The 143,932-nt window shown below is 44.7% G+C and overlaps 1 pseudogene; it reads left to right on the plus strand.

Moving 5' to 3' along the window:
- The first annotated feature begins 3,199 nt into the window (after nt 1-3,199).
- On the plus strand, nt 3,200-58,244 carry LOC110306595 (large ribosomal subunit protein uL3 pseudogene; annotated as a pseudogene).
- Nucleotides 58,245-143,932: the final 85,688 nt, after the last annotated feature.

Raw genomic sequence — 143,932 nt, forward strand, 5'->3', positions numbered from 1 at the left:
TTGCAGGGCCATTCCTATGAGTGATTCTTGGAAGGCTCACAGTTTCTTGTTTTTTCCTGTTTCTTGTAGTTTCGCCCAGAGGCATACACATCTGGGGCAAAATTTTTAAATCTTAGTAAAGCCATCTTTCTTCCTTCAGTGGGAGTGTCTGCAGTGTTCAAGAGGGACTCCACTGTGGAGTTTGGTGTCCTTTTTTTCTCTGTAAGGCTGATGTTGGAGGTGCCAGGTTCAATTCCCCTAAGAGTTGGATACTGCGTGTAACAGGCAGTACCGAAGGGCAAGCCCACTTAAAAGTGTAGAAATAGTTAAATTAAAAAACAGTCAGTTTTACCCCTTAAGCAATAATCATTTTATCAAGTTAGTGAGTCTGAATGGAAATAGAAAAGAAAGTGGATTAAGATTAGTGGCTGTTCTTGGGTTGATAGGGAGACGGTAGAGGAGAAAATGGATACAGAACAAGGGAAGATGAGGCCATTTTGACTAAAGGTGGATCGAGAAGAGAGATAAACACATGGAATCAGGCATGTAGAACAGTCCCAACCCTTGGTGTCTGAGGCACAGAGATCTTGCAGACCAGGCTAACTTGCTGCTTGCTTGGTGGCTATTTCGGGAAAGGGGAATGCAAAAGGAAAAATTAAGGAAATTAAAGTGAAAAAAAAAAAAAAACAACCACCAAGATATGGGGCAAGAACAGAGCAAGAAGGTGTAGCTTGCTCAATTGAATTGGGCATTAAATAAGGAATACGTGTGAAGGGAAAGAGGCTGGGCTTGGGGGTGTATGGACCTACCTGTCCTGAATTGCTGGGTTCTGTCTTCAGTCTCTGTTATTTCCTCAGCTCCCTGTCACATCTCTGGGCACTTCCGAGCAATGCAGCCTCACAGTTGCTGACTGCACCCTTGGCCCATCTGTTCGTGCCTCCAGGTCTTCCACTGTTGATAGATTACTCATCCCGATCTGCACCGTGAGCAAATGCTTCACATGTGCAATCACTTGCTGCTCTCACCCATGAGCGACATTTCAGCGTCTTGCTATGAACCCTGGCTTCATCTTATCCTGTGCAATCCAGGGTGCTGCTTGGAGCTTGTGTCCAAGTTCCCCTGCAGGCTCTGGCTTTGATCAGGTGTCCGTCTTTCTGATGTCAGTCATATTTCTGACTCAGAACTTCTCTCCTTCACTATAGAAATTTTCTGTTGGCTGCGTTTCAGTACATACCATCCAGTGACACTCTCTCTGAGGTCCTCTGGCGTGTGTGGCACAGATCTTGGATTGTGGAGCCTCGGATGCTGCAGGGGTCTTTCTGAAATGGCAGCCTGCCACTACTCCAGCCAACTTCTCAGTGTTGAGAAGAGAGAGCTTCCCACATCTCCTTTGGTCATGACTTTGCCACACTGGGTCTTACATTGTTCCTGCTCATTCAAAGTTTCATTATTGAAATTTCAGGGCAAATTTTTGGACCTTCTCTGTCTTAAGCTGTGTGGCTCTCAGTCTGTGTCTCCTCCTACTGGGAGCATGGAACTCCTCAAACCAAGACCGTCTCCCTGCGGTGGATTCTGGACTTTCTTGCTCTGCAAAGTTTCATATTTTACTTGGTTATTAAAGACTAAAGTGTCTGAGCATCGACGTCACCTACATCTTATGATATCCAATTTTCCCACTAGTTTTCTAGAAACACAAGAAGATCATGCCAGGATATTACCCATCGTTCTAACCTGAGGTTTCTTTGTTGATTTTGAGTTTGGATAACCTCTCTGGAAGAGAGAGAGGGATACGGAAATCACTCACTATTGTTGTATCTGGACTTATCTGATCTTTTATTGTTAGTAAAAAAAAAAATAGTGCTGATTTTATGAAAGTAGGGATCCCCAGATGTTTGGTGCCCAGCGGGGCCATTGCACGTATGAACCCACAGTGTTTGTGACATGCACAAGGCCTGCATGTGTATTTACAATAGATATTTCATCTTGCTAAGTTATTTTCCTTAGTAATATGAGGTAGGCCTTCTTCATCTCTTTTAATTTCTGGTTCAGCTCTACCTGCCAGGATATCAGAATAGTTATGCCTGCTTGTTTTCAGTTTCTGTTTGCTTGGTATACTGTTTTCTATTCTTTGATTCTTAGTATATGGATGTCTTTCTCAGTAAGATATATTTCTTGGAAACGCCAGATCCTTGAATCTAGTCTTTGTTTGTTTGTTTGTTTGTTTAATTTGCCTTTCTCCCCGTTTTATTTTTAGAGAATATCATACATGCATACTGTGGTGGCTTGAAAAGAATGGTCCTCGTAGATGTGAATGCTCAGCCACTAAAGGAGTGGTGCTACTTGACAAGGCTTAGGAGGTATGGCCTTATTGGAGGGAATGTGTTACTGGGGTGTGGGGTGAGCTTTGGGGTGTCTAAAACTCAAGGCCCAGTGTCTCTCTCTTCCTCCTGCCTTTCGATGCAAATGCAGAACTCTCAGCTCCTCCAGCATCATGTCTGCCTGCCTGCTGCCGTGTTTCCTGACATGATGACAGTGCCCTAAGCCTCTGAGATGTAAGCAAACCACAATGAAATGCTTTCTCTTACAAGATTTGTCATGGTCATGGTGTCTCTTCACAGCAAGAGAGCACTAAGACAGGAGCTGGTTCCAGGAGTTGAATATTGCTGTGACAGGCGTGACCATGACTCTTCTTGTTGGCAGAATGTGGACTTTGGAACTTTGGATTAGGAAAACAGTTGAGTGACTAAAGTGAGGATTAATGGACATACTAGTAGGATCAGGAAAGACAGTGGTGCCAAGAGCAATGTAGTTTATGACGGTCCAGCTCAAAAGGTTTCAGAAGAGGATATTAGTAAACGGCCCGGAGATGATTCTTGGGATATTTTGGCACAAAATGTGCCTGCCTTTCGTCCCTCTCCCAAAAATCTGCCTGAGGCTCAATTGAAGAGTTTTGGATTAATGGCATTGGCAGAGGAGATTTCAAGGCAGCCTAGTACTGACTACCCTGTAATTATCAGTGGCTGCTGCTCTGATGCAGATCTATATGAAAAGGAACACGCTGCACCAGGAAGTGTAATGAAACTAAACCCAGTGATTTCTGGGAGCATGGGGCTGGGAGAAAGAACCAGTCCAAACAGGCATGTGTCAGGGGATCCCTGCATAGAAGCCCAGAGAGGCCACTGCATTAATCTGTGAAGGTAAAGGCCTTGGAGACCTCAAGATGCTGGAGATGCCAGATCATTCTTTGGATGTGGAACCTGTCCAAAGAAAGAAAAGTGTTGCAATCGACAACGCTGAAAGTAGTTGGAGACCTGCAGAGCTCTTTGACATCAGACGCGGTGATGCAGATGTTGCCCTGCTGGTTTTCAGTTTTGCATTGGCCCAGCATTTCTTCACTGGGCTCCTCTCCCTCCATTTTGGAATGGCAATGAGTACTCTGCGCTGTTGTATGCTAGAAATGTGTGTCTGCCTTTTCATTTTGTTTTAAAGGGATTACAGTTAAGAGATTGTTATGACAAACTTTATATGCCCCAGTAAAGGGGAATGCCAGGGCCAAAAAGTGGGAGTGAGTGGGTAGGGGAGCAGGGTGGGGGGAGGGTATAGGGGACTTTCAGGATAGCACTTGAAATGTAAATGAAGAAAATATCTAATAAAAAATTAAAAAAACAAAACAAAAAAACAACAAAAAAAAAGAGATTGCTATGAGTCTCAGAAAAAGACTTTGGGCTTTTTAGTAGTATCGAGACTGTTGAAAACTATGAGGACTTTTGAAGTTGGACTGAATGCATGTCTGCATTATGATATGGCGACAAATCTATGGGGGCCATGGAGTAGGACGTGTTGGTGTGGATGAGAATGGCCCTTCGGAGGCTCAGGGATTTGAATGCTTGGTCACTAGGAGGTGTGGATAGGAATTAGGAGGTGTGGACCTGTTAGAGCAAGTGTGACCTTGTTGGGGGAGCTGTGTCACTGAGGGTGAGCTTTAGGGTTTCAAAAGCTTAGGCCAGGCTCAGTGTCTCTTTCTCTGGCTTGCAGGTCTGGATGTAGAATGCTTAGCCCCTTCTCCTGAACTATGTCCACCTGTCTGCCACCATGCTTCCTGCCATGCTGATAATGGACACTTTAAGCAAGGCCCAACTAAATGTTTTTCTTTATAAGAGCTGCCCCAGTTGTGGTGTCTCCTTACAGCAATAAAGCACTAAGACACGATACGCTTTGATCAAATCCACACCATTCCCTCCCCTAAAGCCCTATCACTTCCCCCCTGCCTCCAACTTCATGTGCTATTTAAAAAAAAAAAAAAGAAAACACAGAATCCACTCAGTGCTTTTTATAAATTCATGGGTTTAAGATCATTGACTTGAGTATGGGTAGCCAGCCTCTCATATCCCCGAAGAAAACTGACTCTCCCTCCCCAGAAAACATGAATTACCAACGTTTCCCCAGCTAGGAAAGATTTCATGACTGCCTCCCACTGCATGCTGGGATTTTTATCAAGTGTATGCTTTCCCAAACACTGTGGGTTCCTATGTGCAGCTTCCTGGCTGTGTCTAGGAAACATTGCTTCCTTTAGTCACTTACACCCTCTGGCCCTCGCCAATCCCTCCACAGCTTCCTCTGCGATGACCATAGTTATTGTCAATGCCTTGAGGAGATCATCTCATACTCCTGTGGCTTTGAGGGTTGCTGATGCAAGGTACGATGTTATTCCAATGTTTTTGTCTTTATAAAGGAATTATACCTTCCCTTACGCTTTTTTAATATTCTCTTTGCTTTGTGTTTTTGATATCTTCACTATGAATCATTCTGTAGAGATTCCTATCTGATCATCTTTATTGGATGTTCTGCATTTGGGTTAAACGCCCCTTTCTCTATAGTCGGGGAAATTCTGGCCATAACTGAATAGATTCTCAATAGTTTGGCATTTGCCTGAGCTTTATTCTATTTCATACATCCTGGCACTTTGTCTCTTGACCATATCATGGCCACTGCGACCATCCTTATTTTTCCTGTTAATATTTGAAGGAAGTATTTCAGTAACCTTGTTCTCTCTTGACACTCTTTCTTCTGCTCGATTGAGCCGTTGGTGACTCTCTCCACTATATTTATTATTTGCTTCATTGAGTTTTTCATTTCCAATCTATTTGATATTTTTTTTCAAAACTTTCAATTTCCTTGCTTCCCCTTTGATGATTTTATCGTACGCTTTGAGGATGACTTTCTCTAACTGCCGACATTCCTTTCCAGAGCCGGCACTGAATTCACTTGCTTACTTACCACCTTGCAGGTCATTGATCATTTTTGCCAGCAAACATTTGAAATAATCTGGTATTTTATTTATGTTAGTATCCTTGAGTTCAGTAGTTGAGGAGGTACAGTCTTCAGAAGGAATCATGTGGTCCTATTGCTTGCTTCTTTCTTTTGGTTTTTTGTTTTTCCTAATTTTTTTTATCTTTCTTAATAGATATTTTTTATTTACATTTCAAATGTTTTCCCCATTTTCTAGTTTTCCCTCAGAAACCCCCCTATCCCTTGCCCCTCCCCCTGCTCACCAACTCACCCACTCCCTCTTCCTGGCCCTGGCAGTCCCCTATACTGGGGCATAGAACCTTCACAGGATCAAGGGCCTCTCCTCCCATTGATTATAGTGTTGCAATCTTGTGTGTGTGTGTGTGTGTGTGTGTGTGTGTGTGTGTGTGTGTCTTATTGAGCAGTTTATTCTTGAAAGCTTAATCCCCAATACCACTCAAGACATACAAATTCACTTGAAAAATCAGCTGCAATCCACCAGTATGCCACAAATGACCAGGACCTTGGAAATGAAAAAACCTGTTGTAGAACGTGCTATGAACTTGTTCTGGTTAGTTTTTGTCAACTTGACTCAAGCTAGAGTCATCTCAGGAAGAGGAAACATCAACTGAGGAAATGACCTTCATCAGGTTGGCCTGTAGGTAGGTAGGTTTGTGGGTCATTTTATTTCTTTCCTTTTTTTTTTTTTAATTTTATTTATTTATTTATTTTACATCCTGATGGCAGTTTCCCCTGTCACCTACCCTCCTCCATAGCCACTCCTCCCTTTCTCTTCAGAAGAGGGGAGCCCTCCCATGGATACCAACCAGCCTTAGCTTATCAATTTGCAGTAAGGCTAGGAGCATCTTCTCCTGTTGAGGCTAGACAAGGCAACCCAATAGGGTGAAAAGGTACCAAAATCAGGCAATGTAGTCAGAGACAGCCCCTGCTCCTGCTGTTAGGAGTCCCACATGAAGACCAGGCTATACAACTGTTTATATATATGAGTACACTGTCACTGTCTTCAGACACACCAGAAGAGAGCATCGGATCCCATTACAGATGGTTGTGAGCCCCCATGTGGTTGCTGGGAATTGAACTCAGGACCTCTGGTAGAGCAGTCAGGGCTCTTAACTGTTTAACCCTATGGCTGGGTCTTGAGGTAGATTATCAACGTTCTAGGAAACTGCCACACTGATTTTCAAAGTAAATGTGCAAGTTTACACTCCCACCAAGGGGTGAGTGTTCCCCTTGCTCCACATCCTTGCCAGCATGAGCTGTCATTTGAGTTTTTGAACTTAGCCATTCTGACAAATATAAAATGGAATTTCAGAGTCTTTTTGATTTTCATTTCCCTGATGGCTAAGGATATTGAACATTTCTTTAAGTGCCTCTTAGCCATTAGAGATTCCTCTGTTGAGAATTCTGTTTAGATCTGTACTCTGTTTTTTAATTGGATTTTTGGTTTGTTGATATCTAGTTTCTTAAATTCTTTATATATTTTGTTTTTTGTTTTTTTTTTGTTTTTTGTTTTTGTTTTTTCTTTTTTTAAATTTTTTTCTTTTTCTTTTTTTTTAGTTTTTTTGAAACAGGGTTTCTCTGTGTAGCCCTGGCTGTCCTGGAACTCACTTTGTAGAGCAGGCTGGCCTCGAACTCAGAAATCCACCTGCCTCTGCCTCCCAAGTGCTGGAATTAAAGGTGTGCGGCCACCACGCCTGGAACTCTATATATTTTGGATATCAGCCTTCTATTGAATGTGATGTTGGTGAAGAAATTTTTCCCATTCTGTAGGCTACCATTTTGCTCTTTTGATCCTGTCCTTTGCCTTATGGGTGTTCAGTTCTATGAGGTACCATTGATTAATTGCTGATCTGAGTGTCTAAGATATTGGTGTTCTGTTCAAGAAGTTGTCTCCTGTGCCCCTACATTCAAGACTATTCCCACCTTCTCTTCTCTTCGGTTTACTGTATTCAATTTTATGTTGAGGTCTTTGGTCCACTTGGACTTGAGTCTTACATTGGGTGATAGATATGGATTTGCACTTATCTACAAGCAAACATCCAGTTAAGCCAACACCATTTTTTTTTTTGGTGTGGAGATACTTTCTTTTTTCCAAAAAACCCCCCAAAAAAACAAAAACAAAAAAACTTTCTTCTTTGTCAAAAAAAAAAAAATCAGTTGACCATAGGTGTGTGGATTTATTCCTGAGTCTCCAGGTGGATTTGATTGATCAACTTGTCTGTTTTTATGCCCATACCATGCAGTTTTTGTTAGTGTTGCTCTGCAGTGCAGCTTGAAATCAGGGATAGTGATAGCTCCAGATGTTCTTTTATTGTACAGGATTGTTTTAGCTAGCCTGATTTGTTCTTCTAAGTGAACTTCAGAATTGTTCTTTCGAGAACTGCAAACATTGCATTGGAATTCTGATGGGGATCTCCTTGATCTGTAGATTGCTATTGGCAGCATGACCATTTTCACTATGTTAATCCTACTGATCCATGATCATGGTGGATTTTTCCATCTTCTGATTTTTTTCCCTCTATTTATTTCTTCAGGGACTTGAAGTTCTTATCATCTATAGGTCTTTTAATTGCTTGGTCAGAATTACACTAAGACTTTTTTATATTATTTGTAGCTATTATGAAGGATGTTATTTCCCCAATTTCTTTGAAGAGGGTTAGCTAAGGTTTATTTTTGTTTTTGTTTTTGTTTTTCCAGTTAATTTTGTATCCAACTACTTTGCTAAAAATGTTCATCAGCTGTAGGAGTTCCCCGGTGGAATTTTGGGGTCACTTATGTACACTACGATCTCATCTGCAAATACTGATGCTGTGGATTCTTCCTTCCCAATTTGTATCCCCTTGATTTCCTTTTGTTGTCTTATTGATCTAGATAAAACTTCAAGTGCTATATTGACTGGATATGGAGAGAATAGAGAGCCTTGCCTTTCCCCTGATTTTAGTGGAATTGCTTTAAGTTTTTCTCCATTTAATTTGATGTTGGCTATTGGCTTGCTGTACATTGCCTTGATTATGTTTAGGTATGCACCTTGTATCTGTGATTTCTCCAAAACTTTTAACATGAGTGGTGTTGTAGTTTGTCAAAGGCTTTTTCAGCATCTAATGAGACGAGCATCTGATTGTTTTCTTTCAGTTTGTTTATATGGTGGAATACATTTATGGATTTTCATATATTGAACCATCCCTGCATCCCTCGGATGCAGCCTACTTAATTGTGGTGGATGATGTCTTTGATTTGTTCTTGAATTCGTTTTGCAAATATTTTATTGAGTATTTTTGCAACAATGTTCATGAGGGAAATTGGTCTGAAATTTTCTTTCCTAGTTGAGTCTTTGTGTGGTTTAGGTATCAGGGTGACATGGCCTTGTAAAATGAATTTGGCAGTGTCCCTTCTCTTTATATTTTATGGAATAATTTCAAGAGTATTGGTATTAGCTCTTATTTTAAAGTCTGGTAGAATTCTGCACTAAAGTTTTCTTGCCCTGAGCTTTTTTTGGTTGGAAAACTTTTTTTAAGGAATATTTTTTATTAGATATTTTCTTTATATACATTTCAAATTTCAAATGCTATCCCGAAAGTTCCCTATACCCTCCTCCTGCCCTGCTCCCCTACCCACCCATTTCCACTTCTTGGCCATGGCATTCCCCTGTACTGGAGCATATAAAGTTTGCAATACCAAGGGGCCTCTCTTCCCAGTGATGGCCGACTAGGCCATCTTCTGCTATATATGCAGCTAGAGACATGAGCTCTGGGGGAACTGGTTAGTTCATATTGTTGTTCCACCTATAGGGTTGCAGGCCCCTTCAGCTCCTTGGGTGCTTTCTCTAGCTTCTACATTGGAGGCCATGTATTTCATCTTATAGATGACTGTGAGCATCCATTTCTGTATTTGCCAGGCACTGGCATAGCCTCATATGAGACAGCTATAACAGGGTCCCTTCAGCAAAATCTTACTGGCATATGCAATAGTGTCTGGGTTTGGTGGCTGATTATGGTATGGATCCCCGGGTAGGGTAGTCTCTGAATAGTCCATCCTTTTGTCTTAGCTCCAAACTTTGTCTCTGTAACTCCTTTCATGGGTATTTTGTTCCCTATTCTAAGGAGGAATGAAGTATCCACCCATTGGTCTTCCCTCTTCTTGATTTTCTTGTGTTTTGCAAATTGTATGTTGGGTGTTCTATGTTTCTGGACTAATATTCACTTATCAGTGAGTGCACATCTAATGACTTCTTTTGTGATTGGGTTGCCTCACTAAGGATGATATCCTCCAGATACATCCATTTGTCCAAGAATCTCATAAATTCATTGTTTTTAATAGCTGAGTAGTACTCCATTGTGTAAATATACCACATTTTCTGTATCCATTCTTCTGTTGAGGGACATCTGGGTTCTTTCCAGCTTCTGGCTATTATAAATAAGGCTGCTATGAACATAGTGGAGCATGTGTTCTTATTACCAGTTGGAACTTCTTCTGGGTATATGCCCAGGAGAGGTATTGCTGGATCTTCCGGTAGTATTATGTCCAATATTCTTAGGAACCTCCAGACTGACTTCCAGAGTGGTTGTACAAGCTTGCAATCCCACCAGCAATGGAGGAGTGTTCTTTCTCCACATCCTCACCAGCATCTGCTGTCACTTGAATGTTTGATCTTAGCCATTTTGACTGGTGTGAGGTGGAATCTCAAGGATGTTTTGATTTGCATTTCCCTGATGATTAAGGATGTTGAACATTTTCTCAGGTGCTTCTCAGCCATTTGGTATTCCTGAGTTGAGAATTCTTTGTTTAGCTCTGTACCCCATTTTTAATGGGGTTATTTGAATTTCTGGAGTCCAGCTTCTTGAGCTCTTTATATATATTGGATATTAGTCCCCTATCAGATTTAGGATTGGTAAAAATCCTTTCCCAATCTGTTGGTGGCCTTTTTGTCCTATTGACAGTGTCTTTTGCCTTACAGAAGCTTTGCAATTTTATGAGGTCCCATTTGTCAATTCTTGATCTTACAGCACAAGCCATTGCTGTTCTGTTTAGGAATTTTCCCCCTGTGCCCATATCTTCAAGGCTTTTACCCATTTTCTCCTCTGTTAATTTCAGTGTCTCTGGTTTTATGTGGAGGTCTTTGATCCACTCAGACTTGAGCTTTGTACAAGGAGATAAGAATGGATCAATTCGCATTCTTCTACATGAAAAAAGTTGGAAAACTTTTAATGACTGTTCCTATTTCTATTTCTATTTGGTGAGTGTTATTGGTCTATTTGGATTGTTTATCTGATATTGATTTAACTTTAGTAAATGGTATCTATGAAGAAAATCACCCATTTCATTTTGATTTTCCAATTTTGTGAAGTACAGGCTATTGAAGTAAAACCTGTGATTCTTTGGATTTCCAGGTGTCTCTTGTTATGTCTCCCTTTTCATTTCTGATTTTATTAATTTGGATATTTTCTCTCTGCTCTTTAGTTAGTTTCACTAAGAGTTTGTCTATCTCATTGGCCTTCTCAAAGAACCAATTCTTTGCTTTGTTGATTCTTGGTGTTGTTCTCTTTGTTTCTAATTTGTTGGTTTCAGCCCTGAGTTTGATTGTTTCCTGGCGCTGACTTCTCTGACTTCTCTTGGGTGTATGTGCTTCTTTTTGTCCTAGAGCTTTCAGGTGTGCTTTTAAGTTGCTAATATGAAATCTCACTAATTTCTTTATGAAGGCACTTAGTGCCTTTTCTCTTAACACTGTTTTCATTGTGCCCTGCAAATTTAAGTACGTTGTGCATTCATTTTCATTGAATTCTAGAAAGTAACTTTTTTTATTATTTGTCTCTTGATTCACTAGTAATTAGATAGAAAGTTGTTTAGTTTCCATGAATTTGTAGGCTTTCTGTTCTTTCTGAACTCCAGTTCATTTAATTTTCTTTTATCTGTTGACACTTGCTTTATGACCGAGTATATTGTCACTTTTGGAGAAAGTTCAGTGAGGTGTTCAGAAGAAGGTATATTCTTTTTTGTTTGGGTGAAATGTTCTGTAGATATGTTAGGTCCACTTGAATCACAATGTCTTTAGTTCCATTATTTTTCCATTTAGTTTCTGTCTGGATGTTCTGTCCCTTGGTGAAAGTAGGGTGTTGATGTCTCCCATTATTAATGTGTGGGGTTCAGTGTGTGATTTGAGCTTTAGTAAAGCTTCTTTTACAAATAGGGTTGCCCTTGCATCGGGCCATAGATGGTCAGAATTGAGAGGTCATCTTAGTGGAGTTTTCCTTTGGTGAGTGTGAAGTGTCCTTCTCTATCTCTTTTGATTAACTTTGGGTGAAAGTCTATTTTGTTAGATATTAGAATGACTATACCAGCTTGTGTCTTGGGTTTGTTTGTTTGGAAAATATTTTTCCAGCACTTTTCTATAATGTAATATCTACCATTAGTGTTGAGGTATGTTTCTTGTATGCAGCAGAATGGTGGATCATGTTTTCACATCAATTCTTTTAGCCTGTGTCTTTTTATTGGGAGAACTGAGTCCATTGATGTTGGGAGATATGAATGGACAATGATTGTTAATTCCCGTTATTTTCATTTTGGTGGTGGAAGAAAGGGATGTGTGTGTGTGTGTGTGTGTGTGTGTGTGTGTGTGTGTGTGTGTGTGTGTTTGCATACATGCTTCCCTTCTTTTGGTTTTGTTAGTGTGAATTATTTTCTGTGGGGTTTTGGGTGTACATAATCTCTTTAGATTGAGTTTTCCTTCTAGTATTTCCTCTAGGGCTAGATTTGTGCATAGATATTGTTTAAATTTGATCTTGTCATGGAATATCTTGGTTTGGTTTCTCCATCTACGATGATTGAGAATTTTGCTGGGTATTGTAGTCTAGGCTGACATCTGAGGTCTGTTAGACATGTGTCCAGATGCATCTAACTTTTAGAGTCTCTGTTGAGAAGTCAGGTGTAATTCTGATAGGTTTGCTTTTATATGTTACCTTTTATATGTTGGCCTTTTTCCATTGCAACTTTTAATATTCTTTCTTTGTTCTGTACATTTAGAATTTGATTATTATGTGGCAGGGGCATTTTCTTTTCTGGTCCAAACTATTTGGTGTTCTGTAAGCTTCTTGTATGTCTAAAAGTATCTCTTTCTTTAGGTTATTTGTTGAAAATAGGTTTTGGGCCTCTGAACCTGGAATCTCTTTCTATTCCTATTATTCTTAGGTTTGGTCTTTTCATAGTGTCTCAGATTTTCTGGATGTTTTGTGTCAGAAACTTTTTAGATTTAACATTTCCTTTGACCAATATATCAATTTCTTATATCATATCTTCTTTGCCTGACGTTCTGTTTTCCATCTCTTATACTCTGTTGGTGAAGCTTGTGGCTGTAGTTCCTGTCCACGTACCTACATTTTCCATTTCCAGGATGTGTTTTCTTATTGCTTCTATTTCCATTTTCAGATATTGAACTGTTTTATTCCTTTCCTTCACCTGTTTGGTTGTATTTTCTTCGATTTCTTTAAGGGATTTATTGTTTTCATAAGATTGGATTTAAGGTCTTTTTCTCATGCTTCAGCTTGTATTGGACTTGGCCAGGGCTTGATGTAATAGGATAGCTGGGCTCTGGTGGGTCCCTATTGCTTTGGCTGTGGTTGACTGTGTTTTTATGCTGGCCTCTAGTCATCTGAGCTTTGGGGTTATTATAGGTTTAAGTGCTGTTTTTTGAGTTTATCTTTGTTAGGTGAGTGGGGGGTTTGTTGTTGTTATTGTCATTGTTGTTGTTGTTTTGGTTGGTTGGTTGGTTGGTTGGTTGGTTTTTTCCAATGTTTTTCCCTTGGTTTCTGTTTCATCTCTGGTCTTCTGATGACTAGTGAGTCTTCATGTCTAGTAGGGTGTCTCCACTGGAACTGCATGACTTCCGGGGTTTGGGGTGCCAATGTTGCCTCTGGGGTCCCTAAAAGTGGCATGGCATCCAGGAAAGTAGAGGTCTTCTACCAATATTGTTGGCTAGAATATAAAGCCCCTTGGGGGATGGGGTGCAGTTTACAAACATTGGGCTGTTTTAAGGGGGTATGGCAGGCATAGGGCATAGGACGGTGTCTTACCTGGGGTCCCTGATGCCAGCATAGCCTCCAGAAAAGCAGATAGATCTATAGGCTGGGAAATGGAGCCTAGGGGATCAGATGAGTCCTTTTTCAAAACAACAACAAAAAAAGCATTTGATGTGGAAGAACTAACATACGATGAATGATGCCACTCCTGGGCATGCAGTTCTGAATAGTATAAGAGCAAACCACAGAGATCAAGGCAGTCGTAACTACTACCCCGTGTCCTCTGCTTCACCTTCTCCAGGGTTCTGCCTCAAATTCCTGCCTTGAGTTTCCTTCAAACCCTTTCCTTCACAAATTGCTTTCTGTCATGGTATTACAGCAATAGAAATCAAACTAGGACAGGCGTTAAAAATTATTGAAGGTAACTGTGGAAAAAGAAACTTACTGAGGTGCAGGGAGAAGAGGATGAAAGGGAGGAAAGCCATAGTAGATGCATGAGAGGAGAAAGAAAAAGGCAAGCAGAGAATAATGTTAGGAATGACAGAGGAACAATGGGATTCCAGGTTAGACAAAAAGCAACAGTGAAGATTTCCCAGTAGTGAAAAAGTTCACAAACAAAATCAGAAAAGTATAAGCAAGGACACCAAAAGTTAAATAATTGAGTATCATGGGGAAAGGCCAACAAGGCAAAGTAAATACCACTGTGCATAGACAGAAGACAAAAGAAGAAACACGGAGCAGGGTATGTAAAACTAAGGCAAAGAAAAGATACTGTTCTCCAAGGGAACCTACAAATTAAGAAAATGAGGTGAACAGAGGAGGAGAAATGACAGATAGGAATATTAAAATTTTAAAACAGCAAGCAAACAATTTGCTAAATGTATGGGAACAAAGAAATCACCAGGGGAGGGGGAGAAAAAAAACCTGAGATGTTAGAGCAGCTTCAGTCTGGATCATTGAAGACTGTGGACTGCCAGGTGTCTTCATGGAGGAGTGAGCACTTGCACTTGTGAATTCTCTCTCCCTCTCTCTCTCTCTCTCTCTCTCTCTCTCTCTCTCTCTCTCTCTCTCTCTCTCTCTCTCTCTCTCTCCATCCCTATTTTTATTACTTAAAACCACTTTTAAATTTAATTATATTTTGATCATATTCGTCCCTTACGCCTAGTTTCTTCATATTCTCTCCTCCTCCCTACCTACACAACTTTAAGTCTTCCTCAACAAACAACCCCAAAACTCAATAAAAAATAAAACCCCCAAACCTACAAAAGGAAATACAACAATACCCCAGAGTTGTTGATATACCTAGTGTCATTCTATTGGAGAGCCCTGATTTTCCTCTCAGATATCAGTGACAGTTCAGTTCTTCTTTTTCTTTCTTTCTTTTTTTTTTTTTTAGAGATTTATTTATTTTATGTATGTGAATATACTTTACTCTCTTCAGACACACCAGAATTGGGCATCAGATCCCATTACAGATGATTGTGAGCCACCATGTGATTTCTGGGAATTGAACTCAGGACCTCCAGAAGAGCAATCAGTGTTCTTAACGGCTGAGCCATCTCTCCAGCCCTATAGTTTAGTTCTTAACCTTTACCCTAGCAGCTAAGTATTTATTGATTCATTCCTTTGTTCATTCTTTCATTCATTTAAAAAATATAACAAAATAAAATATAATAAGATCAAATAAGAATTATCACATTGATACTTTTTGGACAAGACAAACCAACAACACAACAAAAAAGAACCCAAAAAAGGACACAAAAGTCAGAGGCTCACTCACTCCCATGTTCGGGAATTGCATAAAGACTCTAAACTGAAGCTATAATAGATGCTCATAAGACCTGGCACAGATCTTTGCAGACCTGTGTAGACCTGTGAAGGGCTTGTGCATACTGCTTCAGTCTCTGGGAGTTCATAAGAGGTTTGCTCATCTTTATTTCGAGAGCCTTATTTTCATGGTGCCCTCCTTCCTTGATGGCTCTTACATTCTGTCTACTTGCTCTCCTGAAGGGTTCCTTGAGCTTTGAGGGGAGGGATTTGATGGAGACGTTCAATTTAAGGCTGAGTATTTCATGGTCTCTTGTGGCCTCCCTTCCCCCAGCCTGGAACCTGCTTGCTCAAGGGTGGAGCTACGTGCTCATTCGTCCTGCCACGCCCACTGCTGGAACCTGCCTTTGCTGCCTGGAGGCACACACGTGTTCGTCCTGCTACTGGACCCTGAGTTACTTGGCAGGATATTGGGTTCCCTCCCCCTTCCTTTATAACTGAGTGTCTGAAAATAGTAAAATTGAGCCTTGATCAGAACTTGTTGTCTTGGCTCCATTGTTTCTTCCACCCCATCTAGATTCCTCTCTTTTCAGCGAACTGCCATTCTCAGTTGAACCGTTCGTGTTGTGGACTGCGGGCAGGCCGCAACAGTTGGCGCCCGAACAGGGACCTGAAGAATGGCAGAGGGATGCTAAGAGAAACGACTGCTGTGTGGAGCTCCACAAGAAAGGAAAAGATCTTCGTATCGGAGGAGCATCGGAGCAACGGACAGGTACACATGCTAGCGAGTTAGAGTTTGAGATTAAGCTTCAGAGGCTGAGTCTCTTAAGATATTTCTAGTTTAGATAATGATTAATGTGGTTCCTATCCTAAATAGTAAAATTTAAGATAAGATATAAAGCAATGCCTCTTTATTAAAGCGTTAAAGCTTGCTTTAATAGGTATTCATAGGTATTAATTGATATCCAAACTTCGTAATATGATAGTAATGCTTCTAATATTGATTTTAACAGTGATAAATTGTTTTAAACATAGGTTTTGCTTTCCCAAAGTTGTAGGTATTATCCTAACCTTGCACAAAAACTTAAAAATTATGGTTAAAACTGCCATTGTTCCATTGACTGCAGCTTGCAGTTTGATTGCAAATTTAAGATTAATGCTCAGATTAAAAAGTATTTTACCTTTGAGTCAATACAGGGCTCTGGGCAGCCCCAGAGCGACTTGTGGCCCTTTCTTTTGTTTTGCAAACAATGCCTAAAAAAGTTTTTCCCTGTGTTCAAGAAAATTTCTTTTTAACAGTGTTACAGATCTACTCAGATGTTTAAAATAATGCTTAAATTCAAAGATTTTTGCTTCTAGTAAACTGGTAATCACTAGAAATTTTTGCCTCTACGTATGGCTAATATAGCTTTACATTATGTAAGAAAAATGTTTATTGTTTCTGCTTCTTTACAAGAAGCCAAAAGTTTTAATCTTTCAGTATATATTGTTTCCTAAGTGGAAAGTATTTTATTAACTAATGCTTCTCAAGGGAAGTTTACCTTAAATCCTTGCTTGTCATTTTTCCAGTTTAGACTAGCTTCTAGCCTTTTAACTTTATGGCAATAGTACATCAGAGACTGTATATTCAGACTTAGTAAAATTAGTCATTTAATAGAGTCATAATGATTTTTCACTCTTCTTCAGTGTGACCAGCCATTCTAACTCAATCTTAGACTGGTCTAATATTTAGTTCAATTATTAGAGATTCCTATATTCTAAATTACCTAGCAAAGTTAATTCAGAGCATTTCCCCCAAGGTCACCAAAGGCTCATCTTGCCTTCACCTTATTTGTCCTAAACTTTTTGCAAACTGACATTAAAGGTCAGTCTGCAGCGAAACGCCACTGGCACCCAGTTACTTCTAATTCTTATGCATTGGTAAAATGGAAGGATGCCCTGACTAATAAATGGAAGGGTCCAGATCCAGTTCTAATCTGGGGAAGAGGCTCGGTTTGTGTTTTTTCACGAGATGAAGATGAAGCACGGTGAAGCACGGTGGCTACCAGAGAGATTAATTCGTCAGGTAAACACAGATTCTGTCTCTTCTCGTAAGTATCATTCTAAAGACTAAAATTCCTCTTGTGCTTAGAGTTCAACTGGGAGTGGAAGCTCTCAAAAAAAAAAAAAAAAAAAAAAAAAAAAAAAAAAAAAAAAAACTGTTTTCCTCTGAGCCAAATTCCCCTACAGGAGGCCGGAGATTAGCTTTAGTTTTACAATTTGCATCTAAATAAAGTACCTTGACTTCTCCAAACAGAAAATTTACATTGCTACACTCTCATTGTTTAGAATTCTTCCTTTTCTCAAGCAGGTCAATCTACATTCTCCAGTTCTCCGCCCCTAAGAGCAAACAGGTGGTACTGCTAATCTCCCTTCCAAGGACATCCCAGCATATGGTTTTCAGTCTAAGATTTAGATTTACCAGGAGAGCTAGGGAAGTAGAAATTTCATATATATTTACAGAGATTAGTTCTTATTTTGATAGAGATGGGCTTAGTCCCTTAGCTGGCCTCTGGCTTTTCACCCTTGCTGTTACTGCAAGGTGTCCTTAGTTCCTCAGGCTAAGGAATAACAGGTATGAAGAGGAAAGACTTTCAGCTCCTATTTTAACCAAAATTAATGGTGTTAATACTGACATAATTCTTGTCTAGGCCTTGCTAAATCTGAGGTTGACAAGTCTCATATAGAGACCGTGCATAAACTCAGAACTGCGCTACTGATTCATAATCATATGAATACAGTATGGGTACCGCTTGGTGCAGGAGATTACTGCGGAGGGAAGGTCCAGCTTGACCGTTTCTGAGTTCCCTGTGCGACACACCTGATTTGAAAGAGGTTGGTATCTGACTCCAGCTAAAAACCAAAAATACTTAAGGCTCTGCCTCCCCTCCCCAAAAGATACCAAGAGCCACAGATGTGAGTTGTTATAATGCTCACGGGAGGAATCAGGTCAATGTCCACCCAAGTCAAGGTTAAAGGCCCACTCATCTATGGATAAAAAAAATCATTTGATCACCTCTGTTAAGCATTGCCTATTTAAACTTAATTAATAGGGGGGAGAGAGGTTGGAGACCTTGCTGTCGTAAGGGCAAGCCCTTCACTGCCTCCCACCCAAATAAAAAAGCCAACTGGCCTTGTACTAAAAAGCTGGTCTTAACCCCTTCTCACTGTTTCCCCTGCCTTTCACCCAAAATTGCGGATAATCATCAGCTCAGTGTTATTCTAAAATTGTTTAGTTAAACTCAGCCAGGGTTCCAACGCCCTACTTAAAATGCAAACAGGTAGCTACCTATTCAGCACTAATTAGCATTATAAAGTCAGAGCCTACAGCCCAGCGCTGCTATGTCAGTGCTTTAAAGACAGTCTTAGCCAGATACAGTTTACCATTAGAAAAGTTAGGGAATCCCACGGAAACAGGTTTTTTCTTTAGCCCTAAAAAACTCAGGCAGAACTATTGAACATAGATAATTTTTCTGCCTCAGGCCACCCCCTTTTTTATTTTTGTTTTGTTAACTAATGGGAGGAAATGTGGCCTCCCTTCCCCCAGCCTGGAACCTGCTTGCTCAAGGGTGGAGCTACGTGCTCATTCGTCCTGCCACGCCCACTGCTGGAACCTGCCTTTGCTGCCTGGAGGCACACACGTGTTCGTCCTGCTACTGGACCCTGAGTTACTTGGCAGGATATTGGGTTCCCTCCCCCTTCCTTTATAACTGAGTGTCTGAAAATAGTAAAATTGAGCCTTGATCAGAACTTGTTGTCTTGGCTCCATTGTTTCTTCCGCCCCGTCTAGATTCCTCTCTTTTCAGCGAACTGCCATTCTCAGTTGAACCGTTCGTGTTGTGGACTGCGGGCAGGCCGCAACAGTCTCTGACTCTCTGCATAATGTCTGGCTGTAGTCTCTGTATTTGTTCCCATCTGCTGCAGGAGGAAGCTTCTCTTATGATTATCAAAGAAGGCCCTGATGTAGCAGTAGAGCAGAATCTATGGGTGTTGTTTAATCACCCTATTCATCCACACCCCACCCCTTTTTGTAGACCAATATTATTTGGTTTTGACCTGGGTCCCTGGACTATTGAGTCTCAGGCTTTTGGTTAGCCGAACCGTGTTGGGTATGGGCTCCATCTTGTGGAGCACGCCTTAAGTCAGTTATTGGTTGGTGACTCATACAAGTTTTGTGCCACCATTGCCCTAGAATGTCTTTCAGGCAGGACACCACTGTAGATGAAGGGTTTGTGGCTGGCTTGGTGTTTGTGTTTCTCTCTTGATAGTCTGCAGGGAACCTACCAAAGATGCAGAACATAGGGAGAAAGGCTCTATGTAGGCACCAGTCCTGCACTTCTACACTCAATGCCTTGTGTGGGTACTGTCCTCAGCAATGTGGACTTGCTGTCAGTTTGTGAAGAGAAACCTACAGTCTTGGAAACAGTCTGGGTTGTTTGGGGATTCCTGTGCAACCCCTTTGGCCAACCACTCAATTATATATAACCCAAATTGATTCTGGAAGCTTCGTTTGGCGATAGGTGACCAACTGGGACTCTGTCTCCACTGTTATTTGGAGATTTCTTACTTCTTTTTCTTGAAGATTCCTAGGTTGATGGCAATAACATACATATGGGAATTTCATTTAGAGTGCCTTCATATATACATATGCTTTGGGTTTCTACTGTATTAAGATTCCACACTACCCTCCTAAGGCCCTTATTTTTCATTTTCTTTTCCCGTATTCCCTCCCACAACCCCCTCTACCTCCCCACTCGGTCTTTCCATTCTGGGCTCCTACCCACATCTATCCATAATTATCTATTTCCATTCCCTAATGGGATCTCTCTGATCTCTCTAGTACCTTACTCTTTGCCTAACCTCTACAGGATTGTTGCCTAACCTCTCTATGGATTGTTACTTGGGTATTATTGACTTAACAGCTAATACCCACATATAAGCAAATATATATCACATTTGTCTTTTTGAGTCTGGAAAACCTCACTTGGGATGGTTTTTTTTTTACCCTAGTTCCATCCATTTGCCCACAAAGTTCTTTTTAAAAGTGTGGTTTCTCATGTATTCCATCTTGACCACAGTTCCCCTCCCTCCAGTCCTTCTAGTGCTCCTAACCTCCTCTCTCCCCAAGATCCAGTTGCTTCCCTTTAGAAAAGAATGTCTCTGCAAACTTCATAGTGTCATTTTAAATAAAATGTCTGGGTAACACTCCATTGTGTAATGTACCATATTTTCTTTATGCAGTCTTCTGTTGAAGGATATTTGGTTGTTTCCAATTTCTGGCTATTGTGAAGAAAGCTGTAATGAACATGATTGAGCACATGTTTCTGTGCTAGGATAAAGCATCCTTTGGATGTATGACCAAGAGTAGTGTAGCTGCATCATGAGGTAGATCGATCCCCATCTTCCTGAGGAAACACCACTGTGGTTTCCATAGTGACCGTATGAGTTTGCACTCCCACTAGCAATGGATGGGTGTTCCCCATTACTCCACATCTTCCTCGTCAGCATGAGCTGCCACCTGTTCTGACGAGAACAAGATGTAAGCTCAAAGTAGGTTTTTTTTTTTTTTTTTTTTTTGCATTCCCGACAGCTAAAGATGTTGAACATTGTTTCTCAGCCATTTGAGCTTCTGCTATTGAAAATTCTTTGTTTAGATCTGTACCATAATTTTTAATAGGGTTATCTGTTTTCTTGATATCTAGTTTCTTGAGTTCTTTATATGTTTTAGATAGTAGCCTTCTATCAGATGTGTAGTTGGCAAAATTCTTTCCCCATTCTACAGGCTGCCAATTTGTCCAAATAACAGAGTCCTTTTCCATGCAGAAGTTCCCCAGTTTCATGAGGTACAATTTACTAGCTGTTGATCATAGTGCCTGGGCTAATGGGTGAACTTGTTACCACTTGACTTTGCTGTGGTCCATGCTGTTGCTGAGCCTGTGATTAATGTACGAGTACCTGCTATCTTGGTACCTGAACGCTTGATCCCCAGCTCATAGTGCTGTTTTTGAGATTTATGAGGTATAGGAACTAAGTCACTGGTGGCTTGGAGGTTTCAAAGCCTCCTGCCATTGCCAGTGAGCTCTCTGCTTGCTGTTTATGATCCCACACGTGGTCAATCAGCTCCAGTTTCCCCACGGTGGTAGTGAAGGACCCTATCTCTCTGGGTCTCTACTGTTATTTTTATGAGTAACCTTGGTCACCATGTCTTTATTCAACAACTGAAAAGTAACACAGACAGAGGACTTCTTTGTCACCGTGGTTTTTTTCCTTCCACCGTAGGCATCAGGGATCAAACGCTCAACCCTGGGCTTGGGTAGCAAGTGCTTTATCCACTGAGCATCCCATTGCCCTCCACCTTGGGGTTTTGTCTATGTGTACAAATGACATTATCTGAATCGAGGAAGAATTTGGCATCTCCCCTACGAGTTTGGGTGCCTTCGACTTCTTTTTTTATTACTCTAGTCAGGACCTCAGGACTATCTTAAACACAAGTGGTGACAGTGGGCAGCCATGGCTTGTTCCAAATCAGAGGAAAAGGTTTCAGCTTCTCCGCAGCCCATGTTAGCTGTGACCTTACCGTTGAAGTATGGTATTTGAGATACATTTTGAGATGTGCATATCCTATACCTGATACATTAGCATTTTTTTGTCATAAAGGGGCATTGACTTTCCTCAAATACCTTTACTGGATCTGTTTTAATGATCTATGGCTTTGTCCTTCTTTCTGCTAATGTGATGTATCATATGTATTTATTTGCATATTTTATCATCTTTGCAACACTAGGATCAATCTCAGTTCACCATAGTAGATGGTCTCTTGAGTGTGTGGCCATCAGGGATATTGGTGTGCAGCCCCCTCTCCCCCATTTATTTCCTCACCGACTCCTTGTCTGGCTTTGTTCTCAGAATAATGAGGGCCTAAAGAAAGATAAGTATTTTCTCTCCTTTTTAGTTTTCTGTAAATGTCTGACAACATGATATTATTTAGTAAAAGTTTGATAGAGTTCAGAAGCAACTCTCATATCTTAAAACTGTTTTTTTTTTTTTTTGTGGGGGAGGGGGCCTTCTTTGAACTGACTTCATCTCTTTACTCATTATTGATCCATTCAGGATCTCCTTCTTTCTGATTCATTTTCAGTACCCGTGTCCCCAGCAATCCATCTTTTTCTTCTAGGCTGTCCAATTTGCAATGCATGAGTATGCTCTCAGAGTTGTTTGTATTCCTGTGATATTAGTTATAACAAATCTTACATTTCTGATTTTATTATTTGAGTTTCCCCTTCTTAATGAGTTTAGATAAATGTTTGTCAATTAAAAAATAAACAACTATTTTGTTCATTGTTTGGAATGTTTTCCTAGTTTCTATTTCATTTCTTCTACTCTGATCTTTATTACCTGCTTCCTTTAGTCACTCGGGGATTTGTCTTTTATTTTTCTAGTTCCTTGAGGTGCAATGCGAGCTTGTTTACTGTCAGTCATTCTTCTTTTCTGAGACAGACATTTATTTCCATAAACTCCTTTTATTATTACTTTTGTGCATCTAATGAGTCTTAGTGTACTGCCTGTTTTTTTTCCTTTCCTTGTCTTTCTTCCTTTATTTTTTTTTTGAATATTAAGATAACGTTTAACTTCCTCTTTCAGGTTTTTTTTATTAACTCATTAGTTCTTTATTAGTATGTTATCTAATATACATGCACTGTGAAATTCCTATGCTGGTTTGGCTATTATTTCCAGCTTCATACTGCAAGGATCTGAAAAGACACGTGATACGCATGAACTCTGCCTTCTGAACATCTTGTGCAGTTGAGGGTGAGAACTTGACCTGGGTCTGCTAAATGCAGGAAGTACGGAGAACAGTTTTAGTCTGGCTGGTTTCCTGTTAGAAAGATTTATTCATTGCTGATGGTAGAGGATGGAGTCGTCCACTGTTATTTTACAGCATTCTACTTATGGCTCTGTTAGAAGTCAGTTTGGGGCCACAAAGAGACCATCATTCCAATTACAGTCTCTCAACATGTCACAGTTTAACTTCTGATCACTTTTCTAAACACAGAGGAAAAAGCACTGGGACAGGAAGTGCACTCTGTTCGTATTCTAATGCAGATGGTGACTGTGAGTTTTCCCATTGGCTGGGGTTTGACCTGGAAGTCTTTCGTGGTTGGCTAGTTTTAAAGAAATCAACACAAAGGAAGTGAAGGAAGAGGGGCGGTTCTTAAGTTCTGAAAGAACAGAGTAGGACCTCTGGGTAATCAAAACTTTTGCTGGGTGAGAAGCAATTAAAACCTTTGCCTTCCTTCCACAGGTGAGGTTCAGAGGTTATGGCAAAGCCTTCCTCATGTCAGAGTGCAAATATTTATAGTATGCAGAAAACATCTACCGTAACTTCTGTGCCCCCTGGAGGTTTACAGTCTGAAGATTGCTGCCCTACAGAGATGGCTCCTATGAGATTGGCTAAACCCACTTTTTTGTTCAGCTGGTGCCCCCTCCTTCCTGTTCCATGGCAATGCAGGTATGCAATGACCCCGCCTCCCTGTTCAGCTGTGTGCAATGACCCCCCCTCCCTGTTCAGCTATATGCAATAACCCTGCCTCCCTGTTCAGCTATATGCAATGACCCCACTTTCCTGTTCAACTGTGTGCAATGACCCCACCTCCCTGTTCAGCTGTGTGCAATGACCTCCCCTCCCTGTTCAGCTATATGCAATGACCTCGCCTCCCTGTTCAGCTGTGTGCAATGGCCCCGCCTCCCTGTTCCACTGCATATGATATAGACTGGGCTTCTGGGCTATGAGGCTTTTGGATCAGAGAGCCCAGCCCATACAATCCCACCTTTTCTGTAACACCATCTGTCATTTATTCCCTCCAGTTTCACTATTAGCCAGGGTTCCAGGACCCAAGCCATGTAAAGATACAGCAGCTTTACAAGGTAGAGGAAATAAAAAGATTTGTATAAAATGTCTACATAGGAGGGAAGAAGATTTGAATTCATTGTCATAAACAAAAGTTTTTGCAATGTTTGACCAAAAAGTTTCATATTCAATATTTCTTACAAATCTAGTACTGGCATTGAAATATACATTTATAATTGTTACATTCTCGTATTAAATTGATGTTGGCCATTTCTGGTGTTTTTCAGAGAAATGGATATTCATGTGCTTTGTACATTTTTCCCCCATGGGCCCAGGTGACTTGACTCTGTGTAGGTCTTAGTTGTGGTGTCCTTGGCCCCTCCAGCTCACTCAATCCTATTCCTGACCCTTTCACAAGACCTCCTTAGCTCTGCCTGATGTCTGACTGGGTCTCTGCATCTGTTTCCACTGCTGGATGAAACCTCTCAGGAGACACTTATGCTAGACTCCTGTCCGCAAGCATAGCAGAATATCATTAATAGTGTCAGGGACTGGCTCTCTCCCATGAACTGGGTCTCAAGTTGATCCAGGCAGTGGCTGGCCCTTTCCTTAATCTCTGCTCCATCTTTTATCCCTGTGCATCTTGTAAGCAGGACAGATTTTGGATAGAAGGTTTTATGGGTGGGTTGGTGTTTCCCTCCCTCCACTGGAAGCCCCGCCTGGCTATAGGAGGAGGCTACTTCAGTCTCCATGTCCCCTGCTGCTAGGAGTCTCAGCTAGGGTCACCCTTCATAAACTCCTAGGAGCCTCCTCTGTCCCAGGTCTCAGGCTATTCCCAGAGATGACCCCACCAATATCCATTTTCTCTTCCAGCCTTCTCCCATCTCACCTCTCCTCATACCTGATCCCCATCCCTGTTTCCCTCTCAACTCCTTCTCCCACTCAGTTCCCTCCCTCCCTCCCTCCACCTCTGATATCTATTTAATTTCCCCTTCTGAGTGAGATTCAAGCATCCTCCCTTGGGCCCTCCTTGTTACTTAGCTTCTTTGTGTCTGTGGGTTGTAGCATCTTTATCCTGTTCTTTATGGCTAATATCCCCTTATAACTGAGTACATACCATGTGTATCTTTCTGAGTCTGGGATACCTCACTCAGGGTGATATTTTCTAGTTCCAATCTATTTGCCTGCAAATTTCATCATGTCTTTGTTTTAATAGCTGAATAGTCTTCCATGGTGTAGATGTACCACATTTTCTTTATCTATTCTTCAGATGAGGGACATCTAGGTTGTTTCCAGTTTCTACCTATCACGAATAAAGCTGGTATGAACATAGTTTAATGAGTGTCCTTATGGTATGGTGGGGCATCTTTCGGGTATATGCTTAGGAGTTGGGTAGCTAAGTCTTGGGGTAGAACTATTCTAAATTTTCTGAGAAACCACCAAATTGATATCTAAAGTGATTGTACAAGTTTGCACTCCACCAGCAGTGGAGGAGTGTTCCCCTTGGTCTACATCCTTGCCAGCATGTGCTGTCCCTTGAGTTTTTTATCTTAGCCATTCTGGTGGATATAAGATGAAATATCAGAGCCATTTTGATTTGCATTTCCCTGATGACCAAGGATGTTGAACACTCTTTAAGTGCTCTTTGACCATTGGAGATAACTCTTGAGAATTCTCTGTTTAGGTCTATACTACATTTTAAATTAGGTTATTTGGTTAGATTGCTGTATATTTTGGATGTCAGCCCCCATTGGATGTAGAGTGGGTGAAGATCCTTTCCCATTTCGTAGGCTGCCATTTTGTCCTGTTGACAGTGTCCTTAGCTTTGCAGAAGGTTTTGAGTTCCATGAGGTCCCATTCATCTTAGCTCAGGAATTTGTCCATTATAAAAGGGCATTAAAGGCTATTCCTCACTTTCTCTTCTATTTCATTTAGTGTGTCCAGTTTTATGTTGAGATCTTTGATCCACTTGGACTTGAGTTTTATGCAGGGTGATAAACATGGGCTCTATTTGCATTCTACATGCAGACTTCCAGATAGAGCAGCACCATTTGTTGACGCTGTTTTCTTTGTTCCATTGTATGGTTTTTGGATTCTTCGTCAAAAAATCAAGAGTCCATGGTTGTATGGTTGTATAGATTTATTTCTGGGTCTTCGATTTGATTCCATTGGTCTACCTGCTTGTTTTATGCCAATACCATGTGGTTTTTTTTGTTTTTTTTTGTTTTTTTTTTTTATGACTATTGCTTTGTAGAATAGCCTGAAATCAGGGACAGTGATTCCTCCAGAAGTTCATTTATTGTGCAGGATCGTTTTATCTACCCTGGGTTTTTTGTTTATTCATATGAAGTGGAGAGTGGCTCTTTCAACATCTGAAAATAATTGTGTTGGGATTTTGATTTGATTTTCCTTGAATCTGTAGATTGCTTTGGTGAGATGGCCATTTTTACTATGTTAATCTTCCCAGTCCATGAGTATGGATGTCTTTCCATCTTCTGATGTCTTCCTCAATTTCTTTCTTCAGAGATATATGTTCTTGTCACTCATGTCTTTTACTTGCATGGTAGAGTTATACCAAGATATTTTATATTATTTGTGGCTATTATAAAGGGTGTCGTTTCCCTAATTTCTTTTTCAGCCCATTTATCATTTGTATAAAGGAAGGCTACTGATATTTTTGATTTAATTTTATATCCAGCCAGTTTGCTGAAGATGTTTATCAGTTGTAGTGGTTTTCTGGTAGAATTTCTGGGGTCATTTATGTATCCTATCATCTGCAAACAGCAGTACTTTGACTTCTTCCTTTTTCAATTTGTATCCCCTTGATCTCCTTTTTGGTCTCTTATTGCTCTGGCTAAGACTTCAAGTATATTGAAGAGATAGGGAGAGAGTGAACAGCCTTGTCTTGTCCCCCAATTTTAGTGGAATTTCTTTAAGTTTCCATTTAATTTGATGCTAGCTATTGCCTTGCTGTGTATTGCCTTTGTTATGTTTAGATATGAACTTTGTATTTCTGATTTCTCCAAGATTTTTTAACAAGAAGGAGTGTTGGATTTTGTCAAAGTCTTTTTCAGCATCTAATGAGATGATCATGTGTTTTTTTTTTTTCATTCAGTTTGTATATATGGTAGATTAGATTGATGGATTTTCATATACTGAACCACCCCTGCACCTCTGGGATAAAGCCTACTTCATCATGGTAGGTTATGTTTTTGATGTGTGCTCTTGGGATTGGTTTATGAGTATTTTATTGAATAAATTTGCATCAATGTTCATGAGGGAAATTGGTCTGAAATTATTTTTCTTTGTTGAATCTGTATGTGGTTAACATATCAAGGTGATTGTGGCCTCATAGAATGGATTTGGCAATGTTCCTTCTGTTTCTATTTTGTGGAATACTTTGGGGAGTATTGGTATTAGCTCTTCTTTGAAAGTTTGGTAGAATTCTGAACTAAAACCATCTGCCCTGGGCTGGTTTTAGTTGAGAGACCTTTAATGACTGCATCTATTTCCTTGAGGAAAAGGACGATTTAGATTAGTTATCTGATCTTGATTTAACTTTGATAAGTGGACTATATCCAGGAAATCATCCATTTCATTTAGATTTTCTAATTTTGTGGAGTACAGGCTTTTGAAGTAAGACCTGATGATTCTTTGAATTTCCTCAGTGTCTGTTGTTATGTCTCCCTTTTCATTTCTGATTTTGTTCATTTGGATACTGTCTCTCCTCCTTTTAGTTAATTTGGCTAAGGGTTTGTCTAGCTTGTTGATTTTTTTTTTTTTCAAAAAAGAAAAGCAGCTCTTGGGTTCATTGATTCTTTTTATTGTTCCCTTTGTGTCTAATTTACCGATTTGTTTATAAGCCCTGAGTTTGATTATTTCCTATTGTCTACTCCTCTTGGGTGTGCTTGCTTCTTTTTGTTGTAGAGCTTTCAGGTGTGCTCTTAAGTTGCTAATATGAGATTGCTCCAATTTCTTTATGAAGGCACTTAGTGCTATGAATGTTCCTCTTACTGTTGTTTTCACTGTGTTCCGTACATTCGGGTATGTTGTGTCTTTATTTTCATTGATTTCTAGGAAGTGTTTAATTTCTCTCTTTATTTCTTCTCTGACCCAGAGGTCATTCAGTAGAGAGTTGTTCAGTTTCATGAGTGTGTAGGCTTTCTGGTGTTTCTGTTGTTGAGTTCCAGCTTTAATCCATGCTGCTCTGATAAGATACAAGGGTTATTTCAATTTTGTTGTATCTGTTGAGACTTGCTTTGTGACTAAGTATAATGGTCAATTTTGGAGAAGGTCCCATTAGGTGCTGAGAAGAAGTTATATTCTTTTGTGTTTGAGGGAAACGTTCTATAGGTATTTGTTAAGGCCATTTGATCCATAACCTCTGTTTACTTTCATTATTTCTCTGTTTAGTTTCTTTCTTGATGATCTGTTCACTGGTAAGAGTAAGGTATTGAAGTCTCCTACTATTAATGTGTGGGGGGTTGATATGTGATTTAGTCTTTAGTAATGTTTCTTTTACCAGTTTGGATGTCCTTCCATTTGGGGCATAGATGGTCAGAACAGAGTGGTCATTTTGGTGGATTTTTCCTTTGATGAGTATGAAGTGTCCTCATCTCCTTTGCTTAAATATTATGAAAATCTATTTTATTACATATTAAAATTGGACACACAATGTTGATTCTTGGGTCAGTTTGCTTAGAAAACCTTTTTCCAGCCCTTCCCTAATTTTGGTTTTGTTAGTGTGAATTTTTTCTTGTGTTTTCTTGGGTGTAGTTATCTTCTTTAGGTTGGAGTTTTCCTTCTATTATTTTTTTCTAGGGCTGTATTTGTGCATAGATATTGTTTAAATTTGGTTTTGCCATGAAATATCTTGGTTTCTCCATCTATGGTGGTTGAGAGTTTTGCTGGGTATTATAATCTGGGATGACAGCTGAGGTCTGTTAGAGTCTGCAGTACATGTGACCAGACCCTTCTGGCTTTTAGAGTCTCTGTTGAGAAGTCAGGTGTAATTCTGATAGGTTTGTCTTTATATGTTTTTTGGCCTTTTTCCCTTGCAACTTTTAATATTCTTTCTTTGTTCTGTACATTTAGAATTTGATTATTATGTGGCAGGGGCATTTTCTTTTCTGGTCCAATCTATTTGGTGTTCTATAAGCTTCTTGTATGTCTGTAGGCATCTCTTTATGTTGAGGGAAACTTTCTTCTATGCTTTTGTTGAAAATATTTTCTGAGCTTTGGAGTTGGGAGTCTTCTCCTTCTACTCCTATTATCCTTAGATTTAGTCTTTTTCATGGTGTCCCAGATTTCTTGGATGTTTTGTGTCATGAACTTTTAAATTTAGCATTTTCTTTGACCAATCTATTGATTTCTTCAATCATATCTTCTATGCCTGGTATTTTCTTTTGCATTTGTGTTGGTGGTGCATGCAGCTGTAGTCCCTGGTCCCTTCCCTAGGTTTGTTTTGTTTTGTTTTGTTTTGTTTTGTTTTGTTTTGTTTTGTTTTGTTTTGTTTTGTTTTTATCTCCAGGATGATTTCATTTTGTGTTTTCTTTATTGCTTCTATTTCTATTTTCAGTTATTGCACAGTTTTGTTCATCTCTTTCACCTATTTGATTGTATTTTCCTGTACTTCTTTAAGGGATTTACTCGTTTCCTCTTCAGAGGCCTCTCTTATCTTCATAAGATTGCATTTAAGGTCATCTTCTTGTGTTTCCCCTGTGTTAGGGTGTCCAGGGCTTGCTCTAGCATTATTGCTGGAGTCTAGTGTTATCATATTGTCCTGGCTCTTTTTGATTGTGTTCTTACACTCCCCTTTAGTCATTTGGTTGCCCCTGATGTTGATTAGATGTTCCTGATGCCAGTAGGACTCCTCAGTAGGAGGCAGGCAGAGAGCCTGACAATAGATCTCAGGGAGCAGGATGCTAGTCACATTTGCTGGCCATTTCCCAGCTGGACCTGGCTGTTAGGGGCGTGGTTGGGGAGAGATCTAAGCCTAATCCTCCTGGGATCTCAAAAGGCTCCTTGGGATGGCAGGGTGAGCCCTGCGCCAGACAATAGAGATGAGAGGACAGCAGGTAATGCACCTTTGGCCGTGCCCCAAGTGGACTCACTTTGTCCATTTTTAATTGGGCTTTCCCTGGCCATTGACTTATATGAATTCTTTCTCTGGCTTTTTGTACTAACCTGTTGAGCGTGGTTTATAGCTGCCATCTCTCTTCTGCTCCCATACTATAAGGCCACCTTTGCTGATGACCTTTGACAGTACTACTTGTCTACTTTCACCTCTGTTGTTTGTGCTCTTAGGGGTCAAATCCAAAGAACATCACTGCCCAGATTGATATCATGAAGTTCTTCTCTGCCTTAGTTCCCTTTCTATTGCCATGAAGAGACACCATGGCCGAGGCAAGTCTTATAAAAGAAAGCATTTAATTGAGAGCTTGCTTGTAGTTTTAGAGAGTTAGTCCATACCTGTTCTAATAAGGCCATACCTCCTACTCTCTCTAATCTATTTCAAACAATTCTACTCTTTGGTGACTAAGCATTCAAATATATGTGTATTTGGGGGCCATTCTTGCTCAACTCACCAAATTCCCTTTGTTTACTTTTAGTAGCTTTTTTATAGTTTAAAATATAAAGTTGAGTCTTTAATCAATTTGAGCTGGGTTTATATATGGAGTAAGATGAGGGGCAAATTCCATTTCCTCCATGTGGATTTCCATGGTAAAGGGTACCTTCTATCCATGCGTGTTCTAGCATTCTTGTTGAGAGTCAGCTGACTCTCGGTGAGTACACTGGTCTCAAGTCAGGGCTCCGCACAGACAGTCCCATACCAAGGAGCTGCAGGACACAAAGCTGGAGGCAGAGACCCTAGACTTATTAGTCCTTGTAGCGTATACTTTGGGATCCATGTGGTTCTGGAAGGCCAGTGAGGCTGAATGATTGTACTAATTACTTTTCTGCTGCTACTGAAGACTTTATTTTGGCTTAAAATTTCAGAGAGTTAAAGCCCATGTTGGTAGACACAGAAGACAGACAGATCAGAAAGCGGAAAGATTGCCTTTTAAAACAGGCATGGAAAAGAATGGGCTGGTGGTAGTATAAAGCTAAGACCTCTGAAAAACCCAGCCCTGGTGATGCACCTCCAGCCAAGACTGTATCACTTAAAGCTCCCCATACAGCACCACCAACTGGGCAGCAAGTGTGTGAATGCCTGAGCCTATGGTGGGCATTTCAAACTCAAAGCAACATAGGGATCACCATGGAAACCACTTTCTGGCCAAGGGGACTCATGGCATTTGATGGGAACCTAGAACTGTGCAACCCACTCCAGTGACCATAGCCAAGCCTGGGCATGGCTGGAATGGCAAACTTGCAGGACACAAGGCTCTGGAGAATATCACTAGAGGCTTGAGGGACTGGCTAGGGTGTTGGAGTCAGGGGATGTATATTCATGAGAGAAAGGGCTGAGAAAGGGTAGGATCCATGGAGGGTTGCAGGAATGTTCTGGGCTTCTTGTCAAGGCATCTACTCTGGACACTATTGGGGTATGACTCTGAGGGTAAAGGAAGAGGATGCACAAAGGGGACACAAACATTCTAGGTAGGAACTTTTGCCATAGTTCATGTAGAGGCAGAGGGGTGTGGTCCTGAGGATGAAGCGTAGCTTAGGGTCTCAATGGCAATGGATATCCTTTTTTTTTTTTTTTCGGTTTTTCGAGACAGGGTTTCTCTGTATAGCCCTGGCTGTCCTGGAACTCACTTTGTAGACCAGGCTGGCCTCGAACTCAGAAATCCGCCTGCCTCTGCCTCCCGAGTGCTGGGATTAAAGGTGTGCGCCACCACGCCCGGCTGGATATCCTTTCAAGAAGAGGGATCAAGCCAGTGGAGACTTGGGATATTAGGGAAAGAACCCAGGGAAGACTAGCAGTACCTGGAAGAATTCTTAAGTACAGCCTAGATATAATGGCAATGGGGGAACCTAGAGGAGAGCTAGGACCTGGGTCCTCAGCTCAGGTCCCTGGGGCTAGGATCTTAAGTGGGAGGTGTGACAGTAGCCAAACAGCCTGAGTCTGGGCTGGAGGTCAGAGTGGAGAGCACCTGCTTATGATGGAGGGCACCAGAGCCCTGCTGCACATGTCTTTGATGCCCAAGTAATGCCCTAGGAGGCAGTATGAACCGAGTTCTGCTTCAAGTCTGAGCTCTGAGGGCAGCAGGCTCAGTTTCATATGCGCCCCCCACCCCCGCCCGTGTGTGTTTCCAGAACTCCAGTCTTTGGAGACTGGTTTGGCACCAACCAAAAACCACGAGCAAATTGCCAGTGGTAAAATATCTCATAAACATCGCTTCTTGCAAAATCCTGGTCATAACCACGGAGCATTACCCAACAGTGAAGCAAGACCTGTGTACCTTACTGGAGAGTCCAGGGTCCCCTGGACGGTGTGTCCTGCCAGCTTGGGAGTTCCCATTCTTGGTGGCCAGATTCCTCAATGGCTACTTGGAGCAGCAAAGAGAAGCAGAGACCAAGGACCCTTGAGACCAGAGCTTCTTTCCCCTCCTGCCAGTAGGAAGTGTTTACTGCCCAGAGCTGACTTGGGCCTGCCAAACACCCGGCTTCTGGTGGCCAATGGGCTGCTGGCTCTACAGTGAGAGCCATGATCCAAATGTGCTCAGTGAGCAGAAGCAGAAGCGAGGACACACTGGATCTGGCAGGGTGTGGCAAGGCAAGAGATTTATCTTGCTCTACTTGGGCATCCCTGGACCCATGGTGTGAAGAGAACTCTGATAGACCATCAAAGGGGTGGAGTGGAGAATGGTCTCTATCGGCTTCACTTAGATGGAAGTAGCTCCCATTTAGAAATGAAGAATCTTCCCCAAGCACATGGTGAGGGGTCCCAGCAGCGTGCTTGCATAGTTTACACACTGAATCATCATCCTCCCAGATCCAAAGTTAATATTCTTGGTTGCCACTTGTAATGTGATCTTGTGGTTTCTGGCTTCCTGCAGACTCACCCTGTCTGTCATAAGTGGCTGAATTCCATTCTTTTCAAAGTTTGAATGATAGCCAACTGTGTACAGGTATAGCATACTTATTCATTTACACGGATAGACATGGAGGAGCTATTGTTATTTGATGGCCATTGTAGGAAGGACAGTCAGGTTTCATCATAGGTGGCCCACGCACCAGTGGGTGATACCCAGTACCCATGGACATACAGGCATTGTTAACTGACTCGGTGGCTTATTTTAAAAAGTGTAGAAGACATGAAGATGGGAGGGGAATGTGGAGGGAGTCCTGAGAAAGTTGAAGAAGGAAAGCAGGAAGTAGGGTAGGGGTGAGTATGACCTAACATTTGGTATTTATATATGAAATTACTAAAGAAAAAAATTTAAAGAAAAAAATGTCTTCACTCATTCTACAATTAGCATTTTGTTTTCTCCTGGTTGAATTGTTTCAGTTCCTTATGTACTTGGATATTAACCTTATGATATGTGGCTTAAAAATGGTTTCCTCCATATATATATATATATATATATATATATATATATATATATATTTCATTCTCAAAGCTGCTGGCTGCTGGCTGTAGTGGCATAATCCTTTAATTCTCGAACTTGGGAGGTAGAGAAGGGTGGATCTCTATGTCTTCAAACTAGCCTGGTCCTAATAGTGAGTTACAAGCTAGTCAAGGCTGCATAGTGAGACCTTACCTTAAAAAAAAGTGGTCTAAGTTATATAAGGCTAAATATCTCAATGTCATGGAAACTGCTCCCTCTTGTTTTCTTCTTGTGATTGTACAGTTTGGGATCATATGTAATGTCTCAGGGTTTTACTGCAGTGAACAGACACCTAAACCAAGGCAGTCCTTATAAAGGACAGCATTTAACTGGAGCTGGCTTACAAGTTCAGAGATTTAGTCCATTTTCATCATGGCAGGAGGCATGGAAGCCTCCAGGCAGGCACTGCACTGGAGGAGATGAAAATTCTACATTTTATTATGAAGGCAAACAGGAGAAGACTGTCTTCAAGGCAGCTAGGAGGAGGGTCTCAAAGCCCACCCCCAGTGGCACACTTCCTCCAACAAGGTCACACCTCCTAACAGTGCCATTCCTTGGGCCAAGCATATACAAACCACACATGTAATAAGTTTTAAAGTTTGGACATTGATCTTTGCATATGGTGCCTGGTAATGGTTCAGCTTCGTTATTGGATATGAATATATAGATGAATATATAGTTTTCCTGCCACAAAGTATTCAAGCCTCTGTCTTTTCCCTGGCATATGCTTTTGGCATAGAGATATGTGAATATGCCCTTGAATGCTCTGTGCCATTACATTGATTGAAGTGTCCAGTTGGGATGTCAGTACCATACTATTCCGATCACCACTGTGTAATAGATTTTTAATTCAGGTATTGTGGTTCCTCCAGCTTTGTTCTCTTTGATCAAGATTGCTATGGCTAATTGGGGCCATTTATTGTTCAATACAAATCTCAATTTTCCCCCTAGTTCTGTGAAAAATGACATCAGAAGTGTGCATTGATCTGTAGATCACAGTGGGTAATTTGGATATTTTAACAACATTAATTCTTCCAATCACAGAAAGTTACCACATGCTATCTTTCCACTTATCGGTGTCTTGCTGTGATTCTTTTATCAATGATCGACAGAGTTCAGCACATGCATCCTTCACTTCCTTGGTTGAATATTCTCCTGAATAGGCTTTAGCGACTGCAAGTGAGATTGTTTTCTTAATTTCTTTTCAGATAATTTGTTATTGTTATATATAAACATAACTGATTTTTCTCCACCGGCCCTCAAAACAATATAGGCTATTGCTATTGCCTTTGGTTGTCCACCTGAATTTCATGGTAAGACTCTATTGCAGAAGATCCACCCAGGCTGGTCGCAGGACATAGAGATATGAAGTCAATACTCACCAGGAATTTCTTCCCTGCTAGATAGATAGCTTTTGTCTTACCAGAAGATGCTGGCAGGCTTCCTGGAATCGGGGGACATCAACAGTCTTACCAGTTGTGAAAGCCTGTGAGCTGTAATACTCCATAGTGGTAGGCATGGTTTAGGGTAATCAACTACTTTGTGACTGGATTTAAGAACAGCGCCACAGGACGAAAACACATGCTTGACACTGCAAACCTGACCAGGGACCCATGGTTGGGAAGCTCAATCTGCTAAATGGACAAGTGTCAACTCATTTTCCAGACATTATCTCTCCACTCATAGAGAGTGTTGCTCTCAGACCCCATCGGAGGAGTTTCTTTGTGCAGCTGATGATGGGTGATGTAGAGATATACAACTGGTCAAACAAAATAATGTGTCAATAGACTGCTGAGCCACAAATGGAACATCTCTCTCTCTCTCTCTCTCTCTCTCTCTCTCTCTCTCTCTCTCTCTCTCTGTGTGTGTGTGTGTGTGTGTGTGTGTGTGTGTGTGTGTGTGTGTCCCTCTCTCTCTCCAGGGCCAACAGATTGTTGTAGAAGAGGGGGCATTGAAATACTGAAAAAGCCAGAGGTCAGAGGTCAGGGAAGACCAGGGTGAAACTGTTTTCTGGACAGGACAGGGATACAGCACCTATGAACTCAGAGCAACTGTACTTGTCTACATAAGTCCGCACAAGATCAAGCCAGTAAATATTTATGGCATAAGAAGGGGTCATGAACCCCTATCTGAGGCCCTGTGGACAAATCATGGCCTCTGAGGGATGGCCATATCCAGGAATAATATTGATAGCACAAATTGAAGTTGATAGGTTTCTAATTAAAACATAACTGACCTTTGCATATTGATTTTACAGTCTGTGACCTTACTGCAGTTGTTTATTTTATGGGGTGTGTGTGTGGGGGGGGGTCTTTTTTTTTTCTCCTATGTGATAATGTTTGCCATCAGCAGAGAACTTCAGTTGTCCCTGTCCTGTTTGGGTGCCTACTGTTTCTCAATTTTTTTTTTTATGCCTTGTTTCTTTGGCTAGAGCTTCTAGAATAGCCCTATTTCTAATTCATTCTTTGAAAGTGCTGTTTAGGGGGGGCCTGAGGCTATACTGAAGACCTCTGGCTGCCCCTACCCAACCCTTCAGTCAGTCCTGAAGTTCCTTCCAAGAGTTGAACTCTTGGGGTGTACTGTGAGCTCCCAGCATTCTGTTTCTCAGATTGGCAAGGCTCTCTGAGATCTGGGGCTGGAGAGGTGGTTTAGTGAGGGAGTGCATATTGTGCAAGTGAGAAGACATGGATTCAGGTCCCCAGAAGCCATAAAATGAACACATGAGCAGGGTGATACATGTCTGTTACACATGAATACAGTGATACATGCCTGTAACACATGAGCACAGTGATATATGCCTGTAACACATGAGCATGGTGATACATGTCTGTAGCACATGAGCATAGTGATACATGTCTGTTACACATGAGCACAGTGATACATATCTGTAACACATGAGCACAGTGCTACATGTCTAATAACACATGATCAGGGTGATACATGTCTGTTCCACATGAGCACAGTGATACATCCCTGTAACACTGAGTGGGGTGATACATGTCTGTAACTCTAGCACTGGGGGAGTAGGAGAATTGGTCCCTGGAGCTTACCAGCCAGCCAGCTTAGCCAAACTGATGAGCTTCGGGTTTAGTGAGAGAGCTCCATCTCAAAAAATGAAGTGGAGAGACTGAGGAAGCTATCAGCTTCTAGCCTCCACACTGATATGCACATATACCCGCATACACATATATTCACACTCACACAGACATGTCCATAAGGCACACATGGGGAGAAGGGAGGACAGCTGCGGTTTCAATGATCTGGGAGTATAGAGCTGAAGCTTCCCGGTGAAGCTGACCCCATTACCTGGATCTACCTTCTACCATGCTACCCCTACTTAGATCCTCGCATGTCCGTAGTCTGCACACACTTCTGATGCCATAGAGAATAGCACCTTCATTCTGTGCTCCTGCCCCAGCTTCCCCTGCTGTCCATGGGGTCCACGTGCTCTTCTGTGCACAACTGGTCACTGCTAGTAATTCTCTAGTGGGCTGACCCTGGGCACTCTTCATTTAGAAATAGTGAATTACTCAACCCTTTAGGTTAATTTTGGGTTAAATTTGTTTCTTCCATAAAAAACTGAATCTTATCTTTCTAGTCATACAGGAGGCTGGTGCTTTACAATGATAACCAAGTTAATATGGGGTCATTAGGATGCAAACAAATTGGAAACATATGAATTCAGTACCCCCCAACAATGTAAATGGGTTTATGGATATTAGAAAATATGTTTAGACTTCTGAGACAATCTGGACACTGGCATGGGCCAACTGCCCAGGATAGGATACCACAGAGCTGGGGTCCTCAGAGGCCATTGGCTTTGCTGTGTAAAATTCCAGAAAACTAACAAACACAAGCTACAGATGCTGTCACACCATCCCCTTCTGACTCTCTCAGTGTCTCCTGACTGACCAACCCACATTCCAAGTGGAGAAACCGAGGCACGCACTGTTCAGGGCCGTGATCAGGTAGCTGTCCCATTATGTTCTGCATTAATGAGGGTTCAGGACCCTCGGGGACCTCTGTGGAGACCTGTGTAGAAGCACAGGGTTCAAGAGGAGCTGTGATCAGCACAGGGGCTTTTGGGGGAGGACCAATAAAGCAGCCTCCACATGCCACCCATGGAATCCCTGTTGGGAACTGTGTCCTCATAGGTTCTGGTCACACAGATGCGCCATGGGATGGAAGCAGTCTTGGGCTGTGGTCTGGCTGCATCAGAACGTAGGTGGCCTGACCTTGGGACACAGCCAGGTGGTGTAAGTGACCTCAGGTGGGACTGAGGGCTCCCCAGCACTGGAATCTTCATCGCATCCCACCCACATTGTCCTGGGCTCTGGGCCCATGGTCCCCAGATGGTTCTGACCTGTTGTTCAGTGAAGCTCCCTGGAGTGCTAGCAATCACAGGAGCCGCCATGGGTTATTTGAGGCCATTTCTTCTAGACAGGAGACAGTTAACAGAGAAAATCAGGGACTGTGAGGACTGAGAGTAATGCTTCCCCCAAATGAACTGAGCTGGGAGAGAGACTGACAGGGGAGAAGCCACAAGCCTAGAGAGCTACAGGTTCTGCTGAAACCTCCTTGCATACATTTTGGCCTACGATGTCCATTCCCAAATCCCAGTGAGGATCTTGCTCAAACAGCCGTCTCTTCTATACCTTATATCTTTGTCTCAGTCCCTACCTTCCAGGCTGCTGTCCCTCAACATCTCCAGTCAACTTCAATTCTTACTGTCCTGGTAAAGCCTTCCCAACCCAAGGTATCCCCCTGTTGTATATAGCCCTGGGCCCCTCAGGCTATATGGGAGGAGAACCAGAGAACTGACGGCATCTTCCTCCTCAGCCACGTGTCTTGAAAGCTTTGCCTAAGAGAAGCCCTCACAATCCCTCTCCTCACCACACTGCAGCTTGGGATGAGTCCAGACCCCACTCTTTGGCCCTCACAACCAGCTGATGTATCTTTACCTCTCCCAGAGCCGCAGGACATCCTGGAAAGGCTGTTGACCCGTTTGTGAGTACTTTCTGCTGTGATCCATACCACTTGTAGCAAGCCCCAAGCCTCAACTCCACATGGAGGGCATTAAGCACAGATCTGCATGGTGGGATAGTTGAAGGCTCCTACGGTAACAGACTGGGAGCAAGCCCAAGTAGTTTAGTCCTTGCGGTTGCCTGCTGCCTCAGCCCACCACTCTAGGTCATTGCTCACTACAGCCCCTGGGCAGAGTCTGGGCAAGGACTAGTCTAAGGCAGAATAGCTCCAGGCCTGCTTGCACCTCCCTTGTCCAGCTTATGAGACCTGTGTGGGTTATCGAAAGACTTCTATAGACTGGGTCCTGCAGCCTCAGAAGGACTAAAATGTAAACTCTGGTGAAAGAGGTGTGGGAGAGCTTTATTCAAGAGTTCTTAAAGCCTAGAGATAAGGGACAGCCGCTCACTGAAAAGCTACTGGCCATTTATGGATGCTAAGGGAAGAATCGATCTTCTTCAGAGATGTGGCCCCTGTAAGACTACTTGTGTTCCAGCAGATGAGTCTAAACCTCCGTTCTCTAGTAGATGACCTTATCCTTTTGCTCATACAGCCAATAGTAAGTGGACTCTGGGTTTTATTAAAAACAAACAAACAAAAACCACACATGAAAAGCGGCCAGGAAGAGAGAACCTGAGGAGAAGGGATCAGGGTGGATTTGAGCAAAGCACAATTTCTTTAAATTTTAAAAAAATAAAAGAAATATTACCTCAGCCACAACTGTCCTGGTGAGAGTAAAAGAGATTACTGGGTTTGGTTTTAGCAATTTTCATCCCCAAAGATGCCTTACCTCATGGGATTCCAACAACCTTCCACATTGTTCTCAGTTGACAGCTATGCAGAGAGTCTTACTGTGTTCTTGCTGCTATTAGACGCTCTAACTGCGTTTAGTCAGTCTTTGTGTTCACTCCCAAGAAAAACCCTTTTCCTATGGGCCTAGAAATGTAGCTTTGTGGTAGGATGCTTGCTTACCACAGGTAAGATGCTGGGTTCCACCCCCTGAATGCAAAAACACAAACAAAACCGAAGGGGAATCAAAAAAGCAACCAAGGCCCGAAGAGATGGCTTTACTGTCGAAGGACCACCACCCAAACTGTGATCAAAATCAGCCAGAAGGAAGGGGCTGCTTCCGAGTATGTATAAACATCAATGTAGGCAAGGCACAGCATGAAAAACTATCGAGACAGACACCACTAAACACAGACACACAGACACACAGATGCAGACACTCAGACACATTATGATACACACCTGGAATTCCAGCTCTTGGTGAATCAGAAGGGTCACCACAAGTTTGAAGCTATCCTGAGCTACTTAGCTAGATCCTGTCCAGAAAGTATCTCCCTTTGTATAAAAATATCCCACAAAACAGTGGCTGGCCCCTCCCCAAATGGAGATCTGCAAACTACTGGACAAAGAATTCCAAGCAAATAATTATGGAACTTGCAAAACTTCTATATAATACAGAGAAACGGTTAAATAAAACAGGAAACCATGCTAATGAGAAATGGGAAATTTAATAGATATTGAAATAAAAATGCAAAACCTGAGTTCAGCAGTAAATATAGTAACTAGGATGTTTTATTTTAAAAAATTGCTATTAAAAACATAGCCATGTAATTGACTGAGCAGGATCACTAACAACTGAAATTCATCAGAAGATGGGTTATTATTTTAAAATAATGAAGAGGAATTAAGTCTATAGGGTTTATAGAACATCAAGAAATCTAGTCTTTAAGTTATAAAATTATATTAAACTTATTATTTGAAGACTAATAGCTAGGGTGCTGGAGAGATAACTCAATGGGTTAAGCATTGTCTGCTCTTGCAGAGAATCTAGGTTCAGTTCCCAATCACATGGTGGCTCACAGCTATCAGTTAATCCAGTTCCAGGAGATTTGACGTCATCTTCTAGCCTCAGTAGGCACTGCTTTGCACATGGCATACATACACATGTACATTCATACATACAAGCAAACACACATATACATAAAATATGTATAATAGGCATAGCTTGAAAATTTTCAAATCAGATTCAATTCAAAGAAAGCTACACCAAGTTGAATTTTCTACAACCAAAGGCAAAGAGTCCTGAAGGCATCAGGGGAAAAGAAGCGAATGCCATGTGAGGAAGCTCTAGCTGGCCCAGCATCCAGCTCCCCAGATCCCTTCAAGGTCAGGACAGAATGGGACATAGTTATAATATATAAATATAGTTAAAATGTTGAGTGAGTGAAAGTCACCCTTCATAACTGAAGGGATTGTGAACAAAACTGGTTTAGGTAACAAAAACTGAGTTTCTCATCATTAAATACATCATGCATGCAAAATGGAGCCTCTAAGCCATTAAAGGCATTACTTAATCACATGACGCATAAAAGAAAAATAAAATAAATCTTAAAAAATTCAGAGTGTTTGAGTAACTAAACAATTCCCAATTATATCGTGCCTGTAGAAGACTTGCTTTGTTTTAAAGAACACACAGAGAGTAAATTTGGAGAGATGGTAAAACCTATAGTATATAAAACCCAAAGATGGTAGGAGTATCTGTAGACAGAGAAAGAAAACACAAAGAAGCAACATACAAGGGAGTGTCAATAAGTATCTACTTATAAGAACAAAGAAGCAACTGCATACAAGGGAGTGTCAATAAGTATCTACTTATAAGAACAAAGAAGCAACGGCATACAAGGGAGTGTCAATAAGTATCTACTTATAAGAACAAAGAAGCAACAGCATACAAGGGAGTGTCAATAAGTATCTACTTATAAAAATAAACCGTCAAGGAGGAATTATCTAACGACAAGATGTCAGTTCATCAAGAAGACATGACCACTACAAATATGTTTCCACTCCCCAGAGTACCAACTCATAAAAGTCATTATAACAAACTACTTTTAGAATGAATTTATGAAATTCCTAGGCAAATGGATGGACCTGGAGGGCATCATCCTGAGTGAGGTAACACAATCACAAAGGAACTCACACAATATGTACTCACTGATAAGTGGATATTAGCCCAAAACTTAGGATACCCAAGATATATAATACAATCTGCTAAGCACATGAAACTCAAGAAGAATGAAGACCAAAGTGGGGTCACTGTACCCCTTCTTAGAATTGGGAACAAAACATCCATGGAAGGAGTTACAGAAACAAAGATTGGAGCTGTGACAAAAGGATGGACCATCTAGAGACTGCCATACCCAGGGATCCATCCCATAATCAGCTTCCAAACGCTGACACCATTGCATACACTAGCAAGCGTTTGCTGAAAGGACCCAGATATAGCTGTCTCTTGTGAGACAATGCCGGGGCCTAGAAAACACAGAAGTGGATGCTCACAGTCAGCTAGTGGATGGATCACAGGGCCCCCAATGGAGGAGCTGGAGAAAGTACCCAAGGAGCTAAAGGGACCTGCAACCCTATAGGTGGTACAACATTATGAACCAACCAGTACCCCGGAGCTCTTGACTCTAGCTGCATATGTATCAAAAGATGGCCTAGTCGGCCATCACTGGAAAGAGAGGCCCATTGGACTTGCAAACTTTATATGCCCCAGTACAGGGGAACGCCAGGGCCAAAAAAAATAAAAAAAAAATGGGAATGTGTGGGTAGGGAAATGGGGGAGAGGGGGGAGGGTATGGGGGGCTTTTGGGATAGCATTGGAAATGTAATTGAGGAAAATACGTAATAAAATATATTAAAAAATAAAAAAATAATAAAAGCATTTAATTAGAACACACACACAAAATCCATGTGCCATACTGAGTGAATAAAACAAACAAACAAACAAACAAACAAACAAACAAACTACTTTTAGCAAGGAACAGATACTCTAGAAAGAATCGGAAAACACTGGAATCGAGAGGTGCTTCAGATGCAATAGATGTAACAGACACAATACAGAACATTCCATCCCAAAGTGGCCAAGCCCACATTCTTTGCAGGCACATGAGGAATGACCTCTAGGACAGCTCACATGCTCAGCCATAACACAAGCCTTAACACATTTAAGAGGATTAAAAATACATCAGGTATTTTTTTTTCTGACCACAGCGGTTTGAAAGTAGAAATCAATAATGAGAGGAATTTTGGAAATCTGACAAATATTTGGAAATGAACAACACACTCCTTGAATAACCAGTTTGTTAAAAAAAAAGAACTTAAAAATTAACTTGAGGGAAGATGGAGGACAACTCTCTCGTGTTAACTGTGAGAATCTCCAGGGAACAACCCAGAGATGGTTGCATAGAAGCTGCACTCATTTGTGGGTGACTATGGAAAGGCACGGAGTTCAGTGTAATGAAAGAAAGCTTAGGAAAGTGGGACAAGACAAGAGATAGTCCGTTCTGGAGAGGATCCTAATGGAGGAGGTAAGACATCTCTGTCATGTCAGCCTTAGAAACACTGAAGAAAAGTGGAACTAGAAAATGTAAAAAAAAAAAAAAATACTCTCCCATTTGTGCACTGGCGGGATAAGTGCAAAATGGCGCTATTATCAAAAGTGGTCTACGGATTCAATGCAAAGCTTATCAAAATTCTACTGGCATGCTATACAGACTAGGAAAAATTCATGTGGAGATAGAAAGGACCCCAAACTAAACTAAGCATAAGGGACAATTCCTGGGGGGAAAGGGGTGTCCTGATTTCAGATTATATTGTAAAAATGTGGTAACAGAAAAGAGTATATTACTAGTTCAAAACTGGTGCACAAATTAACAGCGTTGAACGGTTAACCCAGAAACAAACCCACCAGTAACAATCACCAGCAACAGTCACCAGCAAGAGTCACCTGAGTTATGACAAATATTATAAAACACACATTGTAGAAAGAGGTTCTTAAACAGGTATGAGGGAAACGGGGAAATTGTCCACCTGTAGAAGAATGAAGTTAGTTTCTTACCTATTAACTTGTACAAAAATTAATCCAAAATGTTTAAATACCTGACCATAAGACCAGAAACTCTGAAACTGTTAAAGGAAAACACAAATTGAAGAAAACACTTCAAGATATGGGCACAGGCAAGAACATCCTAGAAAAAATTAAGGGCCATTTGAGGGGCAGTATGAAAGCCAGTATGGTAGGAAATCTCTCAATTATATACATGCATGGAAGTGATCTAAATAAAATTCCATAAAAGTCCATAGCTCAGGAAATGCTACTATGGACTGAGAGTAGGACAGGAACCTGTTAATTGGGTGAAGAGACAGCAAAGAAGGGGAGACATCACTGTCAGCTATACATCTGACAAAGGATTAACACGCAGAATGTATAATGAACCTAAAAAAAAACACTAAAAACCCCAGACCCCAACAATTCAATAATAGGTATATGAAATGAACAGACAGCTCTCAAAAGATTAATTAGAAAGAGCCATTAAGCATGTGAAAACGTTGTTAAGCACCTTTTGCTACCATGGAAATGCAAATCTAAATGCATCTTCTCGCCTCAGTCAAAGTGGCTGCCATTAAGGAAACAAACAACAAACACCAGAGAGGATCTGCAGAAAGGGGAACCCTACGCACTTCTGGAGACAGTGCAAGTTAGGCCAGCCACTGTGAAAATCAACACAAGCCTTCATCTAAAAAATAACACTAAAAACTACCATATGAACCAGCCACACCGTTCCTGGTACAGACTCAAAGGAATCTAGGTCAGAATGCTGCAGAGACAGTTCCCAGTCCATGTTTATTGTAGTACAGTTCACAATAGCCAAGCACTGAAGTCCACGTAAAAGTTCATCCACAGACAAGTGAATAAAGAAAATCTGATATATCTATATTATATAGGCCTATATCTGAAATAAATCTGTCTAGCCATTTAAAAATAGCTGCAATAGCAGGTTCTCCTCTAGGGCCAGTGGCTGAAATAGCCATGAGTAGTTGGCTAAATTGACGGTGCCAGGCACGGATTTCACCTTATTAAACAGACCGTAAGGTCATTAGGAGGCTGGTGCTTATGCCCAGGATTTAAGCGCCACTCTTGTGGCTTCCAGAAAATCTCACGTCACTGATCTTTGCTGTGGCTGATTGGGCTTATCATAGGGAAGGGTGCTGGTTGTCTTTCTCCATTAGCAGCCAGCATGGCTCCTTCCAAAGCTGAGATCTGGTCCTCAGTGAGAACTCTTCCAGGTCGACTCCAGATCTACTCCTCCAACTCCTGTGTCTGAAGTACGCACTGTCTTCAGCAACAGGGTCTCATTTCTTTTTCTAGAATTGCCGAGGGGGGTGGCAATAACCTGTATGTGGGAATTTTATTTAGATCACTTCCATGCATGTATATAATTGAGAGATTTCCTACCATACTGGCTTTCATACTGCCCCTCAAATGGCCCTTAATTTTTGCTGTCTCTTTCTGTATCCCCTCCCACAAGCCCCTTTCCCCTCCCCTTCCCCACTTGATCCTCCCGTTTTAGCCCTCCCCCATCTGTCCAGAAATACTTATTCTGTTTTCCTTTCCTAATGAGAGATCATTACTCTATACCTAACCTCTGTAGTTCTACAGACTGTAGCTTGCTTATCACTGGTTCAACAGCCAATATCCACATATAAGCAAATACATACCACATTTGTCTTTCTGGGTCTGGGATACTTCACTCAGGATGATTTTTCTAGTTCCATCCATTTGTCTATAAATTTCATAGTGACATATTTCTAAGAGCTGAGCAATACTCCATTGTGTAGGTAGATGTACCATATTTTCCTTATTCATCGTTCTATTGAGGGACATCTAGGCTGTTTCCAATTTCTGGGTAGTATGAAGAGAGCAGCAATAAACATAAACGAGCATGTGTCTCTGTGGTAGGATGAAGCATTCTTTAGGAATATGCCTGCCACAAACCGGGCTCAGTTGGCCCTCCTCAATCCTTGGAAGAAATCAGGGGTTTCGGTTACAGGCGGGCAAGGAGTTGGCGCAGATGACAAATAAGGACACAAGGGAGTGCTGTATCTGAATGTAATTTGTCTCAAAGTGAGCACCAGTCTTATAAGTGACTTTTTCACAAAACAGAGGAGTGCATACAAAAAGCTAACAGGAACCAACTGGGATAAAATTCAATGTTAACAACTGGGATCAAAAGCAGCCCCACCTAAGGTCAGCTTAATCTTAGAAGCCAAGGGAAAGGGCTTCAAGCCCTTGCTATAGTTCCAATTCTAGTCTATTGTATATCCACCTTCCCCCTAGGCCATGGTAAATTCCTGTGTATGGGTGTAACTCAGCTATCTATAGTTCTAAGTAATTGCTCTAGTTCCTTCTCAGACCACAGCCTTCCTTCTTTCTAGGTCATTGTAAATTCTTGCATATGGGAGTAGCTCTGCTATTATTCTAAGTGACTGTGTGGAAAGACTTTCTACTAATAAGTAATGTAGTCTGTCATACATAACTATAATAAGAATTCTAAACTTACTTTGCTAAGCTTGCCCTGAGATTTCTAACTCTATGTAGTAGATACTAATGCCTGATTTCTTTCACTATCTCTCTTACAATACTAGAGGCAATTCTGAATGTCACTGAATAGGCAAAATTCTTACTGAATTCAAAGCCCATGGTCTGCTCAAGGACTACCTAGGGCATTGGTGAAGGCCAGGAAGCAAAGTACAATTTTGCTTAGGTATTTGGCAAGTCATTGCTTGGAGACACCTATAATAAAACAATACTGAGGGAAAGCACACAGATCCCTTCACGGACTAAAGCAAGGACAATGGAGCATTCGTTATACGGGATGCCACGTTTCCAGGAGACTAAGTTTCCATGAACTTTTCGCCTCGGGACTACGTCCAGGTTTCTAGGCCTGTCACGTGGGTCACACTGGAGTGGATGTAGCATATGCCCAAGGGTAATATAGCTGGATCCTGAGGTAGATTGATTCCCTAAGGAACCAGCACACTGATTTCCGTAATGGCTGTATGGGTTTGCACTCCAACCACCAGTAGATGAGTGTCCCTCTCACTCCACATCCTTGACATCGTTTTATTAATCTTAGTCATTCTGACAGATGTAAGATGGAATCTCAAAGTACTTTTGGGTTGCATTCTCCTGGTGGCTAAAAATGTTGGACATTTCTTTAAGTGTTTCCCAGCCAATCGAGTTTCCTCTATTGAGAATTCTGTGTAGATCTGTGCCCCACTTTTAATGGGGTTATTTATTTTCTTAATGCCTGGGTTTTTCTTTTTTTAAGTTCTTTATATATGTTAAGTATTTGCTCTCTATCCGATGTAGAGTTGGCAAAAATATTTTCCCAATTTGTAGGTTGCCATTTTGTCCAGCGGATGGTGTGCTTTGCTCTGCCAGAGCTCCTCAGTTTCATGAGATTCCATTTATTAACTGTTGGTCTTAGTGCCTGTGTTGATAGTGTTCTGTCTGGAAAGTCTGTGTGTGTGTGTGTGTGTGTGTGTGTGTGTGTGTGTGTGTCTGTGCCTGTGTCTGTGTCTATGTGTGTATGTCTGTGTGTGTGTCTGTGTCTATGTCTGTCTGTCTGTCTGTGTGTGTGCATGTGTCTGTGTCTGTGCATGTGTGTGTGTGTCTGTGTCTATGTGTGTATGTCTGTGTGTGTGTCTGTGTCTATGTGTGTGTGTGTGTCTGTGTGTGTGCATGTGTGTGTGTCTGTGTGTGTGTCTGTGTCTATGTGTGTGTGGGTGTCTGTGTGTGTGTCTGTGTGTGTGCATGTGTGTGTGTCTGTATGTGTCTGTGTGTGTGTGTCTGTGTGTGTGTCTGTGTCTATGTGTGTGTGTGTGTCTGTGTGTGTACATGTGTGTGTGTCTGTATGTGTCTCTGTGTGTGTGTCTGTGTGTGCGTGTGTCTGTGTGTGTATGTGTCTGTGTGTGTGCATGTGTGTGTGTCTGTGTGTGTGTCTGTGTCTATGTGTGTGTGTCTGTGTGTGTGCATGTGTGTATGTCTGTGTGTGTGTCTGTGTGTGTGCATGTGTGTATGTCTGTGTGTGTGTCTGTGTGTGTATCTGTGTGTGTGTCTGTGTGTGTGTGTCTGTGTGTGTGTGTGTCTGTGTGTGTGTGCCTGTGTGTGTGCATGTGTATGTCTGTGTCTGTGTGTGTGTCTGTGTGTGTGCATGTGTGTGTGTGTGTGTGCACACTCGTGCCAATGAGTTCAAAGCTATTCCCCACTTTCTCTTGTGCCAACTCCATTGTATCTAGTTTTAGGTCAAGGTCTTTGATCCATTTGTGGTGAAGAACTCATTGTGTAGTTTTGTGCAGGGTGGTAAATATGGATCTATTTAAATTCTTCTACATGTAGCCATCCTGTTTGTCCAGCACCATTTGTTAAAGATGCTTAAAAAAAAAACAGTGTGTGTTTCTGACTTCTTCATTAAATATCAGGTGTCCACAGATGTGTGGATATATTTATATCTTGGTCTTCAATTCTATTTCAGTTATCAATGTGTCTGTTTTTGTGCCAATAACAGGCTGTTATACTACACCTCTGTGGTACAACTTGAAATTGGCAATGATGATAAATCATATAGTTCTTTTATTATTCAGAATTGTTTTAACTATTTGTGTTTGTGTGTGCGTGTGCACGTGTGCGTGTGCGTGTGTGTGTAGCCGAGCATTGTCCTTTCAAGACCTGTAAAGAATTGTGTTGGAATGTTGACTAGGAGTGCATTGAATCTGTAGACTGGTTTTAGTAGAATAGCCAGTTTTCCTATATTAATCTCACCAATCCATGACCATGAGAGATTGTTCCATCTTCTGATGTCTTCTTCAATTTCTTTCTTCAATGACCTGAACTTTTTATCATAGAAGTTTTTCACCTGCTAGGTTAGAGTTACTCCAAGATATTATGTATTATGTGAGGCCATCGTGAAAGGTGTTGTTTCCCTGGTTTCGTTCCCAGTCCTTTTGTCATTTGTGCATAGGACAGCTACTGTCTTTTGTGAGTTGGTTTTGTATCCAGCTAAGTTACTGAAAGTGTTTCTCAGCTGTAGGAGTTTCCCAGTGGGATTTTTTAGGGTCACTTATGTATATTATCATATCATCTGCAAATACAGATATTTGACATCTTCGTTTCCAGCTTATATCTGCTTTGTCTCCCTTGGCTGTCTTATTGCTCTAGCAAAGACTACAAGGACCATATTGAATAGGTATGGAGAGACACATTGATGTAATATCAACTCAAGTGGACAGCCTTGTCTTGTTCCTGATTTTACTGGAAATGCTTTGCGTTTTTCTCCATTTAAGTTGATGTGAAAATTCTACTTAATTCTATAGCCCCCTTTTTAGCATACTAATTTTCTCTTTTTTTATTAAAAATAGATTTTCCCATGTGAGAGAGCCAGCCCCTGACACTATTAATGATGCTCTGCTATGCTTGCAGACAGGAGCCTAGCATAACTGTCTCCTGAGAGGTTTCATCCAGCAGCGGATGAAGCCAGATGCAGAGACCCACAGCCAACCATCAGGAGTCTTCTGGAAGAGTGGGGGATAGAAGTGAACAAGTTAAAGAGGTCAAGGACACCACAAGAAGGGCCTACAGAGTCAACTTACCTTGGGGTATGGGGGCTCACAGAGCCTGGGTCACCAACCAGTGAGCATACAAGAGCTGGACCTAGGCCCCCTACACATTTGTAGCAAATGTGCAGCGTGGTCTTCATGTAGGCCCCCTAACAAGTGGAGTGGGAGCTGTCTGGGTCTCTGTTCCCTGCTACTTCCCTCCTACTTGGACTGCCTGGATGACCTCAATGGGAGAGGATGTGCCTAGACCTGCTGGGATTAGATGTTCTAGGATGGGATGGTACCCAAGGGGGTTCCCCTTCTTTGAGGAGAAGCGGGGAGGGAAATGGGGGAGATAGTTTGTAAGTGTGGGACTGGGAAGAGAGGAGGGAGGGGGCTGTGATGGGGATGTAAAGTAAATATAAAAATAAATTTTAATTAGATTTTTAATACAATACATTCTCGATTATAGCTTTTCCTCTGCAAATTCCTCTGAGATCCTCCCCACCTCCTCTCCCATCAGAATCCACACCCTTTCTGCCTCTCCTTAGAAACCAAACAAGCATCTAAATAATAATAATAAAATAAGATGAGATAAAACAAAAACAAATGAACCAGAAGAGGACAAAACAACAATCGGAAAGAAGAAAACCAAAGAAAAAGCAGAAAACTCACATATAGTTGCAGAGGCACACACACATGCTTGCACATAGGAATCCCATAACACAACAAAACCGGAAACAATAGTATACACACTAAGGAGCTGTCAGGCTTTTAAAAACAAATCTAGGTTTTTAAGTTCTTGATATATTTTAGATATTAGCTCCTTGTTGAATGAGTGATTGATAAAAATCTTTTCCTATTCCATAGCCTGCCGCTTTGTTGATATGGTGCCAAGCATAGATTTTCCTTTTAAATGTGTGTGTGTGTGTGTGTGTGTGTGTGTGTGTGTGTGTGTGTGTGTGTGTGTGTGTGCACGAGTGCGCGTGTGTAAACTAGAAAGGGACAGCAAGTAGGAGGAAGAAATCTTAAAGTGGTAGAGGTGAAGAGTGTCACAAGACACTGGTGACATAAGAGCCGAGGGAGGGTGAGTGGGGGGAGAGGGACCAGCCAGAAGGTGGCAGAAGGAAGAGTGAGCCGGGCAGTAGGAGAGGAGGGTGAATTGGAGGAAATATCATAGCTTCTAGCTCCTGTGCAAGCCCACGAAGACAACCTCTGGGCCTCCTAGCTCGTCGGTCTTCTCTTGCGCACCACTGTACTGCTGAGTGGTATCAAAGGAGCACAAGCAAATGTAGGCATCACCTACAAGGATGCTTTCTTTGTGAACTTGAGCTTTCTTTCATCTCTGGTTAGTATCAGACTCTCTGTGTCATCAAGAATTGCATGAAACTGTAATAACCAAGAAGGCCAGTTTGGTGGTCTTCGACTCTGTCTATCTCTGTCCGTCTCTGTCTCTCTGTGTCTGTCTGCCCCTCCCTCTCTGACCAGTCCCCTCCTCCAGTGGATCTCACAGAACTTCCCCTCCTAATGTTCCTCCCTCCCATTCATTGCTTTATCGCAGCCCCCACCTCCAGCAGGCGTTCCCTGGGAACCACTCCAGCCAGGGAAGCAGGTCAACTTTACCTGCTTTATTTTGCTTCCCTCCTTCATCCCCCCAGTGCCAACCCCCAGTCTCATTCCTAGCTCTGTGGAAATCCCACTGCTGCACTTTCTCCTCACTCTCTGTCTCTGTCCCCAGGGCAGTAAGAAGTTCGAGATTCAGGCCTCTCACTTCTTCCTTCCCTTCGTCCCTCCTTCCCTCCATCCTTCTGACTTCCCTCCTGGACTTTCCTTCTATTTTGTTGATTTCTTTGGCTACTGATCTTTGTCAGATAATTTTGTATTCTGTCACTTTGCTGAAATTATTGATCATTTCTAGAAGTTTCCAGGTGTTTGGAGGATCTCATGTATAATATAACATCTTCATAGAGGAATAATTTTAATTCTATTTGTTTTCCATTCTTTTCCTTCTCTTTCCTACTGCTCCAGGTAGTGCTTGAAGCACTATATTGAGGAGTAGGGATAGTTCACAACTCTTTCTTTTTTTTCCATGTTTGTAATATTATATTTTATTTTGATTGGATATTTTTTTATTTACATTTCAAATGGTATCCCCTTTTCTGGCTTCCCCACCTGAAACTCCCTATCCCATCCTCCCTCTTCCTGCTTCTATGAGGGTGTTCCCCCACCCACCTACCCACTCCCACCTACCTGCCCTGGCATTCCCCTACACTGGGGCATTGAACCTTCACAGGACCAAGGACCTTTCTTCCCATTGATGCCTTACAAGGCCATCCTCTGCTACATATACAGCTGGAGCCATGGGTCCCTCCATGTGTATTCTTTGGTTGGTGTTTTAGTGTCTGGGAGCTCTAGGGGGGTCTGGTTGGTTGATATTGTTCTTTCTATGGGCTTGCAAACCCCTTCAGTCCTTTCAGTTTTTTCTATATCTCCTCCACTGGGGACCCCATGCTAAGTCCAATGATTGGCTGTGAGTATCCACCTCTGTACTTATCAGGCTCTGGGAGATCCCTTTCTTGTTTCTGATTTTAATGGTATTGCTTTAGTTATTGTCAATTTAGGATGTTGTTGGCAGTACATTTGACACATACAGCCTTTATTATGTCAAAGTGTGTCCCCTCCAGTCTAACTCTCTCTAGGACTTGTGTCATGGCATCTTGGATTTTGTGAAAAATACCTTTTCTGTTATCATACATCTATTGATGTATGATGACATTGACGTTTGTGTTGATTGTGTTAATTGACTTTTGTCCAGAAAATTATTCTAGTGGAGAAATTGAGGTATCAGAGTCACCTACTACTATTGAATTAGTGCTATTCTATATCTTTAATTTCAGCAGTATCCTTTTTATAAAATTAGATGTGTAAGAGTTTGCTGTATATATGTTTGAGATTGTGGTGTCTTCTTTTTAATTATCCCTTTGAGTAGAACAAAGTGTTCTTCATTGTTCCTTCTGATTTGTCTTAGCTTGGAATCTGTTTTAATAGGGATACCTGCTTGCTTCCTGGTCCCATTTATCTGGGATGGCTATTTTGTCTTTTTACTTTAAGGGGGCTTCTAACTTTGAGGGTGAGATTAGCTTCTTGTAGATGACAGAAGGATGGATTTTGTTTCTTAATCCTTCAGTCATCCTCTGTCTTTTGACGGTGGAGTTGAAACCATTTGATATTAAAGTCATTACTGAAGAATAAGTGTTGTTTACAGTCATTTTCTTTGTTGACTGAGCTCTTAGTCGTCATTTGTTTCAGAACTTATAGCCTTATCTATGTTCTCTCTGTAGTCTCTTTTTTTTTTTTTTTTTTTTTTTTTTTTTTTTTGGTTTTTCGAGACAGGGTTTCTCTGTATAGCCCTGGCTGTCCTGGAACTCACTTTGTAGACCAGGCTGGCCTCGAACTCAGAAATCCGCCTGCCTCTGCCTCCCAAGTGCTGGGATTAAAGGCCTGCGCCACCACCGCCCGGCTCTCTGTAGTCTCTTATCTACACTCAACGTCTCTCTTCAGTCTCAAACATTAATTCCAGCGTTCTCTCTATGATCACTTGTTGGTCATAAATTCTTTTAGATAGTTTGTGTCATGGAAAGTTTTTCTGTCTCCTTCAACTGTGGCAGATAGTTTTGCTGGGTATTGTAGCCTAAGTTGTCATTTGTGGTCTTTACAAAATGAAAGTGGATTGCTCTAGACTCTTCTGGCTTCTTAAGAGCTGTTATTCTGCTGTATTTCCCTTTATACATTACTTGTGTTCCTTTGTATTCTGCTTTCAGAATCCTTTGGTCTGTGTATTGAGTGTTTTTACTATATTACACCCTGATAAATTTCCTTTTTGGTTCTTTCTATTTGGTGGTCAATGAGCTTCTTGTATCTTTTTTTTTTTTTTTTTTTTTGGTTTTTCAAGACAGGGTTTCTCTGTGTAGCCCTGGCTGTCCTGGAACTCACTTTGTAGACCAGGCTGGCCTGGGACTCAGAAATCTGCCTGCCTCTGCCTCCCGAGTGCTGGGATTAAAGGCGTGCACCACCACATCCGGCACGAGCTTCTTGTATCTTGTATCTGTATCTTGTGCCCTTCCTTAATTTGGGGGAGATTTCCTCTATGATCCTGTTTGAAGAACTAGTCTATGACATTGACCATGGGTGTTTCCTTCTCTTTTATACATGTAATCTGGTGGGGGAAAAAATGGATCCTTCTGTGGTGTCCACAATTCTTGTTTTTCTTTTAATGTATTATAAGCAGTTTCCATAATCTTTATCTGAGTGGTCCAGTTCCCCTGCTTTGACTCCAGGTTCCAGTATCCCACCCTTTACTTGATTTATTCTACTAGTAAGGCTTCCCTGAGTTCTGTATTTGGGTTATGGGGGTTTTCAGGTCCGTCTTAATTTCAGCTTGAGTTCCCTTCAGTATTTCTGTTCCCTTTCTGAACTTGGTTTTTTGTATTTGCTTTGGGCATCACTCTGCACATATCCTTACCCTCTGAGAGTTCTATGAGGGATCTGTCAGTGTTTCCTTTAAATCCTTAGACTTCTTAGATAAAGTTCAATGTTCATGATTGTTCTTTCAAATTCTGTGTCCTGGGTTCATCAAGGTAGTTCTCAGTAGAGAGCTTTTCTGTAAGACAAGTGGGTTGGGAGCATGGGAGACATGCTGTCTTTGACATTCATCTTGCTTTTGTTTTTGTGACGTGACCTGGGCATGTGGACTTCTTTCTTTGGTGGTCTGTGGGGATGTGAGATTCTAGCCTGCTTTAGATTGAATCAATTCGGGGGGTTCATGGCCAGAAATGGACTAGGTAAAGCTGGTACACAGCTCTTTTATTTTACTTTTGCCATGCAAAGCTGGTTCATGAGCTATACATCTGGAGTTGGGCTTGTAGGTGCAGCAATGTCAGTGGCTTGAGAGTAGTGAGATTATGGGACTTTAAGATACAGAGCTTTGCTGGAGGAAGTAGGTCCCTGGAGTTAGGCTTTGAGTAGCTGTAGCCTTTGTACATTTGTATATGTTGTGCTCTTTGATTCCAGTGTGTGGTTGGGGTATGAGATCATAGCTTCCTGCTTCTGCCACCATGCTTGTTGCCGTGTAATCCCCATCATTATGGTCCAGGTGATTCTGGTCATGGTGTTTGATCAGAGCAGTAGAAAGCTAACTGAACATGTCATTGTCAAGGCCACCAATGGAATTGGAAAGCATCATGTTATGTGGAGAAGTCAGACTCAGAAATAATATTGTTGTATGTTTTCTCTAATATGTAATCTTAGATTGTAGATATATTTTAAATCATACACACACCACAGATGCATATATGGCATGAAATAGAAGGAAGACTGTATGGGAAAAGGAAGACCAGTGGAAGAGGGAGGATAAAATTGAGAGGCCAGAGGTGGTTAATGTGATCAAAGTGCATGACATGTACCCTGCCTGCTCTGACTTTCTCCATATTAGCAACACGGTTGAGTCAAGGCAACACGCCTTGACTCAAGAGACTCCATTTTACAAACAGCTCTCCACTCATCTTGGAGATGGATGAGGAATGTGTTTCTGGGTGGATACATGAACACCATCTATTCATACAGCATAGACTGGTGAATGGCTCATTCCTGGGAGTATAAAGGGTGCCACCTGATCCATTTGTCAAGGTAAATTGGTACTGCAGAAACACACAAGTGTGTTAAAATCATCGTACAGGAAACCAGGCCCAAGAACTTATCAAGTACACCAGATCAAGGAAAGAACATGAGTCTGTCAGATGGTCCTCATGAGGAGCCGGATGACCAGAACATGAGCCCTTCGCACAGCCCCCTGAGGACCTGGACAACTAGCACTGCAATCCTGATGGCCTCCACCAACCTGTCATGTCACCAACCGGTATATTTCAAGGGCCCAAAGGCAGACAATTCCAACTTCTCCTTGGCCTTCAGCTTGGTTTGGTCCCTGAGGTTGACATGGCTTACTCAATTGCTATCTGCCCATCTGTCTCCTCCCCCATTTGGACTGGGACGATCTACCTATCCATTCCTTGTTCCTTTGCCAGCAGTGACCCTGTCTTCTGCTTCTGCAGCTCCATTTCAAACCTGGGGCCTCAGCGGAGCAGTACTTTCCCTCTTGTAACTAGTGTGGGTTCCTTGGCCTGTCAACAGACTCTTGGCATGCCTGCCAGCTGATGCCCGAAACTTCCGGGAAGTTGGCCTCCACCTCTTTGACCCTTTGCATGCATTCTGTAACTGACACGTGCCCATGTAAAAGCACATCCTCAAAAAGGAGGAGGGAGAGTTTATATTGGATCCAAGTAAGAGTGACTGTGGTCCAGGAATGAAGACGTGTATTACCCCCAATCCACTTTTCAACATGGACATTGTTTGATGAAATTTTTTTTATAATAACAGGATAAAGAATGTCATAAATCAAGATGCTTTTCAAATATATTGGTGAAAACATCAGAGACCTACGTTATAGTTAAGCAGAGAAATCTTGTATATAGGCTCCAGACACTAGCTGATGTAGTATGTAGTTTTTACTACCTTATTTTAAAGCTCTGGGTAGTCCATGCTACCAGATCCACCCAGGTTCCCTCAGATCCACAGATGAAGGACACACACACACACACACACACACACACTTATTTTTATATGACTTTAGCTCAATGGTTGGACTCTTCTAAACCTTCTTCCGCTATTACACTCCTCTTTTCATTCCCAGCTCACACCCTGAATCTGCCCTCAGCTTAGGTATTTTTCTAACCTCCTACCTCTACCCCAGGCCCAGTCAGGGAAGTAGCCAATGGCCATTCCACTCTAGATCTCACATGACTGGTGGCTTTTTCTCTCTGAAGCATGGTGAATCTCTTTCTCCTCTCCTGAGTCTGCTAGGCTGCCTATGGTGAAAACTGGAAGTCCCACCTATTCTGCCCAGCTCATTGGCTGCTAGCATCTTTATTGTTCCATCAAGTACCAATTAGGAAGCAGGACCTTCAATGTTCACATGCAGATTCCTGATCCAGGCATCAGAACCAACCCCTATAATCTGATCTCAGTCTTTGTCCTGTGACGGGTGGAAAGCTGGGTCTTGTTAAGTTATCTGTTGGTCAAAGGATGTTAGATTATATTTAGAGGTGAATAAGGCATGGAAGTTTGGGGGACTAAAGGTAGTCTGAGATTATTGTAATTAGGCTCTGCACTTGCAACATTCCAACTTTCCCAAAGTTCTTCTCTTCAGTCAGTTGGCCTCTGCAGGCACAGCTTCTTTAGAATCCTTTGTTCATACATAAAACTGCTAACGTAGATTCATTTACCTAGTGACCTAGAGTGCTATGAGAGTTAATACTAGTAACTATTAAATAAAGCAACCTGTGTTCATATCAGCCAGGTTACTAAGGAATGTGGAAATACCTGGAAAAATAGCTGCTTTGGAAAGTGTTATATCCCGTGAATTTATTTAATTCAATAAACTCTGACATCGAAGAAAGACACTAGTGTTTTTGACGTAGCACTGACAGCAATACACTTGTGTGAATCCAGCTTTATAAAACCAATTGCTATGTAAAATCAGTCTACGCTAATAGATTCTGATGTGTATAAAAAGTGTCAATAAAGACAAAATTCTCCAATGTATAAAAATAAATTTAAAAAAACTGAGACAAATGAAAATATAAACAGCATGTCAAAATGAATGGAATATAGCAAAAATGCCTTAAGCAAATATGTGGTGATATATATATATATATATATATATATATATATACACACACACATATATATATATATTCATATACACATATACACATATACACATATAACATATACACATACACATACATATACATATAATCCAATGCTGCACCTCAAGGGCTTGGGAAAAAAAAAGAGCAAAAATTTAGAAAAGGAAAACAAAACAAAGCAAAGCAGAGTGGTTATAAACAGAAGATAGAAAGCCAAAGATGATAGATAGATAGATAGATAGATAGATAGATAGATAGATAGATAGATAGATGGCTTAGAGCTCATCCTTTGAAAAGATAAAACCCAGAGCCCAGAACTCTAGCTCCATCTGTGCCGTGTGGTGGCAGGATGTCTCACACGAGTCCTAAGGCTTCTTGCCTCTGAAGCCCAGCAGCCGGGATCGTGGGAAAATGAAGAACCTTCGCTAAGGATGATGCTTCCAAGCCTGTTCACCTCACAGCCTTTCTAGGCTGGCATGACCCACATCGTCAGGGAAGTCGACAGGCCAGGATCTAAGGTGAACAAGAAAGAAGTGTGGAAGCTGTGACCATTGTGGAAACTCTTTCCATGGTGGTTATACGCATTGTGGGCTACATAGAAACACCATAAGGCCTCTGGACCTTCAAGACTGTATTTGCTGAGCATATCAGTGGTGAGTATAAAAGATGTTTCTATAAGAACTGGCACACATCTGAGAAGAAGGCCTTCACCAAATACTGTAAGAAATGGCAGTTTGACACAGGCAAGTGACAGCTGGAGAAGGAATTCAACAGCGTGAGGAAATACTGCCAAGTCATCTGCATAATTGCCCACACTCAAATGAGCCTGCTTCCTCTGCGCCAGAAGGCACACTTGATGGAGATCCAGGTGAACGGGGGCACTGGGGCTAAGAAGCCTGACTGAGCTGAGAGAGGCTGCAACAGCAGGTTCCTGTGAGCCAGGTGTTGGGGCAAGATGGGATGATTGATGTCATCGGCATGACAAAAGGCAAAGGGGACAAAAGGGTGACCAGTCATTGGCATACAAAGAAACTGTCCCAAAAGACCCATCGAGGTCTGCACGAGGTCTGCCTGTATTGGGACCTGGCACCCTGCCCATGTAGCCTTCTCTGTGGCTCGAGCTGAGCACAAAGGCTACCATTACCTAAAAGAGATTAACAAGAAGATTTACAAGATTGGTCAAGGCTACCTCATCAAGGGTGGTCAACTCATCAAGAACAACACATCTCCTGACTATGACCTGTCTGACAAGAGCATCAACCCACCGGGGGGCTTTGTCCATTATGGTGAGGTGACCAATGATTTCCTCATGTTCAAAGGCTGCATTCATACCATCCATACGTACTTGCTGACCCAGACCAAATGTCAGACTGTGCAGAAGATGGTTCTGAAGCTCACTGACAGCACCTGCAAGTTTGGCCATGGTCATTTCCAGACCAAGGAGGAGAAGAGCGCATTCATGGGACCTCTCAAGAAAGATCGAATTGCCAAGGAAGGTGCTTGATACCAGGAGCGCTCTGCCCAGAAGAGCAGAAAGGCAGATCTCGGTGCACAGTTCTCAGTCCTTCCTTCTCCACCTCTTCTGGAAGGTTGGAGAGGAAAAAGAAGACCTCCAGAGGAGCTGTGAATGCTGGGCCACACAACTGCAAAGCAGATGCCGTGTTGTAGTCCTGGAGCTTAGGAGGTGATGGCAGGAGGATTATTGTGAGTTTAGGGCCAGCTTGAGCTACATAGTGAGTATCAGATCTGCCAGGGACACACACACACACACACACACACACACACACACACACAGGCTTCCACTGGGGGATGTTGCTCAATGGCAGCCACTTAATTGGCATGACTAGGATGTTAGGTTCAATCTTTGGTATTAAAAAGGAGAAGGGAGAGGGGGAGAAAGGGAGGGGGAGGAGGAGGAGGAGAAGAGGGGAGGAGGAGGAGGAAGAGAGGAGGAAGAGGAGAAAACCATTGTCACTGGTGCTAGACAAGCCGAAGCAACTGCCCTTCCCGTGCTACCAGCAAAGCAGATGCCACAGCACAGGCACTTACGACAACCGTTTGCTGTTTGTTCCTGAAAGGTCAAGCAAATGCCGTTCACAAAGTGCAGTGTGTCTTCATAATAAGAAGCTCTCAACACACCATACAAATGACAGATGAAATGTATATCACCACAGAAAGTCCATACCAGACAGCCGTATAGAACATTATACGCAAAGGTGACAAGCATATATATAGCTTTTCCTCTGAGTTCAGGAATGAGACAGACAGACAGACACACGCACACGCACATGCACATGAACATGCACATGGACACACACACCCCTGGCCACTTCTGTGTTGGAGGCTCTGGTCAAAGCAATTAAATAAGAAAAAAGATATGAAAATCAGAAAGGAAGATATCAAATCTTGTCTTTTTGCATATAACATGATTCAGTATATATTTTTTTTAAAAAACCACTAATGACTACCCAAAAAGGCCATAACTAATTAACATTTTAAAATATGGTAGAAAATTAATACATGAAAATCAGAAACTACCAGTACACAACAGCTATTTGAAGACAAATCAAAAAAGAAAAAAGCAATCCTACTTCAGTAGCTACAAAAATGAAATGAATTTAACCAAGGATGTAAAGCGCCTGAACAATAAGCTGCATAAAACATTGATGGGAGATAAGTCCAGGAGACAGGTAAATAAACAGAAAGATAGCCCATATTCATGGAAGGGAAACTAATTTCGTTTAAAATGTCCATAATGTCAGAAGAGACAGCTACAGATCTCATTAATGTCTACCAAACCCGCAATATTACTCTCCATATAAGTAGGAAGGACAATCCTGACATTTGAATGGAGCCATACAAGTCTCTGGATAACTAAAGAACCCTGAGCCTGAGCTAGGAGCATCACAGTGGATTCAAACTCTCTGACATAGCTGTAGCTACCAAGACACAACACACTGATCAATGCAGATCAATGCAACCTGTTAGAGAGTCCCCAAACAGACGTGTGCATCTGCGCCTGGCTGGCAGAGAAGCCAGGGACACGGGAGGGGGAAGACTCACATGTAGAAAACAAAACTGAGCTATTGCCTTATATTATTATATATAAAAAAAACAAACAAACAAACAAAAAAAACCAAAACAGTCTCCAAAGGGACTAAGGGGTCTGACATCGAACTGTAAAATTATTGTAAGGGATAAGTTTTTGTGATATGGGTCTTGGTTATGATGTTTTTGTATCACCTTCAAAGAGCAAATAACAAAGACAAAGCAAACAAAAACAAAACAAACAAACAGAAATCACAGGGCTTCGTCAAGCAGAAAACAGAAGAAAACGCTTTTAAATTATACAAAACAAAACCTTAATCTATGTAATAAAGCTGGTAGAAGGATCCTGGGCAGCCCTATCTTCTTGGAAACAACACAAGTCACCTCTGGGTGATTTGTCCCCTCCCTGGCTGATGGACTGCTTATTGCTTAGAGGGGTGATTAAAAGCCATGGCCATCTTGCTGAGCTGAGCCAGGTCCAAGAATTGGAAGTTCTGGGGATTCTGGTAAGGGACACTGGGACCTGCTGACAGACAGACAGACAGACAGACAGACAGACAGAGAATGAAAGTGGGGATAAAGAGAGAGTGGGGAGAGAGTATGTGGGGAGAGAGAGAGAGAGAGAGAGAGAGAGAGAGAGAGAGAGAGAGAGAGAGAGAGAGAGAGAGAGAGAGAGAAGCAGCAACACAGGCAGGCAGGCAGAACATTTGAGCAAACAGTGTCCAGCCTGCGCTTGGCTGCTGTGTCTTTTAGGTTTGGGATGAGGACCACAGAGCAGGAAGGCTGGGGACGCCAGGGGGCAGCCATGTCAGGGTCTAGAACAGGCATGCTGGAGTAGACAAGCCCCCAGTGCACACTGAAGGGCAGGTGCAGATACCCAGGCCAGCTCTGGCAAGTGGGAAGTGGGCAGTGATGTTTTGTACCACCTGCAGTGTCCAGGCCAGATGCTGGGGTCCTGAGGGGGCATCTGGGGTGGAGGAATAACATTACAGTCATGGCATTTAGAGGCACGGTTGGATTTAGCAGTCCCAGGGCCACCAAAACACAATGCTCTGCTGGGATGTGGACAGCTCCAGCCTGCCCTCCCTTCATTACCACAGGCTTACGGGGTGTGTGGACATGTCCTCCAGCGAAGGAGGGCCAGCTCTGCCCCAGGACTGTTGGGTTGGAGCCCAGGGACACTTTCCCAGGCTGACCCGGAGGCCTGGGGCTCTGTGGGCGGCAGCAGTGACCCCAGCTCACCCTGGGGAGGGGGGTAGTCACGTCTCCTGTCTGGCCCAGTCGCTCTCCTTGGTGGCTATAATTGGCAGGACCACAAGGAGGGTTTTGTTGACCCCTCTGCAAGGGCAGCACACGGTGGGGGGGCCGCCCCTTTCATCTCTCAGGCCCCCAATTACCCCTTTCTCTGGCCTGAATCAAGATGCTTTTAAATAGTACCAGTCAAGGCCTTGAGGGTTGAAGTGCTGGGGGAACACGGGGCCCCTGCAGCTGCTCACAAAGCAAAGAGGGTGTACTCCTGGACCTGGGAAGAAAGAGACTCAATTGGGGTTCAAAATTAGATTCTTGCTCCAAGATGTCCCTGCCCTGTTACCCAGCCTGGGGACACTAAAGTATGACCCCACTGCAACCCTTGTGGCCCTTCCCTCAGGGGTCTACATGAGTGTACCCTGAAAAAGACAGCTCAGACAGTGGGCAATGGGTATCAGCTTCCAAGGCTTGCCCACTATCCCCCAAGTGCCCATGCCAGTAGTGACTTTCCTTCCTTTCACCCTTCCCCTAACAGACCCCTTCGTGACCTTTCAAAACCAGCTCACACAAGGGGAGGGGCTTCTATCTAGCTGTCATTGTTCCGTGGGCCATACTAGACATCCACCATCATGCCTAGACACTTGGGAATCATAGGAATGCTTGCTTTGAGCCCTTGACCCTAGTACCAACAGCCGGAACTGGGAGAAAGAAGGAGTTGAGAAGATGCCCCTCAATCTAATTTAAACCTGTTCCCAGCCTCAGTCTTTCCTCCTTTGACTGAGCTCTCTATGCCTGGTCCCATTGCTTGAGCCAGCCAGGAGCCACCAATTTCAGTGTATGCTCTGCAGCCTCTGCCATCTGGGACACGGGCCTTTTTCTGAGTCTCACATAGATGACTGCTCCAGACCTCGGCATGCGGTCTCCACACTCTGTACCTAGACATGACCCTCTGTCGTGAAGGACAGTCTAAAGCCACAGGTGTTGGTGTCGATGTCCCCTCCCCTCATCCTGGGGTGTGCTGGTTAAACTTGATGGGTTTTATGTTTTGTGTGTTTTGTTAACTTGTCACAAGTCAGACTCATCTGGGAAGAGGAAACTTCAGTAGAGAAAAATAGTTTCACAAGAATGCCCTGTAAGCAAGTCTATGGGACATTTTCTAGGTTAACAGCTGCTTCGAGAGATGCCAGCCTACTGTGTGTGGGGCTAACCCTGGGTGGGTGGTCCTGGGTTGTAGAATAAATGAGAGCTGAGTGAGCCATGTGGACCATCCAGTAAGCAGCACTCCCCCATGGTCTCCACTTCCATTCCCACCTCCAGGTTCCTGCCTTGGGTTCCTGCCCTGACGCCCCTCAGTGATGAGCTGTTATAAGCTGCTTTTGGTCAGAATGTTGATCGCAGCAATAAAAAGCAAACTATCATAGGGGGCTGAGCACAACTGTCATTTTCATCACACCGCATTGTCCCCATTCACATGCTCCACCAGGCCGGGCCTTGGTTTGCCTCTAAAGGGTGACCACTCTAACCCCACCTCATCCTGGCTTTCTACCTTTCCTGCTCACACCAGTCCTGGCTTCTCTCTGCATGTACTCTAAGCCTGATACTGTATTGTGAGACTAACAGGACCCTTCAGAGCTTGAGTGGCTGTGACCCAGGGACTTAGGGTGCTGGGAACTCGGTGATCTCCAAATGTCAACTTGATGTCATTCTTCTCAAGTTTACAATCACACTGTTGAAGATACAGGAAGTGGTACCCATGGGAAGAGGCAAAGTCAAAGCAGGCTCTACCAGGGAAATTTCATTTGAGGAAAGTGAGATTCTCCCAAGAAAGGAAAGGCATGTTTGTGTGGGGTGTTATAGGATTTATGGCAGAAACTGGACAAAGACAGAAATAATTTCTGTTGAGATTCGCTAGGCTCTGGGCTATGATGGGCTGACACAGTGGAAGGCCCTCATGTTCTGTGTGAGTTCCCCTGACCAAACCAACCACGCTGTTTATACACCATCCATCCAGTCAGGGGTTGAAGCCCCTGACCTGTGCTTGTTACCTGTTGACCTTGACTCTGTTTCATCCCACGAGCCTGTTAGTTATCAAACTTGCCTGTGGCTTGCTGGCTGCTAATGAGACTAAGCTTTCACGCTTACAGGATCAGCTTGTAAGTTTTCGCATGTTGGAGAGCTAACTATCCCAGCTGCCCACGCTCTTCCTTCATTACAGAAGCATCTAGCTCCTTCTCTCAGAGGCGATCGTGGTGGTGGCTTTCAGAAACAGGCAGGAGCTTGTTAGAGGTCATTCTTACCCACAACAAAAAAAAATCTGTTCCAATTAGCTGCATCAGAAGCAAGAATGTGGAGTAGGGCAACTGCGTCCTGCGTCTGTTCCCAGGACTTTGTAGCAGTTAGCAACTGTCCTCACTGTGGGGAAATCAAGGCAGGAACTTGAAGCAGCTAAGGCGCATTCACAGTCAGGAGCAGAGAGAAATGGCCTATCCATTCTCAGCATCCATGCCAGGACCCCAAGCCCTGAGAAGGCTGTGGCTTACATTGGGCAGGCCATCCTAGTTCCATTATGACAATCCTCCACAGACATATCCGGAAACCAGCCTGACCCAGATAAGCACTCGCTGAGACCGCCTTCCATGGTGGCTCTGGCGTCAAGTTGAAAGTGAACACTGTGGCAGGATCTGTGGTTGCCGGCCAGTGGACAGGGCTGAGACTTGAGGGAAGTATTTGTCTGCCCCTTCCTCTTCCCTCTATCAACTTCCAATTTGCTGCTCCTATCCATCTCTCTTCTCACATCCACACACCGTTCTGTCCTTCCATACACTCATTTCCCATATACGTCATTCCTCTGCCTACTGTCCTGTCCTTCCATCCATCACCCCTGCTTTCATCCTTCCATTCTTCCCTTCATTAACTTCATCTTCCCTCCTCTTATCTGTCCATCCATCCTGTCACCTCCCATCCATCATCTTGTCTCCTTCTATCCATCCTTCCATCATCATAATAATCATGGCAAGATAAAAAAGGGACCATTTCATCTTCCATCTACCCACGCTCCTGCCCCTGCCCCTTTTATCTTTTCCTCCACTCTTTTTTCCTTCTATCCATCTCCCCATTTATCTGTCTTCCTCTTTTTCTTGCATCCGTATCTTTAGCCACTCATTAGTCCGTCTGTTTATGCATCCACCCCTTTCCATCTTCTTAGCAGCACTCACTCACTCACACTTCCTTATGCGAAGCCCAGGGAACTGAAAGTGAGTGAACACTTCCCCTTGAGAAGAGCCTGTCATATTCCATGGGAGACCTCAATTAAATACAGAATCCAAGGATAAGGAGTGGGGGCGAGTGGGTGAATCGTGCAGGACGCCAGAGAAGAACTGCAGAGCCACCCAAGTGAGGGGCCCGTCCTGGAGGAGAGTTGATAACACCCAGCTTTCCTCCTGCAATCTAAAGGCTGAGGATCTGAGCCATCCTCTGCCCCACCCCCTACCCTAGCATCTTCCTGATCTGTCTCAGCCAGAAAGCCACCTTCTCTTCGCAATTTAATTCCTGTTCCTATCACGCCACGGTTTTCCTAGACTCAGAGACAAAGATAAAGATATCATAATAACTGTAGCAAGACAAAAAATAATAAGCCCCGGTGCTGAGGAAAAAAAATGGGATGCTGTCGCTTACGTCTGGATAATTGTAAGATTTATCTTCTCGCGCCCATCGCCCCTTCTCTATTTCATTTATAGTGGATTTTTAATAAAAAAAGTTGATAAAAATCAAAGCAACATAATCAAAATAGAAAAGTCTGACATTTATAGATGTTGTTTATTACTTTAGCGTTTTAAAGTATTAAAAAAGCACACCCAAATTAGTTTCTTATCAAATGTCAAATTTTCATCAAGTTTGTGCCTACAAACTATTTAAACTTTGTTCTTTGGAAGGAAGTCGAGCATCTTGGGGAGAATGTGGAGGCGCCTCCCCGAAGACTTAGCGAGGATGCTTTTGCTCATCATTCGCCACTAAAAATATTAACTTGTCATGTTGTTGTCTTCATAATGAGCCTTGGGAGGGACTTGGTTCTGGTGTTGGTTTCCCTGAGCACAGTTAGAGCTGTTGCTGGTTTCCGTAGCCCAAACCCTGTAACATTGGCCTTGAATGTGTGGTATCAAGCTTGAAGGCTGTGCAAAATGTGGTTCAGTCGCACCCCCCAGAAAGGGGCCAAGGGCAGGGGTACAGGCTGGAGTCTGGGGAACAGGAGCAGAAACGAGTTCAAAGCAATTTTGCAAGGAAAGTGGCCCCTGGGATGCCAGGGGAAGCCTCGTGAAGACAGGACAGATTTCTAGCGTGCAGAGAGAGGTGAGTGTGTCGGGCCCTGATAAACCCAAGGCTGCCATTTGTAGAAGTGACTGTTCAGAACAGAGGCAGGGGAGGCAGAAAAGGTAAATCCAAGAGCATTCTACAGAAGGCTAGCCACAACCTGGGCCAAGTCATTGTCCCTTGACACTTAGCTTCCCATTGGCTGGTTTGTCCTCAGCCCATTTCTCATCTACCAAGGGGGGAAAAATGAACCCCCCTGCCCACAGGTGCACCAGCACCAAATACTCCTCTTCACCACCTCTGAGGTCCTCTCTATCTTAGAGATCCTACACCTCTGTGGCTGAGCCATGACTCTGCCCCTAAAGGGGTCTTTCTCCCCACAAGCACCATCTGGGGCAGACGCAAGGCCTCTGGCTGTGGGGGAGGGTGAGGAACCAAAACCTCTGATTGGAGGGCAGAAATAGAGCCCCTCCGTCAGGGGAGACAGAGCATGCCTTCTGATTGGAGGGCAGAAGTAGACCCCCTCATGGGTGCCGGGCCAGACAGAGATTGCCCTGTGGTAGACAGGGAGAAGCCTCCATGGACTGGGCTGTGGTTTCTGATTCTTCCCCATGCACACTCGCTTTTGGTTCCACGGCCCTAGGAAAGGGCCTCAGATGTAGGTCAGTTGGTTCTCTGGAGCTTTGGCTCTAGGGGACGCTGAGCATCGCATCAGTGCTGGTGGCTGGAAGAGAGGGGAGGCAGAGATGCCAAGAGATGTGGCATTTGTGGATGATTAGAAGGAAGAAGCCATCGCTGCTCATTTTGGAAAAAAAAAAAAATCTCTGCCAACAGCCATCAGGGAAACTGCTTCCTGTGAAAGTCACATGACTGAGACTGGCGCGAAGAAGAACCTCAAACCCTGGGAAAGATATTCAAAGATGGGAGAGCTCTGTGCCCCTTGTAAGTAGCCAGCAGAGCCTTAACCCTGTCACATAGCAGAGGGGACCACATGGTGACAGAGAGGACAAGAGGCACCCAGATCCCTTCTATGAAATCTACTCTGATGAATTTTCCTCCAGGTGACTAAGTAACCACTCCTAAGGACAACCCTAGGGCCAAACTGTTTCTGCGCATTACATACACCTCCCTACACAGTCGAGTTGGGGACTCAGTTTCCAACTGTGAACCCAAAGCTCACACTAAGACCAAGGCTATGATGATGTCCCATCCATAGACCCCAGCCGCTCTCTCCGCTGGCTCCAGGCTGTCTTCACCATATCTGGAATGGAATTCCACCATCCCCCTACCACTGCCGCCCTTGCATCAGTCATAAATCAAAGCCTCCGCACTGCTTAAAACTGCCCAGATCAAACCTAAAAACGCCACTGGGAATCAAAGGCAGTTCTCTCCATATGGAACATTCTGCTCAGATCCGGTCTTCCTTGCTAAGACCTAGGGATTATCAAGATGGGGGTAGGGTGGGAGCCATGGACAGAAGTCCAAGAACTGGGGAGGGTGGAGGTGGGGTGAAGGAAGTCTTTCGAAGTGTGAGGAGACAGAGTGCAGGCCTGTGTCTTCTTTTACTACCCTAAAGGTCCTTCCGGCCTTGGTCAGGCCAAAGGTCTGGAGCCGTGTGTCTGTGTCCTTGCTGCTCAGGGCAAGGTGAGGTCCCTGGGAACCAGGCCCTGAGTCTCCAGAGGAGGTGCTTCAGTCTGGGCACCCAGTGTCCTTCTTTGAAGACGGTTTCTCTTTTTAGGCCTCTCCAGCCTGAGTGCCCACTGAGGCTATTTTCAGCCATTCATCACAGAGCCTCTGACCCTCGTGAAACACCCAATTAAAATTTTCACTGGCAGGAACCAAACACTCATCCCCGGAGCACCCAGGTTTCCTGACGATTCCAGATGCCCGACTATGCAACCTCCCGGAGGCCTTTGCCAAAGAGCCTGGGAGCCGGTTTCTGACAGTTTCACAGAAAATTCCAAAACCCCTGAGGACATGACTATTCCCTTGAGGACATGCAGTGCCACAGAGGCCTACTACTGTCCACCAGCAACAACTCAGTCATGCCAGAGCTTTGCTCTCAGTTGGGGATATGGGGCCAGGGAAAGTTAGGTGGCCCTCTGCCTTCTGAGCACTATATGAGCATCTACAATATAGGTGCTGCCTGGCTCTGCCTGGAATAGGGTGGGATACAAGCTCCAGGGCTTGCTCGCTGATCCCTGGCTCCAGAGGAAGGTTCCTCACAGAGCTGCAGGTACTACAGCCTCAGAAGGCCTTGGCCCTCTAGCCAACATCCAACCTTGCCTACCATACTCATGTGTTAGCATTACAGCATGGCCTCCAGCTGTGGGACCCCCCCCCCCTGAATGGGCTGGGGAACTGGTTCAATGGGTTCCAATCCCTCTACCTGAAAGACTTCAAGTCCGTGAGTTCAGCTGCAGGTCAGCTGGAGAAGAGAAAGGGAGAAGAGAGACAGAAGGCTGTCTTCTGTTGGTACTGTGGAGTACTACACAGCGAAGAAAAGGATGAGTCACTGGTTGGCAGAGGACTCTCAAGGCTGATGGCAGAGTTAAGGAACCCGGGTACAAGCATGCACTTCCCACGGGGCCATTCCCATGTGCCGAAACTATCTGCCACTCAGATTCATGGGCCGGAAACTGAATCATCTGTCGGTGCAATGTCTGAAAGCTTTGAGTTATTGTCCTTAGGCAAGATGCAGGTGGTTAGCAAGGCATGGCTTCCTGCCAGCAATGGAGTTGTCCCCTCCGTGGGAGCGAAAAGGCCTTTGTCAGAGGAATGTCTGTGCTTTGGATTCTGGAGCCTCCTGAACTGTGAGGAGCAAATAAATCTCTTGTCTTTTGTAAGACCACAGTGCAGGCTGGACTAAGGTGCTGTCTGTGGGGGCTGATGGTTAGCTCTGTGGTTAGCCTCGAGTGGTTGTCACCTCGGGTCGGCACAGAACCTTCCTTGATATCGGAAATGCCCTGGCATTACGGGTCTTGTGGTGCTAGCCCATGATCCTAGCATGCTGGAGGCTGAGGCAGAAAGGCTAAGAGTTCAAGTCCAGCCTAGGCTACCTGAGCGCACCTTCCTCAAACAACAAAATAAAGCCCTGGGGGCTTGGGTATATGAAATTCATGGAGCTGGGTGCTTAAGAAACCTGTAATTATATCTTATACCTCATTTGTAAAATGTTGTTAAAATGTTTATCTTAGGCAGCCTACAAAGCCCACAGAACAACACTGAGGCCCTGTCACTTTCCCTGCGTCCTCCCGTAGTCACCCTGGCACCATCCCCAAGTTCCACCAAAACAGGCCTTTCTCCTCAGTGCTGGAACCAGCATCCTACAGAGAGTGTTTCAAATCTTCTAAATCAGGAGGTCTTGGTTAAGGAAGCTGACCTCATGCTCTAGGAGATGGTCCCACACCCACGTACATGCAAGCAACACAGAGTGGACCCTGTGATTTACAAACACTGCGCAGGCTGCTCCAAGAGGAAAGCGATAGGGGATAGAGGGAAGTTCAGAAGGGAGAGAACGGATAGTGGATTTGACCAAAATATATTATACAAATGGATATATTTCTTTTTAAGAGTGTAAAAAGACTGTTTCACAGTCTGCCTTACATCACAGCTTATATCAGCTACCACAGGGGTGGGAGTGGGTTGAGGAAGCCACCTCATGGTATCCGCTTTACAGAAGGCCAGAAGGAGCCATGGGGAACCCTTCCTTGAAGATCAGGGAGTCCTCCCCACGAGGGTTTACACACACTCTGCCGTGTCTGACTGACCTGGGGCTCCAGCCCTGTCCCTCATGTCTGGACACCACTCCTAACCATGACTTCACTCCTGAGATGAGGGTTAGAACTAGGGCCTTGCTGTCACAGTGGGAATGTGGTGCCACGCTGGCAAACTTGAAGGATGGGGCTCTCCTAAGGAGGGAAGTCTTCCTTCTCTCCAGAGCAGTACATCTCCCCAGAACTTGGCCCGGGGCCCCAAAGTGATGGACAGCTTGAAGGAAGATGGTTCCAGATGGCTGAAGTAATGTTTATTGTATACGTGCCATAGATACTGTCCTGTGCTCAATTAGCCACTAGGGCAGTGAGGAAAATCAGGAGGCCAGAGCCCCTCTGCGTCCAGGTTGGCCGCGTGCCCAGAGACAGCTTTGCTTTGAGAAGGAGAACCATCAAGCCCCTCTCGGCTGAGGCCTGGGGCCCACTTTCTCCCACGTGTACGTTATAGGAGCAAACCCACACATTCTCAGGACCCTGGGTTGCTCCCCTCAAGGAGGTAACAGTGGAGGGAGACATTCCAGATGACTTTCAGCCATTTGTTTTGCTGTGAACTATGAGAACAAGACAGCCTGCGGGGGGTGGGGGGGGTGCTGGAGGCCTTTCTCCTTTCTTTCCTTTAGTCAGGGAAATTGAGACCCAGGAGAGGGAGACGTGTAATGTTAAAGTCAGAAGAGCCTGGTAACCTCAGCTGGCCCTAAGCACTGAGACCCAAGACTCTCAATCAAGGTCTAGGGCCTGAGGTACCACACCCTGCTGCATTTTCTAAGATGGAAACCCACCCTTCACCAGACAGTCCCATCCGATTCTCAGATGTCATCTCCAGGTGACAGAAGGACCTCAGTTGTGCTAGCTCCGCTCCCTTTCCTGAGGCCCCTCCCAGAGTAACTCTCCAGAGAAACGCCTTCTGCCTTCTCCACCACACCTTCTCCAAACAGACCCCAGAGAGAGAGATGGTTTAAATTCTTTGGTCCAACGGCACCAGCATCCCACAAGCTGACAACTTCCAGGACTGGCAGGCAGCCTTTGGACGTCCTTGCTCACCTCCCTTGAAGGCTGGGTGTGGACCCTCAGGGATCCCACGGTAGGAGGCAGGCAACTCACGGACCCACGTGCTGACAGTAAGGCTGGTTCTCGTAAAATGAGGTCATCTTCAAACCAAATTCGAGATTAGCTGGGAAGCACATCGTGGCTTTAAAGCGGTTATGAGCTCTTATTAGATTATATACATCCTGCCAGCTGTTCTCAGAACAATCGCCGTCAGAGCTTATGTAACGGATCGTGTCAGTAACCACGGCCAGACTCACGCCCTCCCTAACCAGTCCCACATGGCAAATGTACACACTCTGTTAATGTGAGCTGACGCCTATGGAGTCCTTTCTCTGGCCCAGGCACCAGCCGTGGTCCAAGGCCAGTGTTCACTCATGTCACCCCTACAGCACCTCAAGGGAGGCATTGCCAGGGTCCCTGTTCTATTATCATTCTCTGTGAGTGTGCATGCACGTGCATGTGCATACACACACGATCTCATGTGCACACACGCGCACACGCACAGTGCACAATCACAGGGCGTGAGTTGCTGATAGATCATCTAAAAGTACAGGGTTGCCATTGCAGAGAAATTTGTATAGGGATTTGCTAATCTGATTATTTGTTTCCGAGAAGAACTTCAGGAAAGATGCACACAAGGTCACCAGATCAAGGGTCCTTCAGACAATGGCCCACCCCTTCCCTCTCTTGGCTATTTCTAGAACAGCCAAGATCCTGTCTGGTCCTGACCCTATTCTCTGCCACCTCTACTCTTCTTTTCAAGCACAATGCCTCAGCTAAAGTGTTACCTACCATATTCATTATGTTTCTGGTTGGCTGGATAAAATATTTGTCAAATGCAACATAAAGAAGGGACGGTCTCTTTCGGCTCATGCGTTGAGCCCTTCGAGGTGAGGCAGGTACAATGACAGGAGCAGGAGGCAGCAGGCCACGATGCAGCACCCACAGTCAGGAGGCAGAGGAAATGGGTGCTGGTGCTAGGTCCTCCTCCTCTTTCTTCAATCCAGGAACCCTGCTCATGGAACTGTGTTACCCACATTTAGGGAGTAAAGATGCTGGGAGGCCTCCCCCCTCAATTAATCCAATCTGGAAAACTCCTTAATTCCTTACAGGGGTGCCCAGAGCTTTGTTTCCATGGTGATTCTAAACCCTGTCAACTGACACTAAAGATCAAACATCGTAATTCCTCAGAAAGATGTGCCTGTCTATGCGTTGTTAACTCTTTAAAAGTGGTTCCCGCACTGCTTCTTTTCAGTCTCCTACTAGCAGCATCCATCGGTGTCTGAGTTGGCCTGGCTTATTTCATCCTTGACTTTCACGCATTCCTAAATGATAAGCTTCCAGAACATGTCACTGCCATAGTTCCAGTGCCCTGCTTAGTGATGGCATAGGGTAAGCTAGTAATACAGTTAGTGAACGAGGCCGGGGACTGTGGTTATGCCTGACCTGAAGCTGGGCTCAAAAGGACCAACCTTGAAGTTCTATCTCTGAGCTTCCTGGAATCCAAGGTGAAGAAGAACAGCCAGTCGGGGATCATGGCTAATTTTCTTTTTCTGAGACTAATGGTCACGTCTCCTGTAAGTTATCTTTAAGATGCACCATCCCGTGTCATCAGCCTCCTGTTCCAGAACTTCCTCATGGTAAGTACATTCCTGTTGGATGCTGAGACCAAGAAGTTCATCCTTTGGATGACCCTGCCAGCATTGAAGGAAGAGATCCATGGGGAGAGAGACAACTTCGGCAACTACTCTGGTTTGAGCCTGAGCTGAGCTGCAACTTCTGAGGTGCAGCACACTACCCAGGGACAGGGAACATTCCAGCTGTCCCTGAGGCAGAAGTGAGTGGGTTTTTTTGCAGATGGTTTCCATGCACCCACAGACCCCCCGTGCGTCAAGTTCACTGGTAAGCTCTACAGGTGTCAGCCTTAATGTGCTGCAGGGGTCAGTCTGCTGAGATGGCAGATAACCTTTCCCCTGAGACAGTGGCAGAGAAAGTCGGTCGATACAACTCACAAGAAATCAGGAATTTCTCTTAACAGCTTTTTCCTTCAGGTGGTGAAAGCGTCTGACAGGGTCTGCCGTGTCTTGGCCCCGTCAATCAAACCCACCTGCCTGGAGCAAGATATCAAGCAAGGGCAGACAGTTTCCACACCCACTGCTAGCCGAGGCCTTTGTGTTGCTTGCCCTCAGCTTTTCCTGTATTTTTTAAATGATTTTATCTAAGTATCTGTTTGTTTGTCTGTCTGTCTATCATCTATCTATCTCCTCTGTCTCCGTCACTCTGTCTGTCTCTGTCTCTGTCTGTCTCTCTCTCTCTCTCTCTGTGTGTGTAGTTTGCTACATGTTCATGTGTACTGAGGCCTCTGCATATACATGCATGTGGAGGTCAGAGGTCAGTATCTGCTATCTTCCTTTATTGGTCCCCATTTTATTAATTTGTGAAGATTTGTTCTTTATGTGTATGAGCACTTTGCCTACATGTATATCTGCACTCCACATGTGTGCCTGGTGCCTTTGGAGGTCAGAGATGATGTTGGAACCCCTGGAACTGGAGCCACCATGTGGGTGCTAGCACCAGAGCCCAGCTCTTCTGCAATAGTAGCAAGCTGTCCTAACCACTGAGCCATCGTTCCCGGCATTTCCTATCTTGTCATTTGAGAGAGGGTGTCTGTCTCATTGAGCCTAGATTTCTCCAGTTCCAGTGTCTGGACAGCAAGTTCCCCTGTCCCCTCTGGCCTCCCAGACACACACTGTCCCATCTGGCCTTTATGTGGGTGCTCACTTGTCCTGATGCTCGCATAGCTAGCACTTCATTCATTTAGCCATTTTCTCAACTCCATCATGGCTCTTTAAACAACGCCAAAGTACACAGGGATCAGCAATTAGAGATGGCCTCCAGTCCCACTGAGGACAAAAATGACAGCAGAGTCAGACACTGGAAAACCTCCAGTCAATGTGAATAAGATTGGCCCCAGGTGCTGCCCTTTCTACAAGAGGGGGCACCGCATGGGAGAGCGAGTCCACCTGCAGACATCTCCTAACATCCCAATAACACTTGGACCAGGAGGCAGGTGTTAATTTACACCCTTAACTCAAAAGATTGAAGTCAGGCGAGTGAATAAAAATGGAGAATAATTAATTAGAAGGGAATATAAAAAGTTCAGAAATGTTCTCGCCTTGGTAAAAGGCTCTAGGGGGGGAATTGGCATCTAAGAGATAATGAAACCTCATCTCATTTCTAATCCGAGCAGTGGCCACTGAGCGCATCAAATGGAATAAAAAAAAAATAGAAATTGACAACGGCTCTAAAATTGCTTATTGATGAAATCACAGAATTATGTGATAGAAAAATCAATTAAGTAACAAGAGGTGAGGCCCCTGTAGGAGGGAGAAGCTTGGAAATTAACAAAGGAAATTGACTTGGGTGGTGAGAAAAAGGTTAGAGCTTATCTTGCCACAGGAAAAGTAAAAATAGAAGGGCTACTTGGAAAAGCTGTATTATTAAATAAAACGTAGGACGGAAGAGGGGCTTGAAAGTTGTCCTCACCAGGGGAAGGCGGCGTCTCAAAATAGAACTGGACACCATGTGCCTGCTCCAGCTCAAGTGCCAAATCTGAAACTCATGGAGAAAATCAACAGGACGGGAGACTCTGAGCCCATGTTGATGTCTTTCAGCTGGGGAAACTGAGGCTCAGGGGGACAGCCCTGTGAAGGATATCAAGCTTGCTCTTCCTTCCTCCCTTCTACTGAGAAGGGAAGACAGAAAAAGAGACAGAGGCAGAGAGACATACATACATAGAAAAGGAAGGAGGGAGAGAAGGAGAGAGAGAGAGGAGAGAGAGGCAGAAGAGACAGAGACAGACATACACACACATAGGGAGGGAGGGGAAGAGAGAGAGAGAGAGAGAGAGAGAGAGAGAGAGAGAGGATTCAGGGTCAGACAGACAGACAGACAGACACAGAGAGGAAGAGATAAAGAGTTAGACACAAAGTCAAACATGGAGACAGAATGGTAAAGGCAGAGAGGGAGAGACGAAGACGCACAGTGAGAAACAAAGCTCAAGAGACAGGACAGACTAGATGGTGACCTGATGGACCAACCAGACTGGATGGAAGGTGCTTAGGATGTCAGTGAAGCCCATGAGGGTTTTCCCAGAGTAGATCAGCTTCTGAGGGCTCGGACCTAAGGAGTCACGGAATCCATCGATGGATTCTAATTTGAGCCAGCCATTGAGAATTAAAGGTCATGGACCTGTGGAAGGTGCAGCCTGGGTTGAAAGAGCAGGTCACTTGGGGCATATCCCATTACTGTCCTGCTTCCTGGCCACCATGAGGTGTAAGCTATCCCCCACATACACCTGTTGCCATGAGGCTCTGACTTCTAAGCCAATCAGCAGAACCTAGGGACTGTGGGTTACTCCAAAACCATGAGCTGAAGTCATTCCCTCTTAAGAGAGTGTCTGGTTCTTTGGTCATGTCTCTGCAGACCTCATTCCTATGCTAGGTAAATTGATACCCACGGCAGGGGTGGGGGTGGGGGGATGGGGCTCCATTCTTTAGCAGTAGGATGGCCCACACACTCAAATGGAAGATGGCACTCCCCTCTCAAAGGACAGAGAGAGAGAGAGAGAGAGAGAGAGAGAGAGAGAGAGAGAGAGAGAACAAGCTGCCAAGTCCTGTGGCCCAGACTTCACAGAGCAAAACCAAAGAAGTCTCTCTTTCCAGACCCTGAACATCCATCTCTCTTTCTTTCAGTGACAGCAAACAGCCCCACCCACTCTGCCTGGCTCAGAAGTGCACACAGGAAGCATTCCTGTGCACTCCCATGCCCACACCAACAAGCCTCATGGCTGGGGCTTGAATGGTCATTTGGGAATCTTACAGCTATCATCTAGTATTTGAAAAACAATGTCGCATTTATAAGGGACGTGAGCATCGGCGGAGCCGGGGTCTAGAACCAACCTCCCATGGACCCTGAACTGTGAACATCGCTGATCTTGAGTGAGCACGTGACAGCCTGTGGCAGGGCCCCTTTTCCCAGAGCCCCACGGCTGCCTGAACTCTGCTAGGCCCTCCCTCATGCTCTGGGGAAGCCCCTTCCTATGGAGATGCCTTGGCAGCTTTGATCTCTCAAGACCAGCCTCCTGCATGAACTAGCCCACTGCCCAGCACGGAGCAAACATGTCAGTTTGGCAGGGCAGATGTGTATTCAAATGTCAGTCAGGGTCCAGGGTGAGAGGTTGGTCTGCTGAGTCATAGGGCCCCTTCCTTTTCAGAGAACAGCCATATAGAAAGTTTCCGTGTGTGTACCCCAGCAATGGAAATGGGAAAGTTAACTGACCCAGGCTAGGCCCACAGGCCCTGACAGTGCTGCTCTGATTGACAGGGACACAGCTAGGCCAGAAGTGGCACTTGGCATGTCAGAGACAATATGTCCCTCCACGCTGTCCTTTCCAGGGTGAAAATTGGATCTTCTCACCAGGCGCTGCAAGCAATTTGTTCCCCTGCGGGGGCTGTGCCTCTAATGACATCAGCAGAGAAGGCCGCTCTGAGGCCCACTGCTGTGTCCAGAGAGCTGAGGCAGAGGCCACTCCCCAGATCCATGGATTGTGGCCAGAGTCCCTGAGGAGCCACAGCAGGCATGCTTTGGTGAGGAGTGAGTCGGCTTCCTGGGTTCAGCAAGCAGGCAGCTGCTGTTGAGTCAGGACACCATGGCAACTCCTGTGTCTGGACCTGGCACCTGAGAATTGCCCCCTACCCCCACCCCCACCCTAACACACACATCCAACTCTTACTAATACCTCTCAGGACCCAGCTATCGAATGTTTATAGTGATCAAATTCACTTTACAAAGATCTTTGTAGCCAGGCTATCGAAGGCTGATTAAAAGGCCATGTGAAAAGTCACTTGATAGTCCTAAATGTATTTCTCTCTCTCTCTCTCTCTCTCTCTCTCTCTCTCTCTCTCTCTCTCTGTGTGTGTATGTGTGTGTGTGTATGTGTGTGTGTGCATGTGTGTGTGTATGTATGTGTATGTATGCGTGTGTGTGTGTATGCATGTGTGTGTATGTGTGTGTGTGTACATACATTTATAGAGGTCAGAAGATAACCTTTTATAGTTGATTCTTATCCTATCATTTGAATCCCAAAGATCAAATTCAGGTCACCAGGTGATACCTTTAGCTCCTGAGCCATCTCACTGGCCTACAAATGCGTTTTCAACTGAGCGTATTCCTTAATTGAGCCAGGATACTGTTGAGGATGCTCTTGTGGTTTGAATAAAAGTGGCTTACAGACTCGTGTGTGTGAACACTTGGCATCTAGTCTGTGGTGTTCCTTAGGAAGGTTGGGGAGCCTTCAGGAGGTGTAGCTATCCTGGGGCAAGTCTGTCACTCACTCTTGCTGCTTCCTTGCTGGGGAAGAGATGGAATGAGACGGTTCTCTGAGTTTCGGGATGATCTTGGGCTCCTGCCACCATGCCCCTCCTGCCATGACAGTCTGTGTCCCCCTCCGGGACTGTGAGCCGAAAAGCAAAAACTACAAAAAGCAAAAATCATCTTTCCCTAATTTGCTTTTTTTCAGGATGTTTTATTACAGCAACAGAGAACTAACACAGATGATTCCCACAGAAACCATCACTGGAGCGTGCGTGTGAGGGTACCATGCTATGAACGTTCACTGAAGCACTTTTGGTACAGAGGGAAAATAAAATAAAACTCCAAAATTCAACAGAGGAGATAATGCTCAAAATAAAGTGTCCACATAATAAAGTATTATGCAGCCAGGAAAAATGTAGTTCATCTCCATGGGGAAAAAAAAGTCCTTGAGTAAAACAAACCACTGTAGGGTAACCAGAATGCTATCTGTGGGAGAGGGTCCATGTGTGTGTATAGGAATGGTAACCAGAGTGCTATCTGTGGGAGAGGGTCCATGTATGTGCACAGGCAAAGAAAAATGACTGTACAATAAGCCTTTGATGCTGGATTCTCAAACAGGTTTCTACAACAACAGAGGTAACAGAAACAGAGAGCATAAGCTTTTCTCAGATGTTTTCTGTACCCCACTCCACCGCAGCTGGATGTTAGGGTGTTGGGCTGTGGCCCTGAAGTCTGCTTATGGGGACCTGTTGCTTCTATACTGTTATGGTAACTGAGGTGGGATATCACCACAGCCAGGCTGCCCTGGAACTCCTGGGCTCCAGTGGTCATCTCGCCTTAGCCCACAAAGGCTGTGACTACTGTTTAACAGCCATGGGGGAAGGGGAAAGGGCAGGCTGAAGCAGTTAGGAGACATTCAGGTTGCCTTCTCAGGAGTCCTTTTCTGGAAAAAGAAAAGAAGGAAGGAAAGCCCCAAGGACCCTTCATGCCCCACAAGAGACTGTAGCATGGCCTGCTGGGAAATCCCAGTCACAATGAAACCGCAGGCACCAGGGTGAATATTCACTAAGCTCTCACAGAGCCTTCTGAGGATGGGAGGCTGATCAGAAGGAGATCTGGCTGCTGTGAAGAGAGAGACAAGCCTGCTTTGCCTTCACAGGTGTTGACTTTTTCAAACATGAGCTCGTGAGGGTGTTTATAGGAAAAGCTGCTCACAGGCAGGGTCTCACAGCAGAAAAGGGTGGGTGTTTAATACGGCACCTTTCATGTTGAATGCCAACTGTGGAGCTGTACACAGGAGGCAATACAGAACCCAGAGGGATGGGAAGACCAAAGGGAGGGACTAGATGATGTAAACTTTGCAAAGGACGGCTATGCTGGAGCACAGGGCAAGAGCATGGGAATAACAAGGGGATCAGAGGTCAAGTTTGGTAGAACAGAGCATAGTAGGAGAGGAGGCAGGAAGGACTGCACAGAGCAAGCTGGACCAAGCAAACAGCCCTGATCAGGTTAAAACCGAATAGACAGAGGAAAAAGAAGTGTGTGTGTGTGTGTATGTGTGTGTGTGTGTGTGTGTGTGTGTAGGGGAGCGTGGTTGTTCCAGTGAAGGCAAGGACATTGGAGACAGAGTAGACTGGCTTCCTGTCTCTTGTATTAGCTACTGTGCTGCTGCTGTGTCGAAACACCATGAGCGAGGGAACTCACGGAAGGAAGAGTTTATTTAGGCTTATGGCCCCAGAAGGTTTGACTGCGTTAGGACAGGAGATCTGGTAGCAGCAGCAAAAGAAGCAGATAGATCATCCCAATGAAGCAGGAAGCAGAACGCAGACTGGGAATAAAGTGAGACTGCATATTCTCTGGGTTGTTCTTCCTCTCACACGATGGTGTCTCCCAAACCTTCTCAAACAGTGCCACTAGCCAGGGACCGAGTGTTTAAATGCCTAAGCTTGTGGAGGACCGTCCTCACTAAATCACAACCGTTGTGTTCAGGAATGCTTGTAGGGCCTGTGGCCAAGGTCTCACAGGATCCCATGCGTGCCCAGGGAGGTTCATCAGTAGAAGGAGATCAGTGGGCAAAGAGCCCTGGGCCAGTGCACTCCAGCTCTACTCCGACTCCAGCTGGTCCCACACTGGCTTTTCCTGCCCCAAAGAGTGTTCAGTGAGGTCTGCTGGACTATGAAAAGAACACTCAAAGCTCCTTCTTCTCCGTTCTAGAAAACGATGCCGAGCCAGGCACCAGCCATGGGATATGGGCACCAAAACGAGCATAACAGACCTGGAGGTTCACCCCAGCCAGAGGCCAGGCAACATCCTGCATACAGGCCTAGAAAGGAAACTTACTTTCTCACAGCTCAGGAGGTTTGTGTGAATAATAAGAGTTGTAAGGCTACCTCCACCGTCAGGACAGATGGGAGAAACTGTGTCTCTGGGGTGGAGCCTATACCTAATTCAGGTTAAGACCTAGAGGTCTGCTGCAGCTGACGCCCTAGACCCAGGGTGGACACAAGACTATTCAGGGTGAGGGCCATAGCTGCAGAGTTCCTCAACTCGTGGAGACAGAAGTTGCAGGCCAGGGGAGTAGGTCAAGTGCCCTGATGGGAAGGCCAATAGGGGCAGGGGCCCCAGGGAGGGAAGAAGATAAAGAGGGCCAAGGGTAAGACTCACAGACACAGGAGGTCCCATGGATACAGGGAGGAAACCAACGACTACATTTTAATTCTATCTCCAATGCTGTAAATGTGCCCCGCTGAGAGAAGAAAGGAGACATGAATGTAAAAATAACATTTGAAGGCAAGAAAGAAAAACACAACTAACTAACTAACTTTACGAATGCAAGTCCTAGCTCAGAGGAACAAAAAACAACTTTAAAAAAAAATCAAGATAGCATTGTCTTCTCCAAAGAGTATCCATTTCACCAGTGATGACTCCCAATGAGACAAAGAAGTTGCAAAGAATATTTATAACTCTGCTCGAGCAACTCGAGGAAAATGTGAATGCACTCCAAAATGGAACAAGCATACAGATCTGAATGAAATAGAGAAGTCAATCCAAGATATGAGAATAGAATTCAATACAGAGATAAACTTGCTGAAGGAAACCAACAAGCCAAAATGAGGCTTGAAGTTAAAAACTCAACGAAGCCACACTCAAAGCTCAGTGGAAATCCCCATCAGCACGACGCCCTGTGCAAAGAGAGTGTCGAGACTTGATGACAAGATGGGGGACTGCACCATTCAGGAAAGGTTCAGGATGAATTTTGAGAAATAGGAGCAGAACATGGAAGAACTCTGGGACAGCCCAGTAAGAGAAATCCCCCAAGACAAGGAATTTATGAGGACCAAACCAGCTCTCAGCTCTATAGAGGAAAATGGAAGGGTTACTTAAACATTTAAAGAAGGGTAAACACACCAAATAGGCTATGGTCCCAAGACAAAGAGATCTAAGAAAAGACTGAAATATTTAAATGGCATAAATTAGTGCATATCTTTCAATAAAAACTCTAGATGTTAATGATCTCAATTCCCCCAAAGTAAGATACAGATTTGATTGGGAAACAAATTTCTCTCTTTCTTAATCCTTCCTCCTCCTCCTCCTCCTCCTCCTCCTCTTCTTCTTCTTCTTCTTCTTCTTCTTCTTCTTCTTCTTCTTCTTCTCTCTTCCTCTTCCTCCTCCTCCTTCTCCTCCTCTTCTTTTCTTCTTTCTCCTTCTCTCCCTCCCTTCATCCTCCCCTCCTCCTTTTCCTCCTCCTCTCCTCCTCCCCCTCTCCTCTTTCTCCTCCCCCTCTCCTCTTCCTCCTCCCCCTCTCCTCTTCCTCCTCCCCCTCTCCTTTTCCTCCTCCTCCTTTCCTCTTCCTCCTCCTTCTCCCCTCTTCCTTCTTCTCCTCCTTCCCCCAAAGAGCACACTTCATCATAAACAGTTGACACCACCTTAGGGTGGAAGGATGGAAAAAGTATTTGGAAAAGTAAATGGAACTCAGAGACAAGGTGTAGCTCTTCTAATATCTGATGAGAAGATTGCAAACTAAAAGATGTTCAAGGAAGATGAAGAAGGTTTCTCCATTCTCCACCAGTTAATCCATCAAGAGGATAATACGAGTCTAAACACATGTCCATAGAAAGAGAAAGACTTTCTGAACAGGGTGAAGTTCTTCTGAAAATAAATCAACAAATGGAACCTTATAGATTTCTTTTTGTTTGTTTGTTGTTTTTAAATTTTTCCTTATAAATTTCTCAAAACCTCTGTACTTTAAAAGTAACTGCCCAAGTCCAGAGGCATCTCACAGAGAAGGGAGAATTTTTGGCCAGCTATGTTTCTGATGAGGGGTTAGAATATAAAAAGAACAACCCTTCAACAAAAAACAAACTACTTAATCTAAAAGTGGGCTATGGAATTGGACAGAGAACTTTCAAGAGCAGAAATATAAATGATTGCTAAATATTTTTAGTTTTCTACCTTAGTCATCAGGGAAAATGCAAATTAAAACTATTTTGAGAGTTCATCTCTCCCCAACAGAGTAGCTACCACTAAGCAAACAACAATAGTGGGGAGGATGTGGGGAAAGGGGAAGAACCATTCACTCTGGAAGTGGCCTTAATCTCATGCAACCATTATGGAAAGCCAGTATGGAGGTTTTTCTCAACATGACAGACTGAACTGCCGTGTGGTACAGCTACACCACTCCTGTGCATTTGCTCAAAGGAATCCATCGCATACCAGAGATACATGCACATCTGTGCTCTCTGCTGCTCCAGTCGCAATAACTAAGACATAGAATGAGGTGACTGTTTAAAGAGATGAGCAAGTCAACTGAAAGAAAGAGAGAACGTGCAAATTAATATGATTAGAGATGTAAGGAGAGAGAAATCAGAAAAAATACCAATGGAATTCAGAAAATCATGAGGACATACCTTGGGACACTAGCCATCATTAAATTGGACAACTTAGAACAAACTGATAGATTTCTGCATGTGTAAGATTTAGCCACGATGAAATAAACAATTCAAATAGATCTATAACCAGCACTGACATTGAAGCAATAAAACAGAGTCAGCCAACTAAAAATACAAGGTTCAAATGGGTCCACTTCTGAGCTCTACTAGAACTTCAAAGAACTATACCAATATTGCTGAAGTTACTCCATAAAACAGAAAAAGAAGTAATGCTCCCAAACTCTGGATATGAGTATTGTATTACCCTGATACAAAATCCAACTATCTGTTGGAGGATTGTTGTCTAGAATATAAGAACTCAAGAAACTAAGCACATTAACCCTGTGTGTGTGGTGGCCATTCTTGGTTGTCAACTTGACTACATCTGGAATCAACTAAAACCCAAGAGGCTGTGAGGGATTTCTTCCCCTTAAATTATGTGAAGTATGAAGACGTGCCTTAAATACAAATTTTCTTGAGGTGGGAAGATCTACTGATCTGCATCACACCTTCTGCTGGCGCCCTGTGTAAAGGACATGGAAGGAAGCTCTCAGTTCTTTCTTCCCCTGCTTGCCCTGGCAAGTTCCTTCCTTCACTGGCATTGGAGCCTACTTCTTTAGGGTTCTGTCATGTACTGAACGCCAGCTAGGACATCCACCTTCATGAACTGAACAACTACTGGATTCTTAGTAGACAGTCCTTGTTGTACCAGCTGGACCACAGCCCATAAGCCACTCTGATTAACCCCCCAATATGTATGCATGTATATGTGTGTGTGTGTATATGTATATATATACATATATATATTTCAATGAATATATATGTAATGTATGCATACATACATACATATTCTTTCACTCTACCAGTCTGTTTCTCTAGAACAGCGATTCTCAACCTTTCTAATTCTGTGACCCTTAAATACAGTTCCTCATGTTGTGGTGACCCCCAAACATAGAATTATTTTCATTGCTACTTCGTAAGTTTTTTGCTACTGTTATGAATCATAATATAAATATCTGCATTTTAATGGTCTTAGGTGACCCCTGTGAACTGTGAAGCCACAGGTTGAGAACCGCTGCTCTAGAGAACCCTGACTAATAAAAATGGGCTAAGGACCTGAACTGTAAATGATGTGATTCTGTGAAAAATAAAGAACCACAAAGAACCCCTATTAGAACTCACCAATATATTCAGAAAGGTCCCCAGAATACAAGATCAATACACAACAACAATCGTATTTCTATACACGTACAAGAAATAGCGTAAAAATGGAATTCAGAAAACAGCTCTGGAGCTGAAGAGGATTCACGGTGATTAGAAGCAGGTGCTACTCGTAAAGAGGACCCAGTGTCATTGCCCAGTATCCACACAGTAGCTCACGACTACTTGTAACTCCAGTTCCAGGGGGTTTGATGCCTGTATCTTAAAATGTACACCCTCATTCTTCTTACGGTGGTTTGAGAGTTTTGGGTCTTGTGTGGAGGTCCTTGATGCTGTTGAAGTTGGTTTTGTGCAGCGTGGGAGAGAGATAAGGATCCCGTTTGTTCTTGAGAGGAGTTTTCACATCACCATTTGCTGAAGATGCTGTTTTCTCCCTAAATGTATGTTTTGGGCATCATTGGCAAAGCTGGGTAGCTGCAGTTGTATGGAGCTATACCCGACTGTTCTAGTGTATGCCATGGACCCTAAGTGTGTGTCTTTGTGCTGGTGCCATGCTGTTTGTATTACTATGCCTCTGTGGTATGGTTTGAAATTAACTATGATGATATTTCCTTCGGTGACCTTTTTATCCAGGACTTCTTTTGTGCTTCCGTATAAAATCTGTTTCAGTTTTAGCTTTTATATTTCTGTAGAGAATGGCAACGGGATTTGGGGGGGAAGGGGTGGGCTACATTGGATCTGTATATGGCTTTAAGCAGAATGGTCATTTTCATGATATTAATTCTTCTGGTTCAAGGGGCGGAGCGGGGGTGGCATTTCCATCCAGTGTGATTCTCAACTTCCACTTTTGGTATTTTGACATTTTTATTGTACAGGTTTGTCACTTCCTTAGGTTTATTGGAAGGTTCTGGGGTGGAGGGGGCAGTGTTGCATATGGGATTGTTTATATCTGGGTTATTTCCTCCCCTTGTCTCGTTGCTATAGTGAAGTCTTTAAGTGTTATACTGAATAGAACTGGAGAAAGCAGACAGTCTGTCTTATTCATGAGCTTTGGAGAAGTGCTTTATGGTTTTCCATTTATTATGACATCGGCTGTGGGTTTGTGGTATACAGCTTTTCCTATGTTGAGACCTCGTTCTTTCATACCTAATATCTATAGCACTGCTATTGTGAAGAGCTGTTGTACTTTCTCAAAGGCCTTTTCTGCCTCTGTTGAGTTGGTCATGTGATTTCTGTGCTTTGCTCCATTATGCGATGATGGTTTATACTTACTGATTTCCTGGTTTGAATCATGCCTGGATGCCTGGAATGAAGACAGCTTGATCACGTTGAGTGATTTTTATGTTTTTTTTTTTTTTTTAACTCGGTTTTCCAGTGTTTTATTGAAACTTTTTGTGCCTATGTTCACCAGGGAGATTGATCTGTGATTTTTCTTTCTTCTTCTTCTTCTTGTGTCTTTTTGCTACTGGTAGTATTAGGATAATACCACTTGTAACAAACATTTGGAAGTGGTTCTCCCTTTGCTAGTAAGTTGAATAATTTGAGAAGTATTGGCGCTGGCTCCTCTTTGAAGGTCTGGTAGGATTTTGCAATAAATCCATCTGGGCCTAGTTCACTGTTAATTAGTTTTTATTACTGTTTCAATATCATTGCTTACTACAAATCTTTCAATATTATATTGTCATGTGTTAACTTTGATGGGTCATGTGCATCTAGAAATTTACTTTTTAAAATTTCTAATTTAGTAGAATATAGGTTTCTAAGCTATCTCATGAGTTTCAGAATTTCTTTTTTTTAATTAGATATTTTCTTTATTTACATTTCAAATGTTATCCCCTTTTTTGGTTTCCCCTCTGAAAACCCCCTATCCCCTCCCCCCTCCCCCTGCTCACCAACCCACCCACTCCTGCTTCCTGGCCCTGGCATTCCCCTACACTGGGGCATGGAACTTTCACAGGCCCAAGGGCCTCTCCTCCCACTGGTGACCAACTAGGCCATCCTCTGCTACATATGCAGCTGGATCCATGAGTCCCACCATGTGTGCTCTTTGGTTGGTGGTTTAGTCCCTGGGAGCTCTGGGGATACTGGTTAGTTCATATTGTTGTTTTTCCTATGGGGCTGTAAACCCCTTCAGCTTCTTGGGTCCTTTCTCTAGTTCCTTCATTGGGGATCCTGTGCTCAGTCCAATGGTAGACTGTGAGCATCCACCTCTGTATTTGTCAGGCACTGGTGGAGCCTCTCAGAAGACAGCTATATCAAGGTTCTGTCAGCAAGCACTTATTGGCATCCACAAAAGTGTCTGGGCTTGGTGATTGTATATGGGATGGATCCCCAGGTGGGGCAGTCTCTGGATGGTCGTTCCTTCAGTCTCTGCTCCACACTTTGTCTCTGTAACTCCTTCTATGGGTATTTTGTTCCCTCTTCTAGGAAGGATTGATCCCTCTTAGAGTTTCATAATTTCATTGGTGTCTGTTGTAATGTCTCTCACCTTTATTTTGTTAATTTTTGGTCTTTTCTTTCTTTTTCTTAAGTTGTCTAAGAATTCTTCAATACTATTTATTTTTCAAAGAACCAATTCTTTTTATTGATTCTCTTTATTATTTTTTGTTTATTTCAATAATTTCTGCCTTGATCTCAACATTCTTCCTTGTCTACTGCTCTTGAGTTTGATTTATTCTTATTTTTCCAAGGCCCAACTATGCATCATTAAATTATTTATTTGAGCCTTATGGTTTTGTTTTGTTTTGTTTTGTTTTTAAATATAGGCACTTAGAGTTATCAGCATCCCTTTCCAGAATGAGTACCTTATTTTTATCCCATAAACTTCGGTATGTTTTTTTTTTTTTTTTTTTTTTTTTTTGGTTTTTCGAGACAGGGTTTCTCTGTGTAGCTCTGGCTGTCCTGGAACTCACTTTGTAGACCAGGCTGGCCTCGAACTCAGAAATCCGCCTGCCTCTGCCTCCCGAGTGCTGGGATTAAAGGCGTGCACCACCACGCCCGGCTGGTATGTTGTGCTTTTAATTTTATTCATTTCTAGACATTTTATTTCCTTTTGATTTCTTCAATGATTCAATCACCATTCAGTGGTTTCCTCTACGTTGGAAAGAGAGATCAGTAGGTAAGGCATTTACTTCTAAGCCTGCAAGCTGTCTTCGGACCTTCACACACATGCCATAGCATGAACATACACACACACACACACACACACATTAACAATTAATTATTGTGCCGTTCAATCTCCACATGCTTGTAACTGTTCTGTGATCTCTCTTGCTGTTGGCTTTGGTCTTTAGTCCACTGCACTGGGACTTGTGCAGAGTACAAGAAGTTGTTTCAACCTTTCTATATTTAGTGAGAGTTGTTTGCACCCTAATATATGCTCCATGGTAGAGACAATTCCACGGAATGTTGAAAAGTATGTGTATTCTATGTTGTTGGGTGGGTTATTCTATAAATTTTTATTAGGTCCATATGATCTATGATGTCATTTAACTGTAATGTCTCTCTGCTTGCTTTTTTTTTTTTTTTTTTTTTTTGGTTTTTCGAGACAGGGTTTCTCTGATAGCCCTGGCTGTCCTGGAACTCACTTTGTAGACCAGGCTGGCCTCGAACTCAGAAATCCACCTGCCTCTGCCTCCCGAGTGCTGGGATCAAAGGCGTGCGCCACCACGCCCGGCTGCTTTTTCTTTAGGTTATGTCTTATGGTGAGAGTGGGAGTTATTGAAGTCACCAATACTACTGTATAGGTTCAATCTGGGGTTCTAGGTCTAGTAACATTTATCTTATAAAATCTATCTCACCTGTGTGCATGGATGTTTAAGATTGTAATGTCCTCTTGCTGGATTGCTTTTTAGTAAGCATGAAATAGTCTGTGTGTCTCTGTGTGTGTCTGTTTATATCTTCTACCTAGTTTTTATTTGGAGTCTATTTTGTATTATATTAAAACAGTGACACGGGGTGAGGCAGCCCTGAAGGTGTGAGAGACACAAAGCCGGCCCAGCCCCTTGCTGGCTGCAACACTTGGGAGAGTCGGCCCTGTGCCTTGACTGGGCAGCACAGTGGAGCTGGCTCTGGAAGTGTGGCTGTGGGTGAGCCCACCCCAAGAGCATGAGAACAGGAAAGCTGACCCTTGTCTCCTGCTTACGGCAGCACTGGGTGGCCTAGCTGGATCAGTGCAGGAGAGCTTGCCCTGGTGGTGTGGATAAGGGAGAGCCAGTGGACTGACCAGCTCAGCTACCAGGCCTAGGCCCAGATCCAGGACTTTGAGTTGGGCCATCTCCAAATCTGCATCATCTGTGAAAGGGACAGCCCTGCTGATCCAAAGCTGCAGGATCTCCATGACATGGGGCAACAACAGGTCAACCGGGAGAAGTCCTGGTGAGGATCCAATATTGATGATTGTCACAGAAGCCAGAGACCTTGAAACAGACCAATGACTCATTGCAATGAACATTTGCAAGTGAAGATGTGTGGACAGAGGAGTATACTGTGGGACACACAGTGACACACTCCAGCTTCCATGATGAAATGTTTTCTACGTTCCATTTTGTTTTGCTTTGCTTATGTGTGTATGTGTGTGTGTGTCTGTGTGTGTCTGTGTGTGTGTCTGTGTGTATATGTGTGTGTCTGTGTGTGTCTGTGTGTATGTGTGTGTGTGTCTGTGTGTGTGTGTCTGTGTGTGTGTCTGTGTGTGTGTCTGTGTGTGTCTGTGTATGTCTGTGTGTCTATGTGTGTGTCTGTGTGTCTGTGTTTGTCTGTGTGTGTGTCTGTGTGTCTCTGTGTGTGTCTGTATGTGTCTGTATGTGTCTCTGTGTGTGTCTGTGTGTCGTGTGTCTGTGTGTCTGTGTGTGTGTCTGTGTGTCTGTGTTTTCAAGGGTGCACGTGTTTTACTTTATGGGGAAGCTTGCAAGGACAGAGAGCAGATAGGAGAAGATGGGGAGATGAGTGAAACTGAAATGCCTGGTGCGACACAGAGAATTAAAAGTGAAAAACCAAACAAACAAGCCAACACGGATGCCTGCTCATTTCCCAGTTCCGTTTTGCTCGGAAGCCACTTTCCAACCTTTGCCTCTGACAGAGTCTTTGATGGTGAGCTATGCATCTCGGAGGCAGTGAGAAGGAAGATGCTGTTTTCTGGTACAGGCGGCTGGCCTGTGTCTTTTGATTGTGCAGTTGAGACCATTACTATTCGGGATGTCACTGGAAGCCGAGTACTAATTCTGATCATTTGGTTGACTTCTGTAGCTTTCGGAGATGTGCTAATCCACCAACTATCCTAGCATCATCTCTCGCCCCTGTGGCCTCTCAGAAGTACTTATCCTTTCATTCAGTCCAAAGTCTTCCTTCCAGCATCCTTTACAGGACTGTCTTGGTGGTCATAAATTCCTCTAGCCTGCTTTTATCATGAAAAGCTTTTCTTTCTTCTTCTATTACAACAGATAATTTTTTTCAGATGCATTAGCCTGGGTTGGCAGCTCGAGATCTATCATTCCAAGACCCTCTGGCTTTTAAGTTTCCATTGAAAAATCAGCTGCTATTCTGCTGTGCCTGTCTTCTGTGTAACTTGAGACATCTCTTGCCGCTTTCAATATATCTCCTGCTGCACAGCTGATGTTTTAAGGATAATATGATGTTAGGAGTTTCTTTGCTAGCCCTGTCTATGTGGTGTTTTGTACGTCTCTTTAGCCCGAATGGGCTTCTCTCTTTCTCTAGATTTTGAAACATTTCTTCTACAATTTAATGAAAATATTTTCTATGTCTTTGGCCTAGGAATAGGCCTTCTATACCCATAACTTAGAGATTTTGTTTTGTTTTGTTTTGTTTTTTAATGTGTTGCAAAGACTCTATTTTTCCGTTCCCATATCATTTAAAACATACCTTTGTCCTTGGCTGGGTAGATTCCTTCCCTCTACCTCACCCCCTGATATTCAAGGGATATTCCACCACATGCCTGGATCTGTTAGTGATGCTTTCAGCTGAGCTCTTTATTCCAAGTACTGAAACAGTCGTTCCCTGCATCATCTCAGCCTGGTTTTTCATCAGTATTTCTTCTTTACTGAATTCTATTTTCATATCCTGAATTTATTTCCTTGTCACATTCAGCTGTTTGTGTTACTTCGAATTGGTTCGGGGATGGGGGGTGGGGGGTGGTATTTTCAGTCCGCTGGGATCAGGAGGTGGGATTGGTATTCCTTCAGTTCTTTGAATACATGGATGATTGTTCATTTGAGTTCTTTGTTTATAATTTCATCTAATTTGCTCTCATTTGGGGGCCGTTTCTATGAAATTCTCCGGCGGAGCATGCCACGCTGACTTTTCCGGTTACTCCTGCGTTTGCCCTGGGATTCGTGCATCTGAAGTTGGTTCATCTGCTGAGCCATCCTGGCGCATTTTCAGCCAGCGAGCATTGAGTTTGTGTTTGAGATTCCCTCCGCCTTTAGCTGGCTTTGGTTCAGCTAGTTTCTGCTGGAGGTTTAGTCATGGAGGAGATATTTGGTGATAATGTCTAGAAGGAGTAGTCCTAAGGGCTCCGGTTGGCTGGTGGGATGTGGCTTCTGATGTCATGGGTTCCTGTGGCAGAGTGGGGCATACAGAGACAGGCGCTGGAGTCACGTGACCTCTGGCTTCACAGACAGAGCCCCACATGGTCCATCAGGGGGATCTGGGGAGCAAGCATAACCTCTGACCTCATGGATGAAATATACTGGGGAGTAGGGACAGGGGTGCCACGGCCTCTGACCTTGTAGTATCAATCCTTTAAAAAATACAGGTTCAGGTTTGTTATCTGGGTTCACAAGTGGGCTTTTAGTTGCACATATTATTCTCTGAACCAGAGAATGTCTAACACTCCCCCATACACACACACACACACTCACTCACTTCTTTTTGCCTATCTCATGATCATCTATCTCTATTTGGTAAGAATTTTGTCTTACTATTTCTTGTATTTTTAAATGGTGCTGGGTGTTGAGCCCAGCGCTTTCCTTATGCTAAGCAGGCTCTCTACCACTGGACCACTCCCAGCATTTGTTCAGCTCTTTAAGAATGAATGCTTTAATGGTGTGTTGTTGTTGTTTTAATGTCTAATAACTGATTTAAATTCTTTGTCTCCCTAATCCAGCATCTGGGTACTCTCGAGGACATCTTCAGTGGGTGTTTATATTCCTGAATGGAAACCACATTTTCCTGTCTCATTGTGTGTTATATATTTTGCTGAACACCGGACACTTAGACAATATATATCCACAGGGTCACTAGCCCTTCCCCTTCTTGGCTGTGCCTGTTGGGTTCGTGTTTGCCTGCTTTTGTCCTTGTTCTGTTTTGTTTCATTTCGGAAGGTTTTTCTTGGTAGCCCACTTATTTAGTGGCTTTCCTGAGCTTTAGGTCTTGTAGTGTGCAACCAGCATGTTCTGCTCACTTAAAACAAAAACAACAACAACAAAATTGTTTTGGTTTTAGCCTGGCTTCCTAGGGTTGAACCCTGTGTTAATACTTCATACTCAGCTTGTGATCAGTTAGAAGATTTCCTTAATTACCTATAGCACAAGTTCTCTGTCATTTTCCAAGGTTGTGTGTGTGTGTGTGTGTGTGTGTGTGTGTGTGTGTGTGTGTAGAATATTCACATTTTAGGACATTTAAACCCCCCCCCTTTCCCCTACTGCTCATGCAGGGGTTCAAGGTCAGCAGTGGCAGCCCTCTGCTGTTCCAGGTCCTTCTGGGACTGTGCCCAGAGTTCACATGATGGAGAGTTCTCTAGGTCCTCACAGACTCGTCAGAACTCCTCAAAGTTCTCAGTTCTTCCCATCCTCATAGTCTTGTTTCAGTTTCCGGCTAGGCTCTTGGTAGTCCTGAGTGAAATACCAGCCCTTGGCAGTCAAACCCACTGCAGATCCATGCTGGTTTCAGTTACACCCAGGGCAGGAGGTGGTGTTCACAGACCTGAGCTCACAGTCAAATCCAACAGCAGCTACACCAAAGGGATGGATTTGCCAGAAACTTCTGGGGAGCTCAAACTGCCAATTGTTTTCTGAGCCTTTCAATCTCAATTGACAAAATGACTTGTGCAATTGTTATGTATGCCATGATGTTCAAATGGACATCTAGTTCGTGGGGCTACAGGCTCTGAAGGAGGCCTATCTTCTGCTGATGGTTAGGCTTTGTCGTGATGGCGAGGCCTCCCATGAGAACGCCATGAGCTCCCTGCTATCATCAATCTTAAGTCATTTTTTTCCTGAATGGTTGTTTTTCATTTTGATCTATGCCTGTGAATAATTTCCAGAGTTCTAAACATGGTTGAATCCCATGATGAGTGGAATTTCTGAGTATATTCACTGCACACACTGTTGGATTTCAGAGAGAAAATTTCCTTCCACTGTTGACGGTATTCACCACTCCATTTCTCTCCATTAGTCCTTATCTTACTTCTTCCCACTGATTTCCCATCCACCCCCTAGAGTACATTCTGTCTTATGTATCTATAAAGAATTCTAGGACCCACAAACAGAAAGAAACTATGACATTTGTCTGCGTGAAAATTGCCTTCTACCAAATGACAAGATTTCATTGTCTTTGTGGCTGAATAAAAACTCCACTTATGTATATACCATTTCTTGTTCATTCATCTGATGCTGGACACCCGGTGTAGTGGCTATTCCTGGTTGTCAACTTGACTCTATCTGGAATGAACTGGAAGGCTCACCTGTGATCCTAATCTGGAGACTGGGAGATACAAGTTTCTGATCTAGATCTTGGCATGGAGATCTTAAGGCATAGTGGCTACGAATCCCAAAAGGATCTCTGAGTTCAAGGACAAAAAATCTCTGAGTTCAAGGACAAAGAAAGTCCCAGATCCAGGCGTGGTGATACACACCTTTAATCTGGGCCACACCTTCTGCTGGAGACCTACATATGGACATTGGAAGAAGGAAGATCTGCTCTCTCTCTCTTCTTCGCCTGCTTGCCTTGTGGGACTGAGCAACGGCTAGATCCCTGGACTTCCATTTATAGCTGCTGCTGACCATTGTTGGGGAGTTGGACTATACAGACTGTGAGTCATCAACAAATTCCCTTACTCTATAGAGACTACCCGTAAGTTCTGTGACTCTAAAGAACCCTGACTAATATACCCGGGATGGTTCATAACTTGACTATTGTGAACAGCACTGCGATCACCACACATGTGCTGTGTTGTCTTCAGTAGTGTGTTGTCCTAAAGCCCGTGGGTTTGTACTCAGATGAGATACAGCTAAGCTAGCTCTCATTTTAGCTGTTTGGTTGCTGCTGTTTTGTTTTGAAGACCCTCCACACTAATTTACATGGCGACATCTAGAGCCATTTCTACTTCTCCCAATGGGACGTAAAGTTTCCCTAATCCCCACACCCTCCCCTCCCCAGCATCTGTTGTTTATTTTCTTGAGAACGCCCATTCTGTTCTACAGGTTAAATCTTGCAATAACCCTGACTGCAGCTAAGGACGTTGCTCACTTTTTCATAGGCTTGTTGATTCTCTGTCCTCCACATTTCCAGAATGCTCTGTTTTCCCGATTGTTGGTTAGATTGCTTGGGATTTGGGTGCTAGGGTTGTAGTTCCATGGGAGTCCTCTGTCCACTTTACAGCAGATGAAGAGTCCTCTGTCACACTGCAGCTGCCTCTCCACCCAGCTTTCCTGTCTGCTCTCAGAGGCTCTATACCTCGTGCGTGCAGTCACATCTGGGCATGACTTTTCTGACATTCCTCCACTGATGGGGCTTGCATCAGAAGTCCTTCCCTAACTAACAGCTTGAGTCTCACATTGGGGTCTTGATCTACTCTCAGCTGATCTTTGCACAAGGTGAGCCATGGTTATCTAACGTCATTCTTCTGTGGTGGGCAGCCAGGCTCAGCACCACTTGCTGAAGATGCCCTTTCTTCCAATGTATGTTTGTGACATCTGTGTCAAAGGTTGGGTGGCTGGCTATTGCTGTTTGGGTTTACCCCGGGATGCTCTATCACAGTCCAAGGGTCTACGTTTCTATTTTTATGCCAGTATCTTGCTGGCTTTTAAAAATTTTTGAAATCTATATTGTGAGACCTCTGGCACTTTTGTTCAGGATTGCTCTTACTATTCACAGTCTCTTAAGCTTCCGTATTGTTTGGGGATTCTTTTCTGTTTTTGTTAAGCATGCTGTTTCTCCATTGTTGCTCCTTGAGAATTCCATACATATATAAAAGGTGATTTGCTCAAATGCACTCCCCATTCCATACCCATAATTCCTTCCCTATACTCCCACCACTTGTCCCTCCCAACTTCTTGTGATCTTTATAAGACAAAGCAAAACACTGAGTCCACCTAGTGCTGCCTTTGTGCACATAAGTATAGGGTCGTTTCCTGGTGCAAGGCAATGTTCTAAGTGGCCACATCCCTGAAGAAAGCTGACTCCTTCTCCCAGTGGTCACCAGTTGCTAATAGCCTCTCAGTAGATGTGTGACTTCATGAGCCCCTCTCCCACCTGTGCCGGAACTTTGTCTAGCTTGATCTTGTGCAGGAAAATGCAGCTGTTGTGAGTTTGTGTTTGCAATAGCTTTGTCATGTATGGCAAATACTGATTCAGTGTAGTCAGCCAGTATCACTGGCTCTTACAATCTTTCCCCCTCTTCCATGTTGGTCCTGAGTCTGGAGGTGTGATATACAAGTTATGTTTAGAGGGGAAGGAGGAGGAGGAAGAGGAGGAGGAAGAAGAAGAGGAGGAGGAAGAACAACAATAAGAACAAGAACAAGGAGAACAAGAACAAGGAGGAGGAGGAGCAGAGGGGGAGGGGGAGGAGGAGGAGAAGCTGCAGCTCTGATGAAGGCTGAAAGAACACCAATCTAAAAGCATAAAGACAAGAACTTGGGGAATAGTTTATTACTATGCCCATTTACCAGAATACTATTTTTAGCTTCTTGCCTAGGGTCATGACCGCACCAACCATGGTTATGGCCCAGTGAACAGTACTAGGCATGAGCCCCATCTCCAATCAGAAAGATTGGTTACTCCCACAACACTATGACTAGTGTAGCTCACAGGATTCAGGGCTGGGTGAGACTATTGACATATCCCCTGTCTTAGTCAGGGTTTCTATTCCTGCACAAACATCATGACCAAGAAGCAAGTTGGGGAGGAAAGGGTTTATTCAGCTTACACTTCCACATTGCTGTTCATCACCAAAGGAAGTCAGGACTGGAACTCAAGCAGGTCAGGAAGCAGGAGCTGAGCAGAGGCCATGGAGGGATGTTCTTTACTGGCTTGCTCCCCTGGCTTGCTCAGCCTGCTCTCTTATAGAACCCAAGACTACCAGCCCAGAGATGGCACCACCCACAAGGGGCCTTTCCCCCTTGATCACTAATTGAGAAAATGCCTTACAGTTGGATCTCATGGAGGCATTTCCTCAACTGAAGCTCCTTTCTTTGTGATAACTCCAGCTGTGTCAAGTTGACACAAAACTAGCCAGTACATCCCCCTTAACAAGCATAGAACCTTCCAGCACTATAACAGGCAGCCAGCAAGAATGAGGCTCGCAAGGTAGGTACCAGCTTTTATTTCTCCATGTCACAGGACTCAAGTGCCTGGGTGTATACATGAGGTCTTCAGCAAGAGGGTCTTACTATTAAGTTCTTGGACATAACTAAGAACAATAGAAATAGCCTGTGATGGTTTTGCAGCAATGCTCTATGGCATCCCGCTCACTGAAGCTCAAGACATGGTAACTCATACCTAGAATGGGGATTTTTGATTTGATAGCTCACATTGTGTGTCTCCTCCTGTCATGGGACAATTGTGTTCAACCACCCCCACTTCAACCTCCCTCTTCCATTATTCCCCTTTCATTTATTGATTTGCATGCATTAAGCTCTCCCAGCAAGCCCCAGCTAATGATTTTTTTTCATTTTGATAGATAATATTTTTTAATTTGCAGTTGAATTCACTCTGCAGACACGTTGTTTAGATTTTTAGCATGCATTTTCACCAGCCTATAATTTTATTTCTATGCTGTGTTCTTGTCTGGTTTTGGAGTAAGTGTTGGCTATGTGAAATGAATTTGGCCGAGCTCCTCGTTCTACGGCATTGGTGTTTGGTTCTTGAAAGATCTGCTAGAACTCCGTGGTGAATCCATCTGGGTCTGGGTTGCTTATATGGGAGATGTCTTATTACTGCTTTCACCTTGTTTTTTCCAAGTTCTGTTTGTTCGTATCCTCTCAATTTAATTTTGATAAATCATAAACACCCAGAAGTTCACCCATGTCATCTCTATTTTTCAACCTATTAGAACAGAGGCTTGCAAAGTCTGCTCTAACTATTCTCTGAATTTCACTAGTGTCCATTGTAGCCCCTCCCTTTTCATCTCTAAATCTATTACTGTGGTCTTCACGCTCTGTCTTTTAGTTAGTTCGGCTACGGATTTATTAACATTGTTTATATTTCCAGAGAACCAACTTTTCGTTTTGCCAATTCTGTATTCTTCATCTCTATAGTCTCTGACCCTGATCTTTGTTATTTATTTCCATTCCCTTGATTTGGAGTTTGACACTTTTCTTATTTTCATAAAACCTTGATGTGAATCATTAAATTATTTATTTCAAATTTCTCTGATTTTCTAGAGCAGGTATTTATAGCTATGAACTTCCTTTTTCAGAGCACATTCATTGTATTCCACAGCTCCGGTATGTTGTGGTTTCATTTTCCTTCAATTCCAGGAATTTTTTAGTTTCCCTCCTGATTTCTTCAATGACCCATTCATCATTCAACAGCCTGTCATTCAATCTCCGAGAGCTTGTGTATATCCTGCAGTTTTCCTTGCTGCTGATTGCTAGATTTATTCCGTCGTGATCAAATAGAATACAGGAAATCATTTCAATTTGTAAATATTTGCTTTCTGGTCTATAATGTAGTGGGTTTTTTTAGAGACAATCCCGGGGGCTTCTGAGAAGGATGGAACTCCGGGTGTTTGTGTGGCTATTTTGTAGACGCCGATGAAGTCTGTTTGATCTATAGTATTGTTTGCCTCTGGTGTTTCTTTTCCCATCTGTTTGTGTTGTCTGCGTGGATGGTATGTTGATCATAGTAGACTATGACAGTCACTCACCGTGCAGTCTGCTGGGCTCAGGCTTTGCCCAGGCTTTGCCCTTCTATCCAGGAGTATTAGTTTTATGAAATTGGGTTTGCTAGTATTTGATGCATAAATGTTTAGAAATATGGTATCTTCTTGGTGGATTACGTCCTTACTCCATACATAGTGATTTTATTTCTTCCTGCTATTTAGAATTTAAAGCCTATTTCATCAGAAATTGGAATTTCCGCACCTATTTTTTTTTTTTAAATATGACTTAGCTTGAAAGATCTCACTCTATTCTTTAGCTGGTGTGATATATTTTTTTTTATTATAGTCAAAAAGTATATGGATCCTATATCTTAATCCAATCTTTCAGTCCAGGCCTTTTGATTTGGAAATTGAGACTATTAATATTTATAGTTATTATTGAAATGTGTGTCTTGATACCTGATATTTTGTTGACTTCATAGTGTTCCCTAATCTTCAGGTTTTTATTTACTGTTCTAGTGTGACTTATTCTTTCTTGTGGTCCCACAGCTGTGTTTATCTCTCCTTTCTGTGTGTGAAAGTCCTGCACATCTATGCTGCAGTTATGGCTTAGCGGTCATGAATTCTGTTACTTTGTATTTATCAGCTTTTCTGAGTAAAGCAATCTGGGTTGACATTATTCTAAAAGCCATACCCTTGTGGCTTTTAGTTTATGTTGGGAAGTAAGTGATTATTCCGATGTTTTCGTTTGTTTTTTTTTTTTTTTTCATTTTTTATTGGTTATTTATTTACATTTCAAATGTTATCCCCCTTCCCAGTTTTCCTTCCACAACTCCCTATCTGCTCCACCTTCCCCCTGCTTCTATGAGGGTGCTCCCCTACCCACCCACCCACTCCTGCCTCAGTGCCTTAATATTCCCTAACACTGGGTCATCAAGCCTCCACAAGTCCAAGGGGCTCCCCTCTCAGTAATGCCAGATAGGCAGCTCTCTGCTACATATCAAGCTGGAGCCATGGGTCCCTCCAAATGTACTCTTTGGTCAGAGGTTTAGTCCCTGGGAGCTTTGGGGGATCTGGTTGGTTGCTGTTGTTGTTCTTCCTACGAGGTTGCAAACCCCTTCAGCTCCTAAGTGGTCAGACTCTGGCAGGACCTCTCAGGGGACAGCTATCCCAGGCTCCTGTCAGTAAGCGCTTCTTGGCATCAGCGATAGTGTCTGGGTTTGGTGTCTGCAGATGGGTTGGGTCTCTCGGGATGGACTTTCCTTCAGTCTCTGCTCCACTCTTTTCCCTGCACTTCCTTTTGACAGGAGGAATTCTAGATTAATGTTTTTTAGGTGGGTGGGTAGCCCCATCCCTCAACCGGGGGCCATGCCTATCCACTGGAAATGGCCTCTACAGGTTCAATCTCCCCTTTGTTGGGAATTTCAGCTAATGCCCCCCCCCCCGTTGGGTCCTGGGAACCTTTTGGGTCCCTGGCATCTGGGACTTTCTAGTGGCTACCCCCAGTTCCCCTTTCCCCACTGCTACATACCTACTTTCAAATTCCCTACCTTCTATATTTCTCCCCCATCTCTTCCCATATCTGAACTGACTCCTTTTCCCTCCAGATCCTCTCTCCCTCCCAGACCCCTCTACTTTCCAGAGATTACTTTCTTCCCTCTTCTGAGTAGTACTGTAGCACCCACACTTCGGTGTGATCTTCTTTCTTCTTGGGTTTCATATGGTCTGTGAGTTGTATCGTGGGTAATCCAAGCTTCTTTTTATTCACTTATCAGTGAGTGCATACCATGTGTGTCCTTTTGTGTCTGGGTTACTTCACTCAAGATGATATTTTTAAGTTTCATCCATTTGCTTGTGAATTTCATGAAGTCATTGGTTTTAATAGCTGAGTGGTACTCCATTGTGTAAATATACCACATTTTCTGTATCCATTCCTCTGTTGAGGGACATCTGGGTTCTTTCCAGCTTCTGGCTATTATCAATAAGGCTGCTATAAACATAGTGGAGCATTTGTCCTTGTTATATGTTGGAGCATCTTTTGGATATATGCCCAGGAGTAGTATAGCTGCATCCTCAGGTAGAACTATTTCCAATTTCCTGAGGAACCGCCAGACTGATTTCTAGAGTGGTTTTACCAGCTTGCAATCCCACCAGCAATGGAGGAGTGTTCCTCTTTCTCCACATCCTCCCCAGCATCTGCTGTCACCTGAGTTTTGGGGTTTTTCTTTACATGTGAGTTTGTTCTTTTTTCTTGTAGCTTTCAAAATTCTTTCTGTTCTATATATTTACCACTTTAGTTTTATGATACAGGGAGTTTCTTTTCTGATCATGTCTGTCTGAAGTCCTCTGTACCTGGGTAGCCATCTATTTTCCAAGATTTGGGGAGTTTTCTGCAATGATTTTAATGAACACATTTTTGTTTCTTTAGCACAAAATTGTCATATATCCATGATTCATACTTTCAGTCTTTGAAGGTGTCTTATAGGTTACCTGCATTCTGATAAAACTCTACTAATTTGCATTTGTCACATGGGCAGTCTTTTTGTACTTTGTGGAATTATAGTTCATTCACTGAATTCCTGTCTCTTCCATTTGTAGCATGCTCACACACACACATACATACACACACACACACACATACACACACACACACACACACACACACACAGAGAGAGAGAGAGAGAGAGAGAGAGAGACAGAGAGCTCTCTACATCAGTAGATAGTCTCTGGTTTCCAGGAGTTTGGCAGATAGGCCTAAGTTTATGCATACCCTGGCGAGATGGTAGTGTTGTTTTCAACTGGCGATTATAAATGAAGCTCCTGCAAGCTTCCATTCATAGGTTTTTGTATAAATATAAAATTTCAGTTCTCTCAGATAAATCTCTGGGAGGTCCACTGCTGTGTTGTACAGTGTTTATTTAATAAAGTGTTTTGAGCGGCCTGTTTTGTTTTCAGAGGGACTATAAGTTTTGCATTCCATGCTTGTAATCCCAGCATTCAGGAGGTCAAGGCTGAAGGATTACCTGGGGTTCAAGTTCAACGTGGGCTATATACTGAGAAAGTGGATCACAACCCCAGCAAACCTGTTGTTGTTGTTGTTGTTGTTGTTGCATCCCAACTAGGATCAAACACGAGCTCCCATTGTCCTGCCCTGTTTACCATTTTATCACCTTCTTTCATTATAGCTGCCACTCTATGCTAGGAAACTCTGACGTGCATATGTGAGAGAATGAACTAGATCCATGCTGGGGTTTTAAAGTATATTTGTTGGATGTCTTCTCTGCACTGGCGGCTGTACAGATCTTCTCCTGATGAAGCCCCTCTGTTCAAATCTTTTAGCATAGTTTCATGTTTGAGTTTTAAGACTTCTTTACACATTTAAGACACATGGAATTTTTTTAAAGATTTCTGTATAATTATCAAATATTTTCTTCCAGAAAGCACTTTCATTCCTCCCCCCCCCCTTGGTATGCATGTATATATGCCTGCATGTGTGTAGACATGCTTGCATGTTCATGTCTAGAGTCCTCTTTGATCACTCTCTGCCTGATTCTTTGAGGCAGGGCCTCTCATTTGAACCCAGAGCTCATTGCCTCAACTATTCTAGCTGGCCAGCTTTCCCTGTCTCTGTCTCACATGTCCTAGAATCGTGAGCAAGGCACCATAACTACCTGACATTTCTGTGTGAGCTGGAGATCTGAACTCAGTGCTCATGCTTGCAAGCTAATGTTTCACCCATGAGCCTTATCTTCAGCTCCCCAAAATGTGTCTTTCTAAATTCTTTACAGTCTTTTTCCAAGAGAAGAATTAATAATTTGGGTACAGTGTACATTGCCTTCTGTTATTGTGGGCAAGAAGCTACTTCATGGGGGGAAAAATTTATTTGGCGTGCAGTCTGAGAGTGCACTCCATCATGGTAGGCAAGGCATGGTACCAGACAGGGTGGCTGCTAGCTCAGTTCTGAGCGGACCATGAAACAGTGAAAGACCCATCTTCCCACCTGCTTCCCTGTTTATTCAGTCCAGAACCCCAGCCCTGGGAGTGGACCCTCCACCTTTGCCCTCTGCCTATTCTCCCTGGAAATATCTTCACAGACACACTGAAGTCTTATTTAGGTCTAATATAGTTTAACCAGATTGACAAGAATAAAGTGACACACTGTCCAATCTATGATTGTACTTACCGTATCATGCAAGCTTGCCACCCCCCTTTATCTTCTTCTAGCTGTTTTACAGATTCAGGCTGCGGGGTTGGGTCAGCCTTTGCACTTGAGGGCGCTGTATATCCCACTGTCCTATCTCTGCTTGTCTGAGGACAATTCTTTCTTTCTCCTTTGAATGGTCTCTATGTTTCAATTAAAATTGGCGTGTGAGTTCATTTCTGAATCTCTATTATTTTCCAAGTATCTACATGTTCGTCCTCTGATGAATTCCATACCATTCTGTATTCTCTAGTGATAATTTTTTAACAAATGATTTTTTTAAACCTTGTGTGTGTAGTGTGTGTATGTGTGTGTAGTGTGTGTGTGTGTGTGTGTAGTGTGTGTGTGTGTAGTGTGTGTATGTGTGTCTATGGGTGGGTTTGTGCACCTAGATACAGGCATCAACAGAGGCCAAAAGAGGGTACTGGGTAATCACCGAGGTGTTACAGGTGATTGTGAGCGACCCAACACAGGTGCTTGGAAATAAGCGTAGGTCTGCGGTAGCAGTTTGTGCTCCTCTCCTCTGAGCCATCTTGCCAACCCCACTAGTAGCTAATCTCACGATCCTGAGGTCCTAAGCTCCCATGCAGTTTGGAGTCATGGGGGAGTTCCCCGGTGTCATTCTGAGCCTCACTTTTCTCAGGTGCACAGTGGAATGATCCTAGAACCCAATACGGAACCTACTAGTCTGTCCCCCACCCCTCCTCCTTTTGTAATACTCCGGTTGGCATACAGACTCTTCGAGGCCTAGACAGTGGATCCTATCCTCACCCTGCCCCAATGGGAAGAAGAATAACATCTGTGTTGTGTTGGTTCTGAGGCAGCCTGGACTAGAGAGTTGTATCTATAGAAGGGTGTCCAGCTCGGTGAGGGGATGGGCCGGGCTCCATCCTCTTGAGTCTGAATCCTGAGAGCTCCCTAGTGTCCCTAAGGACACAGTAGGTACGGCCCTGCCATGAGAGCTGACTGTACGCAGAGGGCAGTTGGGAACCAGAAGGGGCTTCATCCTCGGTGCTCCTTGTTTTCCATTCCAGACCACGAGGAGGGCTCTGGGTCAGCCAAGCTGCCGCCTCTGAGTCCGTGGCAAGGATCCAGTGGAAGGAAGGCCAGCTGGGACTGGCAGGGGACAGGGTGAGTCACAAGAGGGAGACCTCCACCTCCTTGAGTATGGCCAGGTCAGCTCGGATATCTCCCACTTGGCCTGCGCACACCTGGGCTTGCTGCCCTGCGTGCAGACCGAGTGATGTGAAAGCCAAGGCCTGTCGGCACTCTCCACCCCTTCCGTATACTGCTCCCCTCTTCAGCTGCTGAGGGCCCCCTGCCCGTTTCTTTGTTTCACTGCTCTGTTACCTGTAGAGGGGCATGGATAGAGCAAAAGTTGACATCCACATGCCCACCTTGGGTCTGCCCATACTTTCCAACTCAAGTGGAACCGTGGCTTTAAGGCATTGGCCTGCCTGCAAAAGAGGTGGACTTTCAAAAAAGCAGCAAATAAATCATGGCTGAAGAGCGAGCGGCCCAGCTAACTCCAGTTGCCACGGGCCAGCCGAGTGTGGCTGACCGCTTTGCCAGCTTCGGCGGCGGAGGAAAATAGCCGTTTTTAATTTATTATTTTTTTCAGAGGCCAGTTGGAAGATGGCAATCTCCTCCCTAGCAAGCCATCTCGGCACAACTCCTGGGCATATGCTTGAGTGTTTCAAAACTTCAGCCTGGCTATTTTCTATAGCTTGGTGCCAATGAGAGTGCATGGCTAAATCTTCTCAGCCTTAAGTGACCCTGGTTCTCAAGACTCCCCCGCAAGGCCTCTTGGTTGGGAAGAGAGGAACGGGATGAGGATGGGCCTGCTGCTTGAAACCTTGTGAGCAGCATTGAAGGTGTGGCTCCAGGATCTCACGTTCAGACAGCAGAACGGAGTTTCTCAAGGGAGAAGGTCGGTTCTCCGGCTGGTCATGGAGTCCAGAACTGTGTCTGCATCTCCCTCAAGAGAAAGCCTCGTCCATCTCGGATCCTGTTCTTTGAGAGACAGCCTTGGCCTTGGGAGCTCCTTATGGGGATGACTGGTTCCCCACAGTTAAAATTTGGCACCTTCTCCTCTGCCCCTAAACCTCATCTGAGGCATGAGAGGTGCTTGGCCCTTCCCAGCCATGTCTGAAGCCAAAGAAGAATCATGGAAGATTTTTCTCTAAGTCTAAGTGTCCCCCTGTGGGTCATGCCGGGCAGGGGTAGCTGTTTGTTTCTGGTAAGCTGGAGAATATAATGACCGGTTCATCATCTGCACCATCAAATGTGGCCCCGAGAAGGAAGGGCAGGGCCTGGACTGAGAGAGCCAAGAGCAGTGTCAGTTCTGGCCCTACTCTCTGCTCTCTCTGCCCTTTATACCCATACTGGCTCCCGCCCTTAGCTCTTTCCCCCACCCCACAATGACTTGGCCCCACAAGCAGATGGCCTTGCCACCGAGCCCGTCCACTCTTTCCTGAATCCCTTTGGCTTCTCTGAGGTCTCACTCAGAGCAGAGAGGAAAATCTAGAAGTCTGTGCACATAGTCAGACCTCTGCTTCTGAGTATTCCTGTGCCATGAATGCTCTTTCCAGGCCAAGGCCAGAAGTTCTAGCCACATAAAGACCTCTCACACAAGACCTCCCGGCCTTTCTTCTCCCTCTGTCGCCACAAACCCAGAGTTAGGGCTTCGTTTGGCATGGGTCCGCCTGGCCTGGTATATGCTTCCTGCCACCAGGGTCTTTCTGAAGTCTCCATCTTGCTCCCCATAGCATCCTGGGGCCACCAAGACAGTGTCTTGAGATATGCCTGCAGCTGATCATAATGGGGGCACCCTGCCCTATTTTGGTGAAAAGGCTCTTTGCCATCCCTCCCATACTGATGGGTAGACTCTACCACCCCACCAGGGCAGATAGCCTAAGGTGTTTTCTGGAATTAGGGGCTTTTCTTCATACTCTACAGAAAGGTAGATGAGGGCTTGCCTTTGAGCCAACTCATTCCATTTCCGGGGCCCTGGACAGTTCCCAAGCAGGGTCTAAGCTGCAAGGCATGCTGTTTTCCTTTAATTTACCTAAGATAATGTTTGACGGTGGCAGTCCACAGCCCCTTATGTATCTGTAAGTAGAACACAAATACAGATCCCGCTGCCTCCATGAGGTGTCCACAGCTGTGCACCATGAGCACAGCCTGTGTTAGTTACGTCTCTGCCACTGTGATAAAACACCAAGACCAACAGCAACTTGGGGAAGAAAGTTTATTTGGCCTTATGGCTCTATAGGGATATGTATTAGTCAGGGTTCTCTAGAGTCACAGAACTTATGGATAGTCTCTATATAGTAAAAGAATTTATTGATGACTTACAGTCGGCAGCCCAATTCCCAACAATGGTTCAGTCGCAGCTGTGAATGGAAGTTCAAGGATCTAGCAGTTACTCAGTCTCACACGGCAAGCAGGCGAAGGAGCAAGAGCTAGACTCCCTTCTTCCAATGTCCTTATATTGTCTCCAGCAGAAGGTGTAGCCCAGATTAAAGGTGTGTTCCACCACACCTTTAATCCCAGATGAAAGGTGTAGCCCAGATTAAATCTCCTTAAACTCGGAGATTTAATCTTCTGGAATCCATAGCCACTATGGCTCAAGATCTCCATACCAAGATCCAGATAAGGATCTCTAAGCCTCCAGATAAGGGTCACTGGTGAGCCAATTCTGGATTGTAGTTCATTCCTAATATAGTCAAGTTGACAACCAGGAATAGCCACTACAATCCACCCCTTGTCAACTTGACACAAATAATATCTCATGTTCACATGAAACAATAACAATGTTGTGAATACGCCTAACATGATATAACTATCCCTCGTACAATCGCAAACGCATTTGTAAATTTACAATGGGGCATTCATATTACTTTATAATCCTCGTTTCTGCAACTGGTTACGTGGCCTTAATTGGTATTTATAACTACCTTCCTCTACTACCCATTCTGTATTTCCTTCACCTTCGGCCAGCACCTCAGCAGGTCTTGGCTCTTTTCCTGGAGGATTGACCCATACCTTCATTCCTGATGGGTCTGCGTCCTTTGTCATCCTGCTTGGATTAGGCTGTTGTAGTTTCCCATTGACTTTAATCACAGGACATGGTAGTACTAGGAGACGCCCTAAGGGATCTCCTACACTCCAGACATAATCTTGCTTACCTCCATTGTGAAGAGGTAATCCAATTTCCCCATGGTAATCTGGATCTATCACTCCTCCTAACACGGTTATTCCTTTTTTAGCCTGTTGGTTTAAGGACATTAGAAGCCCAAAATGACCAGGGGGAAGTCTGAGCTTCCAGTTCAATGGAATGTTTGTTGTAGCTCCTGGTAGGAGCACTCCCCTCTCTGGAGCCAAAACTTCTAGGCCAGCAGAACCTAGAGTTATGGGGACAGGAAGCAAAAATTTTCCTAGAGGGTCACTAGGAGTGATAGTAAGTGGAACTATTCCCTTTTCCACCCCTTGATTCCTGGACCCATGAATCCTGGCTATGGGTGAAACTGTACCATATATGGAGCGCTGATTCAAAGCATATACTGCCTTCTGAAGAACTCTACCCCAGCCTTCCAAGCTGTTACCACCTAATTGGCGCTGTAACTGTGTCTTCAAAAGGCCATTCCATCTTTCTATCAGGCCAGCTGCTTCAGGATGATGGGGAACGTGGTAAGACCAGTGAATTCCATGATCGTGGGCCCACTGTCGTACTTCTCTGGCTGTGAAATGAGTTCCTTGGTCAGAAGCAATACTGTGTGGAATACCATGACGATAGATAAGGCATTCTGTCAGCCCATGAATGGTGGTTTTAGCAGAGGCCTTACGTGCAGGAAAGGCAAATCCATAACCAGAATAAGTATCTACTCCAGTAAGAACAAAACGCTGTCCTTTCCACGAAGGAAGTGGTCCAATGTAGTCAACCTGCCACCAGGTTGCTGGCTGGTCACCTCGAGGAATGGTGCCATATCTGGGGCTCAGTGTTGGTTTCTGCTGTTGGCAGATCTGGCAATCAGCAGCAGCTGTAGCCAGGTCAGCCTTGGTGAGTGGAAGCCCGTGTTGCTGAGCCCAAGCATAACCTCCATCTCGACCACCATGGCCACTTTGTTCATGTGCCCATTGAGCAATGACAGGGATGGCTGGGGAGAGAGGCTGACTGTCCACAGAACGGGTCATCTTATCCACTTGATTATTGAACTCCTCCTCGGCTGAAGTCACCTTTTGGTGAGCATTTACATGGGACACAAATATCTTCACATCCTTTGCCCATTTGGAGAGATCTATCCACATACTTCTTCCCCAGATGTCTTTTTCACCAATTTTCCAATTGTGATCTTTCCAAGTCCCTGACCATCCAGCCAATCCATTGGCTACAGCCCATGAGTCAGTGAATAATCGTACATCTGGCCATTTCTTCTTGCAAACAAACTGTAATACCATGTGTACTGCCCGAAGTTCTGCCCACTGTGAAGATTTCCCTTCACCTGTGTCTTTCAGAGTTGTCCCAGAAAGGGGTTGTAATGCTGCAGCTGTCCACTTCTGGGTGGTGCCTGCATAACGTGCAGAGCCATCAGTAAACTAGGCCCTAGTCTTTTCCTCTTCGGTCAGTCGATCATAGGGAACACCCCATGAGGCTATAGGCGCATGCTTGGCAGCAGATGGCATTGTAACAGGAGTAGAAACCATAGGCATTTGAGCAACTTCTTCATGTAACTTGCTTGTGCCTTCAGGACCTGCTCTGGCCCGATCACGTATATACCACTTCCATTTGATAATAGACTGCTGCTGTGCGCGTCCCACTTTATGACTTGCAGGGTCTGATAGTACCCAGCTCATGATGGGTAATTCAGGTCGCATAGTAACTTGGTGTCCTATTGTCAAACGTTTAGTTTCCACTAAGGCCCAATAGCAGGCCAAGAGCTGTTTTTCAAAGGGAGAATAGTTGTCTGCAGATGATGGTAGAGCTTTGCTCCAAAATCCCAAAGGTCTTTTCTGTGATTCACCTACAGGGGCCTGCCAGAGGCTCCAAACAGCATCTCTATCAGCCACAGACACCTCAAGTACCATCGGGTCTGCTGGGTCATATGGTCCAAGTGGTAGAGCAGCCTGCACAGCAGCCTGGACCTGTTGAAGGGCCTTCTCCTGTTCCAGGCCCCACACAAAGCTAGCGGCTTTCCGAGTCACTTGATAAATAGGCCTAAGTAACACACCCAAGTGAGGGATGTGTTGTCTCCAGAATCCAAATAGCCCCACTAAACGTTGTGCTTCTTTCTTGGTTGTAGGAGGGGCCAGGTGCAATAACTTATCTTTCACCTTAGAAGGAATATCTCTGCATGCCCCACACCACTGGACTCCTAAGAATTTCACTGAGGTAGATGGTCCTTGAATTTTGGTTGGATTTATTTCCCATCCTCTGATACGCATATGTGTTACCAATGAGTCCAAAGTGGTTGCTACTTCCTGCTCACTTGGTCCAATCAGCATAATGTCATCAATATAGTGCACCAATGTGATATTTTGTGGAAGATCCAAACGATCAAGATCCCTTCTAACTAAATTATGACACAGGGCAGGAGAGTTAATATATCCTTGAGGCAAAACTGTGAAGGTATACTGTTGGCCTTGCCAACTGAAAGCAAATTGCTTCTGGTGGTCCTTATGGACAGGTACTGAGAAGAAGGCATTTGCCAGATCAATAGCCGCATACCAAGTGCCAGGAGATGTGTTAATTTGCTCAAGTAACGAAACTACATCTGGTACAGCAGCTGCAATTGGAGTTACTACCTGATTTAGTTTTCGATAATCAACTGTCATTCTCCATGATCCATCTGTTTTCTGCACTGGCCAGATAGGAGAGTTAAACGGAGATGTGGTGGGAACCACCACCCCTGCATCTTTCAAGTCCTTGATAGTGGCAGTAATTTCTGCAATGCCTCCAGGAATACGATACTGTTTTTGATTCACTATTTTCTTTGGCAGAGGCAACTCTAAAGGCTTCCATTTGGCCTTTCCAACCATAATAGCCCTCACTCTACAGTTCAGAGAACCAATATGAGAATTCTGCCAGTTTCTGAGTATATCTATCCCAATTATACATTCTGGAACTGGGGAAATCACCACAGGATGTGTCCGGGGACCTACTGGACCTACTGTGAGTCGGACATCAGTCAAAACTCCATTAATCACCTGCCCTCCATAGGCCCCTACTTTAACTGGAGGGCCACAATGTTTCTTGGGATCTCCTGGGATCAGTGTCAACTCAGAACCAGTATCCAGCAGACCCCGAAGTCTGATTATTTCCTTTTCCCCAGTGTACAGTTACCCTTGTAAAAGGCCGTAGGTCCCTCTGGGGAAGAACTGGAGAAAGGGTAACAGCAAAACCTTTGGGTGTCTTATCAGGATCCTTCCTCAGGGGAACCTGGCCACCCCTTCATTCAAGGGGTTCCGGATCTGCAAACTGGCTCAAGTCTGGAAATTGATTCACTGGCCGAGATTGCTGTTTACCACGAACTACTGTAGCCTTTCTTTCATTTGTTTGAGAATTTTTTTGCTTATACAGATCAAACAAATATGCAGTAGGCTTCTTATGTATTTCATTCCTGGAAACACCATGATTGACTAGCCAGTACCAAAGGTCCAAGCGAGTCATGCCATTATAAATTTCACCTCTCCTGTGCTGACCGTTACTGGGTCTGTCATTATAAACATTCTTTTGCCTACGCTGTCCATTATAATAACTAGGATCACCTTGTCTCTGGCGATTCAATGCTGCCACCTGGCTCTTGTTACTTCGGAATCCAACTAAACCCAGTGAATTTAATTCATCTAATTGAGCAGAAGCATCTCCAATGCTAAGATCTGGCACAAGGAAAAGGGAAAGAACAAAACCCTTCAAATGTGCTGGTGCCCCTCTCACCAATTTGCGTCTTATAGAGCTGGTGAAGGGCATATCTTCTGGACCTTCCCATTGTGGACAATTAGGCTTTACACAATATATCCACTCTAGCATTGCAATTTCCCTAAGTCTTAAAATCCCTTCATCAACACTAAGCCATGGAATATCAGGCATCTCCAAGTCATTTCCAGTAGGCCATCTTTTGATAAACACCTCAGCCAACCATTCAAACAAACTTTTGACACCTTTTTTAACCATTCGAGCTTCCATATTAAACCTAGAATCTCTACTCAGAGGGCCCATGTCAATAAACTCAGCCTGCTCTAGTTTTATGTTCCTTCCACCCTTATCCCACACCCTTAAAATCCATTCCCACACGTATTCACCAGGTTGCTGTTTGAATGAATTAGCAAACTCATTAAGCTCCTTAGTAGTGTAGTGAATTTCCTCATGGACTACACTTTCTACCTCCCCTCTAGGAGCCTGTTTTGCTTTGAGTCTGGTTACAGGTCTAGAAGAAACTATTGGTGGGCCTTGAGAAACATCAGTAGTGAAAGTCATTGCTGGTTTATCAGACTCTGCAAAATTAATTTCCTCATGTGGGGAAGGCATTATTTCAAGGGGTGGGGCTGAGGGTACTACTTCCTCAGGTGGGGCAAACCCTTGAGAATCTGAAGATTCAAAATTCTCAGCTTCAACATGGTCTTCCCACACATCCCCGTCCCAAGTTATAGGATCCCATTCTTTGCCAATTAGTGCCCTTACTTTAACTGTCGACACATTCTGAGGCTGAGACTTAAATTTTCACTGTAGTTCAGCCAACCTTACAATGAGGGTTTCAGTTTGATTTTCTGCAACTTGAGCTCTATTGCTGCAAGAGAGAAGATTCTCTTCAAGGACACACTTAGCAACTTTTAGATCGTTTACTTGTGTCTGGAGCCTTTCGATTTTATCACACAACTCCTTCCTTTCATTCATCATTTTTTCCCCAGATACTAAGAGCAGCCAGCCAGTAAAATCATTTTCTGATTTTTTCCCCATCTTGTAGAAAGCTTTGTGCACTGAATCACCTAATTCATTAAGAAAATCAAGGGCACTAGCTTCTTTAAGTTTGAAATATAGTTTCAACCATGGGTCTTCAAAATTCTCTGAGCTCCCAGGAGGGAGAGAATCTGGAGAGGTTTCAGTAGTTGAAAGTGCTGGTGGCTCAACAAGCCAATTCCAATATTTTAAAAGATTCATCCTTGTACTTCTGTTACTCTAGAACCACTCCTGGTACCAAATTCTGTATTAGTCAGGGTTCTCTAGAGTCACAGAACTTATGGATAGTCTCTATATAGTAAAAGAATTTATTGATGACTTACAGTCGGCAGCCCAATTCCCAACAATGGTTCAGTCGCAGCTGTGAATGGAAGTTCAAGGATCTAGCAGTTACTCAGTCTCACACGGCCAGCAGGCGAAGGAGCAAGAGCTAGACTCCCTTCTTCCAATGTCCTTATATTGTCTCCAGCAGAAGGTGTAGCCCAGATTAAAGGTGTGTTCCACCACACCTTTAATCCCAGATGAAAGGTGTAGCCCAGATTAAATCTCCTTAAACTCGGAGATTTAATCTTCTGGAATCCATAGCCACTATGGCTCAAGATCTCCATACCAAGATCCAGATAAGGATCTCTAAGCCTCCAGATAAGGGTCACTGGTGAGCCAATTCTGGATTGTAGTTCATTCCTAATATAGTCAAGTTGACAACCAGGAATAGCCACTACAGGATATGAATCCATTGTGGTGGGAGGTTGATGCAGCAGGGCCAGGAAGCTAAGTACTCACTTCTTGAATTACAAGCACAAAGCAGAAAGAACAAAGAAAGAGCTAGAAGCCTTTTCATTTCAACACTTGTCCAATCCCCAGCCCAGCCAGTGACATACTTCCTCCAGCCAGGCAGAAGCAAACTTTCAAATGTCAGGGGCTATGGGGGACATGTCTCCTTCAAAACTCCACATACACAGCCCTGACCAGCAGCCCAGGATGGCCAGATACATCCCCCCTGCTTGTTTCCCCTGTGGTGTGTGGGTCTGCATAGGAACAAAGGCGCCGGTGACTGGTATTTCATGTCTCTTTCAGAATCACTGTTTGGGCCTGCCATTTTCCCTTTATGCTTGATGGTGTTTTGTGGGTTGTTAGTCTGCTGTTCTGTTAAAGGCTACTTGGGCTGTTTCCAGCTCAGGGCTGTTAGAAAGAAAGTTGCCCTGATATTTGTATAAAAAATGTTTTTGTGGGTATCTTTTTTTATTTCCCTTGGATGAGTACCTGCTACCTGTGACCTAACTATTAGGTCACAGGAGGGTTATGTGTGGTGTCTGGCTTCATAAGAAGCTGACAAATAACTTTCCCAAGTGGTGTCGCTTCTCAGCACGCCCACAGGAGTCTGCCTCCCTGTGAGCCTCCACCACAGTCAGGGTCGCTCTTGCTAATTTCTCAGGACATAATAATCCTCATCATAGTCCCCTTCTGTTTTTCTGCACGGCGTTTTTATGAGGTGCTTGGCCATTTTTTTTTGTTTTGTTTTGTTTCTTATTAATATATTTTTTAATCCACTTATGATAGTATACAATCCATCTTGATCTTAATTATCTTGAACTCCTTTTCAAGGCCCTTCTGAAGCTCCCTTGACATCTGCCTCCCAACTCTACATTCCTTTTTTTTTTTTTTTTTTTAATGTACATCCCACTGAATCCAATTAGAGCTGTCCATATGTGCATGGCTACTGGGCCATCCACTGGGGCATGGACAACCTATCAGGGGTCACCCCCACCCAAAGAAAAGCAGCTCTCCCTCCTTCAGCATCCAGCCAAGAGCTCCTCACTTGGGGGGACTGGAGCCTCAGGAGCCTCCTCCCCTCCATACTGAAAATTTTCACTGGCTTAATCGTGTACAGATAACCATAGTGGATATGTATTTGTGTATGCTACAGTCATGTCATGACCAGAGGACAGCATTCCACAGCCATCCTTCCCATTCTCCACTTTTTACACTCTTTCTGGCCCTTCTGAGATGTTCTCTGAGCCTTTCGGGTGGAGGGTGTTGATAAGCTGTCCCATCGATGACTCGCCACTCACAGGTACTTTATCTTCAGCGTTTTGAACAGTGATACATTTCTGCTTTAACCACTACCCACTGCAAGAACAAACTTCCCTGACCAAGCCTGAGGGCAGCTCATAGATCAGTCGCTACTGACCTCCCTAGCCATGGGGCTTGAACACGTTTTCTAGTATCAGGCATGATCTCTCTTCTGTGAAACAGACTTCACATCCAATCAGAAAGCAGTTGGTTACCTCACCACCACTGGAGCCGGCACAGCTTACCGGGCAGATCTGCATTCTAACACGCAGGGTCTGCTGCTGAGGAAGACCATCGTGGCTGGCCTTTCTCATGAAGCAGCTGGCTTGCACGGCATCTTTTAACACCCTGAGAGCTAGCTAAGCAGGGAGGTGGTTTTCCGCTCAGTTCGGGACTGATTTCCCATGCTGCCACCAAAGGGTTGGGTGTTTTTAGCAATAGTGTCTTACCATCTAGTCATGGTGTGCAACCAGAAGCAATGGGAACAGTCTATACTGTTCTGAGTACCTCTGGGGTCTCTCTGACCCATCACTCACAGGGAGATAGCCTGAATGTAGCACCGAGACCTTTGTTTAATAACTGACGTCTTCTGGTTGCAGTGTGGGTGACCTGTGCAGGTACCTCTGTTCAAACTCCATTTTCCATGATATATTTTACCTTTCTTACAGTCTAGTGTATTTTCATTAACGTTTCCCCACCTATCTTTAGTTTGGTTAACCTGTCCTGTATCCCTTCCCTTCCACCCTACCCCCATCCCTGCTCACACACTTAGGTTCAGTAGTTGGCCTCTTTATTCAGAGAGCATGTCTTCTACCATCTCCTTTTATTATATTTCCTTACTCGGGTCGGAAAACCATAGGTTGTCATGTAGCTTCCTCATTCGCATTTCATTGTGATTCACCTCCCCCAAGCCCTCATCTCCCAGTCCACCACTCCCCTGCCCACTCGGACCCTTCTGCCTCCAGCAGCTCATTTACCTATATTCCATGGTTCTCTTTCCCACAAGAGGTTCCCCTCGATCAACCATGTCTAATTTTCTGACTTATAGCCAAACTTGAGAAAGAGAGAGAGGCAATGAAGACAGAGACCAAGAGAGAGAGACAGAGAGAGAAAGAGAGACAGACAGAGACAGAGACAGAGAGAGACAGAGAGAGACAGAGACAGGAACAGAAACAGAAACAGAGACAGAGACAGACAAAGACAGACAAAGACAGAGACAGAGACAAAGACAGAGAGGGAGCAAAACAAAGACACAGAGAAAGACATAGATGGACATTTATGCTCCTGGAACTCTAAGTGCAAATAAACATTTCCTTCTAAAAGTTGAGCCGTGGCACTTTATCCGAGCGTCAGAACAGTAACTAGCGCAGCCCCGTTCGTTACCATCTGACGACTAGTTGCTTTTCAGGGAAAGGTTAGGCCATTTTCCATATAGCAATTATGTTCAGCTCCCCTCGTGTGTCAGAGCAATCGGGTGTCAACATTCCCTTCACACCCAAGAATTTCTCTTCTATTTATTTATCTATTTATTTATTTACTTACTTACTTACTAATTGTGATGTGGTAGAAAGAAAGAAAGAAAGAAAGAAAGAAAGAAAGAAAGAAAGAAAGAAAGAAAGACTTTTATATTTCATTTCCCCAAGATCTTCATTATTTCTTGGTTGTTATTTTGTATTATATTTTACTTCTCCAGAGTGGCCTCAGTTCTAACTGAGCAGAAGGTTTGGGATTTCTAAGGCTCTCCGGCCTCGCAGATGCTATCCTTCCCTGGTTATCAGCATCCCTGATCACAGTGGTATGTTTGGCATAATTAATGAACTTGCATCTCCGGGTTTGCACCGACCTAACTCTGTACAGTTGGCAGTGTGCCTCCTTCTTGTTGTGCATCGTATGCATTGGGGTAGATCTGTACTAACACGTGTGTACATTCCAAGCCTCTCTCCATCCAAGGAAGGACCTGCTGTTCATTCCTGCCGATCTCTGGAAACCACTGATAATTTTACTGTCTCCACAGCTTGCCTGAGAATGCTGTAGTGTTGCTGCAAACTTGAAAAGTGCAGAGAGCTCCCATATGCTCTCGCAACACACCCTCCCCCGGCTCTGTGGCCCCCACTGTCCCAACCTGCACTGTGTGCTAAAGATATCTGAGCTCTTCCCCCAGAACCCTTGTGAATTTCCTTGTCCTTTTAGATGGATTTCCTCTGCTTGTATTAAGTACCTGAGGTTCTGCTTGTCTGTGTGTGGCTTGGCGGTACCTTTCTTTTTAGGACCGAGTAATATTTCATTGCATGACTGTACCGTAGTCTGTTTATCCATGAACCCATTGATAGACATCTTGGCTAGCTCCAATTTTTGATAGATTGTGTGTAAAGTATCAATTAAAGAAATCCATGTTCTCAACTGAGGAATACCAAATGGCTGAGAAGCACCTAAAAAATGTTCAACATCCTTCATCATCATCAGGGAAATGCAAATCAAAACAACCCTGAAATTCCACCTCACACCAGTCAGAATGGCTAAGATCAAAAACTCAGGTTACAGCAGATGCTGGCAAGGATGTGGAGAAAGAGGAACACTCCTCCATTGCTGGTGGGATTGCAAGCTGGTACAACCACTCTGGAAATCAGTTTGGCGGTTCCTCAGAAAATTGGACATAGTACTACTGGAAGATCCAGCAATACCACTCCTGGGCATTTACCCAGAAGATGCTCCAACCTATAATAAGGACACATGCTCCACTATGTTCATAGAAGCCTTACTTATAATAGCCAGAAGCTGGAAAGAACCCAGATGTCCCTCAACAGAAGAATGGATACAGAAAACATACATTTACACAATGGAATATTACTCAGCTATTGAAATTCTTAGAAACATACATAGAGCTGGAGGATATCATCCTGAGTGAGGTAACCCAATCACAAATGAACACACAAGATATGCACTCACTGATAAGTTAACCCAGAAGCTCAGAATACCCAAGATACAATTTGTAAAACACATGAAACTCAAGACTAAGGAAGATAAAAGTATGGATACTTTGATCCTTCTTAGAAGGGAGAACAAAATACCCATGGAAGGAGTTACAGAGACAAAGTTTGGAGCAGAGACTGAAGGAATGGCCATCCAGAGACTGCCCCACCTGGGGATCCATCCCATAAACAACCACCAAACTCAGACACTATTTCAAATGCCAACAAGAGCTTGCTGACAGGAGCCTGATAAAGTGATCTCCTGAGAGGCTCTGCCAGTGCCTGACAAATACAGAAGTGGATGCTCACAGCCATCCACTGGACAGAGCACAGGGTTCCCAATGAAGGAGCTAAAGAAAGGACACAAGGAGCTGAAGGAGTTTGTAGCCCCATAGGAAGAACAACAATATGAACCAACCAGTACCTCCAGAGCTCCCAGGGACTAAACCACGAATCAAAGAAAGCACATTGTGGGACTCATGGCTCTAGCTACATATGTAGCAGAGGATGGCCTAGTCGGTCACCAATGGGAAGAGAGGCCCTTGGTCCTGTGAAGGTTCTATGCCCCAGTATAGGAGAATGCCAGGGCCAGGAAGTGGGAGTGGGTGAGTTGGGGATGGGAGGGGTGGTAAGGGGATTTTCAGAAGGGACACTAGGGAAGGGGATACCATTTGAAATGTAAATAAAGAAAGTATCTAATAAAAATAAATAAAAAATTAAAGAAATCCATGTACACATTTGCGTGAGGTATTGTTTTTATTTTGTTTTGTTTTGTTTTTAACTGTTTCAGGTAAGAACCAAAAAACAAGATTGCTGGATCATATGGTGAAAAACACATGTAGCTTGCGAAGAAATGCCAGTCTGCCTTCCTGAGCGGTTGGTCATTCTGATTCCTTCCAGCCTTTGTGAGTCCCCAGGGTCCCACATGGTCACCAGAGTTTGGTGTTCTCGGTGTTCTGGACTTCGGTGGCATATATTGGCATGTCATTTTTTAATTTGCCTTTTTTTCTGGCTATCAGTGATGTCACTCATCCCTTTATGCTTATATTTCATCTGTGTGTCTTCTTCAAAGAAGTGTCCATTTTCAGTCAGAGTCTCCATGTTTCCCACGCTGAACGTGGACAGTCTGTGTTTGCTTCATTAACAGGTCTAAGGAGACAGGTCTACTGCAGATATTCTATTTTGGTCTGTGCCCTGTCTTTTCCTTCTTTGATAAGGTCAGTTGGCAGATTAAAACCATTTTAATGAACTCCAGTTTTTCGGGTTTTTCTTTACAGGTTATGTCTGTGGCGTCGGATCTGAGAAGTTACCAGCCCAAGGTCATGGGGATTTTCTCCTGTGCCACACTGGGAGCCATTGTGCCTTCTTCATTTTACTCTTAGGCCTGTGATCCTGGCAGGTATTCTCTGGTCCTGGGAATGGAACTCTGGGTCTTATGCATGCGACACAGAGCTATACTGCGGGAGCTACAGCCCTAGGAATTATAGGCCATTCTGGTTTAATTTTTATGACAGGATTAGGTGATTTTAGACACTGGATTTTCCAGATCTAGGTCCCCATTTCATTTTTTATTTCATTTTTTTTCTTTCCTTATTTCTCCTTTTTTTTCCCCTCTCCTGATTCTCTCTCTTTGCTACAGAAGGAACAGATCCACAGTTGTCCATGATTCAGAGATTCTCTCTCTCCTGATTCTCTCTCTTTTGTTACAGAAGGAACAGATCCACAGATGTCCATGATTCAGAACTTCAGCTTCAGAGGCTCTAGCTTTGTAGCTGAGTGCATTCTGCATTCTGCATTCAGTAACATCCTCCTTCTGGGTTTTGACTTCCAGTCACTTTGCTGTGTAACATTCTCTGGAGGCTGGACAGGAAAGAGCAGACACTACAGTGTGCTGGTAGCCAAGCTAGGGAAGCAGGTTAAATGTACATTGCATTTCTCACCTCACAGTCAGCTATCCATATGAACCCACTAGAAATCAGCAATCATCTTAGGGTCCATCTTTTACTTTGATTGTTCAAATGTGTGTGTGTATTAAGACTTAAAGTTCATATCAAGTTCTTCTAAAATCAGTGTCTTCTATTGCTTTGCTAATTTTGATTTTTTATTTTAATTATGAGTCATGTTTTGTGTCTCCATGTGTGTATATGTGTGAAAGTTCACCTGTGTGCAATAGTGCAGGTGTGTGCAAGTGTGCATGTATATGTCTATGGGGGTCAGAGAACCACCTCAGGGGTCTTTCTCAGATGTTACCCACTTTTTTTTTTTTTAAGACAGGGTCTTTCAGTAGTTTGGAGTTCACCAAGTAGGCTAGGCTTTCTGGCCTGGCCAGAGATCACAGCCTGTCTCTCCCCTCCAGCACCGGGAGAATAGGTACATGCCACCATGCCTTTTGCCCTTTTTTCTATGTGAACTCTGAGGGTTGAAGTCAGGTCCTTATGTTTACAAGGTGGCAAGCCCCTTCCCAAAGGGGACATCTCCCCTACCTTCCTCTCTGTCACGTTTCTCTGCTCTTGCATCCTGGGTACCTTCCGTTTACCCAATGGGCCTTGTGTGTCTTGTATTGCACCAGGCCCTGGATGCTATTGTCTTGCTCAAAAGAAGGTTTGTTCACCTGAGTTCCCCCAGGAGGTCATAAATTAGTGCCAATCGCTTTGGTCCTGTGGAGCTTTGGTTTGAGGTTTTGAAAGGGCAAATTCACTGCACTTTCCTGTAGTTTTGAAATGTGGTCTTGATGCCCAAAGCAAGGCCCTTCTTGTAGTTGCAAGGTAGCTACTTACCAAGGAAGCCACCTTAACAAAGCCTCCAGGGGAGGCCTTTCCGCCTACAGCACAGCAGGCCTTTCTTTGGCACCAGGAAGTGGTAGTTTTCTGGAAATTAAAGTCCAAATTCTCTATTTGCAGAATTTAGACTTCAAATCCCATCTCCCCCTCGCTGAGCAGCTGATTTTAGTTCTGCCCTGAATGGCTGGCCAGGCTCTTGGTGCTGTTATATCCATAGGCCAGGAAGCAGACTTTGAATGTACTTTAACTTAAAAATATATATATGTAGTCATAGGACACTGCAACAATAGAACCTAGAATCCAACAGACCCCTGACGGGGACCTCTTGTACAGGGAAGACCGTGAAGATGGGGGCAGGAGGGTCCGGTGTTGGTTACTTAGCTGTCACTGTCGTTTGTCACTGGCACAGATGGGTCCACCCACCTTGGTCCCTCCCATTCAGCAAGTAGTCTTACCACCTACCGGCTGCCGTCTGTCTCCAGAGGGTTCTTACATTGAAGGCTTGGTTTGTTGTTGGTGGGTGTTTGTTTGTTTGTTTGTTTGTTTTCCTTTTGTTTTGTTTGTCTGTTTGTTTGTTTTGATACAGGGTTTCTCTGGCTATCCTGGAACTCACTCTGTAGACCAGGCTGGCCTTGAACTCACAGAGATCCACCTGCCTCTGCCTCCCAAGTGCTGTCATTGAAAACATCCACCACCACACCCAGTGTGAATCTCCACCTTTATTACTAATACAGCCCCAGGCATTCTTTTAATGGAAATTGCAAGCAGACACAGAGAGTATTTCACCTCTAGTTCCTGGAAGACACTAATTTGTCTCCATTTCTACAATTTTTAAAAATGTTTACTTATTTATTTATTTATTTATTTATTTATTATATGTAAGTACACTGTAGCTGTCTTCAGACACCCCAGAAGAGAGCATCATATTTTGTTACGGATGGTTGTGAGCCACCATGTGGTTGCTGGGATTTGAACTCAGGACCTTTGGAAGAGCAGTTGGTGCTCTTAACCATTGAGCCAGCTCACCAGCCCCTCTACAATTTTTTTTTTCATTTTTTTAACGATGTCTAAGGCCTAAGGGGTTGGCTCAGTGGCACATGCTGACAGTCCCAGATTCTGCCCCTAGCAATAGGAAATGTCATCTAATGAGAATTATATGTGTGGCACTCAGAGAGTGACTTTTCACAGAGAGCACATTACTCTTGAGACTCACCCAGACTGGCACACTTGTCAACAACTAGTTCCCAAGCATATCTTAATGTGTGTTCTTTAAATACTTTAAGAAAAAAAATTAAAGTGGATATTTTACTTTTCAATCAAATCTTAGTGGAATCATTATTGGGTGTTCCATGAAGTACCCTGGGCTGTCAGAGGGCAGCTTGGTGAGACCATGTCTCTCCTTCTACCTTTCTCGGGCTTGGAAGTCAGTCTACCAAACTTGTACATCATGCCTGTACCTACTCAGCCATCTCACTGGCCCAAGCTGATGCTTTAAATATAAATATTTAGTTTTAGAAGTCCTGTTTTTCTCCATACTGTTCTGTGTGTGTGTGTGTGTGTGTTTGTTTTTCGAGACAGGGTTTCTCTGTATAGCCCTGGCTGTCCTGAAACTCACTTTGTAGACCAGGCTGGCCTTGAACTCAGAAATCTGCCTGCCTCTGCCTCCCTGGGACTAAAGACATGCGCCACCACGCCTGGCTCTCCATACTGTTCTAAACCTTTACAGCACTCTGTGATTTTTCTTCCATCTTGATGCTCCCCAGTAAGATGGTGCGTTTGTCAAAACAAGGGAGCCCCTGTCACTTTGGACTGTCTGCTCAGGCCCCCTGCTCATGCTTTCTTTAGTGGACTTTCTCACACTTCCCCTAAAGTCCTTTTTCTTTTACAAATCCCCTTTCTGGTCTCTGTCCTGTGTCCTAAAACTCCCTTTGCTTATGGTGTCTGAGTGATGGTTGGTTTTGTCAACTTGACTCAATCTAGAATCATCTAGGAGAGTCTCCACAAGGACTTATCTACACGGTCGGCCCGTGGGCATGCCTGCCTGAGTGGGTTGTCATGATTCCGTTAATTGATGTGGGAAGACTCAGCCCACAGTGTGTGGCACCCGTTCCCTGGCTTTGGGTTGTGAGGATATGACAGCCAGTCCTAAAGACCTGATGGCTCTGTGTTGTTTTTCTGACCAGAAATGAACTGCTCTGCTTCAGTGTTCAGACCCGAGTGGCAATTTACACAGGTCCCCTGCAGAGACAAAAGGAACTTACTATGGAGCCAGGCGTCCCATAATGGCCCTTAATCTGTTCTCTGGAATGCATGGAGATCCCAGTGGCCTGCAGTTAGGATAAGATTGGGATAAGGTCTGTGAGGTATTAGCAGCTGCCTTCGCTTCTGTAAAGCCTGTTTATCACTATGGGAAAGGGCCGAGATGGCCTGTTATTACTATACAGCAGGAAAGGAAAGACAACTGAAGGAGGTAAAACAGGACTTTTGCCCAGCTGTGAATTCCATGGATACTTATAATGCATACATTTCTGATGTCTGCCCTTAAAACCCCCCTTAACTTCAATGTCCCCAAACCATGCTATGTTGGCTCTCAGGCTCTGCCTTTCTGCTAGTGATAAAAACCAAGTCATCTAATCTAAGTCTGAATTGGGTTTAAATCTTTGGTCTTTCCCAATGGAGTTGAACCCCACAAAGGGGCTAGACTATACAAGGGTAGAGAAAGGAGCTGAGCTCATGGATGTGTACATTCGGTCTCTCTCTATTCTTGACTGCAGATGTGACCAGTTGTATACAATGTTCCTCTGACCCTGATAATAACACTTCTCTCCTGTACGCTGCTTTTTCTAGTCAGGATATTTAGTCATTGAATATAAAGGAAACTCGGGTTCTCCTCTTGCTTTTAAGGTCACTTTTATTTTTAAATTAAAATACAGCTTCTTTTTGTCCCTCCCTTTCCTCCCTCCAACCCCTCCGATATACACCCCTCCTTTCTCACCCTCAAATTCCTAGTCTCTTTCTCCTTAACTTTTGTGGTTACATACATAAGAATACAACCTGCATTATTTGCTTAGTGTCGTGTGTATGTGCGTGATTTCAGAGCTGACCACTTAGCAATTAGGAGACTCATCTCTGAGAAAGCTGTTTCTGCCCCCAGCATCTCTTTGCTGCCTGCAGTTCTTTATTTAGGGGTGGGGCCCTATGAGATTTTCCCCCTTCCCTGTTAGCATGTCTACAGATGCTGTCTTTACTCTGGTCTTTGGCAGCCATATTTTCGAGATATCCTAAGTGAAGCCTCCATGACATTTCAAGGAGACACAATCTCTCAGCAGATTCCCTGGTCCTCTGGTACTTACAGTCTTTTCACCCCATCCTCTGAGATGTTCCCCAAGCTTTAGGTTCAGAGGTGGTGTAGATATTACCCACTGAGGCTGGGTGCTCCAACATCAGCTGTGTTCTGCATTCTAACTGGCTGTGATTCTCTGCAGCAATCTCTATCTGTGGAACAAAGACAGTTCTTTGAGGAGGGGTGAGAGCTATGCTTATATTTTTAGGGTTTTTTTTTTTTAATGTTTTAGGGCAATCTTGAGTATTCTAAGGAGTGCTCACACAGGATTTTTCAGACTGTCCCTTATTTGGAATCTATATGGTATTTCTCTCTTGGTGGGAACAGGACCGTATGGCATGGGAAGAGAATCCAGGAGCAAAGAGCTTTCTCTCTCTCTCTCTCTCTCTCTCTCTCTCTCTCTCTCTCTCTCTCTCTCTCTTACACACACACATACTGTGTGTGCCCAGGCACATGGTGTCTGCATGGCTTACCACAGCTGGAGTTGATGGTGCCCTGGTGCTGAGCTTCCAAGGCTAAGGCTGTCAGCTTCTGTAGGACTGTTCTCTGGTGAAGTTGCCTGATATCTCCTCTCTACACTGCAGGCCCACAACTAAGGAGATGGTAGAGTCAGACTCAACATCTTAAAGACAGAAAGTGCTTATCACTGTTGGGGAATTTTCTATAGGAAAGCTCAATTCCTTGTTCTTCATTACCGTCTCTGCCCACGTGATGCACAGACATCTAGTGTGGAGACGGTGGGTAATATCCCATGTGACATGCTTGGCTGTCGCCCAGCCTGGACCACTGCAATCTCCTTTGGGTTCTTCTCATTCTCACACTTCACTTTATTGTGAAAAATTTTCCCCCTCAATTAAGCCTGGCTTTTTAGGCACCTTCTCACATCCTACCATTTTGCTCTCCAGGCTCATCCCACGTGTTCTTGGCATGGTCATCTTTCTAGAGTGCCTGTCTCGGTTATTTTTCTATTGACATGTCCAAACACTATGACCAGTGCAATTTATAAAAGAAAGTACCTCATATGGTTCCAGAGAGTTAAAAGTCCACAGCCACCATAGCCAGGAGCATGGCAAGGGGCAGCTGGGCGTGGTACTGGAGCTGGAGCTTAAAGCCGACATCTCATCTGCAAGCCCAAAGTAGAAAACACTAACTGGAAAGGGTGTTTTTTTTTTTTTCAGGACAATAGAAAAGTAACAAATACAGAAATTGGTGCCAGGAAGTAGTAGGCTATTGTTGTAATGGCCCTGACCATGCTGTGGGGTTTTTGTGTAGAAATGTAGAAGACTTTGGGACTTTGGACTAGAAAAGCAGTTGAATCCTGTAAGTGGAGCTTAATGGGCCATCCTAATAGGAGCTTGGAAGAAAGTCGTGCTGAGAGCCATGTGGACTGTGGAGGCCCAGCTCAAAAGGTTTAAGGGGAACAATATTAACAACTGTGCTTGCTAGAGGCCATTGCTGTGATCTTGTGGCAAACACTGTGGCTGCTCTGTGCCTTTGTTTCAAGAATCTGCTGATTTCTCAGACTGATGTTGTCAGCAGAAGAGATTTCAAGACAACCTAGTATTGACTGTGTCAAGTAGCTATTAGTGATCTCTCTTTTCAAGATCTACAATGAAAAAGAGCAATGGTTACAGGGTGTACAGCCTGGACATTTTTTGGAGAGAAATAACATTCTGAAATCTAATGTTGGAAGCTTGATTTAAGATGAAATGGAATAAAGGACATGGTGCCCCCAGGGCAAGTCCCCACGTAATCCTGCAACTTGTAAAGAGAAAGGGCCCAAGGAATCACCTATTTTCTTAAAGAGCAAGAACAAGTCAACGCTTATGCAATTATGCAAATATAATTCAAGGAGAGAGCCAGGTTTCATACCTCACAGGCAACAGCACTTGGCACCATAGGCCGTGTGGCTCTGGTCTTAGAGTGATCAAAGATTCAGGAGTAAATGAACAGTAGAGTCTTCCTCTGTGGTTGAGGAAGGCTGCTGAGGCCAGCCTTGTGGCAGGGGAGGCCCTGCATGGAGGTCTAGAAAGGCCATTGTGTGAAGCTATGAAGGTAAAGTCTGGATTGGGTTGGAGACCCCAAGACATTGGGGATGCTAGAGTGGTGGGTTACCTGCCAAGGAGAGCTGTAAACACGGAATAGTGCCAGCCCAAGAGAGAGAAGTGTGTGCTGTCAACAAAGCTGGAAGGTTGAAACCGGATAAGCTATTTGACACTAAAAATGGAGTTTTGGGATTTGGTGTTTGCCTGGCTTGGTTTCCAGCCTTCCTTTGGTCTACGATTGCCTCAGTATATGCCCTTTCTTCCCTTTCAGAATGGCAATGTCTATTCTGTTCCAGTATGTGTTGGAAATACGTAATGTGCTTTTTTGGCTTTTGATGTCTCAGGGATTGCAGTTAAGCCTTGAGTCTCAGAAGAGACTTTGGACTTTACAACAGTGCTGAGACTGTGAAAGACAATGCGGACTTGAAGTTGGGCTGGATATATTCTGTATTATGACATGGCCACAAACCCCTGGGGGCAGGGGACAGAACTCAGTGGTTTGAATGAGAATAATCCCCATAGGCTAATGTTCGCATATTTGGACCCCAGTTAGTGCAGCTATTTGGGGAGGGTTAGGAGGTGTGGCCTTCCTGAAGGTGTGTTACTTCACAGTGGGATCTGAGGTTTCAAAAAAACCTAGCCATTCCCATTTAGCTCTCTCTGCCTCATGCCTGTGGATCAGGGTGTACCTCAGGTGCTGCTTCAGAACCATACCGACCTGCTGTCTCCCTCCCCATCATGATGATCATGAGCTAACTAACCCTCTAGAACCAAATGTAGTGCTTTCTTGTATAGTTGCCTTGGTCATAATGTTTTGTCATGACAATACAAAAAAACCTAAGACCTTTCCACCTCTTGCACTCAATGTCGGAAGTCAAAACCTGGGTGTAAGACGTGTCCGTTGCCTCTAGGATGTCCATATTCCTAGGACCCCTTCTGCTTATGTCAACCCTTGGGTTACTGTGCAGATACAAAATGTCCCCTCCCAAATGGCTCACATATTGAAAGCTTGGTCCCCAAATGAAGGTGTGATTGACAGGCAACTGGATCATGGGGACTTTCACTGCATCAAGAGGCAAATGCAGGAGGTTGTTCATGGTCAAACTACAAATGGGAATAGGGGCCTTGTTGGAGGAAAGAGGTCACTAGGGGAGTGTCTTTAAAGGTACCTTTCCCCTAGTGTCTTCCCAGACTCTTTGCTTCTTGACAGCTTTGCTAATCACTCACTCCCAATATGCACCATTATACCTTACCTCACCTCAAGGGCTGTCTTGATTGCTGTGGTGAGGCAGTATCACCAAAATCAGATGCATAGCAAAGGGTTTATTTTCGCTTACATTTCCATACCACAGGCCAGCATCTAAGGAAGTCAGGACACAAAGGCCAATAGGACAGGAAATGAGGTAAGGTCCATGGAGGAGAGTGCTACCTTCTGGCTTGCTCTCCATGACATGCTCAGCTTGCTTTCTTTTGGCACCAAGGAGGGACCATTGGCCAGCGGTGGTACCATGCATAGTGGTCTAGGCCCTTCTAAGTCAATCATTGATTAAGAAACTGTCCCACAGATTTGCATATAGGTCAGTTTGATGTGGGTTGGTCATATATATATAGTGTGTGAGTGATTTGCCTGCATATATGTCTCTATACCACTTGTGTTTCTTGTGTTCATGAATGTCAGAAGAGGATGTGGAAACCTGAAACTGGAGTTGCAGATGGTTCTGAGGTACACGTTGGTGCTGGGTATTGAACTCAGGTCCTCTGGAAGAGTAGCCAGTATTCTTAATCCCTGCACCATCTCTCCAGCCCCACCTGAATTGTTTTAGATGCTCTTCTTGTGATGACAAAGAACTTGGCTCTTGTCATTGACCACCTATTTGCCTGTTTACTTCCATCTCCTTGTAGAGCATGGGGGTGGGGGCAGTATATTCACATGTGTTGAGTGTGGACTCACACATTCCACAGAATACATAAGGATCAAAGGACAACCTGGGCTGTCAGTCCTCACCTGCTACTTTGCTTGAGAAAGGGTCTGTTGCTGTTCACTACTGTGTACATCAGGCTAGCTGACTTGTGTGTGACCTTCCAGGGACTCTCGCTTCCATTTCCCATCTTGCCATAACGACACTGGAATTACGGATATGTACTAACATCCCCAGCCCATTGGTGGGGCTTCATAACTGCCAACCTGCACCACCCTGTGAAACAATGCTATCAGTCACAACCCAGAGCTCACATGCAGTTCCCTCAAGAGTTCACCTGGCCAGCCCTCTTCCCCGCCAGAGAAGCTGCTGCCTACATCTTTGATTCGCTTAAGTCCCTCGGATGCTGCCTTGCATCCTGAATATGAACACTAAGTTAAGGCCATGAGGTCCCATGCTTTCAGCCTCCACCTCCACGTGTATGTATGAATGTGATATAAAACACCTTCTAGGTCCCAATCTCCTCTGTGCCTCATCAGATGTCTACCCAGCTCCCTAATGACATCAGGTCATTTAAACTGTCCCAGAATCCCACGGAGTTAGGACCGCACAGCCCGTGGCCTTTTCCACGTGGCTTCTTTCTCTTAGCACTGCGCTTGCAGGATCTCTTCTTCCATTCCAGCCACGGGCGTCTGCTGCTCACCCGTGTCTTTTCTGTGACTCGGTGGGCCGCTTCTTTAGATTGCTGAATACTATCCCACCAAGTGGACGAACCGCCGCTCACTTCCCCATTTCCTGCAAGGGCATCTTGCTTGCCCCCAGTTTTATACAATTATGAGTAAAGCTGCTATAAACACTCATATGCAGGTTTTCTGGGTGGCCATAAGTTTTCGACTCAGTTGGGTAAACAGTGAGGAGCATGACTGATGGATCATATGCTAAGATTATATTTAGCTTTGTAAGAAACTGCCAGACTGTCTTCCACAGAGGCTGTGCCAGTTTGCATTATGACCAGCCATGAACGAGAGTTCCTGTCAGCCCATCCCTGCCAGCACCTGGCACTGGCCTCTAGCCAGCCTCCTTGGTACACATCTCTGTCTCAATAGTGTTTTGGGTTGTAAGTCCCGGAAGACCCAAATACCTCTGTTTACCTTCTGGATATCTTTTGCAATGCTGGTGTCTTCTTTGATGAGAGATTTGTTTAGATCTTTGCCTAAGGTTTTTGTTGTTGTTTTGTTGTTATGGTTGTTGTTGTCTTGTACAGGTGGCTTATGTTCCTTTTGTTGAGTTGTGAGAATTTTTTTTTGTTTATTTTGGATCCAAGCCGACTAGTGTACAAAGGTTGAGTGGATACAAACAGATTAACTCACGCGTGGCACATGGATAGTTATGCTGCTTTCCTTCTACTAAGAAAGACTTGAAAGAACAGAATTAAATTTTTAACAGTTGTTTTTTTTTCCTGTGTGTGTATGTATGTGTGCACAGGCTTACAGGAAACAGGTGAACCCTGGAATGTTGTTTCTCAGGAGCTATCCTCAGGCTCTCTCATTGGACTCCGAAGTCACTGATCAGGCTAGCTGGGTGACAGTGAGTCTCTGAGACCTTTCTGTCCCCACCTTCCCAGCACTAGAGTTACAAGTGAACAATCCAGCTTCTTTACGTAGCTGCTGAGGGAGGAACTCAGGTCCTCAGGCTTGTGCAGCGGGCATTTTACCCACTGAGCCATCTCCGCCAGCCCCAGGAGATTTTAATATCAGGGTCATACGGTTATCCCCTTCTCCTGCATCATTGTGTGTGGGTTATTTACAAAAACTCAATAGCAAATCTAAATCCAAGCAGAATTCTTTCCTGTCTCTTCTTCAGGGTGTTTCAGGGAACCTCACCCTTCTCTTTAAGGCTGGGTTCATTTTGAGTTAATCTTTGTGAAAGACACAGAGCTCGGGACTAGAGCCATCCGTTTGTGTTTGCATGTGGATGTTTGGTCCTTTCACCACTTGCTCTGAAGAATGACTCGTTCACCATTGGTTGCCTTGCTCTGCCGTAAGAGGCCTCTCAGCCCAGCTGCGGGACCTGGCCCTTCTCTACTTCCATTCCTTGGACCTTTGTGTCTGTTCTCTGCCAAGACCACACTGTGTGGCGGTCTCTGCACATCTTGAAATTGGACAGCGTGAGTTCATCCTCTGGTTACCTTTCTCGGTGCTGGGTTTCCTGTTCTACATTGTTGGCTTTTCCTTTTAAACTCAAAAGTCTGTAGAGATCAACAAAATTCTTCTGTGGTAATGTGGTTGAGATGGCATTCACTATGCGGTTGAGCGATACAAACCTTCCTCCTCCCGTGAACACAAAGTATGGCTTCCTTTAGCAAGGTCTAAGTGATTAATTAGTTGTGTGTGTGAAGACAATTTTGGGAACTCCATTCTCTCCTTCCACCTCGTCGGAAGAAGCAGGGTCTCTCTTGGTTCCGCCTGCTTTATATAGTCCTGGTTATCTGACCAGTGAGTAGTGAGCTTCCAGGCCATTCTCCTGCCTCCACCTCCCCTCTCACTATAGGAGTGCTGGGATCATAGATGCCCTCTCTGCTTGCAGCTTTCTGTGTAGGGCCCAGGATGTCAGGCCTGTGATGTGAGTACCTATCCTTACTGGGGATTCTCCCCTGGCCCCTTAGAGAGACTGTTTTGTAATTAAAATGTATTCCCCACCCCTTACTCTTGAAGAGTAAGGTTTGTTTTTTCAGATTCAAACTTCAGAGTTAGCAGTTACTTCTTTCTCTCCCCACTCCCATCCTTATTTCAGAATGGGACTTGCTATTTTCTGGTTGGTATACCCCAAAATGCAATGACTTTCCGCTCCACCATGGACTGCTTTCAGGACTATCCCTTGAAGCCAGACCTGGTGGCTGTTATGATCTTGATCGCCAGGACTATCCCTTGAAGCCAGACCTGGTGGCTGTTATGATCTTGATCGCCCCACGGCTTCAGAAGGACCACACCAGGCCAAACAGTGAGGTTTATTGAGAGAGAGAAGGGCAAAGTAGCATCAGTGGAAAGAGAAGCGGGGTAGACAGAAAGAGATGCAAGGGGGGAGGGGGGCTTTTTTATATATGGATGCTGATGTAGTCACAGGTAAAGGTGGGAAGTGAGCCAGGTAGATTCTGGGAATATGGTGGCTGTTGCCTTGGCAACAGGTGTGTGGGTCACACCTATGTGATGTCACAGGTTTCAGAGGTCCTGATACCAACCATGGCTCTCACCCACTATCACAGCATCTGCCAGCCTAAAACAGGTAGAGAGACAGGAATTCAAGGTCACCCCAAACAGGTGGATCGCCTTGAGTTGGAGGCCAGCCTGGCCCCCTTCTCAAGGTCACTCATCCCCTGAGGAAGAAGAGCCCTGGAGTCCAGACCTCAGGCATTTAATGACTCCCTGCCATATGTTTCTTTGACTTTATTCTGTTGGGTTTCTGTCAGCCTCTTGGAACTGTAGGCTTATGGTTTATGTGTTTCATGAATTCAGGGGATTTTTGAGTCATTATTCCCTCAGAATCTCCTTTAGTGGGTTCATTCTTCTCTTCAGTGACCCTGTCATCATCTCCCCATTTTCCAAGTCTCCGCATGTCTTCCATTGGCAGTGCCTCTGCAGATTGGTCTAACTCTGAACTCCATTGACCCATTTTGAGTTTATCATTCTCTCCTCAGCTGTCTCCGCTCTTCCACTGAGCCCACAGAGCAAGGTTTTCAAATTTCAGTTATTGTATTATTTTAGCTCTAAAATGTCCCTTTGGCATTTTCCTAAATGCCCACTATTTCTTTGCTGAGGTTTTCTAGTTTTTTTTTTTTTTTTTTCTTCTTCTTCTTCTCGTTTCGAGCGTGTTCATAACTGGCCTGGACACTTCTATGATGGCTGTTCTCTAATCCCTGTTAGATTACTCCTACATCTGATTCATCCCAGTGCTGGCATACTCCGGCCGCTGTTTTTTAGCAGCCTGGGATTGCCTGGCTCTTGGGTTGATGAGTGAGTTTTTATTGTATCTGGGTTATTTGAGGGATTAATGGAGATCTGTATCCTATTTAATCTTGCCATTAAACAGCAGCCAGTCTGCCTAAGGTGCAGTGTGCAGGCTGGGGTTGGGGTGGGCATGCTGATCCCCACTTCCTCTTTTAGTATCACTCCAGCCAAAACCACTCCCTGACTCAGTCAAGGGATAAAGTAGAGGGGCAGCACCCTCCCCCCAAACCCTGTTGAAAGCAGAGTTCTAACTTGCATGTCCTGTTTCCTGCCTGGGAAAGTGTGAGTGAGCCCATGGCAGGTCCCAGAAGTCCCCAGCAGGGTGAGGCAGAACTCCAGCCAGCACTGTCTCAGGCACTTCTCTCTACTTCTTGGGTCCAGGGTCTGAGATGCTCAGACAGCAGCTGGGTCCCACTGAGCCATCATCTTTGCAGGGGATCAGTACAATGATGGAGTCTGCCTTTCTGTGCCTGATGCTGGGGAAGGGTTAGTGTCCAGGATTTAGGAAGAAGGCAGAGTCTTGGCCCCTAGCACAGCCTGTTAAAAAGACCTTTTCTGTGACCCCTTTTGCTTGGGACTCTGCCCTCAAGGGTCCTGGGCACCTTTGCCTTTCAAGGTGTTCCCAGGTAAGGGCTTTTCTATTGTAAAGCAGGCTGGCAAGAGGGAGAACACCTCTTTCTGGCTGTAATCAGAAGTTTCTACTTTAGCTGTTTTTTTTCCCCACAACACTTTTGTGAAAAGCAAGCTTCTTGAGACTCCCCAAAATAGCTTCATGTCCTCCTTGGGACCGTAATCCCTGTGTGGAAGGGGCTTGAGGAGACACAGCAAAGCAGCCTTTCCTTTATAACTGGTAAAATATTTTTAGGCGGTTATTAAAAGGAAAACATGTTAAAAATACCCTCAGAATTCCCAGACGTCCTCAGCTCTGTGCTTGGCTCTAAGGAGCTCAATTCAGGTTAAGAAGCTAGATGTGAACACTGGCTCCTGTCCCTTGCCAGCTCCAGCCAGCTGTCATCATCCCAGGGCCAAAGCTCCTTCTGCTTCTTGTACCCTATCCCTAGCTCTTCTCACTGCCACAAATGGGCAGCAAAGACCTGGGTTCAGATCCAGGCTCTGCTACTCACCATCTGAGCTCTCCGAGGGCAGTTTCCTGACCTCTCCCGGTTTATGTGTGTTATTTGGTAATAATGGGGGAACACTCACACTGACACAGGGGGGTTCCGTGGCTTGGTTAAATATGATGTATAGCTGAGGTGTCTCAAAATGACAAGGCAGATGGTACCCAGGGAGAAGAGATACCTAGAGATGACCTCTGACTCCCACCCTTCACACACATACACCCTAAAAAAAATTTCAGCTCTTAGCTTCTAGTTCCTTGCTGCTTAGCAATTCTGTTTTGAGTCCTTTCACCTCTGCCACCTTCCAGTATGCGGTCAGGAGGAACCAAGTTTCGCCTTTAGTACTTTGAGAAGGAGCTAAGAGACCTGACAGGTCACTCTTTACAGCTCACGGAACGCAATCTCAGTTAAGCTAAGCTCTTCCCCATTGTGTAACTGGTCTGAGAGATCACAGTGGTCTTTGCCATCCTCCTCCTCACAAGCACTGTCTCTCAGACAGCCCAAACCCTCAGCAGACAGAGGCTCTCCCTCTTTCTCTCAGCACCCCTCTATCCCTGAGTCTCTGCCAGGTTCTCAATGTGTGTTATGGCAGCAACCTTTGTCTGGGTCAAATCCTACCCCAGCTGATGCAGTCTGCTTTACTGAAATGCCACAGACCATGGTTTGTAAACAACAGTAATTATTCATTACAGTTACAGTGTGGGCAAGTTCAAGATCAAGGCAATGGGCCGTTGCATGTCTGGTGAGGGTTTATTTCCTGGCTCGTGGCCACCTCCACCCGTGACAGAAGAAGTGAACAAACTCTCTGGCGTCTCTTTCACAAGAACAGGGACATTCTTGGGCGCTCCACCCTGTAGCCTGGTCACTTATTCCTGCTCTTCCCGCTTGATCACACTGCCCTTCCCGATGCTTAAGTCTCAGTGCTGACAGTCAGTGGAACATGGACACTTGGCCTTGGGTTCTCGAGGGTCGGTTCCCTCTGACAATTGGGATAGATTACTGTGAACTCACTGCCAGCGTGTTGTGACAATGTGACTCTCTGTCTATATACTTTTACACTAAAATGGTTACCTGAGGCCAGAGGAAAGATGCCTGTGGGCATTCTCCCTGGAAGGCTCCACAGAAGGAAGGGACCTTCTCCAGCTGCTAGGCTGCCCACCTCTCTTGGGTCATAGTCTTGTCTTTCCTACATCGTAACTAATCTTGCTACTATTATGAATCATAATGTAAATATCTGGTAGGTAGGACGCTCTTAGGCAACTCCTGTAAAAGGGTCGTTTAACCCCCCAAAGGGGTCGTGACCCACAAGTTGAGAACCACTGCCTTATAAGGACCCTTGTCTTCACATTAAAACCAACATATAATCCAGTCACCATCCTCCCCTACTTCCCCACCATGAAAATATGCAATTTAGCTCTATGCAGGGAGCAGAGTCTGGACATTTGGAATGTTGACACTTTTGAGAGTCCTGATGACCACACCTCTCTCTGGCTCAGTATGGAGGGTTTAGCCTTTTTCTGGTTCCAGGAAAACCAGGAATGGTTCAAGAGACCAGGGAGGCCCAACACAGACTCCATGTGGGGTCCTGGCACCACGCTGGCCATTCTGATGGAATCTCTGTGTGCCCGAGGCATCTTCATCCTGAGCCTGGGCTTGTCTCAAAAGCAGATTCCCACGGGCCACCGGGCTTTACAGTGTGTGTTCACCCCAGGCCCTTGTAACTCCTAAGTGAGGCTACACGTTTCCCGCTGCTGTAAAATTTAACAAGTTGGAACTCGCTCATAAAAAGGAAAGGCTTCCCGGGCAGATGTGTAAGCTCTGAACTGTGAGCCTGTGGCCAGGGCTGAGCGGCTCCCAGGCCCTGCATCCCACATAGACGCAACTCCCAAGGGTTCCAAGAACTGTGCATGGAGCCATGCCACGGCGCAGAAGGTAGCCCAGGGCTTTCCTGATCTCCTTTTCTGTGGATACACTATACCTCCACCCAGGTCCCTGAACCCTGCCACACCCTGGCCTCTCACACAGAACCCCCACCCCCACCCCACCCCACCCCTACACCTTTTTATTTCCACTGCTCCGGATAGCCATCCCCAAGCAGACAGCCTGCTACCATCCAGAGCTATGGGACAGCTGACTTTGGAAAAGCAAATTGAAAATACCCATCGTGCCACTGGCCCTGTTATTCAGCAAGTGGAGGTCATCGAGTCTGGTTGCTGTAGCACTTTGAGGCTGGTGAGTGTCAGGGGAACCAGTAGAGCCTTGACGCTGGCTCAAAGACGGTGAATGATTAGCCAAGGCCGATCCAGGGTGAAAGAACCAAACTAAACCTCACACGTGGCACTGCGGAGCCCAGAGCCATGCCAACAGGAACCTTGTCACCTTTCCTGAGTCTACCACAGAACAGGTACTCAGGAAGTCTCCATGGGTGACAAGCATTGGAGTTACATCTGCTCTTGAACCTGGGTCATTCCGGTCTCTTAAACAGGGCAGTTCACCCAGCACTCGGGAGGCAGAGGCAGGCGGATTTCTGAGTTCGAGGCCAGCCTGGTCTACAAAGTAAGTTCCAGGACAGCCAGGGCTACACAGAGAAACCCTGTCTCGAAAAAACCAAAAACAGGGCAGTTCAGCTAGAAGAACAACTCTGTGGTGGCGGGAGCCAAGGCTCTAGGAGGAAGAAGAGGTTAACAGGACCAGGCAGAGGTCCTGCATGGCACAGGCTCTGGCCCTAGCCCTCCACATTCAGGTGGCTACACCTCTTGACTTAAAGGCAAAGGGAACTTTCGTTGACTCTGTGAGGGGTTACGCTCCCTAACCTTGATGGTACACCTATGTTTGGCGCTCCACTCCCACACTCTGTGTTAGGTAGCTCAGGGCTCTCAAACATCACAGTGACTTCTACAATTCCCCCAGAGACTGTGCCCAGGGGTCCCCAGGTGACTTCTTTGGAAATTCACACTGCGCCCTTGTGTTTACTGCGAGCCTCGAACAAAGCCAAGAAAAGGCCGACGCTTTGGAAAATTAACTTCCTGAGCAGCGGAGCGCCCATCACCGCATCTACTGCTGTGCCCTGCATTTCTGCCTGGTGCCTCGGGCCTCGGCCTCGGAAGATGCCTTGATGCCTGGAGCCCATGCAGAGGTGGGGATGAGGGGCCTTTCCTGGAAAACAGAATGGCCTGCCAGAATACTAATCGCAGAAGGAATGACAGCTATCCCGGCAGCCAACCTTTCGATCGCTGATTGGGGTAAACACAGTGGGATTAGAAGTAACCACCAGAATTCCAGCTCATTAGAGCTGAAACATTACAAAGCTTGGAACGTCTTCTTTCTGGGTCCCTGCAGACCCGGCCAGCCGGTGGAAAATACGCCTAATTCACAAATGAGTGTGGGAGTCCTCTCCCTCCCAGGCCCAAGGGTCACGGATCTGGCTGGAAGAGGTGGGTCTGCTCAGTCCAGGGACAACAATGAGCTCATCCTACCTTCTTGGGAGAGGGTTTGGGGGGTCACACCATAGCGTACACAAGCTGGAGTGTGGAGTCTCTCTCCCCATCCTCAGGGCAGCTGCAGCCCCCCCCCCCACCTCTCCCACCCCTCCCACCCCGCTCTGTGTGACCAGAGCCTGATGTAGCATCTCCTCTCTGTACAAGTTGTTCCTGGCAGAAATGGCCCTGCTAGACTCCGCAAAGTCTCTGGCTGTAGATTTGTCTTTACTTTTTAAAGTATAAGCCTTAAAAAAAAAAGTCAAATTATCTTTCCCAGGATATACAAAATAGGCCTCAGGTAGAATTTTGGCACTAGGCTGTGATTTACTTACTTCAGACTCATAGAGATGAATGTGTTCTTCCAAGCACCAAATTCTCTAGACACAGACTCCTTCATAACCTGGCTCAAAATGTGCCCTTCCGTGTGAGCTTTCCTCCACTGAACACTTACGATCCTAGAGATGCCCTCTGGCCCAGCAGAGCCTCACTATCGTGGCTTTGACTTATTCTTTCCCACAGTAAGTGCATGGAATTACACCAGATGCCAGAGCCATGAGGACAGGAACAGCCATAACATTATTCAAGTAGGAGGTCGCACCCAAAGTGACCTGCTATCTAGCAATAGACCCAACAGCTCCTGTGAACTCAGCTCACTGAGTGGGGTGGAAGTGGGGAAGGAGGAGCCCCCATCCTGATATCTTACTGCCACCTCTGGGGTATGGGCTCTAGACAGGACACTGAGGTTGGAGCTGGAGGTGAGAGCTTCGTGGGTAGAAGGCAAAGGCTCCAGGGTAGAAAGCAGTGATCAGTTTTAGAGGGAGGATTGGATTGAGGACGCACTGACTGGGAAACAGGTCTGAACATCAAGATGCGTGATGCAGCGGTGGGGATGGGAACCTCACCACCGAGGCCAGCATCCTGGGGATGATGTTGGAACTTCAGTGAATTCTCCACAGATGTAAAGAACCAGCACACCCTCCAGTACCAGTGAAGTCTCAGTATATAGGCGTCCATCAAGGACAGTCAACCGTGAAGACAGGAAAGAGCCAGAGAGTTAAGTCACAGGACCAGGCCAAGAAGATGAAGGCCCAAGATCTCCCTCCATCCACCATGCTGGTGACCTTAGCTTGTCATTCTAGGGACATTGTTAGAACCCTGAAGGCACAACCCCAGTACTCCTCATGGACCAGTAGAAAGCAAATATGGTCTCTGGTCTCACTATCCCCCTGCACCTCCTTTCTTCTCTTCAGTTTTGGGGCCTCTCTCTAGCCTTGGCATCCCACCAGGACCCTGCACAGTCAGTGTTCTCCCCCTGTGCCAGACTGCACAGAAAACACACTCTTTGGCCTTAATGTAAAGCATGTGTGACCAGCCAGCCGAGCAGCAACTGCAGAGAGGAGTCCAGAAAGCCCCTGGCTGGGCCCCAGCTATAGTTCTTAGGCTCTGGCCCAGCTCAAGGACACTAGCTAGCACCAGGACTGCATGGCCCAGATTTCCCCTTCAACCAGGGCCTGAGATGTGCCATACACAGAACATTGGACTTGGAGACCCGAGAAGGCACCAGTCTTCACCTCTGTCTAGATCCCAGCATTCAGAGATAGTGCTGAGCTCCTGTAGCTGGGTTTCAGGGCCATCTCCAGTGGGTCTCTTGAAGCCTTTGAGGACATCAGGAAACAATGAGTCCTGAAGATGGAGCAACCATGCACAGGGACTCACAGATGTCCATAAGGACCTCAAGATGGGGACACAGTCTTGAATGGCTCCGAACTATGTGGGGTCCTTAGAGGGAAGTGAGTGGGTGGGAGAAGGGGATGACATGAGAGAAGGACATCAGAGAAGCAGTCACAAGCCAAGGGGCAGGATGTTTCCTAGAAGCCAGAAGAGCAGGTATGCAGACCTCCTTGGACTCCCCCAGCGAGATCCCAGCAATGTGGATCTCTTGCCTCCAGCTCCACCATCCTTGCTGCAGGTATCAAACGTTGAGAACTGAGATGTCCCATGATGGTTTGAAGTTGTCACAGCAGGTACAGGAGCTTCATTTGGGCTATCTGTCACCACTGCCTGGCCTGGACACCTCCCAGCCCAGGGTCCCTCTCTGTCTGTACCTCTCTAACCTATGGCCAACTGCTCAGCCCTTGAGTTCTGCTCCAGTTGTCCCCAGAGATTTCTTATTGGTCCCATTGGGACCAATAGTAGCTGGGGACTACTCTCTTCCCATGGTCAGGCTCTTTGTCATACCCAATGCTCTTGCTGAATGCAGGGGCTGGCATATCTCCTATGACAGAGCTCATTACCTGTCCAGACACCCCAGGCCACCTCCACATTAGAGGACTGTGTGGCAGAACCCCCGCAGAAGTTCAGGTTCAGGTGACCACAGCCCAAGTTGTTTAGTGCTTAGACTCTAGTTATCAGACAAGGTCTGAACTGTCAGCCCCAAGAGCGGAAAGACATGGTAAGCAAAAACCAAAGGCTGCCACTGTCTCTGTGCACAGTCACCTGCCATTGCGACAGCATTGAAAGGTGATCAAATAAGGGATTTCCTGTCTAACTGGAATTTCAGATCAACCTTTAGTTCAAGGGTGCTCCTAACGAGAAAACAAAGCAAAACAAAACAAAACAAAAAACCTGTCTAGTTTTCTCATCTCCAGAGTTAGACAGGTTTCCTGTCTAACCTTACAGGCCCAGAACTGGAGCCCAAAAACTGAATGACCCCAGCCCACAGGACAGACCTTCTCCTATTCCCTCACCCTTCCTCCGTGGGGAGGGCAGGGATCCCCATGGCAGCCCTGGCCTCTGAGTCTAAGAGGAGAGGCTGTGGAATGGTTGGTAGCTGGGCTGCTCTGGAGGCAGATCTTGATGGTCACTCTGTAGACACCAGCCTTGGCCTTGAACTACTACTTTCTTCCCCTGTGGGCTCCACCCTTGCTGCCCTGCCTGCTTCCTTTAAAAGTGGCAATGAAGTCAGTGACTTGGTGGAAGAACAGGTGACCTAGACAGAGTCTATCCCATGGCTCTTCATACACTTTGGCCTACCCCTCGAATAATTCAAAGGGCCACCTCCCATGAAGCTCTACCTGCCAACTGAACAAAGCTGGCTGAACTCCCTCAAAGACCTGAAAGTCTTTGGGGCTTACCCCAACAAAGCCCTAGGAGCCCGAGGCAAGCCCATCTTGCCTGGAACTCAGTTTCTCTGCCAGTAATTCTCAGGTTAAAACAAGGTCAGACAGTGGCCAGACGGGGTCCACCCTCCCCTGGAGGTAGAGCCCTCCCTTTTCTTAGATTAGCTACCCACCACTGCGGGACAAACCAATCCAAACTTAGCACCTGGGGCCAACAGACAGGATTAGCTTCACAGGTTCAGAGTAAAGAGTGAGGTGGCTAGATCCTCATTTCTGGGGCCACCTTCACCTGAGCCACCAGATCACTCCCTGGAGACAAGTCTATCCCTGTACCCTTGGCAGACTATAATCAGGGGTCACTGGGGTCTCCCCAAAGGGTTGCTGAGAGACAGAGAGAGACAGACACAGAGAGAGAGCATGACTGCACACCCTTGAGTCAGGGACAACATATTCAGAAAGAAGACTTGAGCCCCAAGGGTGCAGGCGGGGGCCCCAGGACGGAGGTTCTTCAGAGAGGACGCCATGAGTGGGGGTCCTACCTGTGCTCACCTTATGAGCCCTTAACTCTTCCCATTATGAAGGGGGTGTCATTTTGCAGGATCTCGGGTGAGACCTATGAGGTGGCCTGAAAGTTTAAGACGTGATGGTGGGAGCAAGATGTCCCTTGTCATGCCAGGTCCACTGGGACACACATTACCCATCAATCATTCCAGCTGGGCACACAGGCCCCTATGGCTCACACAGTTGATAGCCCTGGGCGCTGTCGAAGAAGAGCTTTTGGGCCATGTCACTGGCCCAAAGAACTCTGTGTGTCATGGTTTCGTTCTGTTACAAATCCCCTCCCCCAGAGGATCTTCAGATGTTACTGCTCTTTCTGCTCCTCCAGGAATTGCCTATTCAGAACCATCTGTTTTCCCACAGAGTGCTATTTCCATTCAGTTTTAACAGGTCTGTTTGGTGAGGGTCTCATTCCTGTGCCAATCATAAGCACTTGGAGTGTCTCCTCCTGTCTCCCAGGCACCCTAGTACTCTAATCTCCCATCTCCCCACACTCAGAATACCTCTGTCTGCTAAAACCCAAGCTGTGTGTCTCCCACATCTTTAATCCAGCTAGAATGAACATAATCTGAAGGACCAACCTACAGTGGGGCAAGAGGACTTGAGATATCTTGGTTGACTGATCCTTCTATGACAATGGTGTGCAGAAGGCCATCTCCCCAGTTCCCACTGTATCTGATTGGCAGCCAGACCCTGCACATGTACAAAGATAGGTTTTAGAACTCTTGGCAACTTTTGAGCAATTTAAACGTGACACTATGCAGACCTTTAGGACAAAGGTTCTAGGAACACCGGGGAGGAGGCACCGTGGCTCTGTCTTCCACTGGGCAGGACATCTTTTGGTACAAAGTTAGAAGAAGATGAACATAACTTATAGAGTGCTAGGAGCTCCAGGGTATCCAGAGGGTCACATATCCACGAGAGGAAGAAGAGAGTCTGTGATGCTCTCTAGGGATCCAGGGACAGTGTGGGACCCACGGGAAACAGGCTAAGTGGGAGTCTCTGAGGTTCTGAAGAGCTTTCCTGATGCTTTCTTCTTTTGAAGTGAGAGTCGAACATAAGGTACCAAACACAGGGGCTGCCTAGACGGCTCAGTTGGTAAAGTGCTCAACACACAGGTGTGACAGCCCAACTTTGTTCCCCAGAACCCACATAAAAGACTGCCTAGTGGCACACACCTGTAAGCTCAGCACACACCTGTAAGCTCGCTCTTTCACAGCAGGCAGGATCTTACAACAGAACCTAGGCTATCAGCCAACCAAGATATCTCAAGTCCTCTTGCCCCACTGTAGGTTGGTCCTTCAGATTATGTTCATTCTAGCTGGATTAAAGATGTGGGGGACACACAGCTTGGGTTTTAGCAGACAGAGGTATTCTGAGTGTGGGGAGATGGGAGATTAGAGTACTAGGGTGCCTGGGAGACAGGAGGAGACACTCATGCACACAACCTGCATGCACAGTAAAAAAAAAAATATTTTTAAGTGCAAAATCTCATTTTAAAAAGTATAAAATGAGGCACAGTAGTAGGCTCCTGTAATCCAACACCCAAGAGGCTCCAAGCAGGAGGGCTTAAAGGGAGAGGCAAGCCTAGGTTCTGTTGTAAGATCCTGCCTGCTGTGAAAGAGCGATGGGCGGCCCTAAGGTGGGGCTGTGGTCCTAAGCAAGGGACTGGGACACTGGGCAGGTACTGTTCCTTATTCCGGGATCTGGAGGCAGTACATGTGATGGTGATTCAGTGTATGCTATTATCTGTGTCTCCCCCATGTGGGTGCTCTCGTTGAATGGGGAGTTGAAGCCTGGGCAGCTGTGGGTCAAGGGACAGGAGTATTGGACATGTAGTAGAGGTATCGTGATCTCCCAGCTGCAGGGGTCTATCAGCTGCAGTAACTGGTGAACAGAACTAGATGAAAATATAAAACACATGATGAATGGACAGACGGAAGAATGGACAGATGGATGGATGGATGCATGCATGCATGCATGGATGCATGGATGGAGATGGTGGCCACTGACGGCTCAGAGCTCATGCTAAGGAGGTGGGGGCGGGGAGTGATTCAACCCTTCCTGGAAACCCTGCTGTGGGGCCTTCATTAACCAACAAAGAGAGAAATGAAACACTTTTGCAGCCCTGGCCCATGACTTCTCTAAGGAGGGGAAGTCAAAGGTTACGCGACTGAAGGCCGGTAGCAATCTGATTAATTCCCTTGGACAAAGCCTTTAATCTAACACAACAGCAAATTCTTGTTTTTTCCATTAAAAACAATACCCGACCCCACGCCGGCTGCCAGGGCCTTAATGAGATCCCTTGCCCCCCTGGGAGGCTGAATTGGACCTTTGTTCTTCGCAGCACGGGGTTCAGAACATTCCCAGTTTGGCAAGCAGAGCCAATTGGGGGCCTGCGCTCTGATGAGGATTGCGAGTCTGGATGTGACATAAAGTCCCATGGAGTTCACAGTGACCTCAGTTGAACTGAAGATTAGTACAACTTCTTGGGAGAAGGTTGTGGGGTTTGCCCAGGCTGCACCTGGGCACAGTGCCCTGTGGTAAAAGCCCTGGGATGGGAGAGAAGAGGCCCGGGCTCCAGCTAGCAACGGTGATGGCACCTCTCTCACAGGGAGCTCTCAGGCAAGTTTTACCCTCATTCCAACCTGAACTTTCCCGGGTCTGCTGTGTAAGGACTGGCTTCTTAGGAAGGCGAGTTAATCAATCAAGTCCCTGGGTACAAGTCCCTGAGCTGTGAAGATCACTGCGAGTGGCTGTGTGACACGGTGGTCTGGGAGAGGAGGTGAGGAGAGCATGTCCCACGCACAGAAGCAACCAACGGGAACATTAACAACGTTACACAGGAAGCGCTCTGGCATCACGTGATCCACAACAGGGGCCAACCTCCAGCCGAAAACGGATCCCAGTAACAGAGACATCGGCTGAGCCTGCTTCCTTGTTGGCCAGAAACTTCCCTCGTTTTAGCTGGAAGAGTCCCCAAATCCTGGAAAAGCCTTCCATCCCAGACAGGTTGGGCCCGCTATCCCACCTCTCTGGGGTTCAATAAACAGTGCTCATGGTGAACTTGAAACTGGGTACAAGGTCGGACAGCAGCACTCAGAGGCTGGGGCACCCCGCACAGGGCTCTCCAAAGGCTTGGGCACAGTGTACCTTCTTAGATGGCCTGAGAGGATGCTCTGGAAGGTTTTTTTCAAAATCTAGTGAGAACGGAGCGGTGGACAGGCGGAGAAGAACCACGACGGGAGAGGGCAGTACAGAAAGCCATCAAAGATACCATGAGAGAAGCCAGTTAGTTGAAAGACTGGAAACCGCTCACACAGGGGACATGTGGGACACAGAGAAAGCCTGAAAAAAAAGCATGTCTATCCAAATGTGTCACAAGGCTGAGATAGTGTGAATGGCCTGTGAAGGGTCATGAGGTCCCAGTCCTTACCTGCTCTCCAGCCCATTTCCATCCTTGGGAGTACCTTTCCTTTCTAAATGAGCAACCCCTGTTTCTGTCCCTATCCATGTGTCCCTAGTCCCATTCGTTGTCTCTGCATATAAGCACCTTAAAATCTCTGAGGTGCCCTCTGAACTCAGAGCCATGCATGTAAATCTCCCATGGCCTCTGATTGCCCCTGGCTGGGAAGTTTGCTTTGGTGGCTCAGCTGGGCCACTGCCCTTTCTGGATTGTGGGTACCCTCATCCACACCAAATTCCCTTCTGGTCACCAGAGGTCCCTGAGGTAATATTATGTACTCCACTAAGAGCCAAGGCGAGCCTACCTGACCGCATGACCCCACCTGACTTCTGCAGGCCACAGAGGCCAAGCCAGGTAAAGACTCCTGGCTCTGCTGTTCAGCTTCGTGCCCACTGGACATATGCCAGTCATGACCTCGAGGGCAGGGGCCCCAGGACCTCGCCTACCTCAGAGGGATCCTAACTCTTTCTTTCTCTGTTTCCTGTATGGCACAAGGCCACAGGGCAGCTACCAGGACAGGCCACGAGCCTGGGACCTAAAAAGTCACTTTCGAGGCAGTTGTTATAGTGGCCGTAATTCCCAGGGGGAAGTTGCACCTTCGGTAATGAGGTGTTGTGGCGGGGTATCCAGGACAGACCTGGACGGCTGATACAGCTCTAAGACAGATTCTCCACTGTCTGGCTCCGCCGCCTCCCATTTGGCACCAGTAGGCCCAGGAGAGTGCTCGTGGGAAACAGCCACAGGCGGTGACCTGTGAAATCGGGAGCCGCAGGAAGAAAACATCTTGTCACTGAGAAAATATGCTTATGCTTATTGGAACAGCATTTTTAGGCTCATGTAAAATAAACATATTGGGTCGAACGTTGCTACAAGCCCTGCATTTACAAAGAGGCAAGGCTGGAGGTATGAAATTGCGGCCGGGAATTGCCAAGTCTGAAGAATTACGGCAGGATTAGCTTCTTGAACTGCAAATTGGAAAATTCGGAGATGTGTGGCACCACCTCAGAGGCCCGGGCCTCTAAACGAAATTTATTATTTCTGTAAAATCTGGAAATAACATCTTCAGGGATAACAAATATACAGTGAAAGCATGATTTTGGTTTGGATATTTGGTCTCCATGCAGACGTTTTTCATTAAAAAAGGGCTTTATAAAAATGATAAAAATGTTACAGTTTGCTAAATTAAGTCTGAAGTAGCTCTATTTAATAATCTGATACATTTTAATCTTTTTTCATTAAAAAAAAAAGCCTGACATATTGAAAAGAACTTCAGGCCTGGACACCTTTTAAACACAAAATAATTTTAAAAGAAATATTGTTTCCTATATTGCATGTTGTTTTGTGTTGACAGTTGATGCCAAGTGATTGGCACCTGAGGCCCAGCACCCAGACCTCCCAAGCATATAGGTACGGCTGAATGGCATTGGATTTTCTAGTCTAGTTTTCCCTTGCAGGGTACTTCTGTGTCATGAGATAGCCCCTACGTCACTGCCCCTCAGCTCCACGGTGTAGCCTGCTCATGGGAGAGGCATAGAGGGGACAGAAAGGGAAGAAACTGTCCGTAGAAGCTTAACACGAAGTTCTCCGTGGAGGGTCTTGCCAGGGAGCAGTGGAGAGGACCTTCAAGGGTTCAGAGACAAGGTGCTTTGTAAGGGTAAGTTCACTTTAGCGAGGCTGCTGGAGGGGGTCGGAAGAGCACCGGAGTCAGGCTGTAGTGACACCATTTAGGACCGAATAACAGAGAGAAGAATGGGAACAAGATGGGATGCAAAGACAGGGAGATGGATGCAGCTACCTCTTATGGGTTAGTGGATGTTCTGTCACCACTAGGTTTTCTTGGCCTTTCTTAGAAGAATCCCACCCCCCAGGTTTATATTCCCATGTCAAGGAACATGGGGAGGACAAGGTTCCAGGGAGAATCCGTAGAAGTCACTGGGAAGGAAGCTCTGGAACACTACACTGCCTCCTAGGTAGGACGGACGAGATCATCTGGGGGCTCTGGGAAGGTCCTGGGTGCTGGGTGCCCGAGGAAGCCTTCAGTGGAACCCGAGACCCAAATCTAAGACCTGATGGCATGGAGAAAGAAGGTTAAATTTGCTCCCAGACGTGGCGATCTTTGTTTTGGGTTTCCTTCTGAGCACAACTAACGGGAGACCCAGAAAGACCCAGGGTGTGACAGAAAGCACAGGGTAAAGGTTTGAAAGGCTTGAGCCATCCACATTTCTCTTCCAGTCTGCCCTGGGATGACACCTTTCATCCTTGGCCCTCATGCCTGTTCCCTACGGTGCTGTTGACACTGCCTTCTCTGGTGCCACTGTGAGAATCAGGCAATCCTGAGTTCGACTTAGCACGGAGGAAAGATCTACTAATAGTACAGCTTAGGGTGTTCTCAGTGCTCACAGTTGGCCTTTATTCATTCCCCTGCCTCATCCTCCAGGGTCCAAAGCCCTAAGTGCAGCCAGGCTCAGACTCCCCAGATGGACCCTCTGGACCCTGGCAGCATCTGAAGCAGGAAATGGAGGAACCCTAACTTTGGAAAACTGCCAACGTCATCAGTCTGGAATGGTGTCAATCAGAGACCCATGAAGCATCAGGGTCCCCGCTGGGGTCCTGAAAAAGCCAGCAGAGATGATTTAGTCTCTGGTAATCCATGGCCATTACCATCTGCTCTTTAATGACCTTATTAAAGATGCAAAGGGAAGCCATCCCAAGCTACTAAAGAGGATGTGACTCAAGTCTTGAGAGCAGGGTGGCCTTTGGGTTGGCAGATATAGAAATGTCACCCCTAGAGTCAGGTCATAGCAAGACACCTGACAAAGGGACAAGGGCAGAAAGAATTAGGTTGGTTGGTTTGTTTGTATAGTTTGTTTGGTCCCAACCTTCACTGCACCTCATCTGGCTTGGTGATTGGTTCACCATCAGGGTACTGTTTTTTTACCTCAGCCAATCAAGATGTAGATTGAGCATCAGCTGAGCGTCCTTCTCCAGACCACACTTTGACCCTGCAGGCTGGAGGTCAGTGAATTCTCTCCCTCCTGGCTCTAGGTATAATCTTCCCTATCTAACTGAGGAAGGGGAGTGGCTTCACCCAGAGTCAAGCCCCTGGGCACAATTTCTCTGTAATTTAGACAAAAGATCTTCTGTCTCCATCTTCCTCCCATGGCCTCTCCAAAGCCCAAGTCAATTCAATGGCCCCCAAATCCAGAGACAATCTGTTTTCTTGCCTCCAAGTACCATCTAAGGAGTCTCATTCCTGAAGGAACCAAGGATGACTCTCGTGGAGCCAGAGTGGGTCTCAGAACCACGATTTCCCAGACCAGAGCTGTCAGACACATGGTTAGAATTTGCATGAGGCTCACCCTGTAGACCTCCTGGGACCTGAAGGAGTCCTGTTGGGAAGTACACCTTGTTTCTTATTGCCTTGATGCACCTGACCCGACCCAGAGACTCCCATACTTGGAGCAGAAGAAGGAGGCCCCTTCACCTGCCCTGCACCCAAACAGAATGCCTAGGAAGGAATGAATGTAGCCTCTTACTCCCAGTAGTGAACTTCCCAAGCAGGACCCCCGCTGACACCCAGCATCCTGCAGCCTAAAGACATGAGGCCATTGTTTCTACGCAGAGCAGATCTACTGTCTGTTCCTTATTGGGTTTGGAACAAGCCTGGACCCCACAGGTAGACTCCATGTGGTACTGAAGCCCCTCCAGGGACTAGGGATGGGAGACCACGCCCATCACACTCCCAAGGGACTGAGTGGAGGTTCTGGAGGGCATAGTTCCCATCATGCTCTTGGAGCTGCATCTCACTGCCAGCATCCAGGGGAGCTGGACACGTATGGAACCGCTGTAGTGAAAATGACCTCATCCAGGATGCTCCAGGATCATGTCCAAGTCTACGGAGTACCCATACCTTGGTTTCTCAATCCTCACAGCAACAGCAAGCCAGGCTCATCAACTGTCCTGTGGAGAAGAAAACAGAAGTTCAGAGAGGCCCGCAGAACTACCCCTGGGCTGGCTGCCCAGGCTCAGGTCCTTTCAAGAAGACCCCATTCTCTTGATATTCTGGTTCAGGGAACGTCTACTTGGACATATCAGAATTATCTTAGGAAGATGTTTTTTTGTCTATCTCTGTGGGAGCCCAGAAGAGGTTCCTCTGTAGGCTGACAATGGCTTCTCAGGGACAGTCAGGGAATCAGTTCCACAAACGCTTTCTCCTC

The sequence above is a fragment of the Mus caroli genome, unplaced genomic scaffold, assembly GCF_978045245.1.
Source record: "Mus caroli unplaced genomic scaffold, Mus_caroli_1 scaffold_14, whole genome shotgun sequence".
NCBI lineage: Eukaryota > Metazoa > Chordata > Mammalia > Rodentia > Muridae > Mus > Mus caroli.